Raw genomic sequence first — 144,179 nt, forward strand, 5'->3', positions numbered from 1 at the left:
TCAACGCACATTTTAATTTCACTTGCATATTTCAATTTTACGCTACTATTTTCAAAGGCAAATACTCCAAATTTAAATGAACTGCTTATAATTGATAACCAGTTTCATATCACAAAACATGACTAACACAAACACAGTCTAATAGAGGCCAATCAAATTTAGAAAACTGACTTTTCTTTGACTTGAGTGCTGAGGTTATCACACTTCTGTAGCATGAAACAAGCTACCACTTATTCTGTGAGCACCAAACCACACTTAATCAGAGACTTGATCGGTTTCAAACGTCACAGGTATATTTCACTGCTCACCACAGACTTGGTGCATGTGTTTCAGAAAAAAAAAAATACCTGAAGTGACAGTTTCAGATTAGCAGTTGACCACAGCGAGCGCCTGTAAGCTGCAGCCGCTCTGTTCCTGGAACAGCGTTTATGTGCGTGTGAAAAAACAAAGCTGATGGTTTAAGGTCAGCTTTAAAACAACAGTTGTCTATAATCTGTTCTGAATGTTTTTCTTTTATTGAGGTTCATTAAAACTGTAACTATCAGTGGTATCTATCCATTTATAAATAACACATTTAACAAGGATACAGAAATAACACACACACCACTTATCCTGTTCAGGGTCACGGGGGGGGGGGGGGGGGGGGGGTGCTCTGTGATGCGAGTGTCAGAGTATGAATGTGGGTGAATGGTAGACAGGAAGCACTTAGCTACAGATGGAAGTGCTTCTGTGAATGCAAAGGTGCTGTGTAAGTGCTTTGCCTGCTCAGAGCAGAAAAGCGCTACATAAGAACGAGTCCATTTACCATTTATGAAGCCCTGAATGCAGTTTATGGTCCTTCTTTTCAAGTCCAAAGTCCAATGTGCAGTGCAGATGGCAAGACACTGCTAAAAGGAAAGGCCTCCATCATGAGCCATTGCTCCAAGCACTTTAACACTGTTTTCTCAGTCAGCCAGACAGTGCAGCTCAAGGCCCTTGAGCGCATCTCACGGCAAACTATCAAGACAGTGCTAGATGAAATATCAACACTTGAAGAGACCACTTAAGCTATTTCACAGCTAAAGTCTGGCAAGGCTGCATGAATTGATGGCATACCTCCAGTGATCTGGAAGCATGGTGGCTTGGACCTTCATTCCAAGCTCCACAAGCTCTTCACATCTCTGTTGGGAAAGTGAAGAACGTACAAAACGAAGGTGATCAGTCAGATTGTTCGAACTATCGGGGGATTATCTCACTTTTGATTGCAGGTAAAATCTTAGTAGGAATATTTCAAACAGATTGGTCTCATCCATCACCAAAGAAAATCTACCAGAAAGTCGGTGTGGCTTCAGAGCAAATTCCTTTGTGGATTTGAAAAGAGCCTTCAACACAGTAAGCAGGTCATGGAGGGTCTCAGCTGGCCCCCAAAATTTTTGAGGATGATCATGCAGCTCCATGAGGGACAGATGGGACAAGTAAGGAACAACAGCGAGCTCTCCAAGCCCTTTCCAATACTGAATGGCATCAAACAGGGCTGTGTTCTTGCACCAACACTGGAAAACCAAAATGTTTTCCAGCATGATGCTGCATCAGACAATGGAACCATTGGGTAAAGAGGATGGCATATACATTTGCTATAACACTGACAACAGCTTGTTCAACCAAAGGCACCTGCAAGCAAACAATGTAGCACCTCATTTGAGTATATTTGTTTGCCGACTATGCTCGCTCTTGTTGCCCACACAGAGCCAGCCATGCAGCACATCATGACCTGCTTTGCAGAGGCTGCCCAACTCTTTTGCCTAGAAATCAGCCTAAAGAAGACTGAAGTTCATCACGAGCCTCCACCAAACCAGACTTCCTACCTGCCTCACATCACCATCAACCAGTCTGTATTTAAATCTGTGCAACTTTTTTCTTTTTTTCCTGTCTCCTGCACCATCTTCCATGACTCCAAGATCGACAAAGAAGTTGACAACATGTTAGCAAAAGCCAACAGCGCCTTAGGCAGACTTCACAAAAAGGTGTAGAGCAGCAAAATCTTGACTTATCATGCAAAATCCAAGTGTACAGAGGTGTTGCACTACCCACGCTGCTGTATGAATCTGAATCATGGGTCACCTACAAGTGACGCCTGCAGCTGTTTTGCAGTTTCCACCAGCTCTGCCTCCGTTCCATCCAACATTGAGGCCCTCCAGCTGCTCACATAATGACTTTTCTGGGCTTGACTTGGATGGAAGACTACCATCTACCCAGGAAAGTGCTATATGGTGAGCTGACCTCTGGAAAATGCAACAGAGGGCCCCTAAAAGAAGGACCTATGAAAGTCCTCCTTAAATGCTTGTAATATCAGCCCTTCACAATGGACAACCCTGGCCTCTGATAGGAAAAGCTTGCATAGGTGAATCAGCTTAGCAATTAAGTCTTATGAAGTCACTCGTAGAGCTGACCTGGAAGAAAAAAGGTGCAGATGAAAATATCTGTCATCCAACGCTCCTGAATCTGTCCTTAAACTACAACTATGGCAGAGTCCACCTATCTCAGATAGACCTTGTCAGTCATCAGAGTGCCTGCAGCCAACATGGATGCCTCCTTCATAAATCTTTGTTTCTCAAAGCCATGCCAAGAGACAGTCAGTTGTAGAGTGAATCTCTCTTGCAGTAATTGCAATACATTCATTTCAGTCAAACGCTGCCACCTGCAGTACATCATAAAACATTGCAGCAGGTTTTTTTTCCTTTGCCTTTCAGGCAGGAATAAGAGATGAAATGCAGCTTGACACTGACTACACATGGATGACACTACCACCAAAAATGTTAACATATGAATTGTGGACTCACTGTGATTTTTGTCACGTAATTAGAAAATTAAATTTTGAAAATGTAGGTTGGTCACCTTTTCAAGGGAAAATGACTGCACTCTGATGCTGTCCTGTGGAGACAGAAAACACATTATGCAGCCCTCACTTTGTTTCCAGTGTGTCAGCAGCAGCTCTGAGAACTCTTATTACTGTCCACAATGTATTATCCAGATTCTCTTCAAATATCCAACTTTGCTCTCATAGGTTTAAAGAATCATTTACATAATTTTGTTAGGAAGCAATCTCACCTGCATCAGCAGAGTCCAGCTGGTTTCCTGCTCACTGTTTGCTGCTGTTTTAAGTTTCTTCAGTTCAGTAAGTAACATGAAGTCATCAGATCCTCTGTGACAGTTTGGTTGGTCTGTTAATGACCTCAGAAAATGCAGAAACATTCAGCTGAAATGTGTGAACAGCTTTACTGGGTTAAGTTGCATCCAACACCTGAAACCCTGAAGGTACAACTAGAAACAAAGATGAAACAGACTTACAGGGATGTAAAATCATTACTTTATTTTCCATGTTTGATCCCAAAGACTGAAACCAGTGAATGATTTCAATTTAGTTCAGTTCAGTCTTACTTATTTTGCACTGAAACAACAAATAATCACCTCAACCCATATGTTTTCAACCTACAACAAAAATAAAGGGATTGGCCTCACTCTTCCAATACTTTTGGAGCGAAGTTTAAATGCCATTTTCAGGCATTCTGAATTCATCATCCAAAAAGCACTGATTTAAAAAATATTTTACACTCTATTATTTTGTTGTCATGTCTCCCTCCTCTTAACCTAACCAGTTGGCAGATGACTGCCCCTCCCTGAGCCTCTTTCTGCTGGAGGTTTCTTCTTGTAAAAAGGGAGTTTTCCTTCCCTTTCCCTTACAATTAAAAGTGCTTTGATACAACTGTTTGTTATTTGTTGTGATTTGGTGCTCCAGTCTCACTGTACATTCTGTATAATGACAATAAAGACATTCTATTCTATTCTATTCTATTCTATTCTATTCTATTCTATTCTATTCTATTCTATTCTATATAAATACAATTGAATTAGACTAAACAGAGCTATTTGGGCCTACACAATTTTGTGGACACATGGAAGAATTAATATCCACAACACTTTGCATTAGAACGCACAGCTGGTGGTTGATGGCACAGTAAGAGGACATCCAATCAATCTTTCAGTTTGCTTTTCTTCAGTCCATTATGAACATCAACTTTTCCGTTAATGTTTGGTTAGGTTTATATGATAAAACTACTTTTTTTTTTTTTTTTGTCACAAACAGATTTGAACTCAAAGTGTTTTGCTAACCACTTCTCCCCAATGCCACCTTCTAAACTATTAAATCAGAAATACAATTTGGCCGTTTCAGTTATTTTTTTGACATTTCGCCTTCCCCTCCAATAAGAGGGTTAAGTGAAATGTCAAAAAAGTAACTTTAAGGGCCAAATTTTATGTTATTTTTTATATCAATTCGCGGACCAGAAGGGGGCGTGGCCGGAAGCGGCCCACAGGCCGCAAGTTTGGGCACCCGTGGTTTAGACTAGGGATGGCACGATACCACTTTTTTATGTCCGATACCGATATTTTACATTTGGATATCGGCCGATACCGATATAAATCCAATATTTAAAATTGATCAAGGCACTTAAAAAAAAAAATAAAAAAAATAAAAAAAAAGAAGTCAACAGTCTCTCACACAACAAAATCAAAGTCTTTTAGTTGTCCCACATACAAGACTAAGGACCAGGGCGGGCAGAGCTTTTTAGGCAGTGGCACCAAAGCTCTGGAACTGTTTACCACTCCAACTCCATTTAGCTGACTCTGTGGCATCATTTAAAAAATAGTTGAAAACTTTTCTGTTTAACCAGGCTTTCTGGTTATTCTTTTTCTTTTAATATGGTAATGTTATGTTTTTAACATAGTGTTTTCTGGGGGTGGAGGGGGTGATATTGTGTTTTAATTATTGTACAGCGCTTTTCTGTCTGTGAAAAACGCTATATAAATAAACTTTACTTACAACAATAACTATCACCTGAATCCTGTTGCTTCTTTGTGAGAAGGTGATTCTTATGGCATGTTGCAAATTTCATTAGAGCTGCAACTATCGATTACTTTAGCAATTGTGTATTCTATTCATATTGATTACCCAAATAACTGGATAAGAAATACTTTTTTTATATTAACAGTTCATCTGCATATTTTAACTTCCGTACCGCAGTTTTTCCCTGTGTGAAACAAACAGGGTGGATGGAGCAGCTACAAAGTTCTCTTTTCTTCACTTACTGATCAGGTGGTTGATGACGGACCTCCAGCTTTTTCCCAGTAAAGGTTTAATGGAGGTTACAGGGACGAAAAGGCTTCTTTTGGACACTAGAAAAACATTTCCTTCTGCTCCATCTGATCACGCCCGCTCCGCCTCTTTCCGCTTGTGCAGACAGACTGCACGTAAATCAGCTAACTGCTGCTGTTGTGTCATCAGTGTTCACGTGAAAAACTAGGGGCTGCGTGAGCGCAATCTTGTAATGCTTTATATTTACAAACATTCTCTTAAATATGTTTCTACTGCAGGTCTATATTTAGTCACAAATCAGGGATTAAAGTATTAAAAATATTTTGACGGGGAAGGGGTTCTTCCGGTACCGGACGGTCACTAGTGCTAATAGCTGCGCTCACTAGCAGTATGTCCGGGAGCTGAAGTAGAGAAAAAAATAACAGCTGATTCTCAGCACAGCGAGCACAACACACAAACAAGGCAGAGAGCGGTGGAGGCGGAAAAACATGTCAGCGATGATCGCTCAGTGTCAAAGGGAATCCGTCACAGCGACGGAGGATCTGAGGGGGTTGTTTTCTAACTCCTGATCCCCCACTCCATTCCAGTAGGTGGTGGTAATACAGCTCTAAGTTGGTTTGGTCAACCGCAAACCCACAAGAAGAAGAAGACGACGGAGCACTGTAATGCAGCTAATGTGAGCGAAACGTTATTTAATGTATCGGATTACATTTTTAAAATTTTTTTCCGATATCCGATCCAGTAATTTAGGCCAGTATCGGACCGATACCGATACTGAATATCGGATCGGCACATCCCTAGTTTAGACCCACAGCAATGAATAAAAGAGGCCCTAATACAGATCTCTGGGGCACCCTTTTTTAAAAAGCAACAAATTAAAGCACAGGCCATCATATTTAATGCACTGTGTCCTTTTACTGAGATAATCTGTGAAGTAACTGCATTCTATCAGAAACCTGAATGAAGGAGTCTAAGTGTTAAAATGGTATGCTCTACAGTGGCAAATGCTTTCAATAAAGTGATGCATAATATTGTCCCACAGTAACATCATTTACCCCTTCATGGCAGCTATGATGGTATGCATTTTTCTGAAGTCTGACTGACATGTTCACAAGATGTTTTTGTAAATTAAGAACTCCTTAACTTGTTCACTCACAAGAGCTTCAAGAATTTTTCCAGCACTAACAGATTAAATTTTGGCCACTAGTTAGTTAAAACTGCTGAGTCACCATCTTTTAATAAAGAGAGCACAAAAGCTGATTTCCACACAGAAGGAATTAGATTTTTTCCACTGCGAGGCTACAAAGCATAGTAAGAGAGTTTATGAGTCAAATAACAAGCCAGAAGAAATAAGGTGCTTGTTAAAACAATTCAATGCTGCCAACCTATCACAGACAGGAACAGAATCCTTAAAAACATAGGGAGGTAGAACCTGTGAGCTTTTGTTCACCAAAAGGCACTTAATGACTTCCCAGAATTTCTGTGGATTATTTAGATTCCCAGATTTCATTTCCCATTTTCTTTTTCAACAGGCAAAGCGATGAATTAAAGAATAATCCAGCTGCAGACCAAGGTACTTGTAGGTCCTCACCATCTCCACATCAATCCCCCCAATAGAGACTGGCTGTGGGGGTGGTCCAGACCTATTTAAGTCTCCGTAGTCTTGGACGTGTTCAGCAGCAGTTGGTTCAGTTTGCACAAATCCACAAAGTCATCCAGCAGTCTCCTGTACTCGTCCTTCTGTTCACTCCTGACATACACGACAATGGCCACGTCATCTGAGAATTTCTGCATGAACGCACCAGTACTGCTGATCACAGGCCTGTTGCACACCTTATCTGGGCCAGATAAAAAAGTAAAGAAATCTGGAAAGCAAATGTAATATAAGCAAACTGATTGTTCATTAATTACATTGAAGTTTTAATCAAATTAGAAGCAATGATTACTAGTTAGGAAAATTATCAAAGTCCAAGAAACACAGAGCACTCAGAACAAGGAACGTTTAGGGGTTTATTACTTGAAAGGCAGCTTTTAACATTTAGTGAGACACAATGCATTTTTATAGGAAATGTCAAGCAGCATAAAAAACACAGAAGTGCTTCTGCAGCTTCTCACAATTCTGGAATGTGATAACACTGACTTCACTTGTGACCTTCAACCACAATATTCAAGACTGTAAGTGTATTCTTTTGCTGTGATTTACTGTCATACACTAATCAGCTGTATATACAGGTGCAAAAAGCAGGCTGAATAACAATAATGAAACACACATGCTCCAAATGATTATCTTTTCAGCCCTGATTATATTTTTGTGTGTTCCTTTAATCGAGGTCAGCACACAAGAGAGAGTTACACTTCTTACAGGAAAACATCCGGACACAGCACATGACTAAGAGTTTAAAACAGGAGTTAAGCAGAAAAAGCATTACAACAACTATTTTTACCTTAATTGGTTGCACACTAATGTATCAGAGCTACATAATGATTATAACTATAAAGTATTTTCCAACATTCCAGCTGACACTGCAGGAAAGAGACAGGATAAAGCCAATTTACCATCACCAGTTAAGCATGCATATCTTTGTAAAAGTCGGCCGAGCCCCTGGTTCTAGAGTCTACAGCTCAATCCAGAATCAGAGCAATAGAGCTCGTCTTGGATTGCATTTCTGACTCTTTCTTTGCAGCCTGGTTAATGTTGGTAGCCGCCCTGATTGCAGACTTCATTGATGTCTCCATCCAAGCGTGAGGAAAGGCTGTGTGCTCACCAGCAAAGTGCACCCTGCCTTCATTTTTAAAGAGCTCTGTAGCATACTCTAAGTGTTGATAAGGTGTGAACAGAGCGAAGGCACCCAAGCTGTAAGGATCCATGCTCCACTTCTTCACCAACACCCCTGTGCAGAGAGCCCTGACTTTCTCACCATGAATCTTTGCCAAATCTCTCAAAACCAGCTCTTTAAGGTCTTGGTCACTTACACCTAGAAAGAGTAGTGAGTCATCAGACCAGGTGTAGGAAGCCAGGAGGACACCGATCGTCTTATTTCGGAAACTGTGGCTGGGGTAGTAGATGAAACGAGAGGGCCCATCTGTGATGCTCTTTCCTCCTCGGATGCTGTCATCCTCCCAGAACTTGTTCTTGAAGGTGAGCAGGATTTTAGTGGAGCTGTCATAATGGACAGACCTCAGGGCCTCCATCTTTGGGATGGAGAGAGGGGGATCAAAATCTATGAAAAGAGCTGCTTTGGCTGTTGTTGTTACCAGGACGGCGTCAGCTGGAACTTCATTTAAAAAAGACTGTTGAGCTCTCTGGTAGGATACAGTGACTCCTTCATCTGAGTGGTTGATATGCTTGACTTTGGAATTACAAAGAATAGGAACATCAAGGTCCTTAAGAAAAGCTTTGGGGAGAAGGTCTGACCCACCGGTCACTTCACTGTACCTTTAAGATGAAAATAAAGAGAAATATATTTATTTCATGATTTTGGTAGTGAACAGTTTCTAGTAAAGGTTTGTAAGGTTTTTGTTCATTTAAGAATAAATTGTTGTCTCTAATCTGTTTTTTTCCTGGACATAAATTTAAGTTTTCCTTGTTTCAGACAGAAATTCCAACACATCACATCAAAAAAGCATGCAATTAGGTTAAAGTAATGAGTTGCTATGTCCTCCACTTCAAATATTAATATCTAAAGCTCCTCTAAAGACATCAAAGAACTGTAAATGGACTGTAAAGGGGGGATAATAAAAATAATCCACAACTTTGATCCTTAAACACATTAAGAATTTGATGTGATTTATGTCACTTATAACTTTGATCTCTCCTGTGAAATAAGTTATATTTAGTTTAGTTGAGAAGCCTTACGTGACATTGTCATTAATGTAAGTTTGGTCATAGATCGCTTCAGTCAGTGCGGTGTACATAAGACTCTTTTCGTTAAGGAGGTCTCCAATCATCCTGATGGCTTCAAGACTCAGACCAGCTTCTTCTTTCAGGTACTCCTGTTAGGCAAACAAAGATTCTGGTTATGAAATCAAAGTGATTCAGAACAAAGGATCAAACTTTAACTATCATGAACTTTACCTTCACTGAATAATGGTCAAATTTACCCAGTCCAGGAGCACAACCATGTTTTTCAATGTCATCTTTCACCTACAGAAAATATATATCAAAGGAGACAATGTCATGTGTGCACATCCAGACTCCTACATGGCAAGCAGATGTAATGCCTGAATGAGCTCATATTAATCTTAGACTGCTCAGAGCTGTGTTAACCTCATGTTAGACAGCAGATTACCATCAACTCATCTATAGTAAAGGTTGGGGTTTGTTTTAACCACTTGCTAAAAAGGACAGTTTTCATAAATTAGGACAGTATCTTTGAATTGCCTCATATATTTATTTTCACGTTACTGTTTTTCCTGATGAAAGCTTTGTTATATTTGGATGCTGTAAGCACGATTTATTTGTTTTTACAAGAGAGGTGGAAACTCATCTAAGCCACATGTTAACCTTTAAGAACAGCTTCTGCATATTAATAACTACAATGAGCAGTTAACAAAGTGCACTCATCAAAATCCAAACAGAGACTGCAATTATTTGACCTGCTTGGGAGGCATAAAAAAGTCTTTGCTGTCAAAAAGAAAAAAGCAATTAAAACAAACCTGCAGTTTGTCAGTGAACAAATAAATAAATGTCAGTGCAAATAAATTACAAATTGTATAGAAAATCACATTCTTTGTTTTTAAATGATGAAAAGATGGCTCTCTGTGCAAGGTACAACTGTCAAAAATGGGTCTGTTGGAAGTACCTGCTAAACAAAATCAATCTAATTATGGCAAAACATTTGTTTTTAAACATTTAATGTCTGCTGGTAGAACCTCCTTACCCCTCCACGTACCTTCTCTAAAGCCTGCTGCAGAAGAGTGTCAGCTGATTGATGCGTCTCATTTGCTGACAGATTGTACTTCAGGATGTTAGGGTTTTCCTTCACTTTGTATGTCTTCTGTGGCTCTATTCCATTCACCAGGTAGAACGTGTTGTCGTCGTCCATGATGAACTCATTCAGCTTAACTCCCAGGTTTTTAGCAAACCAGAGGAGGATGCTGTTGAACAGAATCAGGTTGTGAGTGTCCCCGGAGATTTGAAAAATCATAATCAGAAGCAGCAGTAGACTATCACCACTGTTGTACTGAAATGATTAGTTTTAAAATAACTACTTTTACTCACTGATGAGAGCTTGGGATCCTCATGGCCCCAAGCTCAGCATACCAGCCCTCTTCCTCATTCCTGTAGGTCTCCACACGCCCACCAACCCGTCCACTAGCCTCTAATATGGTGACCTTGTTTAAATATTACAAAATACAATTTAAACTTTTTATTAATATCAGTTAAATGTTATTAATTTTGTTAACCAAGATGCTAATCTGTTTGATTAAGAAAGAGTTGTAATAAAAATTAACAAAAACCTCCAACATTTTTTTTACCAAGATTAGTCATGTTAGTATTACTAATATGACTGCTTTAATTCTAATCATTAACATAGCCAAAGGTTTGAAGAAAAACAAACTTTCTTTTTTTTCTCTCAAAATCTAAAATTCTTCCTAAAAATTAAAGCAGTGTATTACACACACCGTATGTCCTGCTTTGTGAAGTAGCCGAGCAGCTGTCAATCCAGCCATACCAGCTCCAACAATGACAACATGATGAGGTGTGTTTATTCGTGGAAGACCTTTCATTGCTGTCTGCAGCAGCTGATCGTAGTCAGTGTCATTCAGACAATCAGCCAGGGTCTCCTGGCTGGCCGCAGTGTGGATTTGATACACTGTGAGCAACAACACACTCACAGAGACTAAAGACAAGAAATAAGAAAACACAGTGAATATCAGCATGTAATAAAGATTTGATCAAAACTTAAATAAGCCTATTTAATGCCTAAAGCTAACCAAAATATAGAAGCTGTATTTGAATTTGAGCAATAAAAATTACTTCTCATTAAAAAAGATATAATCAATCTACAACAGAAAGATTAAACTAAAAACTATACAAGTTAATTTATTAGTATTTAATTAGCATTTTTTGCTTGATTTTAGGTTGTTCATTAAAATGTCTCCATCAGGATGCTCACACTACTTTAGTACAACAAAACAAAACTTGAAATACTCACATAATTTCACCACATGTAGACCCATTTTTGATGTTTGTCTTATTTCCTTCTGTGGTGATATGAAGAGGAATGTGTACTTTAATTTATAGGAAATATTTATAAACTACAGCTGTTGTTCAATTGTATTGTTTCATGCATCACAGTAGTCAATTTAGTTTAAGAAACAAAAGCACTGGAATAGCATTCAGCCATTATTATTTGGGACTGATGGGAAAGATTTTATACATAAAAATAATTGACTATGAATATTTTCTGTTATACTTAGTGAAATTGTCATGAACTTGTTCCTTTTTCTGTATTTACTTACTGTATATAATATATACAGTAAGTAAATACTACAGCGATCATAAAACTGCATATATACTATATATGCAGTTTTATGATCGCTGTAGTTTTACTATTAGTATGCTTTGCTGCAGCTATCCTAACTACAAATTATTATTTAAGTTAAAGCTGTTTATACAGGTGTGTATTGTTACTGGTGTGTATTCTTGTATTGTGAAAATAACTCAGTTCAATTCAATTTTATTTATCTAGCGCCAAATCACAACAAACAGTCGCCTCAAGGTGCTTTGTATTGTGGGTAAAGACCCTACAATAATACAGACAAAACCCAACAGTCAAAACGACCCCCTATGAGCAGCACTTGGTGACAATGGAAAGGAAAAACTCCCTTTTAACAGGAAGAAACCTCCAGCAGAACCAGGCTCGGGGAGGGACAAAGCTGAAAGCTGAAGGCTCTGCCTCCCATTCTACATTGAAGCAGGGGCGCAGCATGGGGGTGCCTAATCAAGCGTCGTACCTCTGTTATTGATCATATTACATGCACAGCTGCTAAATACAGAAAATGCCAACTACAGAAATAATTTCCCCACATCGCTTTGGTGCCCCCCCCTACAGCACCCCTATGCATTGCATATAGTGCATACCCACTTTTTGCGCCACTGCATTTAAGTATCCTAGGAACCACAAGTAAACCAGCAGTCTGAGAACGAAGTGCTCTATTGGGGTGATATGGTACTATGAGGTCTTTAAGATAAGATGGGGCCTGATTATTCAAGACCTTGTATGTGAGGAGAAGGATTTTAAATTCTATTCTAGATTTAACAGGGGGCCAATAAAGAGAAGCCAATATGGGAGAAATCTGCTCTCTCTTTCTAGTCCCTGTCAGTACTCTAGCTGCAGCATTTTGGATCAGCTGAAGGCTTTTCAGGGAGCTTTTAGGAAAGCCTGATAATAATGAATTACAATAGTCCACCCTAGAAGTAATAAATGCATGAATTAGCTTTTCAGCATCACTCTGAGAAAGGATGTTTCTAATTTTAGAAATATTGCGCAAATCCAAAAATGCAGTCCTACATATTTGTTTAATATGTGCATTGAAGGACAAATCCTGGTCAAAAATGACTCCAAGATTTCTCACAGTGTTACTGGAGGCCAAAGTAATGCCATCCAGAGTAAGTATCTGGTTTGACATCATGTTTCAATGATTTGTGGGGCCGAGTACAAGAACTTCAATTTTATCTGAATTTAGAAGCAGGAAATTAGAGGTCATCCAGGCCTTAATGTCTTTAAGACATTCCTGCAGTTTAACTAATTGATGTGCGTCATCTGGCTTCATGGATAGATAAAGCTGAGTATCATCTGCATAACAATGAAAATTTATGCAATGCTTTCTAATAATACTGCCTAAGGGAAGAATGTATAATGTAAATAGAATTGGTCCTAGCACAGAACCCTGTGGAACTCCATAATTAACCTTAGTGTGTGAAGAAGACTCCCCATTTACATGAACAAATTGGAGTCTATTAGATAAATATGATTCAAACCACTGCAGTGCAGTACCTTTAATACCTATAGTATGCTCTAATCTCTGTAATAAAATGTTATGGTCAACAATATCAAAGCTGCACTGAAGTCCAACAGGACAAGCACAGAGATGAGTCCACTGTCAGAGGCTCTAAGAAGATCATTTGTAACCTTCACTAATGCTGTTTCTGTACTGTGATGAATTCTGAAACCTGACTGAAACTCTTCAAATAAACCGTTCCTCTGCAGATGATCAGTTAGCTGTTTTACAACTACTCTTTCAAGAATCTTTGAGAGAAAAGGAAGGTTGGAGATTGGCCTATAATTAGCTAAGACAGCTGGGTCAGTGATGGCGTTTTAAGTAGCGGTTTAACTACAGCCAGTAATGTTACTTCACCCAATAAAACTGTTTAAAATTACAACTGGCTTTTAAAAGAACTTCAGTTACAGCAAATTATTCATCACTTAAATCACTGCATGCATTCACGCTTCAGTTTATTCTAGTTTTTGTAGATCTTGGCTATAGTACTTCAATTTGAGCAGTAGTTCTTACTATGTGAGGCCCGTCAGAATTGAGATTGAGTCAGAAACGATATGCGAATGATGTTAAGCACTCCTATATAAGGAGGCGCTAGAAGAAAAAGTTCACCCCCCAAAAAAACGGGCATAACCTTATATCAGTCATTAAATAATAATGCAGTCTGAAAATGAAAAAGAGTGCTCTAACATGTATTTTACCAGATAAGCATTAAAATATAGTGAATGTTGCAAGTTATTCAATCACTTAGCTGACCTGCTAATATTGATGTATTTGAGGAATATGCAGGTAAACTGATAAGCAACTGCTTTAGTGGCTTGGCTTGCCTTGAGAAATTATCTCTTTCCCGGCATCTATTGAGTCACATATAGCCTGAAAGGCGTGTCACTCATTTTCCATGGAAAGTGTAAAAAAACCATAACTTGGATAAGTGCCAAGTTACAATTCTTTGATTTAGATGGCGATTTTATGATGTTTTTGTCTGAGGTTGTGAAATTCAAATATATAATTCTTTCTGTTTAAACATAATTTGTGCTTGTTGCACGCTAGTCTGTGGATTTAAAGCAGTGCTAGGAGACCTTGCATTTGTGTGATTTGCTACCCCTACATGAAGGTGAGATAGAACCTGCAGCACATCAATCCCAAAAGGGAATTGGATCTGACAGAGTACCAGGACAGGTTCTGAAGAACTGCATAGGGGAGCTCACAGCAGTGCTCACAGGCCTGTTTAGCATCTCCATGGAGCAGCCATCTGTCCCTACATGCTTCAAGTCATTGACAATCATCCCTGTGCCAAAACAATCAGCTATCAGGTCCCTCAATGACTATTAGTCTATTAGCTATTAGCCCTGACACCGGTAGTGATGAAGTGCCTCGAGCAACTCATTCTGGGACACTTGAAGAACAGCATCCCCCCTCTTTGGACCTGAACCAATTTGCTTACAGGACAAACAGGTAAACCAAGGATGCTGTGTCACTGGACCTCCACTCTGGAGAACTGGAGCCGAGATAACAACTTGATCCTCAGTGCAGCAAAGATGAAGGAGCTGATTCTGGACTTCAGGAGACTGAGGCCCCTCATCCAATGCCCAATCGCTATCAGCGGCGAGAGAGTGGAGGTCGACCAGAGCAAGTACCTCGAGGTCAACATCAGCCACGACATGACCAGGACCATCAACACCACATCGACGTTCAAGAAAGGTCTTCAGAGGCTTCACTTCCTGAGGTGCTTGACAATAGTGTGACTCTCACAACAGCTGCTGGTGAACTTCTACATGTCAGCCATCGAGTCCGTCCTCACATACTGTATCTCAGTATGGTACTCTGGCTGCACTGCAGACAACAGAAAAGCTCTCCAGCGCATTATCGAGACTGCTGAGAGGATCTCTGGCACCAAGCTCCCCGGACTGGAGGACATATACAGGATCCACTGCACCACGCTGGTCATAGCTATAATCAGGAAGAGCACACATCCTGGACACTGCCTCTTTACCCCTGCCTTTCTCTGAGGCACTACAGGACACTGTACACCTGGACCTCAAGACTCAAAAACAGCTTTTAACACAATGCTGGAAAGGAAATGGGTACAAATGCAGACAAGGTTTTCAGAACAGCCCACACTCTGGTCCTATTACCTCCAGAAACTTAATAACAACATTATTTATTGCAGCATTATTGAAGCATGTAATACTGAGAAAATCAAAAGACAAATGCTATCTCAGCCTGACTATACAGATTGTGACCTTTAAACAGCAAATAATTGTGACATTTACGGCTAACTTATTTTTTCTTTTTTTCTTGAACGCTGCTGGAAAAATTCATTGGCAGAGCCTGTTTAAAGGTAGCTTCAAGTCTGTTATAACTCCAGCTTGCAATGCTGCATCAACTGTATTTAAGAATTTTTTCTTGATTTTGGAGAGAATACTTTCAGTAGAGTGAGTTACAGGTCACGTTTGTCCACAAAAACATCACAGAGTCTGTTAACAGAGCACAAGCAAAACTTTTCAGTTACATTAAAAGTGAAAACTGAGAGCGGAACAAAGGTACACAGTCCATTAGACAAGGTAAATATAAATATGGTAAATATGTCAATTTTTGACAAAGCCTCTTTTGGATTCTCTACATGATGGACTACGGAGGTGATTGAATTTATGTGTGAGACACTGTGGAGTTTCAATGTGTTGGATGGAATTTGTCAAATGTCCATCCATCCGTCCATTTTCTTCCACTTATCCAGGGCTGGGTCGTGGGACCTGCAGCCTAAGCAGAGAAGCCCGGACCTCCCTCTCCCTAGCCACCTCCACCAGCCTGTCTGGGGGGACCCCAAGGAGTTCCCAGGCCAGCCGAGAGATATTGTCCCTTTAGAATTATAAGGTTCTATGTCTGTGTAGATTCTCAGTCATCCAGGTCATAGTAGTCTCTGGAGCTTGCAAAAAGACGACTGGACTTCTTTTTGTTTCTTGAAGACGTTTCACCTCTCATCCGAAAGGCTTCTTCAGTTCTCAACCAAATGGTGGAGAGACCCAGATATTTAAACCCCTGTGGGCGTAGTCCCCTGGAGGTGGTTATGACCCTCTATTGATCATGTGCGTGAACACATGTGCCCAGGTGTGAAGGGGGCGTGGGTCATATTTAATCAGTGGTTTCAGTTGAAACCAATTTAGGACTCCGCTCCATTGTTTCCTGTGGCCTATTGAGGTCACTGGAACAAAGGTGTGAATGGGGGTTGAGACGTCTGGGAAGGGAGCTCAGGACAGCACTGTAAGCGGGGGAAAGTTGGTGACGTAATCCACCTCCTCTGTTCAATGATGGTTGTTCACAGTGGACATAGATACAAGGGTTTAAATATCTGGGTCTCTCCACCATTTGGTTGAGAACTGAAGAAGCCTTTCGGATGAGAGGTGAAACGTCTTCAAGAAACAAAAAGAAGTCCAGTCGCCTTTTTGCAAGCTCCAGAGTATAAGGTTCTATCTGACATTTTACACAAAATTGACTTATTGTCATATTCTTATTCGTTAACTGATAATCAACAATATTTAAGAGATTTTTTTTCTTTTTTATACAACTTTGGCCATTTTATTCACAAAGCAAAAATCAAGCTTTAACTTGGTATTATAAGGTTCTATTATTTAATATCTCAAAACTGGTCAGAATGCAGATAGAACCTTATAATTCTAAGGGGACAATATAATCTCTCCAGGGTATCCTGGGTCTGGCCCAGGGCCTCCCGGAACACTTCACCCAAGAGGTGCCCAGGAGGCATCCTAGTCAGATGCCCGAGCCACATCAACTGGCTTCTTTCAATGTGGAGGAGCAGCGGCTCTACTTTGAGCCCCTTCCAAATTGCCGCACTCCTCACACTATCTCTAAGAAAGAGGCCAGCCACACTTCAGAGGAAGCTCATTTCTAATGCTTGTATTCACAATCTCATTCTTTCGGTCACTACCCAAAGCTCATGACCATAGGTGAGGGTAGGGACGTAGATTGACTGGTAAATCAACAGCTTCGCTTGCGCTCAGCTCCCTCTTCACCACCACTTGAAGCTCCCAGAATGAATCAATCCTCATTGACAACGATGTGAAAATGTTTCATTTTGTCAAATAATTAATATATCATAATCATAAAATGCAAAATATCATTGGTTATAAATAAATAATTATCCCAAATGTTTTTATTCGCAAGATTCAAAATGTTCAAATGTCTAAAACTGTATATAATAGATGTCCAGACATGAAAGCTCCTTACCATGTATATCCTGCACCCTGAGACAGTACGCCAAGTGGGAGGAAAGAGGCTAAGGTCTAATTATTGCTTCCTGATCTCAAGTAGGAGCCTGACTGACGTCATTTAAATATAGACTGAAACAATATTTAAAAGGTAACCAGTTAGGTGGTCATGTATTTTTATAAATGTCATTTTGTGGTCTAGTATTGTTTGTGTTGTTGTGTCATTGTATGTTGTTATAATTACTGTGCAAAGGGTCAAATAGGGACAGGCATTGTGAATTAGCTTAGGTTAAAAAAATGTGATCTGTTACCTTTTTCATGTAACATATTTGTCCCTATGTGCGAATAAATAAAACGACATGAAAACTAATGAGTCTCAGGACCACTACCAAGATGGGGGAAAAAAATGCATGAGTTCCACATCAGGAAGACGACCACAACTGCGGTGGCTGTGGCTCAGAAAGTAGAGCAGGTCATCTACTAATCAGAAGGTCGGTGGTTCAATTGGCTGCTCCAGTCTGCATGCCAAAGTATCCCTGGTCAAGATGTCAGTGTGAATGTTAGAAAGTAAGCACTCAGCTGTAGGATGAAGTGCTTGTGTGATGAGTAAATGCAAACGTGTTGTATAAACCACACTGAGTACTTAGCTAGAGTACTGTATACCTCAGGCAACAGAAAACCGAGAAACAAGAGGCGCGAGAACAAGAAACATCATGGAAGGACAGACCCTTGAATGGCATGTACTACCAACAGATGGAATTCAATGCAATTCAGTTAAGCTGAATTCAATTCAGCTGTATTTTTTTTGCACCAAATCACAACAGTCACCTCAGTGCCCTTTCTATTGTAGGTAAAGACCCTACAATAATTTCAGACCTGTAAAAGAGAGCTAGGGATCACCTTAGGCCTACTGTAGCATAATAAATAGTTGGATCACGGTCATGTGATCCAGGCCTAACTATAACCACCCCCCTGTAATTGACTTTATTGTGGTATTGTCTCCCAACTCCCATCCTTCCTCCTATAGCAAAGAAAAAAATTTGCATTCTCAGCTTCCTCTTCTAGATCTTTCATGGCTTTCCTCAAGTAGAGTCCTCTCACTCCAGCACCACGAAGTAGCTGGACAAATGGTTTTCCTGCAATGCCCTGACACCTAATTTCCAAAGGGTAAATCCTGGCTTTCTAGCCAATTCTCTCGACAGCCCCCTGCCAATTCAACCAATAGTGCAAATTGGAAAAGAAATGGCAGGTTTGACAAAAACATGTCTCTTATAATGTAAAAACTGTGGTCATGATCTGTGTGGCTTGCATTCCATTGAGAAATGATCTCTTTATTTGTAAACTTGTGCAAACAGCTTTTTCCAAGAAAACGAGGGTGTAATCATTAATCTAAGAGTTTGAGAAGTTGCCAAAAACATCACAGCACACAAACCAGTTAGACTTGTTTTTGATTTAGATGGCTGCTTGTGCTGACAATGTGTAACTGAAATACAAGTTTGGTGTTACAACACAATTTGTCATCAATTGTCCAACAATGAGTCTTCTATGACAGTTTGTGGACATGTGAAAATATGTGACTTCGGTTTGATGAGGAAATGGGTGTAGACACGGTTTTCAGAGCAGCCAACACTCTGGTCTTGGTTCCTCGAAAAACTTAATAACAGCATTATTTTTTGAGGGACTATTGAAGCATGTAATTGGCAGAAAATCAATACATGAATGCTATCTTAGCTTAAATAACCAGATTGTGATATTTAACAACAAATTATGGTGAAATATACAGCAAATCCTTTTTTCAAAGGTTTTTTTCTAGAGGTCTTTTGTACAAATTCAGTAGCAGAACATGATTAAAGGCAGCTTCAAGTCTGTTATAACTCCAACTTGCAATGCTGCATCAAATGTGTTTAAGGATTTTTTTCTTGATTTTGGAGAGAATAAATTCAGTACAGAGTGAGTTACAGGTCACGTTTGTCCACAAAAACACCACAGAGTCTGTTAACAGAGCACAAGCAAAACTTTAGTCACTGCAGACACTTCTCAGTTATATTTAAAGTGAAAACAGAAGAAAGGTACACTGTACATTAGACAAGGTAAATATGACAATTTCTGAGGAAGGTTGTCTCGGACTCTGTGGAACAGAAACAATGGGATTTATGTGTGAGACACAGACGAGGTTCAATGTGTTAGATGGATTTTGAATGATGTTGGTGAATGAAATAAGACTGGCTGTGTCCACCTTGTTAAATTGTTCACTACATTTACATGTACATTTATTTGTCTTCATACATATTCAAGTATAAACATCTAGGTTTTATATGGCAATGTAGGAACTGACCATCTGAGGCTCCAAAAATGAATCAATTCCTGTAGATTCCGATGTTAAAATGTTAAATTTTCCAGCAGAAATTAACACATGTACAACCTTAAAATTGTTTGACACATGATGACAGTACACTGATCATAAAATACAAAATGTTATTGGTAATAAGTAAATCAGTTTTCCAAATTTGTTTAATTGCAAGACACATGAAAGGAAATGTCCAAATGTCAAAATCTATAGAGAACCAGTTAAAAGTTTAGACACACTGGTAAGAAGAGGGCCACAACTATTTATTCTGTCTTATTTATATAGCACCAAATCACAACAAAAAGTCACTTCATGGTGTTTTATTTTATAAGGTAAAGACCATAAAATAACTACAGAGAAATCCAAGGAATCAAAACTGTGATCAAACATGTTTGAGACAACAGAAGGATTTTAAGAAATACTTTTGAGACTTCAGTTTCTCACACCTGAGAGACAAAGTATTTTTTTTAATGTTCTGACAAGTTGTCACACAAACATCACATTATTGAGAACATTATAACTTCCCATGAACTTTTTAATCGTTTTACTTTAATATGGAAATGAAGATGGTACTCACAGACTGATGACCTCCGTGATGCCTTTGGTGATCGGAAAAGATTATGTCAATACAAAATATAACTTCAAGTTACCTTGTAGTTATAGAGAACTTATATTTTTGAATAGTGGAGCTGTTTTGCTCTCAGAGCTTGAAACTTAACCACTAAAAATTCACAAGTCTGACTCTTTTAAGCAAAAACAATCATGCTATTCGAATGTGTGCTCTGTAAATCTTTAAATGAAAAGAGAGCAGAGAAATAAAGAACAATCTGTTGTCTTTATGACTGGCATCATTGTTCTGGAACTTCTTGTCATGCTGTGGCAGGCAGGCAGAGGACCCCAAAGCAGAGGCAGGAACTAACCTTTGTCTCCCACTTTATTAAACACAAAACATCAATGCTGGACAGGAGCCAGCATAGCAAACAGCAAACTCACTTGAACTCAATGCAACTTGAACCTGAGTGAGACTGTGAACATATAACAGGCAAACAGGGAATCAAAACATAACTAAAACATGCACAAGACACAGATGACTAAACTAAAAAAGGCCTGAAGATCCACATAAAGTAAAACTAAGAACAAAAACTCATAATGAGGCAAAACACGGTAACGTGGAATAAGGAATCTCTTACGGAAAACAAAACTCAAATTTGCAACACCGCATTATTTTTAAAATATTGACTGTGACACACGGCACAGATATCTGTGCGTCACGTTGATTATTGACCAACTCCTGAAATGCTGCATGTTTGAGGTGTTTCATCAGATGGTTGGTCACGGCGCCTGTGGAGCTGCTCCTGATGTGGAGCCCATGTTTGTTTTGAAGTCGGAGGAAGTCCCCCTGTTTATGCAGCAAGTCCAGAATCATGGAACTAGCTAAGCTTAAATGTATTTAAGGTTAAACTCATGTTAGTTTATAACAAAATATTACTGCAGCCATGCAAACATATCAGTAACAGTGAACTTGTTAATGTTGTTTTTCCTCCTCCAGTCTGACACCAGCACTCTGACCGTGCTGCTACATGTTTGTGTTTATTCCTCACAGTAAAACGTGACTCACATTCAAAGAACTGCAAACTGTCTGGAAGAAAAAAAATAACAAAAACAAGACAAAAAAAGAGGAAGATTCAGTTTATTGGTGAATTACCAACTGCTGGACTTCACTTTACAATAACAAAGTTTTAAAACATAAAAGCAAAACTTCACTTTTAAGACTCACAAAATTATAAATGTTCATGTAAGCAGCAAACTTGTGCTCACTTATTCTCTGATCATGTGATCATGAAACATAGTTTTCAAGAAGCAGAACTGCTGCTGTTAATAAACTGATTGTGTCAGTGTCCAAAAGCCAAATGAAGATTCACTGTGAGAAACACTGAAAAATTCCTCAATATGGGCACTTAAAAGAAAAATAATGATAAAAAATGAAGAGAACTGCATAATTTCCATCCATCCATTTGAAACTTCTTCTCATCGTAGTTTAATTCTAGTAAATAATCTAAAATTAAATTGTTCCCCTACACAGAAAACACTCCACAGTTTCATGCAGCGACCTGCATTTGTTCTTCTGCAGCAGTGAGGTATTTTTTAATTGATCCAAGGGCAAGCTATGATTTTAATAAAGGATCAGTCAATAAAAATGGAGCACTCGTTGCGAATCCTCCATTACTCTGAGGATTACCCATAATCCTTTGGCATTGCAGTATATAAAACCTTTTATAATGTACATTCTGTTGAATACATTAGCACTTTGATCATATAGTGGTTAAAATTTATGTCAACACAATGAAATACTCAACAGAGACAATTTATGCCTTAAATTTCCAAATAAGAAGAATACTTAAAAAAATAAACTTAAGTACATGTTACATAGTAGAACATTATGTATATTCAAATCCTATCAAGTTCTGAACATCAGTGCACAGCTACATACCTGCATTCATGGCAAAGGACAGTAAGGTATCTTGTGGACAAACAGCAGCTGCTCTGTGTGAAAAGACGGCATTCCATCAAACCCGTCCATCTATCCACGGGTTTCTGGAAGAGCACACGTAGGCTGCCATGACAGTCTGCTACTTCCGCTGTACGGTTTTATAATTCCGGTTACCCAAAGTTAGAGCCAGAGTTAATGACAAAATTCGGTTACTTTGTGCTGTAACAGGCGGCTTTAGTAGTTGGAACATGAGTTTGGGTTCAACTTGTGCTGTTGTCGGTTGTCACTACATCAGTCTGTACATTTTTTAAAATTATTTTATTTTGTAAATTTGTTCTTTTTCCACCAAATTATACTACCCAGTTGCACATCCTATTACTGTATTTTTTCCTTATGTTTTAAGTTTTCCTTTAATGTACAGCCTCTTATTTTTTACGTTATTTTATTTATAGTGTGACACTACAGTATACAGCCTACACAAGGCTTAAACAATGCGTGCCTTCATGTAAACACGTAGCAGTTAGCAAGATGACAGCTGCGTGTCTCCACAATCACAGCCTCTCGCTGCTTTTTAAAACATCCTTGCAGTGTATCCACCTCCAATATGGTACCATTTACGCCAGGTAAAATAAAAAGTAGTGTCAAAATGTTTAAATGAACAGCTAGTGTGTAATCCCACAACCGTAAACAACAGCGCAAACGGAAGTAAAGTACCGGCTTCCGCTATGAATTAGGGGTAATGGCGCGAAGTCAGGAATACTGTGGATACTTTCAGTCTTGTTACTGGAATAATTACTTGTAGAAAACAAACATTAAACTCAACAAAATCACAACCGAATTGATCCACAATTAATAATATTTAACAGAAAACAGCCAGATCATCTTCCATTTGCATTACAGTCCAGTAACATAAGTTCTGTCCACAACAACAGCAAATACGTTACCTCTACGGGAATCCTCCATTAGCCACAATCCTTTGCCATTAGTAGTCATTGCTCTGACATTTCAGGCAGCAGGCGGTGCTGTTGTGCCATTTAGCCGGGTTTAACCTGAACCTTTTTAACTGTTACACAGTCCTGACACTTTAAGATTCCTGCTGTGAAGAGATTAAAATGGAAAAGTGAAGAGAACGATCGTGTTTATTTTTTGTTTGTTTGTCTTCTTTTGTTTTCCCTCGAGACTTTTCTTGACCGCAGAGGGCAGTTTGAGCTTAACAATGAAACCATATATATATGAAACTTTGCCACAAATACCACACTCTGGAGTTTCATAGTTCTATAAATCTGCAGATTCAATAAGTCTGTAGATGATGTGGCATTTCTAGTTTTTCCCTTCACCTCACACAGCATTTCCAACAGCAAACAGTAGGTGGGAGCAGAGCAGAGGTTTTTCCCTAACTGGTGATCATGCTACTAGTCACCATCAAATCATCTCACCCAAAAACTGCCCCTTGTGGTGTTCATGCTGTTACTCAATGTTTGCATGGTTAATATTTGGCATTTACTTGACTTAGACCAAATTCATAAATAAAAGCACTGCTCATTTTTTGCAAGAAAATGAAACCAAAAAAGGGAAAAAAAAAATGGGTGCCAAGAAAATGCCACATCATCTACAGATTTAAAATAAATACCCGCTGAGTCTCTATTTGAAAAATCACACTATCACAGGATGTCCCAAAGCAGTCAGAGCTTTAATTGAATTGAATTGAATTGAATTGGGATGATTGTGGGTTTTGGGACAGACAGCCTGTAAAAAGTGATCACGCTCCCTCGGATCCCTTCTGGATGTTCGGCCTTGCTTTCACAGAGTTGAACACCTGTGTCTGTAATATGGTCTCATTGTTGCTGTTCTTTACTTTAAAACTGGTTTTCATTGGTAACTCCAAGAAACTTCATCACACGTACATGGATATAGTGTTTGATTAAGAGTTGGGAATTCTTGGTGCTTATGGTTCAGTCTTGTGACACCAATGCAGCTCCAACACTTGTCAACAGCAGTCCAACACTTTTGTCCAGAACAAAACTTCTCTATAACTTCAATGTAACTTTGATAGTGACACAATCAGCCTGATGCTGGTGATGATGAATCTCAGGGGACATCTTTACACGTCTTTTAGTCCTACTATCAAGTTATTTTATTATGATATAAATCAATTTTGTAAAATGACGTTGTTGCAGCAGTTATTACAACTACTACCGCCAGTACTATTACTTCTACTACTAATAATAATAATAATAATTTAATAAAAATCTTGAATAAAAGTATCTAACTACTGTGGATGATGAAGCCTCAGCAGGTCAGTATTACTATTTTTGATAATGAGTTGTCTCCCAGCCAAATCTTCAGTGCTAATAAATGCAGATTAGCATGCTAATACATTAAAATATGTAGATGAAATATTAAATGATTGTAAGTTGTATTCAAAGCAGCATTAGTCTTCTCCCCTTTGAATTGAAACACTGCTACTAACTTGAATGCAGCGCAGCTTCTTTGAAAACTATTTTTAAATATATAGTATTGCTCTGGGTGAAGAAAAAAGCCACACAGGAGCCCCCACCCCACTGCCTTTACATTTGTCGGCTGTCCACACAGTCAACAGCAAGACAGCATGGCAGTCAGAGCTCTGTGCATCAGACTGTGTGAGTAACGTGTAACAACCTTAAAACTTAAACACATTTAATTTCTTTTTTCGTTTGTATTTTTCTTTATCAGTTATGAGACGTTATAAAACATTTGAGTCAACATGGATTTTTGTAATCTGAAGCTCTTATTTGTCTCTTCAGTGGTGACCCTCATTATTCTGCTCAGTGCACATGATCCAAAAGTCGGTGAGTGCCATAAATCCGCTTGTTGATATTAATGTTGTTTACTATTTTGTGTTCGAGAAGCAGACAATATATCAAAGGTTAAAAAAATGTTTTTTTGTGTTTTTAGTGGACCACTCTGCTGGTACATGTAATCGTTAAAATGCACTTTTTCGGTTATTTTGCCTTCATTTATTAAAATGTTTTTTTTTTTTTTTCCAGCAGTTTAAGTTGTACAAGTTTAAACTGAATCTTTCTTTCTTCTTTCTTTCAGATGCCGTTTCTCTTCATATCGTTCCAAACAGACTGCAGTTCTTTGAATATGAATCAGTGATATTTTACTGTGAGGGTGCTGTGTACTGGGAAGTTGTGCATAATATCAATGGAAAAATAAACTTATGTAGTCACACCAACAAGAAAACACCAGCAGGATCATTCTGCACCATTAAAAATGTTTATACAGATGACAGTGGAGAGTACTGGTGTGAGACTGAAGGAGGCAAGAGAAGCAACAGCATCAATATTGCTGTCACTGGTACGTTTGCAGTAAGACAACAATATTTTGTGATTGATTTAAAATGAATTTCTTAGCAAGTAAATCTCATATTCATGTCATTCAGCTGGTTCTGTGATCCTGGAGGTTCCTGCTGTTCCTGTGATGGAGGGAGAAGCTGTGACTCTTCGCTGCAGAAACAAGACGACTTCCTCCAACTTCACGGCCAACTTCTACAAAGTTGGACGTCATGTCCATAGAAGCTCCACGGGAGAGATGACCATCCGGAAAGTTTCCAACGTGCGTGAAGGACTTTACAAGTGCAACATCTCAGGAGCTGGAGAATCACCTGAGAGCTGGCTGAATGTGACAAGAAAATGGAATCATGGTAATGTTACGGTAAAATGATCAAATTGTCCACATGATATAAATTATTTATTTTCTGTTATTTACTTGTTGAATTTTTTTTTTTTTTTTTTGCTGAAACAAAAACAAAGTATAGACCCATTTACAGCCTACATCATCAAAAAAAGCACGCGCATTTTGGCAACAGAAGTGAACTGTTACCCCATTCAAATCAATGAGAACAAAGAGACCGCGCAGCGTTTAAACGTGACTTAAAAGCGATATCAGCATCAAAATGTCTGCTGTTGCGTGTTTGGCTGTCAGAATTTCTACTCTACCAAAAGTGGACTGAAGTTGTACTGAATCCCATGGGATCACGGCTGTTTCAGAGAAAACGGAGGCATCTGTGGTTGCAAGCCATCAAATGTATTGATAAAAATTGGACTGAGGACAAGATCAGGACTGAGGACAGAATCAGAAATACTCATGTTTGAAGCGCCCATTTTATATCAGGTAAAGTTATTTATCTTCCGTTGTTTATACCGGGATGTCAGGTATCTAACAACAGTATTAGCTGGTAGGCTAGTGGCTTTTAAAGTGTAGTGTGGCTGGATATTTACAGGTGAGGCATCGCTGGAGTCAGGGAGTCCAGATTTTTCAATTAATATTTAATTGCACTATAATTACAAAATGCAGTGCCAGTCAAAAGTCTGAGTAGACTCACATATGAATGGTTGAGGGAGTCTCACAGTGTGACTGGAACACTATATATATATTTTTTTTTTTTCATTGTAAATCACTAATATCTACAGCCGGAAAACTCTTAACAAGCTAGAAAAGCAATGTGACGAAATACTCACGCTGCCGTGCAGGGCAGGACGTAGTTCTCTGACTTGTTTACAATGACCCGAGCCTCATACACAGCGCACCTGTTTCCTTGTCTTTGACTTGGAAGAACTTCTGCCTTCAAGACACAAAACTCCGAGCCTGTGTCACGATATTTGACGTTCAGTACACGGCCACAAACATAATTGTAAGCATCCAGTGACTTACATGCGCTGCAACTTCTCTCCGGTGTATACGCTGGGGTTCTCCGCTAAATACACGTATATATCCACCCACGGATACTGGGCCACTTGCTAACATACCACGGGGATCGGAGTCGGTTGCTGGTGGTCAAAATTAATTTTTGCAGGTAGTTTTCACGATCTTTCGTTGATAATCCCTTCTCGTACATTGAGACGCTATTGAACTCCGCCGTACTACCGTTTCCAAAATGCGCGCGCATCGCTACCTATGTCATCATTGTTAACAAACAGTAAATGGGTCTATAGGAAAACAACAAAATAAAATAAAAATTGCTGGCTGGGGAGGGATGGGTGTTCAGTAGTCGTGTGTTGTCATGGTGTTAAAAAAACAAACAAAATCAAGCATAGACACAGACTGTGTATTGAAGCGCTGATTTTATCTACGGGGTTCTGGATGACTCCTGTAAAGAGCTACATCTGGCATTCAGCTTGTTGACATCTTGATTTCATATTTTTTAAATAAGCAGATGTGGCCAGATGTCAGCAGTAGAGAATTAAAGTTACAGAGAACCTTTGCTGCAGTGGCATACTTTTATTGAGCGGCCCAGGTTGCCAGCAGAACATCTATGAAAATGTGCAGAAGAGCAGAATTAATAAGATGAATATCAGCAATCATATTAAACCATTCGGTAACAGTGTATTTAATATTATTCTATCCAGACAAAAAAATGCATCCACCTCACGTCAACTCTACTGTATCTCACACATATAATTTCCATCATCTCTGCATTCCTTCACACAGACACTCAGACAGACCCCTCTTCGGACCCCTGCTGTCATGTTTACCTCGTCTTCCGGACTGTGTTCACCATCATGATGGTGGCTCTGCTGCTGCTGCTGGTGGTGCTTCTTCACAGTGGGAAAATCAGAGCTGCTAGAACTAACTCATGGCTGCCCAGCTGTTATGGTGATAAGAGAGAAAATGATTCAGCCTCTGATGACAACTAGAACAACAAAAGCTTAACAGTTAAGATCTCATCACGCTTCATCTGAATGCTCAGCAATTTACTAATTTTTTCTTTTTTGTGAGCTGTATTTTATGCTTGTAGAAACAGATCATGTGTTTTGACTGTTTTGAGAAGTTAAAATATTAAAAAGTCATGTATGCAAAAGCCATTTTAAAAGATCCACCATAATTCTGATCTGCAAAGTAACTGCTGAGTTGCTGCTTCTTTATTAACCAACTGTGGTGTGTTTGTGGACACACACGTGACCTGTGATTTTCTACTGTATGTGCTCAAATGTTTCTCTGCAAAATCCAGTGTTTTTATTTCTGATTGTATTTTATATGCTTAAAATAATAAAGAATGAATACAAAGAGTTCATTATTTACTTTAATAACTGCTGTGGCAATTACACAGTTCATATCAGCCACATGCACAGCATGTTAGACTGTAAAGTGTTAGTGTATGTAAAGGAGCGGCCATTGCTGCAAAGGCAAAAACTTATTTTTAAACCACAAATAAATAAATAAAAATTCAGCAGCTCCTCTAGAACATCAAACATAGATGTTCTGGTGCATTCTCTTTTCTTTTTGTGTTATGGTCCTGGGCCGATGGCCCAGTGTATTTTGTTCTCTTTTGTTTTCTGTCCTCAGATTGTTATTTCTAGTTCCTTATGTTCTGTGTCAAGTCTCTGTTTCTGTTCCCTTGTCCCACTTCCTGTTTTATTTTGGTAGTGTCTTGTTTCTTGTGTAGTGTGTTTAGTTTTGCTTCCCCTTGTCTCATCGGTGTCATTGTGTTCACCTGTGTTCCCACCTGTTTCCACTTCCCTCATCAGCCCTCCTGTGTATTTAGGTCCAATGTTTTCTTTGCCTATTGTTATCTTTGTATGTTCTCCTGCTGTGTGTCCTGTTCTGCCTCTGAATTATGGCTGGTATATGTTGCTCTGAGTTTTGCCACTAGCTCCCCCTAGTCTGGCTTTTTGTTCAGCACCCGAAAATAACGTGGAGTTTAAGTTTTACCTTTGCCTGGTGTATCCTGCATTGGGGTCCTCTTCCTGTCTGCCACATAGCCATTACCTGACATTTTGTAGGATATCATGCAGTATTGTCAGTGGTATAGCTTACATGAGTTCAAATTGGTTGACTGTTATTATTTCTGGCAGATGAGAACAGAGGTTCTTTTATTTTTTTACTGAGCAGTAGCACAAAATTATTTCGTTGGAATCACAAGCAGGAAAAAAGAAAAATATTCTTGAGCTGTATTGTCTGCATCTTTGATGTGTATGTTTTTATAAATACGTAAATGATAGTGATAATTTGAGCTTCCTGAACTTACACCTCAAATGAAAACCACATGTAGTACAACCTCTTTTAGACATGTACTGTACAGTATCTAAGGTGGAGGCTGTGATGTTTTCTTCTTTGAACTTAATCAGAAATGGAACAGGCTGTAGTCACGCGAGACTTTGTGAATCTCGGCAGTATCGTTAATGGCGGCGTGACTCTATCAGCAAACATTTGCGTGATTAGCCTTTTTTTTTTTTTCGCCAATTTATAACTAGACAGGCTTAAAACTAAAAAAATATAGGTAGTTTCTTAGCCTAACTTAAATTATTTTCAACAATCTGGAGGACGGTGAAGAGGACCTGGATAGTTTGCTGCGGTACATCGACGGGTGTTTTGAGCGAGTCGTCATGGGGAAAACAGACAAGACGCCGACTCCCTCCACCAGCAAAGCAACGCCGTCCACAAAAAGAAGCCGCCCAGAAGATTCCCCAGAGGCAACTTCGCCACCCACCACCAATATTGTGGACATTCTGGAGTCCATTAATAACAAATTGTCCAGCTTTGACGCCCGCTTGGCCCTGGTTGAAATCCTTCACAAGGAGTTTCAGGCCCTGCGGGAGTCAGTCGAGTTCAGCCAGCATCAGGTGGAAACACTGGCTGCTGAAAACGCTGTCCTCAGAGAGTCGGTGAATTCCCTCACTGAGGAAACGACCCGGCTCTCAGAAGAAAATAAGAAAATTAAAGAATCGATTATCGAGCTTCAGGCCCGCAGCATGAGAGAAAATCTTGTGTTTTCAGGTATCCCGGAGAAGGCAGAGGAGGACCCGGAGGCTACAGTGAGGGAATTTATCCAAACTCACCTGAAGCTCCCGGAGGACGCCGTGAAGACCATCGCCTTCCATAGAGTCCACCGCCTGGGAGGGAAGCGACCCGGAGCACGCAGACCCAGACCGATCGTGGCCAAATTCGAACACTTCAAAGAAAAAGAGCTGGTGAAGAGCCGCGGCCGGGAGCTGAGAGGGACGGACTTCAGCGTCAACGACCAGTTTCCAAAGGAGATTCTGGAGCGACGCAAGGCCCTATTCCCCATCCGGAAGAAGTTCATGCAGGGAGGCTCCCGGGCTGTCATCGCCGTGGACAAACTGTATGTAAACGGACAGCTTTACCGAGACAAAAACACCACGCCATGGCTCAGCTGATCGATCAGGTGATCTGTGTCCATATTAACGTTCTTTTCTGAGTTTTTTTTTCAACCATCTAAACAGTACCATTAAATAGTCTAAATCTGTCTAAGTAGTACCATTAACGCCGACGAGTCAGCATAGTACCGTGATCGTTTGTTTGTTTGTTTGTTCTGTTTTGTTTTCCCCTCATCTAATTTCATTCTTATGTCACTTAGGTCACTTTTTACACGTCTTTTTTCTTTCTGCACTCAGCAATATGTTTACGTCACTTACAATGCTACAGTTTACTACACTAACATACAGCGCAGATGCACACACACCAACATACAGCGCACATACACACGCACACATCAATATAAAGGGCACACGCCAACATACAGAACATATGTACACACACACACACATCCTTAGTGAGCACACAACAGTCCATCAGTTAGTTTAAATATGAGCACACTCAGATTTGTCTCATGGAATGTGCACGGGGCTGGTTCGAGGGAAAAGAGACTAAAAATTTTTAATCGGTTAAAAGACTTAAAAGCAGATGTTGTTTTTCTACAGGAGACACATGTGTCCAAAACATCTGTGCTCACTCTTTCCTCTCCACAGTTCCCTCACACGTACTCAGCCTGCTATAACTCCAAACAAAGAGGTGTAGCTATATTGATTAACAAGAAGATAAACTTTAACATTAGCAACAGTACAATAGACCCTGAAGGTAGATTTATAATACTTAATTTATCTATACAGAATACAGATTTATGTATTGCTAGTATATATGGACCAAATGTTGATGACCCCTCCTTCTTTCATGCTTTGTTCACTTCACTCTCAGATCACTCTGACACCACACTTGTAATAGGAGGAGACTTCAACCTGGTACTTAATGCAGATATTGACAGGCTCAGTACAGCAGTGAGTCAGAGGAACTGGCAGTCTGCAGACATTCTTAAACAGTACATGAAGGATTTTGGTCTTTGCGATGCTTGGCGTTCACATCACCCTACTTTGAGAGATTATAGTTATTTCTCACCAGTACACAAATCTCATTCCCGCTTAGATTACTTTTTAGTTAGCAGCTCCATAATGATGGATATCACAGACACTCAGATTCACCCTATCACTATTAGCGATCATGCACCGGTGTCTATGTCTCTGACACAGAAAAGAGTCACACCACCAATCAGGAACTGGAGATTTAATACATCATTACTTAAAGAAGAAGATTTTATTAATTATTTCAAAAAGGAATGGTCAGCATACTTAGAATATAATGATATTCCAGGAATATCACCATGTGTTCTTTGGGAAGCAGGAAAGGCAGTAATGCGGGGCAAAATAATATCTTACTGCTCGCATAGGAAAAATAAAGAAAAAGCACTTGTGTTAGAATTAGAACAAAAAATTAAATCTTTAGAAACTGCCTATGCCGCTTCACCACAAGAACATACAATTATCAGCCTGAGGAAACTGAAACTGGAGCTAAATGAAATAATTGATAAAAGGACACAATTTATGTTGCAGAGGCTGCGTTTGGAAAACTTTGAGCATGGAAATAAATCTGGAAAATTCCTGGCCAAGCAATTAAAACTGAATAAAGAAAAAACAGCTATTTTTTCTATTAAAGACTCGACTGGTATTATTACTCATGACCCACAACAAATAAATAACTCTTTCAGAGACTTCTATGAAGCCTTATATTCACCACAGATTAACCCATCTGATACTGAAATTGAAGAATTTCTTAATAATATAAATCTACCAAAACTAAATGACAGCCAGGCTGCAGCTCTGGATTTACCTCTTTCATTGTCTGAACTTAGTGAAGCCCTACAGCATCTCCCAAATAATAAAGCCCCAGGCCCAGATGGTTTTCCAGCCGAGTTTTATAAAGAATTTTGGTCTGAGCTAGCTCCCATTTTTTTCAGAATGGTAACTCAGATTCAGAATGACCACATCTTATCTCCAACCTTAAACTCTGCTAACATTAGCCTGCTTCTTAAACCAGGCAAAGACCCCACACTCCCATCCAGCTACAGGCCAATCTCTCTCATTAATGTAGATCTTAAAATAATTTGCAAAGCCCTTGCCAAAAGATTAGAAAATATTACTCCATTTATTGTACATCCAGATCAAACAGGCTTTATCAAGGGTCGGCACTCAGCCAATAATACACGTCGACTGATAAATATAATAGACTATTGTTCTATTAACAAATTAGAGACGACAATCGTGTCTTTAGATGCAGAGAAGGCATTTGATCGGGTAAATTGGAAATTCTTACTAGCAGTTCTGCAAAAATTTGGATTCGGTTCATCCTTTATAAACTGGATCAGAACACTACACAGCTCTCCGAATGCGCGTGTTAGGACAAATGATCTCATTTCACAAAGTTTCAGTCTGCAGAGGGGCACTAGGCAGGGCTGCCCACTCTCTCCCTCTCTTTTTGTAATTTTCATTGAGCCGCTAGCAGCAGCAATCCGTCAAAATGCAAATATTAAAGGGATTCAAACTGAAAATATGGACCATAAACTTAGCCTTTATGCTGATGATGTATTACTTTTCCTTGGGAATTCACAAGGCTCTCTTTTGAAGACTATCACACTGATAGATAAGTTCTCATCTATATCTGATTACTCTATCAATTGGAGTAAATCAACAGTTTTGCCTCTGAATTGTAATTTCCAGAGAACCTCTAGGACCCCACTAAAGTCAGGAAATATTAGATATTTAGGCATAAATTTTTCCGCCAGGCTCTCAGACTTGGTACGATTAAATCATATCCCCTTATTAAAAACAATAGAGGATGATCTCACACGTTGGAACAGTTTACCTATATCACTCATGGGGAGAGTTGCTGCCATTAAAATGATGGTTTTACCAAAAATTAATTATCTATTTTCATTGATCCCTAATAAACCTTCTATTCCTTGGTTCAAGTCACTAGATTCAAACATCTCAAAATTTTTATGGAAAAACAAACCGTCAAGAATAAGCTTAAAAACTTTACAAAAGCCAAAACACAGTGGAGGTCTAGAATTACCAAACTTTTATTACTATTTCTTAAGCAGTAGATTGCAGTATATTTCAAAGTGGATCAAATCCAATTCATTAGACAACCCATGGCTGGATCTAGAACAGGCGTTTTGTGGAAAAATAAAAATCTCAGATTTACCTTTCATTAGTTCCAGTATTAAACATCATAACTGCTATAAAGTCCTTAGTATAAATACCTCTCTGACAGCCTGGTGGGAATTTTTAAAAATAACTAAGTCTTCACTCATCCCCTGTAAACTAACACCCATTTGGAACAATCCAGATATTTGTCAGAAAAAGAAAATGCTGAATTTTCCGTTATGGCGTGATAAGGGTATAAATAACTTAGAACATATTATCCAAGATGGAAATTTTATCACGTTCCAAGAACTTATATCAAAATATAGAATTGGCAACGGTAGATTTCTGGAATATCAACAAGTTAAGTCCGTCCTACAGGGAAGATTTAACCTTAATCAATTGAATCTAGAAATGCCTACTTGGGTAACAGAATTTCTTAACCTCTGTACCCCAAAATTGTTATCAAAATTATATAAATTATTAATAAAAACTGATGATTCAGTTTCCCTCCCAATTACAAAATGGGAGCGTGATCTTTCTGTCAACCTGGATCAAAATTTATGGACAGAAATATGTTTAAATATCTTCAAAATGACTAAAAGACCCCAAATACAACTTGTACAATATAAGATTCTCCATAGAACATACTACACTGGACAAAGGATGTTCCAAATGGGCCTTACACACTCAAACATATGCACCCACTGTACAAGCAATTCAGAGGATAATCATCTACACGCTCTGTGGTCTTGTGTACCAGTTCAGAGATTTTGGCAGAGGATTTGTGAAGATCTATCCACATGGTTTAGCTGTCATATCCCAACTTCCCCCAGACTATGCATCTTAGGTGATGTCAGTGAATTAATTATGGAGTTAAATATATCACACATAGTTCTTACTGCCTTGTGCATCGCTAAGAAGATGATCCTCATGAACTGGAAGACAAAAAATAAACTATGTATTACTCAGTACAGAAATTTATTAGTAGATCATGTTAGTTTAGAGAGAATGTCTGCTTCTTCTAAAAACAAATTGGAGGAATTTGACTCTCTTTGGTTCCCACTGCTCAGCTCCATTACTTAGTGGGGGTGGTGGGCTGCGGGCTCTGCTCCTGATGTGCGTTGTGGGGGGGGTGGGGGGGGCCTCCGGGGGCCTGGGTAGCTGGTAGCCTCCTGAGGCTGGGGTCCTGGGGCGACCTTCTGGTGATGTCTGTGTGCCTGTCCTGGTTGATGGTGGTGGGGGCTTGGATGGTGCTGCCTTCGGTCCTGGGGTGTGGGCGGGGTGCTTGGGGGGGTGGTGCCGGCCCTCGGTCGGTTGGCTGGTCTTCCCTGTGTGGCTTGGGGGCTGGGGTCTGGGGCCCCGGCACTGGGGCCGCGCCGGCTCCCGGTGGGCCCCCCCTGGCGCGGGGGGGGCCTCTGCTGTCCCGGCCGCGCCGCCGGGTGGGGTGGGTTGGCCTGACGTCGGGATGTCCGGTCTACGCTTTTGGGGCCCTGGGGTGCCTGCATTGCAGGGGGGTGGGGTGGGGGATAGGGCCGCGGTGGGGTGGTTGGGGGGGACTGGGCACTGCATTTCCATGCCCAGGCCAGTATGTCCTGTCGCCTGTTTGTGTCTATTGTTGAGTGAATGGGCATCTAGGAGGAGCGGGCCGCCCTCTGCGGTGGGGGCGAGGGCGCCAACCTCGGGTGCTGCAGTGCTCCGGGATGCTGTCACCGCGGCCCCGGGCTCACCTCCCCCTGCCCTGTGCTGGGGTGTGGGAGGTCGGGGTGCCTATTGAGCCAGCGGCCAGCTGGCTCTCTTCTTCCAGGATTTTTCCTGGTCATATGCCCCCCCCCCCCCCTCCCCCTCCCCATACACAAACACACACACACACACACACACACAGAATACACATCACTCACAGATGTAGGATGGAGAGGCCACGTGGAGAGCTGCACCACCACTTGCCTCTCCGTTTTAATTGCACTTTAGTCATTATAACTCACAACACATACACACTTACAACCTGATACACATAGGACCTTTGGGGCAGGCATGTTACTCAGAGGTTGATGAGATGGGCCGCTGAGGTGGCCCCACTCGGATCCTCGTCACTGTCTGTCTCCAAATTTTATTTGCACTTTAGACATGGAGGGTTTTGGGGGGGCAGTGTGGGCAAGCGCTGACGACCAACAGTTGGCGCTTGTGGCATAACTGTCCCCTCAATTTTAACTGCACCCTATACACCTCATTCACTCACAAACATTAACACATAGACCTACAAGTTGGGGAGGAGGAGGGGTGGATGGGTCATCTTACACCCCGATTTCTTGCGTCTCGCCCGGGGTAGGGGTCGGGTGGTTCCTTGGGGACCGGGCTGGTGGCGTCCTGGGGTCGCTGTTGGCCCTGGGGTGGTTTCCACTTGCCCCGCCTTCAGAGGGTGGGTAGCTATGGATGAATGTGTGTCTTTGTGTATTTGTCACCGTCTCCGTGAGTATGGGTGGGTGAGTGAATGTGTATGTATGGCATATCTGTGTGTGGGTAAGTATGTATGGGCATGTATGAGTATCTGTGTATAAATGTGTACACGGGTGTCTGGGTGTGTTTGTATGTATGGCTGGACCTGGGTCTGGGCCTTGTGCCTTGCCTCCTGGCCACTCCTTGCTGGTTGCCTCCTCCCCCCTACCCCCCTGGGATGGGGGTGCCTCGGGGTTCCTGGGTGGGGCTGGGTGTTCTGGCGTGGGTACTGGCCTGCCCCCCTTGGGGGTGCGGTGCGGGGCTGCGTTGGCTTCTTCGGCGTGGGGGGGGGCTCTGTGGAGGGTCGGGCGGTCCTTGGGTGCCGTGGGCCCGGGAGCCCTGCCGCCGGCCAGTGCAGGGGGCTGGCCGCTGGGGGGGGGCTGGCTTCTCATCGCCTTGGGTTCCCTGGAGCCCTCGCTCCTCGACTGGGGGGGCTCCGTCTGAGACCACCCTCTCCCGTCTGCTGGGGTAGGTGTGCGGTTGTCTTTGGACTGAGTGGCCGGGGGTCTTCCTGGCTCTTGGTGGGCTGCTGGTGGCCTGGGGTTCCGGGGGCTTTCCGTACCTGCCTCTGGCTTCTGATGGGTGGAGCTGCAGCGTTTTGCCCTCATTGGTAAGTACGTTCCATGACACAGACACAAACATGACACAGACACAAACGCCCACTCAATCACAACTCAACAAAATTGTTGGTGTGCGTAACATGCTTTGTTAGTTTTGTTTTTCACACACAAATTTATTTTTGCAAGTATTGATAGTATTTTTTTATATGTTAAAGTGATGAAGTATCTGATTAATAGACTTGTGCTCTTTCCCCTTTTTTTTTTTTTTTTTTTTTTGCTCCCTTTCTCTCTCCCTTTTTCTTCTCTTTATTTTCCTCTTCTTCAGCCTGTCAGCTCTGGCTGTTACATAGTATGTGGAAAAATAACTCAGATAAATAAAATAAAGGGTTAAAACAACAACAAGAAGAGCCTATTGAGAACCTATAGAGCTCATCTTGAAATAGCAAATATGTTTGGCACAACAACGCATTCAGATCACAGTTCTGCTTGCAAGATCTACCAGACATGACAGGCTTAAAAAAAAAAAAAAAAAAAAAAAAAAAAAAAAAAAGAAATGGAACAGTTTCAGCACCACTGAACAATGAGACAAACATCTGAATTCTGGCCATAAAGGATGACGTCTAAGTGCCAAGATTACTGTCTGTGTTTTCTACAACTTGTTGCATATATACTGTGTTTTCCTGACCATCATGGGCCCACACCATATTGCAGTTCTCCTTTCATGTTGGTTCTGGAATATCTCCTGATTAGGGCAAGTTTCTGGATGGGATCTGAGACAAAAAGTTAAAAACTAAAATTCTGCAAAAGAGTAACCACCAGTTGTACACCACCTCCCAGCTTCTAAATCATACCCTTTCACCCTTTATTATCCTAGGGCAGTGGTTCTCAAATTCAGGCCTCGTGGCCCAGTATCCTGCAGATTTTGGATGTGCCTCTGGTTCAACACACCTGAGTCAAATAAAGAGGTCATTAGCAGGACTGAACTTGACTGCATACTGAGGAGGTAATTCAGCCAGTTGATTCAGGTGTGTTGGATTAGGGATACATCTAATACCTGCAGGACACTGGACCACGAGGCCTGAATTTGAGAACCACTGTCCTAGAGTCACCAACAGTCACTCAGTTCCTGACTTCTGCATTCACACAGTTTGCACCAAACAAATATAGAAAGTCAGCTTGTTTTCTTTGGCTTTATTGAGCAGCTGCTGCTGCTGCATGAAACAAGATTTCAATCATTCTGTCTGGTACTAAACCACATTTCAGTTAGAGACTTCCTCAGAGATGTGCTTCACATGTATATTTCACTGCTGACCACAAACTTGTTGCATCTGTTTTGGACAAAAGTAATATGACAGTTTCAAATTAGTGGTCGACCACATTAAGGGTGTGTACAAGCTCCAACAGTTCATTTCTTGTAAGCAGCATTCAAACATGTGTAAAAGGACAGAGACGATGGAACAAGTTGGTTTAAATTCAACTTCTAAATAACAGACAGAAGCTTTTGTTAGCATTGAAACTTTATATGTACTGACAGCCATGTGAGTCAGCTATCTGTATGTAACTGACCAGACATGAGATTATACACATGCACTCCATAAGCAGATGAAAATGTACAGTTTATTCAATTACAAAAACAGTACAAGTTAATTCTGGATTGTTTTCACTCTCTCAGATGTTATTATATCTTCAGTCAGCTCTCACTCTGCTGCTGTGAGACACAAAGGGAGTAAAGAAAGAAATGGATATAAACAATTTGCTATTCTGCATATTAAGCAGTACATTTTTGAACTGTTATGAATCAAACATTAATTTTGCATTGCCATACATGTTATTTCAGAATAATCTAATACACTGTAAATAAAATATAAATATCAATGAAATCACAAAAATAGACAGTGAGTAAATATGTAAAATAATGTGAAAAAATGGCCTGTGAATGAACAAACATCATTTTTCCACACAAGAAGAATGTAAAAATACAGTTTAACATAATTTCACAAATATGTCATGTTTATTTCAACCCTTTCATGCATAGTGGTCACAACAGTGGACTTCTATTCAAAAAACGTTCTCTTTTTATATGCTTGTGTTTTGTTGTTATAGTTGCATATCAGCCAACACAGTGGATGCTTGTGCATCATCCCGTACACTGCTACCTATTGGCCGGTCATGGGAAGCTGTTTTTGTTATTTTTATTTGTTATTTGTATGTACAGTGGGTACGGAAAGTATTCAGACCCCTTTAAATTTTTCACTCTTTGTTTCATTGCAGCCATTTGCTAAAATCAAAAAGTTCATTTTATTTCTCATTAATGTACACTCAGCTCCCCATCTTGACAAAAAAAAACAAATGTTGAAATTTTTGCAAATTTATTAAAAAAGAAAAACTGAAATATCACTTGGTCAAAAGTATTCAGACCCTTTGCTCAGTATTGAGTAGAAACACCCTTTTGAGCTAGTACAGCCATGAGTCTTCTTGGGAATGATGCAACAAGTTTTCCACACCTGGATTTGGGGATCCTCTGCCATTCTTCCTTGCAGATCCTCTCCAGTTCCGTCAGGTTGGATGGTGAACGTTGGTGGACGGCCATTTTCAGGTCTCTCCAGAGATGCTCAATTGGGTTTAGGTCAGGGCTCTGGCTGGGCCAGTCAAGAATGGTCACAGAGTTGTTCCGAAGAGACTCCTTTGTTTTTTTAGCTGTGTGCTTAGGGTCATTGTCTTGTTAGAAGGTGAACCTTCGGCCCAGTCTGAGGTCCTGAGCACTCTGGAGGAGGTTTTCATCCAGGATATCTCTGTACTTGGCCGCATTCATCTTTCCTTCAATTGCAACCAGTCGTCCTGTCCCTGCAGTTGAAAAACACCCCCATAGCATGATGCTGCCACCACCATATTTGACTGTTGGGATTGTATTAGGCAGATGATGAGCAGTGCCTGGTTTTCTCCACACATACCGCTTAGTATTAACACCAAAAAGTTCAATCTTCATCTCATCAGACCAGAGAATCTTATTTGTCACAGTCTGGGAGTCCTTCTTGTGTTTTTTTTCATATGTCTTGCACTGAGGAGAGGCTTCCGTCGGGCCACTCTGACATAAAGCCCCGACTGGTGGAGGGCTGCAGTGACAGCTGACTTTGTGGAACTTTCTCCCATCTCCCTACTGCATCTCTGGAGCTCAGCCACAGTGATCTTTGAGTTCTTCTTTACTCTCTCACCAAGGCTCTTCTCCCACGATTGCTCAGTTTGGCTGGACGGCCAGGTCTAGGAAGAGTTCTGGTCGTCCCAAACTTCTTCCATTTAAGGATTATAGAGCCCACTGTGCTCCGAGGCACCTTGAGTGCTGCAGAAATTCTTTTGTGACCTTGGTCAGATCTGTGCCTTGCCACAATTCTGTCTCTGAGCTCCTTGGGCAGTTCCTTCGACTTCATTTTTCTCATTTGCTTTGACATGCACTGTGAGCTGTGAGGACTTATATAGACACATGTGTGCCTTTCCTAATCAAGTCCAATCAGTTTAATTAAACACAGCTGGACTTGAATGAAGGAGCACAGCCATCTCAAGGAGTATCAGAAGAAATATGAGTGTCACAGCAAAGGGTCTGAATACTTATGACCATGTGATATTCCAGTTTTACTTTTTTAATAAATTTGCAAAAATTTCTACATTTGTTTTTTTTTCTGTCAAGATGGGGTGCTGAGTGTACATTAATGAGAAATAAAATGAACTTTTTTATTTTAGCAAATGACTGCAATGAAACAAAGAGTGAAAAATTTGAAGGGGTCTGAATACTTTCTGTACCCACTGTAATTAACAGGATCAGGATTAGTCAATGTTAGCAGTAGTGACAGTAGGTCTGAGGATGTAATATTTTCTGTTATTTGCTTGTTAAACACTTATTTCTCTGCTTCAAAAGTCAAATGCCTGACATCCAGCTGAATGGACATGTTTTTAACCCCACAAAAAATAAGTTCAGTATAAAAACTTTCAATTGCATTTTTTTTTTCATGCCTGATAAAAACACCAAGGCAAAAAAATCCATCCATCCATCCATCCATGCATCTTCCTCCACTCATCCATGGCCCGGTGGGGCCATCAGCCTTAGCAGAGAAGACCAGATCACTCTTTCTCCAGGCACCTCCTACAGCTTATACGGGGGAACACAGAGGCTTTCTCATGCCAGCTGAAAGATATAGAGTCTCAAGTGTGTCCAGGGCCCCATCGTAGTAGCATCTCACCCAGGATGTGCCCACCTCAATTGGCTCCTGGGCCCAAAGCAACTGGGGCCACCAGGTGTCGTTTGGCCTACCTCTATCTCAGGAGGTAAAGCGTGTCACTTGCATGTCATTATTTTGTTTCTAAACAGTGTTTTAAACAGTTTGGTAAAGAATAAACCTCACAAGATGATGAACTCTACATACATTCCACTGACATGTAATAGTATGTAAGCATCTACAGTACCAGTCAAAAGTTTGGACGCACTCACTCATTCACTCATTCATTTACCACCCATCACCTTATCTTGAATGCAGCACATAAGACATCATTGTAACAAGTCTTACCTACTGTATTGTAGAATAGAAAGGATCCTCTGCTATAATTTGGTAGACAGCTGCAGAGGGCATCTTTGTAAAGGTTCCTAGTTTTGATTCAACAACAGGTGGAATTAAATCATCAGTAGCCAATATTAATAATACATTTATAACTCTTAGATTATTACAAGTTACTTGGTGATTTTTCTGATGTTGTTCAATTTCAACACCACCATTAAAATTGATTTAATCAGAGTCTCACCCTGTTGTTGAGGGTCACCCGGGCCTAAGGTGTAGTAAATGGGTCTAGTGGGCAATCCATCTTCATCTTCTGATAGAGAGAAACAGAGACAGATAACCAAAGTAACATCAGTGATGATGATCCCTGCTTTCTTTTCATTAAATCTGCGGAAAATGTGACGCGCAAAGTAAGATAAGAGAAACCAGTGTCACTCCCACATCAGCCCATTAATGAATACTCTGCAAACAGGACACTGAACTAAAAAAGCATAAATCTCAATTTGAGTTTCTGATCTTTACCTGGAAGCTCCACTATGATGACAAGAATATCAGCTCCTGCTGACAGCTTCCAGGTTTTCTTGGATACATTAGTAAAGCTTTATGCTAAGCTATCATTTCGTGGCTCCCGCTCAACACTTTACAGATCTGAGAGAAAAAACTGTATTTCACAAAATGTATGTACTATATTCCTAAAAAATCCAGACATTTATTTATTTGTGGTGGACCTCTCTATTATTGTACTCCTCCTTTGTCTTATGATTTGACAATAGCAAAATGCTTATGTATTAATGATTTCACTTTGGATGACAATTTCGTCATGATCCTGGGGTTTGACCCAGTGTTTTGGATTTTAGACTTGAGTTTTTCTTCAATTTGTTCCTTAGGTTGTTATGGTTAGTTTTCCCCTTTGTATTTCTGTATTAATTTTGATGTTTTTTATCCAGAGTTTAGTTTAAGTTCAAGTTCAAGTGTACTTTATTGTCAAAAATCTATGTAACAGGGTTAGCACAGAAGTTCGAATTTGCGTTTGACCAGTCTCCAATGTGCAAGTTTAAAAACAATTAAATAGGACATTCACAATAATCTCTCTTTACATACACACACACACACACACACACACACACACACATGCACACATACACAGCTAACCTACTCGTACATGAATTACCATTCTTACTCTGACATATTCATTCACAGCATAAACACAGACAATACACACTTACATATGCGCAGTCATTCGAACACTAACATACTGATAAGACATGTGCAATACAATACAACACAATACTCTCACTCATTCACACTCTTCATTCACTCACTCACTCCCTCACTCACTTCACTCACACACACACACACACACACACACACACACACACACAACACACACACAGTGTGTAATAAGTATACTGACATGACACGCAACCACACAACCCCCCCCCCCCCTCCTCACACACACACACACACACATAGCAGCAGCAGAAGTACAATCAGTGGTCCTAGAAGTAAAGTGAAAAAGTGTACATCTGAATACAAGGTGCAAGAGTAAAATGCCAAGTGGCATGGAATGTTCAAGTGTCTTTCCTCAGTGTGTTCATGAGTCTAATTGCTTGAGGAAAGAAGCTGTTACGGTACCGCTTCCCTGATGGTAGAAGGGAGAACAGTCTGTGTGCTGGATGAGTAGTGTCTTTGATGATGTTCATTGCCCTCTTGGAACAGTGTGAAGTGTACAGTTCCTGGATGGCTGGTAGGGGTGACCTGATGATCTTTTCTGCTGTCCTCACCACCCTCTGTAGCGCCTTTTTGTCTGCAGCTAGGCAGCTGCCGTGCCAAACAGAGACGCTGCTGGTCAAGATGCTCTCAATAGCACCTCTGTAGAAGGTGGTGAGAGCAGAGATAGGGAGGTCAGCTCTTCTCATCCTTCTCAGGAAGTGGAGTCGTGTCTGCGCCTTCTTGACCAGCGCAGTGGTGTTGGTAGTCCATGAGAGGTCATCTGTGATGTGCACTTCCAGGAACTTTGTGCTTTTCACAGACTCTACTGCACTGCCGTTGATGGTGAGAGGGGTGTGTGTTGTTTTTTTCTTCCTGAAGTCCACTGTAATTTCCTTTGTTTTGTTTACGTTGAGAAGCAGGTTGTTCTTCTCACACCAGGCGATGAGTTGCTGTACCTCCTCCCTGTACGCTGAGTCATCATTGTCTTTGATGAGGCCCACCACTGTTGTGTCATCTGCAAATTTGATGACGTGATTCGTTTCAAATCTGGCACAGCAGTCATAGGTCATCAGCGTGAACAGCAGGGGGGACAGCACACATCCTTGCGGCACCCCGGTGTTAATGATGGTGGTCGCTGAGGAGTTGTTTCCAACTCTGACTGTCTGCGGTCTGTTTGTTAGAAAGTCCAGCAGCCAGTTGCACAGTGAAGTGCTGATGCCTATTTTACTCAGCTTGAAGTCAATGAACAGCATCCTGAAGTCAATGAACAGCATCCGCACATGGCTGTTTTTGTTCTCCAGATGAGCCAAGCAGAGGTGGATTGCTGTTGCTATGGCATCATCGGTGGAGCGCTTGGGGCGGTAGGCAAATTGGTAAGGGTCCAGAGTGGGGGGGGGGGGGGGGGGTGGATGTCAGGTGGGCCTTTATCAGTCTCTCAAAGCATTTCATCATGATGGGGGTGAGTGCTATGGGTCTGTAGTCGTTCAGTGATGATGCTGGCGACTTCTTTGGTAGTGGTACGATGGTGGTAGCTTTGAAACTTGCTGGTATGGTGGCTTGGTTCAGAGAGATGTTGTAAATGTCTGTGAGGACATCGGTGAGTGAGTCTGCACAGTCTCTGAGCACACGCCCGGGTATGTTGTCTGGTCCGGCAGCTTTCCTAGGGTTCACCTTGAGTAGGGTCTTCCTCACGTCTGCTGGGTCCAGTTGAAGTGTTGTGTTGTCTGGATTTGCTGGGATTTTTGTGGGTGTTGTGGTGTTATTTTCTTCAAACCGGCTGAAGAAGATGTTGAGTGAGTTGAGGAAGTCTGTGTTGTCCTCACATGGTGGGGGGGATGGCTTGTAGTCTGTGACTGACTGGATGCCTTGCCACAGGCGTCTTGGGTCTTTTGTGTCTGTGAAGTATGAGTTGATTTTTTGCCCATATGCACGCTTGGCTGCTCTCACGCCCCGGTGCAATTTGGCCCTGGCAGACTTGAGGGCCAACTTGTCCCCAGACCTGAAAGCAATGTTGCGTGCCCTCAGGAGCTCACGTACCTCCCTGGGGAACCAGGGTTTTTCGTTTGCCCTCACTGTAATGTCCTTGGTGACGGTTACATCTTCCATGCATTTTGTTATGTATCCCGTTACAGAGTCTGTATATTCTGTGAGGTTGACGTCCTGGTTGGTGGTGGCCGCCTCCCTGAAAACAGTCCAGTCTGTGCATTCAAAACAGTCCTGTAGAGTTGCTGTGGAGCCCTCTGGCCAGGCCCTGATCTGTTTCACAGCTGGCTTGCTTCTCGTCAACAGAGGTCTGTAGGCTGGGATTAGCATAACAGAGAGATGATCTGATGAACCCAGGTGGGGGTGGGGAGCAGCTCTGAAGGCCTGTCTGATGTTGGTGTAGACCTGGTCGAGTGTGTTCTCTCCCCTTGTAGCAAAGTTCACACACTTGTGATAGTGTGGCATTACAGTTTTCAGTTTGGCCTGATTAAAATCGCCAGCGATTATGCAGGCCGCCTCTGGGTGTGTGTTTTGTAGTGTACTCACAGATTTGTACAGGGTGGAGAGAGCCTCCTTTGTGTTGGCGCTGGGCGGGATGTAAACAGATGTGATGTTGACGGTAGTGAATTCACGTGGCAGGTAGAATGGACGGCAGTTAAGGGTTAAAAACTCGATGTTCTCTGAGCAGTGACTTGAAATAACTGCAGCGTTCGTACACCAGTTGTTATTGATGTAAATGCACACACCACCTCCTCGAGATTTACCCGTGCTGGCGTGGTTTCTGTCCGCGCGGAATGTTGTAAATCCATCCAGTTTAATGGCGCTGTCCGGAACGTTGTTGTGAAGCCACGTCTCTGTTAGGACGATCGCGTTGCATTCTCTCACGTGTCTTTGAGTGGTTAAATCCAGCTTGAGATAATCCATTTTGTTTTCCAGTGAGCGGACGTTCGACAGAAGAATAGATGGTAGTGCTTAGGGTTTAATATTTTTCCCGAAAATGACATGAATCAAATCCCGGGAAATGATGAGCCATTTCCCGGGAATCCCGGGAAAAAGTTTATTTATTTTTTAATTTTAATTAGGCCTTCTGTAGCCTGTGTCGGCCTTAACTTATTGTGATATTGTAGAGGTAGCTTTCCAGCTATGTCCTGTTATGCCCAGTAGGGGGCAACGTCGGCTTGATTAACGCAATAAAACCTACATCTCGACATTCGAGTGCTCGAGCTATGCGGTGTTGTATCGTTCCTCAACACTCCCTTAACAAATATAATTCGAATATTCCTCCATTGTACATGGAATTATACCAAGATATTTTACAACTGCTGGTACAAAACAATACGGTTCATCTCCACACAGCATTGATAAAGGCTCAGCCACGCTGTCGTGGCGACATCTGTTGCGCTATATCTCCACCAGTGGAACGCTGTAATAGTCATTGAAAAGTTAACTACCGTACTACACTATAATATGGCATAACACAGGGCCTTGAGTAATGCACCACGACTTGGTCATTGCCATTCTGGCAACAACAAATTTATAACACCGTGTCTGAGGGTTAAAGTAGGTTCACTGTGAATCGTCTTTTGAAAAACTGGCCAATCCTTATAGCCTAAAAAATATACATTTTACTCAACTCCATTTAAAAAGCAAAATATGTTAAAGCAATCTATTTCATGATAATTTCTTCACACATTAGGCCCGTATCCTAATTCATGATTGTTAGTAAGCGGCTGCAAACGAGGAAAAGAAACACTCGAAGTTAAACAGATATTTCTTTATTGTTCAGGGCAGGCATATTTTATAGGCTATATAATGCAATATAACAATATATAATAATATAAAATTATATAATACAAAATACCTTAGGGTAAACACATTGCCTACGATTTCAACAAATTAAAGAGGAAAAAAGCACAACTGTGTAATACCTCTATTAAAACGCTTGAGATGAAGGCTGAAGCCTTAAACGGAGGCTGAACGTGCCTGAAATGAAGAGTAATGCTTTTCGCATTAAACGAACCCTTCTCTCAATATTTCCTTAAATTTAACATTCTGAAGCTTTCTTTTCTTTCTGAAAGTCAAATCGACGCACGTGACTTTTTTCCCGGTTTCCCGTCTAACGTTTCCCGGGAAACGGGAAATGGTTCTGATCGCATTTCCCGGGAATCCCGGATCCCGGGATTAAACCCTAGTAGTGCTGTTTTGTGAGGGTTTGTTTTCAATCGATGTGTGATGCCGGCGCGGCAGCCTCGCCATCTCCTCCGGCGTATGCTCAGACTCCACCACCGCCTCAGCTGCTTCCAGTTTCGGCTGGTGGGGGGAGGAGGGACCGCTGCCTCGGAGGATCCGTTGTCTTGGGACATTACTCCGAGGCCGACAAGAGTTTCTCGATCAATGGCGAAGTCAATTCCGGATATATCCTTTGCGCAGTTGTTGTTTCTAAGTCCCAGTAGTGTACTTCTATCGTAAGCGATTTTCGAAGACGATTTAGACGGTACATTAAACAAAAAACACACATCATTATCAGGAGCCAGCTTGGCCGCAGCCACACAGGGCGCCGCCATCTTGAGACCATCAGTGGCAGGGGTCATTAACAAACTGATGAAGCAGCTGCTGTCTGCTGTGATCAGTCACAGTTATGATCAGTTAGTTTTCCTTGTCTCATGTTCCTCTTTGGTCCTGTCTGAGTGGCTGTATATTTCTATCCCTTTGTATTTGTGCTTGCTTTGTCATGTCTGCGTGTGTGTCATGGTTGGTCACTTCCTGTTTTATTTTGACAGGCCCGTGTTCCCTGTGCTTTATTTTTGGTTTTGCTTCATTTGTGTTATTTCATTTGGTTCACTTGTTGCTCCCTGCTGCCTCCACTCTCCCACTTACCTTGAGTGTATTTAAACCCTCAGTTTTCTTCTTTCCTTTGTTGCATCATTGCCTGTGCTCCCCTAGCTGTGTGTTCCCCATGTTTAGTGGTTTTCCCCTCTTTCTCTCAGGCTTGGAGGAGATTTGTATTTTGTATTTCAAGTTTTGTATCCTGTGAGAAGTTTCCAAGTGTTTTTGAGTTATTCTCTGTTTCATGTGCCCTGTATTTGGGTCCAACTCTGCACGCCACACATGACAAATTGAACTGATATACTTTAAGGTGTTTTATCATTTTCATTAGTTTTGTTCAAAAATGAAAGTTATTGTGTTTAAGCTGAAGTTTATTTTGAAACTCAATGCACATCTGAAGTTGTACTCCAGCATGTACATGTAAACCACATGTAACCATTTTGAGCTGCATGAGGAAACTGACAACCTTCACCTTAGATACAGTACAGCCTCTTTTAGAGGCGCTTCAGGGTTGGACTACATGTGGGTTTCATGTGAGGTGTAAGTTCAAGAAGCTCAAATTATCACTAACAGCTACACATTTATAAATAACACAGACATGTCGAACAAAGATGCTGACAATACCACTAAAGAATCTTTTTTTTTTATCTTTTTCATGCTTGTGACTTCACAGAAATAATTTTTGTGCTACTGCTCAGTTAAAAAAAAAAAAAAGCTCAGTACATACGTTTGTTCGCCCTGTAAAATGTGTTGCATGCATGTGTTGCAGCATGTGTTGCTCTGCCTGCATTCACTGCGCTGGTCTCTATGGAGCCTGAAATCCCAAATAAAAAGAAAAACATATTAAACAGATTATTTCTTAGTTCAAGCCAAGTCAAGTTTCTTAAATCTTAAAGATCTTCTTAATAATAATAATAAGAAGAAGAAGAATTAATTCATTTGCTGTAATGAATTAATGATAAATAATACAGTGAGTTCGTTTCATTACACAAAAGCAATTAACCTAAAATACTGACACAGTGTTTGTGTTCTGACCTGTTTGATCCTCAGCTGAGCCTGAACCCTCTGCCTTTGAGGACTGGCAGAGCAATGCTGCATTTTAAGTGAAAAAACAAACAAACAAAAAATAATAATAATGAATTAATTAGCATATTGTATTATAATAGTTAAGGCACAGTGACTCCAGATTAAAGCAACTTATAAACCATATACTTTAACAGGCCATATTGTGAGTGTGCAAAAGCAATAAGCCCAAAATTATTCATAAAATATAATATTTATGTTTTTTCTTTACCTCTATTCGAGCAACATTTGACAAAGTGATAAAGTCCAACTGCCACCATCAGCAGAACGCTAAATAAAACAGTGGCAATGATCCATGGAGTGACAGCAGAGGAGGAACGGCTCACCTCTGGATGATGGTTTGGAAAGACAGGAAACGATGAAATGAGAGAGGAAAAACTGTAAATCTCCATGTTAGCTTTTTCATAGTGAAACATTTAAATGTTGCCAATGAACTTCAAAGCTTCAAACACAGCTTCAAAGGTTAGTACGCTTGTTTCACTTATTTAATTCGGCTATTTAAGTTTGGAAGGCCTGGGTTCAATTCCACCTTGGCCCAGGCCCCTCCCTCTCTCTCTCTGTGGAGTTTGCATGTTCTCCCTGTGTTTGTGTGGGTTTCCTCCCACAGACATGTAGTTACTGGGGTTAGGTTAATTGGAAACTCTAAATTGCCCATACTGTAGGTGTGAATGAGAGCGTGAATGTGAGTGTGGATGTTGTCTGTCTCTCTGTGTTGGCCCGGTGACAGGCTAGCGACCTGTACAGGTCGCCCTATGTCAGCTGGGATAGGCTCCAGCCCCCCCCACGACCCTAAACAGGATAAGCTGAAGTGAAGTAAATGGATGGATTTATGTTTGCACTCTGGCAATTTCCCAGTATTTCAGAAATGCTTCCTACAAACAGATTCAGCAGCTCTGCTTTAAAGAGCATCAGCTCTCATTCACTTCATGTGCATTTAAACCTCATTTCAAACACCTCAGTGTCTCACCTGTGACTTTCAGCCAGCTCTCTGGTGATTCTCCAGCTCCTGAGATGCTGCACTTGTAAAGTCCTTCATCAGACTTGGAAACTCTGTAGATGTTCATGTTTCTTGTGGAGCTTCTCTGGATGTGACGTCCATCTTTATAGAAATCAGCTGTGAGGTTGGAGGAAGCGATTTTGTTTCTGCAGTGAAGAGTCACAGTTTGTCCCTCCATCACAGGAAGAGCAGGAACCTCCAGGATCACAGAACCAGCTGAAACAACATGCATTTGATATTTATGTCACATTACATTTAATTAAAAGGAATCCTAAAATCTTGTTGTCTTACTGTAAACGTACCAGTGACAGAGATGTTGATAATGTTGCTTCTCTTCCCTCCTCCAGTCTCACTCCAGTACTCTCCACTGTCATCTGTATAAACATTTTTGATGCTGCAGGATGATCCTGTTGGTGTTCTCTTATTAGTTTTGCTACATGCTTTTACTTTCCCTTTGAATTTATGCACAACTTCACAATGATCGACTCCTTCACAGTAAAATGTTACTGATTCATATTCAAAGAACTGCGATCTGTTTGGAGTGATACTCAGAGAAACTGCATCTGAAACAAAGAAGAAAGATTCAGTTTAGACTTTTACTGCTGAAACTGCTGCAGTGAACTTAAACCATGAAGCAATAAAAGGGTCAATAAAAGAAAAAGTGCATCATAACTTCTGATGATTAATTATATCAGAGGATGAGGTTCAATCACCAAAGAACATTTTTCCCCACTTCCTACTTTTTTCTAAATTTTTTGCTCCTCCAAAGTGATAAACAGTGTTCATATAAATGAGCAAACAGCAGGTACTCACCAGCTTTCTGATCCTGTCCATCCAGCAGAATCATAACGATCATCACTGAAGAGACAACAGAAAATTACAGATTTACTAAGAGACGTGCTGAATTTTTACAGCTACTATTAAAGATATTATCACATATTATAATTGCTCTACAAAAAAATACAACAGCCCACTCTTAAAGTAAAAATAAATAAAATATTAGTAACGTTTTTAATGTTAATAACTTTCTTCAATCATGTGAAAACAGAGAAAATACTCACACAGTCTTACACACAGAGCTCTGACCTCCATATTGTCTTGCTGCAGCCCGAAGACCAAAACACAGACTGCTGCAAAAACAATTTTAGTATGAAATAGTTTTACAAATAATGCAATCCAATTATCTAATTTTACAAAAGTTATTTCCAGAGAAGCTGAGCTGCTTCAGTGTTGAGTCGAGCTTCAGTGTTTCAGCTCACTATCAGAACAAGAAACAGTTCAGACGAATACTGTCTGTGTTTGATGTAAATTTGTAGGTGGTTCATGTTTCCTGTGCTCACATCCTCGTGTTGTTGCACTGCGCTGAGATCAGTCACAAAGGTAGGGAACATTTAAAACCTCTTTAAGGACACTCAGGGACTCATCAAAGTCACTGAAGTCTTTTTCAGGCACAGGACAGTAAACACTGCTGTAGATAAATTAATGCCATTCTGTCATTCAAACATAGCTCATGTTTACAAACTATCAGGGTGCGTCTGTGCATGTGTGATATTTGCCATACCTGAATGTGGTGATAAGCATTAAAAACATCACTTTAACTTTGGACTCACTTTCTTTGTGGCATAGATTCAACAACATGTTGCAGATTTGTTGGCTGCAAATGAGATGAGAATCCTGTTCTGTTCTGCCACATCCCAAATATGTTTTATTGTGTTGATATCCAGTGACTGTGGAGGCCATTTGAGTACAGTGAACCTGTTGTCATATTTAAGAAAATAGTTTGAAATGATTCCAGCTTTGTGACAGATATTATAGTACTGGAAGCAGCCATTAGAAGATGTACTCAGGTGTGTGCTAAGAATACATCCCCAGAGCACCAGCAGCAGGAACATGAACACAGATCCTGCAACACAGATGATAAAATGTGCTGGAATGTGGGAGCAGCTTCAACTGTTACAATGTTGGAGCCTTGAGCAGGAAAATCAGGCGAATAAATAAATTAGCAGTTATGGTGGTTTAAAATAAAGTAACTGAAGACGTGTTATATGTTCTTTACTGAAATTGAGCCAAAAGCAACAAATGTGAGACTGAAAATATGCCCATCAGACCCAGACACCACACAAGGGATAACATGATCAGTTATTTTTTTTTTGCGTGTGTGAAAAACAAAAAATTCTATCTTCACTGTAGAGGACAGTTTGAGATGGGAAATACAATGACATATAAATTAAACTTTGCCACACACCCGCAGATACTGAAGTTTTTTTAGTAAGTCTGTAGATGAAAATCAAAAGATCATTAATCACTGTCAAAACATCTGAAGTGTTTTGGTATGACTTGAAAACTAAATTCATTGTTGCACTCATCTGATTTTGTTTTTTTTTTATTAATTAATTTCACAAATAAAAAAAAACAATTTCAAATAAGTTTTATCTTGGAAATAAAGTCCAACTCTCTTAAATGTGTTACACACACTGAAATTCGCTCTTCTCCATTTCACAGCAGCAAATTAGCTTTTCTGGAGATTTTCCTTTAGTGGAACCAGTCACAGTGGACCACAGGAACCTTTGAGCTCCTTGAAGTTACCCTCAGGCTGGTACTCAAGGTCTAAACATGGAATATATGGCAGGGCTGCATATAATTGATAATTGGTTTACTTGTTATTTTGCATAATGAGATTCATATCACAAAACATGACTGACACAAACACAGTCTAATAGAGGCCAATTGAATGAAGGAAACTGGCTCCTCTTGGACTTGATTCCTGAGGTCATCACACTTCTGCAGCATGAAACAAGCTAGCTCTTATTCTGTCTGAGCACTAAACCACACTTAATCAGAGACTTGATCTGTATCAAATGTCACAGGTATATTTCACTGCTCACCACAAACTTGGTGCATGTGTTTTGAAAAAAAAAAGAAAAGTTAAGCGACAGTTTCAGATCAGCAGTTGGCCACAGCGAGCGCCTGTAAGCTGCAGCCGCTCTGTTCCTGGAACAGCGTTTATAGGCATGTGTAAAAAACAAAGCAGATGGAACAAGTTGGTTTAAGGTCAACTTCAAAATAACAGATGATGCTTTTGTTAGCATTTGAACTTTACGTGTAATTACACTGGTGTGTGTCTGGCAGGCAGTTGTATCTAACTGAGCACAAGCTTTAACAATTTATAGACATACACACCAAACCCAGCTGACAGTTTCTTCAACTACTAAAAGCAATATGAGATAATCCCTTCAGTCAGCTCTCTCTTTAAGACACAAAAGTACAAAAATAAACATTTTTTTTAATAAAAGCATAGAAACAATTTGCTACTCTGTGTATTACACCAATATTCACTTCACAGGGCAGTTCCCAAACGTCCATGCCCTGTTTTGCAGCCATGACCACACCTCAGATTCATTCAGAATTAAGATAAAACTTTAATGATCCCACAACGGGGAAATTTGTGCATTACAGCAGCTCAGTACAGAGAAAAATGAAAAGGATGAGTAAAAACAAATGAACTAAAATAGAATAGACTAGAAAAAACTATACACATATACTGTACATAAGCACTATATACATAAAATATATAAATCAGTGTCAATACACACATATACACACACATCAGAACACTATATACAGAAATCAAAACATTATATACATTATATATATAAAACATATTATATATATATACAATTACCTGAATGAAAGACATTTGATTTAAAATGATATTAAAGTCAATGAAAAATTATCAAAAAATATTATTACCTTGCTTTAAATGTACCAGTGACAGAGAGGTTGATAATGATGCTTCTCCTCCCTCCTTCAGTCTCAGGTTGGGGCTCTCCACTGCCATCTAGAGAAACACTGCTGATGGTGCAGGATGATCCAGTTGGTGTTCTTGCATTAGTTTTTCTATATGATTCTACTTTCTCTTTGAATATATGCGTAACTTCACAACAAACAACACCCTCAGACTAAAATGTATAAAATGATTCACATTAAAAGAACAGCTAAACAATACACAGAGAAACTGCAGTTTAGACTTTAACTAATGAGTCAGACAGTAGCATCAACTTGGGATGAAAATGTGAAAGCATGGATCCATCTGGCCTGAACTGTTGTTACATCAGTTCAGGCTGGTGATGGTGGTATAACAGTATGAGGATGTTTTCTTGGAACACTTTGGGATGTGGTGGAACAGGATGTGGTCAAAATTGCACCAAAAAGAAAAAGGACAGGTCTTCTCCACTTGCTTGTACAATTAGTGGAGGAAAAATCAAACTTGCTTGTTGGAATATCAGAACCATCCAAGACACAGATGACAGTACCTGCCCAGAATGTTGTTCTGCACTTGTTGCCCATGAGCTCAAGAGCCTGGAGATCAACATGATTGCAGTCAGCGAATTCCTCTTTGCTAATGAAGGCAGTCGAAAAGGACACAGGGCAGGCTATACCCTTTTTTTGGTGAGGGAAAACCAAAACATCTCTTTGGCGTTGGATTCCTGATCAAGAACTCCGCTGTCTCTAAACTAGTAGAACTGCCAAGAGGTCACGTAGGTTACATTATATCTTTGCGTCTTCCAGTTGGTAACAAGCACAAGATCGCCCTCTTCAGCGTATATGCTCCAACCCTCCAAGCAGAGCCAGCTGACAAGGACAGGTTATATTCAGAACTGCGGACCACTCTGCACCAAGCCCCTGCTGATGACAAGGTCATCATTCTCCAATCTCATTGTACATCCTGTATAATGACAATAAAGGCATTCTATTCTATTCTATTCTATTCTTTGTGACATTAATGGCAGGGTGGGGCGTGACTCAGAAATCTGGAAAGATATGCTAGGCAGGCATGGTGTGGGTAGTTGCAAAGCCAATGGGCATCTGTTGCTGGAGTTCTGGACTGAATTGAGGTGATATGGTACTGTGAGGTCTTTAAGATAAGATGGGGCCTGATTATTCAAGACCTTGTAGGTCAGGAGAAGGATTTTAAATTCTATTCTAGATTTAACAGGGAGCCAATGAAGAGAAGCCAATATGGGAGAAATCTGCTCTCTCTTTCTAGTCCCTGTCAGTACTCTAGCTGCAGCATTTTGGATCAGCTGAAGGCTTTTGAGGAAGCTTTTAGGACAGCTCACACCCCGATTTCTTACACCTCGCCCGGGGTGGGGGTTGGGTGGTTCCTTGGGGACCGGGCTGGCGGCGTCTTGGGGTCACTGTTGGCCCTGGGGTGGTTTCCACTCGCCCCATCTTCAGAGGGTGGGTAGCTATGGATGAATGTGTGTCTTTGTATTTGTCACAGTCTTCATGAGTATGGGTGGGTGAGTGGATGTATATGTATGGTGTATCTATGTTTATATATGTATGAGTGAGTGTGTATGTGCATGTATATGTACAGTATTTGTGCATAAATGTGTACATGGGTGTGCTTGTGGGTGTGCGTGGGGTTGTATGCTTGGCTGGACCTGGGTCTGGGCCTGTGCCTAGCCTCCTGGCCGCTCCTTGCTGGTTGCCTCTTCCCCCCCTGCCCCCCTGGGGTGTGGGTACCTCCGGGTTCCTGGGTGGGGCTGGATGTTCTGGCGTGGGTGGTGACCTGCTCCCGTGGGGGCTGCAGCGCGGGGCTGCATTGGCCTCTTCGGCGTGGGGGGGGGGGGGGGGGGGGGTTCTGTGGGGGCTCGGGCGGTCCTCGGGTGCCAGGGCCCTGGGGCCCTGCTGCTGGCCTGTGCGGGGGGCTGGCCGCTGGGGGGGGGGGGCTGGGTTCTCGTTGCCTCGGATTCTCTGGTGCCCTTGCTCCTTGACTGGGGGGGCTCCGTCCGAGACCTCCCTCCCCTGTCTGCTGGGGTGGGTGTGCGGTTGTCTTTGGAATGAGTGGCCGCGGGTCTTCGTAGGTCTTGGTGGGCTGCTGGCGGCCTGGGCTTCCTGGAGCTCTCTTTGTCTGCCTCTAGCTTCTGATGGGCAGAGCTCCGGCGTTCTGCCCTCATTGGTAAGCACATTTCATGACACAAACACAAATACTCACGTAATCATAATACAAAAGGGTTGGTCTGTGTAATCAAGCAATTTTTGTTTTCCCCACACAATTTTTAATTTTGCAAGTATTGTCAGTATCTTTTATGTTTAACAAGTGACTAATTATTTGGTTTATTCATCCTATTTTTTTTCTCTCTATTCTCTTCTTTCCCTTCTCTCTTACTCTCTCTCTTTCTCTCTCCCTTTTTCATTTCTTCTTTTCTTTTTCCTAAGCCTGTCAGCTCTGGCAAAATTCATCACACAGTATGCTAAAAATAATTCAAATAAAATAAAGGGTCACACACTAACAAGAGAAGCCTATAGAGAACCTATAGAGCTCACCTTGAAATAGCATATATGTTTGGCACAACAACGCTTTCAGGTCACAGTTCTGTTTGCAAGATCTGCCAGACATGACAGGCTTAAAAAAAAAAAAAAAAAAAAAAAAAAGAGGTTCCAAGATGACAATTCCTGCACATTGTTATACATTTTTTTTGTTTGCAATTGATCTGATCATCTGCTGTAATATGTGATGTAAAATAAAAGCCTAAGTAGGGTCTCCAGGCTGCTGCCCTGCGACTGGACCCCACATAAGCAGAAGAAAATGGATGGATGCATAGATGGAAAATAAATGCTTAAAAGTTTTATATTTTATACGTCCATGAATAAGTGCACACATGAACACAGAAAACCTTGAGAGAGTGCGTTGTGAGTGTGTCGGGGGGGGGGGGGGGGGGGGGTCCGCATTAAATTCAGAACGGATATAGATGTGCTCCTGCATGGAGGGACTCAGTGGGATGCGGGGCAAAGATTTGTCCAATATTTACAAAATGGCCAATGTGAGAAGCTTTGTGCGGCCGATGATGAAGTTGGATTGCTGCTGCACACAACACTAATAAAACTACAAAGACACAAGAAAATATTGACTGGGAATCGTGCCACTCAGCACGCAGATGTTGAAGTTAAGTTCAAAAGACTGAGCAGCACAAGACGCATTAGTGAATCCCCCATTGCGATTGTTGTTCATCTATCAGCACATGCGTGGAAAACTGTGGCGGTCTCAACTATAGTGCGCATGTGGGAGTGCCCCTGTTTCCAGAAATCATTGTATTTGTCCATTTACTCAGAGACAGAGGCCAGAGAGTTTCCGAAATGCTCCACTCTGGAGCCATAATTTTCACTCCATTCTCATGTAAACGGGAGACCTAAACGCATCAAAACGACACGCACAAGACGCAGATGACTAAACTAAAAAAGCCTGAAGATCCAAATAAACTAAAACTAAGACCAAAAACTCATAACGAGGAAAAACATGTAAACGTACCAATAAGGAATCTCTTACAGAAAACAAAACTCAAATTTGCAACACCACAAAAAACACTTCTTAACATTTCAGTAACAGTGAACTCGTTAATGTTGTTTATCCTCCTCCAGTCTGAAACCAGCACTCTCACTGTGCTGCTATATGTTTGTGTTTTTTCCTTACAGTAAAAAGTGACGCACATTCAAAGAACTGCAAACTTTCTGGAAGAAAAAACAGACAAAAACGAGACAAAAAAGAAAAAGAGGAAGATTCAGTTTATCGATGAATTACCAACTGCTGGACTTCACTTTACAATAACAAAGCTTAAAAACATAAAAGCAAAACTGCAGAAAAGTGTTCTGGAAAAAAATAAATAAATAAAACTAAAAACAAAAGAATATATTTTCCAAACCTTCACTTTTAATACAATAAACTTGTGCTCACTTATTCTCTGATCATGTGATCATGAAACATAGTTTTCAAGAAGCAGAGCTGCTGCTGTTAATAAACTAACTGTGTCAGTGTCCAAAAGCCAAATGAAGATTCACTGTGAGAAACCCTAAAAAAAATCCTTAACATGTGCAGTTCCAAAAAAAATATTGAAAAAGAGAATTGCATAATTTCAATCCATTCAAAACTCCTTCTTATCGTAGTTTAATTCTAGTAAATAATACAAAATTACAACTGTTCCCCTAAACAGAAAAAACTCCACCTGCATTTGTTCCTCTGCAGCAGTGAGGTATTTTTTAATTAATTTAAGGGGATGCTATGATTTTAATAAAAGGACCAGTCAATGAAAATGGAGCACTAGTGTTTGTTAAATGAGATGGAAGTTTTTTTTTTAAATATTAAATTACAGAGCATTCAGTATTACTGTCACCTCTCTGCCCTGTGTCAAGTTTTCATGTACAGATGTGACCTGTGTATGATGCCCTCTCAGCTCTTAAAATAACCAATCTGGAGCCAGTCAGTTCAGAAGTAACAGCATCTGCATTTATGAGAAAAGACAAAGGACCGCTCTCTACGTGAATCTTCCATTTCTCCCAGGATTACCCATAATCCTTTGCCATTAATGCTGTGACATTTCAGGCAGTAGACGGCGCTATTGTCCCACTTAGCTGGGTTTAACCTGAACCTTTTTAACTGTTACACAGACAGTCCTGAAAGTTTAAGATTCCTGCTGTGAAGAGATTAAAATGGAAAACTGAAGAGAAGGACACTGGAGTTTCATAGTTCTATAAATCTGCAGATTCTGCAGATTTAATAAGTCTGTAGATGATGTGGCATTTCTAGCTTTTCTCTTCACGTCGCACAGCAATTCCAACATCAAACACTAGGTGGGAGCAGAGCAAAGGTTTTTCCGTAACCGGTGATCATGCTACTAGTTACCATCAAATCATCTCACCCCAAAACTGCTTTAGGGTCACGTACCCCTTGTGATGTTCATGTTGTTACTCAGCCCACGTTTGCTGCATAAATCAACACCACTGTATCAAAGTATGAATGAATGGTTAATAATTTACTTGAATTAGAGCAAATTTATAAACAAAAGCCCTGCTCATTTTTTTTTCAAGAAAATGAAACCAAAAAAGGGAAAGAAAACAATGTGTGCCAAGAAAATGCTGTGGGGGTTGGGGTGTGGGGTCTGTCCACACTCCAACCCCCACAGCATTTTCTTGGCACAGAGCAGGCCGGCAAAAATGCTGGAAATGACAGCTTGTTCAATTACAAAAACAGTGCATGATAATTGTTTTCACCCTCTCAGATGTGATTATGTCTTCAGTCAGCTCTCACTCTGCAAACTGTAAGACACAAAGGAAGTACAGAAATAAATGGATTTAAATATTTTGCTATTCTGCATGTTAAGCAATACATTTTTGATCTGTTGTGAATCAAATATTAATTTTGCATTTCCGTACATCTCATTTCACAATAATTCAAAACATTATAAATAAAATATAAATCACAAAAATAGACAGTAAACTAACATGTAAAATAATGTGAAAAAATGACCTGTGAATCTTTTTTTTTTTTTTACAAAAAAAACTATAATTTTTCCAAACAAAAGGACTGTAAAAATACATTGTAACATAATTTCATGACTATGTCATATTTATTTCAATCCTTTCATGCATAATGGTCACAACAGTGGATATCTATTCAAAAACTGTTCTCTTGTAACTGCATGTGATTTATTGTTATAGTTGCATATCAGCCAACACAGTCAATGCTTGTGGATCATCCCATACACTGGTACCTATTGGCCAGTCATGGGAAGCTGTTTTTGTTATTTTTATTTGATATTTGAATGTAATTAACAGGATCAGGATTAGTCAGTGTTAGCAGTAGTGACAATACATCTGAGGATGTAATATCATTTTCTCTTAATTGCTTTTTAAAAAGGTATTTCTCTGGTTCAAAAGTCAAACGCCTGACATTCAGCTGAATGTTTGTACCTGCATGAAAAACACATTTAATAAACAAAATTTCACTTGCATTGTTTTTTGTTTGTTTTGCTTTGTTTTTTCATGCCTAAAAAGGAATTAAAACACATGACATAAATGACACAGGTTCTCATAATTCATGCATGACAGGGTTAAAGATAAAACTGGTAAATTATAGTTTATTACATTTCTAATACATGTACATCTGATGCATTCAGTGCATAATGTCAGCATGGAAGTTTCATTAGAAAAATCATGGTGAAAAAAATATAATTTTTATTATTCCATCCATCCATCCAGTTTTCTCCACTTAATGATGGCCAAGTGAGGCCAGCAGCCAAGCAGAGAAGACCAGAGCACTCTCTCCCCAGACCCCAATATGTGAATGCAGCACATAAGACATCATTGTACCAAGTCCATCCATCTATCCTCTTCCGTTTATCTTGTTCAGGGTTGCGGGGGGGTGGGGTGTTGGGGCTGGAGCCTATCCCAGCTGTCATGGGGCGAGAGGCAGGGTACACCCTGTACAGGTCACCAGCCTGTCACAGGACTAACACAGATACTGTATTCCTAAAAACAATCAGACATTTATTTATTTGTGGTGGACCTCTTTATTATTGTTCTCCTGCTTTATCTTATGGTTTGACAATGGCAAAATTATTGTTTGCACTCTTTTTTTAATTGCTTGTTTGCAGTTTACTAAGTAACGCGTTACTCTAATCTGACTACTTTTTTTCGGTAACGAGTAATCTAACGCGTTACTATTTGCAGTCCAGTAATCAGATTAAAGTTACTTATCCAAGTCACTGTGGATTACTATTTTTGCCATTTTCCTCAGTACAAAGATATATTCTTGCTTACTTCTTGCGTCTTGGGGAGTGACATCTGGCCGATGCGACAGTTAAATCCTGTTTTCAGCATGAGGACAATAACAACACAGGGACACAAACGTAAACAATGGAGGGAGGAGAGAGATGTGCTATCTAGCTTATTATATTGAAATTAATGATTCAATCTCCCTCCCAACTACAAAATGGGAGCGAGATCTTTCCATCAACCCAGAGGAAAACTTCTGGACACAGATATGTTTAAACACTTTCAAAATGACTAAAAGTCCAAATTTACAACTTATACAATACAAAACTCTCCATAGAATACATTATACAGGACACAGGATGTTCCAAATGGGCCTCAGAGACACAAATATATGCACCCACTGCTCAGGCAACCATACTGAAAACTATATGCATGCTATTTGGTCTTGTACACCTGTTCAGAGGTTCTGGCAGAGGATATGTGAACACTTATGCACATGTTTTAATTGCGATATCCCAGCATCACCAAAATTGTGCATTGTAGGTGATTTAAGTGAATTAAACATGGAAACAAACATATCACACATAGTTCTTACTACCTTATGCATCGCTAAGAAAACTATCCTCATGAATTGGAAATCAAAAAATGATTTATGCATTACTCACTATAAGAATCTACTTTTAGACCACATTAGTTTGGAAAGAATGTCTGCCACCTCTAAAAACCAACTGGCAAAATTTGAATCTCTGGTCCCCACTGATCAGCTCCATCGCATGATGGGGGTGACCAGCTGTGGTCTTGTCTTGCGGCGTACCCGGTAGGTGGCTGGGGGTGGGCCGGGGGGACTCAGGTATCTGATGGGTCTTGGCCTGGAGATGGTGGCTACCATTTTGTGGTTTCTGTATCCAGGCCCTGGTTGTTGATGGTAGGGGCTTGGATGGATGCTCTTATGGTCTTGGGGTGTGGGGCTGGGGGTCCCGTGGTGGTGGGTGCTGGCCCCGTCCGGGTGGCCAGCTTCCTCTGTGGGGGCCGGGGTGCAGGGTCTGGGGCCCTGATGCCCGGGGTTGCCCATTTCCCGGTTGGGCCCCTCCCTGCGCTGGAGGGGTCTGTGCCCCCTTGGGTGCGCCACCGTGTGGGGTGGGTTGGCCCGCGTCGGGGTGTCTGGCTGGCATTCCGGGATTCTGCGGGCCCCCCCCCCCATGGGTGGGTGGGGTGCTCAGGTGAGGTAGCAGCCGTTACCCACATGGGGCCATTGGTTCTGACTCAGGACCACTGTGTGTGTGTGTGTGTGATATTTGTTGTCTTTTGTATGCGTGTGGGGGTGTGTGTTGTGTCGTGTTTGCAGTGGGGGCAGTGGGTGCCGGTCTGGAGCATGGTGGTGTCCTGGGGGTGCAGTCACTTCAGGCCCTGGACCTGCCTTCCCTGGGCTGTGGGGGGGTGTAGGGAACTGGGGTGCCTAGTGAGCCAGTAGCTAGCTGGTTCTCTTCCTCTGGGGGGGTAGTCCTCTGCCTCCCGGTCATATTTATCCTGACCTTCCCCTCCTCCCACTCAGTTAAACATCACATTATGCACACGTAGATTCTTGGGGAAGGGGAACTCGTGCTGCAGTGAGTAGGGCCACCTCCTTGGCTCTGCTCTCTGTGTTGCGTAATGCCCCACTCCTCCTTTTTCTTTTTTTAATTGCATTATACAGTTCACAACACATCATAGTACATATTGGGCCTTGGGGGGCAGGTGTGTCACACAGTGGTTAGTGGGTGGCACTGCTGAGGTGGCCCCACTTGTCTGTTCACTGCTGCCTGCTCCTCAATTTTATTTACATTTTAAACATTGAGGTTCTTGGGAGGAGGGGGGGAGGGTGGGCGCTGTTATTCAGTGCTCATATTACATCTGTCCCAGCCATACACATTCTTCTCAGTACATACGCTCACATCACCCCCCACACGCTGAGTGGGAGGAAGGGGCGGGCGGGTCTTCTCACACCCCAGTTTTATGCACCCCGCCTGTGATGGGGACTGGCTCGTTGTTCGGGGCTGGGTTGGCTGCTTCCCTGGGTTGCCGCTGGCTCTGTGCTGGTATCCGCTCTCCCACACTAGGTGTCCATGTATGTTACGTGTGTGTGCATGAGTGAACGACTGGTGCGTGTGTGTGCGTGCATATGGGTGTACGTGAGTGTGTGTGTGTGTGTGTGTGTGTGTGTGTGTGTGTGTGTGTGTGTGTGTGGACAGCTGGGCCTGGGTCTGTGGCTTGCCGAGCCTTGGCACCTGTGGGTCGCGTCACTGCCGCCCCTGGGGTGTGGGTGCCCATGGGTCCCGGGGTGTGTGGCCGGATGTCTTGGCGTGGTTTTTGACCTGCTCCCTTGGTGGCTGTGGCCTGGGGGTGGCTTGGGCCTCAGGGGCCGCGTGCTCGGCTCATGCTGGGGGTGCCGGCCTGCCGGGGAAAGGGGCTGCTCATCGCCTCTGGCTCTCTGGACTCTTGCCCTTTGACTATGGGGGCTCCGTCTGTGGTCTCCCTCCTTCCTCCTCTATGGTGTGCACGAGGTTGCCATCGGGATGTGTGACCTCAGGTCTTCTGAGTTCCTGGGCTGTGGATGGCCTGGGTCCCCTGGGTCCTTCCCTATTCGCCTCTGGATCGCGGGGGGCATGGTTGCAGTTTCTTGCCCTCATTATTGAGTACATTGCATGACAGAGGCGCATACACACACATTACTGCAAACAATAAAATTGTGTGTGTGTGTGTATGGATGTGTGAGTGTGTGAGTATATCTACTTTTCTTCGATTTTTCTTTTCTTTCTTCCTTTTGTCCCCCCCCCCGTTCTTCTCCCCCCACCTCTTGTTCTTGCCCCTTCCTTGTTGCCTGTCTGACTTGGCATAAATGACTACATAAAAAGATAAATAAATAAAAATACGAACATTAACAAGAATAGCCTATAGAAAACTTATAGAGCTATTCTTGTTAAAGCAAATATGTTTGGTACATCAGTGCATTCGGATCATCATTCCGATTGTGAACAATGCCAGACATGACAGGCTTAAAAAAAAAATGCTATCTATTTTCAAAAACACTACGTCAAATATGAGGAAACATCTGGAGTCATGGTGCAGTCAAACTTACAGAGCGAGTCGCAACAGGTGGGGTGAAGCAGAGCTGCAGCTAATGCAGGAGCCCCCCAGCACCCAAACAACAAAAGCTGGACTTCGGTACAAACCAGTAAGTGGGGGACAGCTGGAAAAGTTGAAAAGCCCTCTACTACAGTATGTAGTAGAGGCTGGTATTGTGCCAAAAAATGATCGTCTGCCAAACAGCAATTTTCGGTATTTGCCAAAAAATCATTCCCTGTATTTAAACAGCTGTAAATGACTTGTTGACCTATAATCTGTGAAGCATATATCAAACATAAGTCTCATGAAGATTATCAGGTCATTTTGAGTGAGAAACAGCATTTCTATCACAAGGTAGAAGCTGCACTCAGTTTTTGGCAAAGTGACTTTTATATATTTGTTTTTATCAAGGTAAAAACTGTCTGACATTAAAAATGTCTTTTTAAACAGAAATCTGGCTCAGAAGGCTGCAGAAATCACACCAAATATAACATCACAGATCTATAAAGATATTTGAAGTGGCCAAAAAGCTCTGGATTGATTATAATGTAGTTACAATAACACAGACTCCTAAAGATTGTTGAAAAACAGGTTATTTCTGCATTTTATATAAAAGCCCTTCATAAATCATGTTGACTGCACTCTATTTACCAATATAAGCAAAGACATTACACATATAAGCACATAGAAACATCGGAATCACTTTATGACAGACGATCACTTTTTGGCACAAGACCGGCCGCTGTTGAAAGTAACTAATAAAGAAACTTGCAATCTAACTTAGTTACTTCTAAAATTAAGTAAAGGAGTAATCAGTAATCAGTAGTCAGACTACTTTTTCAAGGTAACTATACCATCACTGCTTGCTTGCATTTTAATGTATTAATGATTTCACTTTTGAATGACAATTTTGTCATAATCCTGGGGCTTGACCCAGCGTTTTATCTTTTGGACTGTGTTTTTTTTTGCTTTAGCTCTCAGCGGACACGAGTGCGTCATGGTTAGTCCCTTTGTCGTGTATTTTTATCTTGATGACATCAGTATTTTTTATCAATATTTTTATATCATGTATTGTTATATATATATTAATCACACACTCTAATTAATGGTCACATTATGTATTATTTGTCACCTATATTGTCACTCACACACTGGAGCACTGCATAGGTAGGTGGAAAAGGCCTGCTCTGCAGGCAACCTGGGATTTTTCCATTAAGTAATGCTGGCCCCCACCTTTGTGAGGAGCTTCACCTTTTACCCAGTGCACTTTTGACCCAGCTTCTCCCGAGGGGAGGGGAGGAGGCGCACCTGGACTTCGGACCGTGGGAAAGATGGGTTTTTGCTAGCCCCCCCGAGATCAATTCATAGAACTGTTGCTTAAAGGAGCATCTTAATATGTCCCCTCCCCTGATAACAGCTGCAGGAGGTGTGAGATTGGGCTATATAAGGGCATGGCAAACTTGGGAGGGAGCGCTCTTCTTTGCTCTTCCTCTCACCCGTGTTTGCAGCGGCTGCAGGCTCTCACTCCCGAGAGGGCTTCTGTTTTTATTTTCTGTTAAACTCTGGACGTTTATTTCTTTGCTTTTCTACCACCTTATAACAGCACCAAGGCACTCACTCTCGGGAGGCTTTTTGCTTTCTTGCATTTTGTTTAACTTTTGCTATCTTGTATTTTGTTTAACTTTTTGCTATCTCGAACTTTGTTTAACTTTGTGCTTCAATAAATCCTGGAAACGAAACCTGCTCATCTCCAGTGAGTTTCTGTGAAGTGTGGAGCTTTTCTCAAGGTGCATTTGCTTCCATTGGTCTCCCCTCCGCCTGGTAAGAGCAACAGGGGGAGAGAGCCGCAAAAAAACCCGACATCTTGGCACCCCAGATGGGACTCCGAGATAAGAACAGCTGGAGAGGTACCTAGGGTTTGGACGGAGCCTCACGTTGCTACGGAGAACACCAAAAGCGCGCAAAAGTAAGTAAAGCAGTTTTCTGCAACAATGGTGTTGTCCGGGTGACTGAGACTTCCGCCCAAGTTCCTGGTTACACTTTCAAAATAAAACAGCTGTCTTGCTCTGGATAAAGAATTTGTAAAATTTAAGGGTTTTGTGGTCGGCTATTTTGAGTTAAAATGGTCTAATCTGGATAAAAGGAGACTCCTGGATTGAGCAGGCGTTGTGTCTGGGGTTTTTATTGCATGGCTGAACTCTGAATGCGTGTTGTGAGTGAGATCGCAGCTGTGAATGGTGTTTGTCTTGTCTGTTCGTCTTGTCGTATCTGTTCTGTGGTATTTATTGAGAAGCGCTGAAGAGAATAAAGTGAAAGGTCCTCGCGGAGATTTACCGCTGAGAATTATCCGGTCCAAACCTTTATCTTGGGCCGGACGAGCTCAGGCTGCTATCTGCCGCGTGAGATACTGCCCAGGTCGTGTATCCGGAAGTAAGCTCTTGGGGGTTGTCTGAGACAAGTCAGAAAGCCTTTTAGACAAGACACTGACAGATTCGACCTGGAGGATTCACTGTATGAAAAAAAAAAAGGAAGCTAGCAAAAAGTCGCACGGCGGTTACCGCACGTTTCGTCAGACTCCGCTAAAGGTTCGGGCTCTGACGAGCGGGGGTCCACGGTCGGGGTCGACAACCAGGGGCGGATCGAGATAAGCTCTTAGGGGTAGCTCTCTGAAGGGGGAAACCTTTGATAATAAGACATCGAGGTCCGACTGGGAGATTATGACGTCAGGCACTGGATAAGTGGTGCCACTTGGTTAAGTTGTGTTTAAGTAATATTTTGTACATATTGCCTGGGCTTGTAGTTATTCCCTGCTGTAAAATCTGCTTTTGAAAAGTATAACTCATTTATCGTTGTTAATTGCTGTAAATTGTGCTTCAAGAATATAACCTGCTGTGGGAGAAGGAGGAGAGAGGCTGCTGCAAGCTGCAAAGGCCTTGGCTGCGGACCTGTGTGTGTGTGTCTGCCTGCCTGGTATGTGTGTGTGTGTGTGGGAGAGCCTGGGATGTGTGTGTGAGCAGGAAGGGAGTTTGAGAGAGAGAGAGAGAGAGAGAGAGAGCTGTCACTGGGCAGTTCTCTCTCTGCTCTAAAAGAAAAAAAGTTGTGTATATGTGAATAAGGAATTTATGAATTGGGGTTAATAGTAACTTTATAACCAGTAATAGGTTAAAGACTGGATAATCGGGAGGAGCTCAAATAAAAATAGCCCTGTGAACAAAACAAAGCTCCTGACGGAGCCAGTAAGTCATTCAAACAATGTTAAATTTGATGTTGGTCAAAAGAAAAGTTGAAAAGAAGTAGATTAGAATTAGAAGTTTAAAATAGGTCAGTGAGAACAAGTGACACAATTGGGAGAAATTGGTAAAAAATAAGGGAGGAAATACTTGGGGAAAACTAGAAGATAGTGAAGAAATAAATAAAATCTCTAACAGCTGTAGTAGAATAATAGATAACATTATGTAATGGTAACAATAAAATAACTGGGAAATAATGTGTAGATCAAATAAATTAATAGATGTGTTCATGAACTGGTGGTCAGTGTAGTGGAGGAGTGATCTGTGAAGATGGACCTGCTGCAGGCTGCAAGGCCTCAGCCTGCAGCAGCATACATCTGTTGGTGTGTATATTAAAAGCAGAGCTTGTCTGCTTTTCTATACAATTGGTGAATGAAAAGTTTGCATAAAATTGTGAGAAATAAGTGCAAACTAGGAAAATTAATCATTGAGGTTTAAAGTTAATATTGAAGAGTGTAAAAAGTTTAAAAGTAGATAATCTGGAGGGGCTAGAAGTGTTAAATTAGAGACCAAAAGGGGAAAACAGGAACAGTTTAAATACATTTGAATAAAAGAATAACCCATTCAAAAGTGAAAAACCTCTGATAGAATAATTGGATTGATTAAAGCTAATAATAGAAGTAACATTAACTAGAAAAAGAGTCGAACAAAAATAAAAAGCCTAAGAGAATGGGTAAGAATGAATCCTAAACTTGGAAGAATAAGGGGAAATAAACGTTAAAATATTTGGGAGAAAAGGAAAGAAGAGAGAATTAAATAAAATAGCTATAATAACAATAGTATGAATAATAAATAATAACAAAATAGTAATGATAATAATATAGCTTGGACACAAACTGAGCCTAAAATAAATAGATTTAAGTGAAAATATAAATGTAGTAGGTGTGAGTGAGGTAAAGGAGCGGTGAGAATAGATTAGAGAGGATGAAATAACAGCTGAGCCTCTGAGGAGATAAAGGAATTTCAGAAACAGATAATCTGATTATTAGAAACACATCTGTGTAACAGGTCTGAGAGACTGCAGGACACCCAGCTGATCAACCTGAAGCTTTGACACCTCACAAGAACCCTAATTTAAAACATAACTCTTTGTAAGATGAAGTCAAAAGGAGTTCCTAGAAAAAGAAAAATCTGTAAGTTGGTCCTCGGGAAATTTTGTTTGGATATTTGTGTGTGTGTTCTCAGTGCAGATGATGTCTTCACCTCAGCACATTCTTTGAATACCGGAGGGTTTAGATGAAGGGGGCAAATTGAGTTGCAATGACCTCTCTGCTGTATATCTGCCTGGTTCCAAACATAGTTATAGAAGTAAATCTGTAAGTTTACCAAATTATTAAATAAACACATTTAAAATAAATAACAAATGAATTAAATAGATTTGATGGTGCTGAGAGATTACTCTGAGTAAAAATTATAGCCAGAGAGACAGTTATTGTTTCACAGTGGACACTGTGTTATTCTCAGAGAGCGAGTGTGGAGCAGGAACCCGTGGAGACCCTCTAAAACAGGGGGGTGATCCACAGCCCCATGCACACGGTAATAAAACGGTAATATCCACCTCCAACCAGGAGTGTGGTGTATGCACAATGACAATGATGGACTTCCATCTCTGACTTTCACCTGGTATCTTTTAACATGGCATGTTGCTGAGTGACGTATAGATGAGAATGTGTTTACTGATAGAAAGTGGTTTTGGGGTTATGATAGAGGGGAAATAGATTAAAGCAAAATTTATGGTAAACAAAAATGATGTAATGAAGTGGAGGTGAAACGAAAAAAAAAAAAAAAAAAAAGGAAAATTCCTGAAGTGTCTTTCTCTGCCCCATTGAGGCAGAAAATGCCTCCACTTTATTCTTTAAGTGCTGGAAGATCATTTTTGAGAAGCATGTCCTCTGAGCAAACTGCGGTGAGTGACGTCACACAAGAAGTGGACCTTTAAACAAAAAACCATGAAGATAAAGAGCAGAGTACATGAGCAGAATGCAATCTGTTCTCTTCTACTAACATTGTGTCCAGAGATGATTTACAGATGACGCTGCAGGCCTCCACAGCAACCTTCCTAAACAACAACAATAACAACAGCTGGACAAGGAAGAGGATGGCCTTCCTGCAAAGGAGGCAGGAGCAAGAGGGAGACGGCTGCAGAGGCTGGAAGATAATACACCAGACGGCCAGCCAGCAAAGTGACGTCCAGACACACAAGAACTCTTACCTCCTGAATGGGAGGAGGGGGAGCGCAATGTGTCTATGTGCTCCACCGTGAAGGGGGTGAGGTGTGTCTACCCATGAGCCATGGATGCTTATGGGCATGGTGAGACTGGCTGATGGACTGTTTTCAACATCACAAAAACCAAGTAAGTCATCATTTCCTTTGGAGAAAATGCTGCAGGAGCTGCTCTGCACTTTGAGACATTTAAGCTCTTTGGGAGACATCCCAGTGAGCTGAGCAGAGTATTCCAGACTAACCTGCCTGATGAGGTGAAACTGGAGATGCAACACACTGTATAGTGGAGTTTTTCAGGCAGCAGTATCCTGATGGCAGAGCTCTTCTAAGATAGGAGAAATCCTGAGAGAGGAGGAGAGTCCAACAAAAGGGCTGCGTACATTCCAACGGAGGAGAGACTGAGAGCTGACCAATCACAGGAAGGAGAAGGCTAAACACCTCTGATAACTGCACACTGAGGCTCAGGCTGCAGTGCTGACTGCTAACACTGCTCAGAGTCTTGCAGCTTCTTCTCGTTCACCCAGCCTGCTCCTCCTGCTGTCAGCACTACACAGGTAACGAGTGGATTCCCTGCATCAACTGTTCTTAACACTCTAACTGAATCTGCTGTGCCTGTTGTACACATGCGTGTTAATCAAGGTGACAATCTGGACTTGTACACCTGAGAGGGAGAAACTAGAGGCAGATGAGAGGCAGAGTGACCTGGCGTGGAGGAAGGAGAGAACTGTCACAGCCAGGACCGCTGCTTGGACTCACTCAGCCTACTCAACAGAGAACAACCTGCCTAGAGGTAACTTCACAGGTCACCTCCAGAGAGATTGCCACATGACCTCTTGGGCTAGACCAATAGCCTGTTGGCCATAAGGAGGTCCAGAGAGGCCAGAAGAGGAAAAGGAGCAACCTGACGCATCCTTTAATTTGTTAAGTAAGCTGACATTTCAATAAGTCTTATGAGAAAAGACATTCTGTGTTCTTTAGAAGCAAAATCATGTGCAACAGTGATGAACTGTATGCAAACTGTCAACTGAGGAAGCACACAGAGTGATGATGTGCCAACAGACACAGAGACTGTGTCTGGGTTCAACCTGAGGTGTTTTGGTTGCAGCCAGTGACTGAAGACTCCATGTTAAATGAACGATGGATGAAATGTGGGAGCTCTGGGTACGAATGCAAAGGAGGAAACTGAGGAGCTGAGGAGCCCGGATTGCTCTACATTTACTGTTTGATGAGAAACTGGAGTCCAAAGACTATGGACTGTGATTTGATGAGCTGATCAATAGGGGAACGTAAAAAGAAAAATGTTCTTTTGTTGATCAGTTCATTTTTACTGGTGACTACATCTACTTTGCTCCACAGGGTGTGGCTGCTGCACCTGATGGACTGAAAAACTGGTAACAAGTGTCAAATGCTGGGCCACATCTCTTTGCTGATTGCTCGTGGACATACTCTCATGTACTGCACTGAGGTTTAACAAGACAAAGCTTATTTTAGAGGGAATCTAACTACACAATAAATGCATGCACATTTCTAAGGACAAAACACTTACCACCACCAAGTATGATTGAAGTGTGAATGAATAGTTTATTAGATAAACATGTGTAGATCAAATTCAATTACCATTGAACATAAGTAGTTGTTGAAACAGGTTCCATCTCAACTGAGTGAAACAACGCAGTATACTTGGCTGACTACGAGAGAGCCCTGCACAAACATTCCAATGTGTCTGGACCTTGGTCCATGCACAGATGGCAAATTAAAATCCTTGAATCCTTGAAATGAGGGAAGGCTCAAATTTGTCCAGCCTGATACAGTTGAGCTGAAACCTGGGGTCAAATTACCTTATTAAATTAGGCAAAGTTCATTTAAGTCACATGCCATTGAAGCTATCAGGCTTAATATTGATGAGCTATTGAAGGCTGGAGTGCTTTTAAAGCTCATACATTAAAACCAAATTCAGACAGTTACATACTGATACAATTGCAGATTCTGATACACCTGTGGTTCCTAATCCATATCTTTGCTTTCTAACAGTGCACCAGATATTAAATGGTATTTATGTTTAGTACTTAGTACATTCTGTGATAACTGTGAACAGCCCTAACATCTTCAACCAAATTTTAGTGTAAGACTTGAAGTATCTGAATATTCTCAGTACTGACTCACAGCATGCAGCCGATTTGTCGTCCTCTAAAAGAACAAAATGAGAAGAATTCCTGCAATTCTGCTAACAAACCACTGAATATCTAGGAAGACAGTTTGGTGGACAGAGGACGCTAATTGTTCTCTCTCAATTAGAAACTGTGATTAAAACCTGACAACCGCAAATGGTTGGTGAATGTTGACATGTTTGGGAATGGCAGGATTCAGCAGACGGTGGATTTGTGACTATGTGTTTAAAACTGCATCTCTGCTGCTTCAATAAAGCAGCAGGACAAACTAACTCTGATCTCTAGCTGCAGTGGTCGGTGGGAGCTGAAGCAACATCTGATGCACTGAAGCAGGACACGCAATCTGACCTAGCATTGGGTAATCAGATTACTCGAAACCTTTCCATTTATATGTGGCTAATAGCAGGGGCTAGGTAAGAGCTGCCCTTACGCAGGATCCCATAGTAGGTAAGCGGTTCCTGCCTTATTACAATATAAAATTGGATAACATGAAAGCTGGCTTCTCACCTTGCTATCAAGGTTTGATGGCAGCAGACTTTGTTTTTCAGAAACTAGGATTTTAACTCCTGGTCATCCTGTAACTCTTTGTACGCCACATCAATTGTGTGTTTTGTTTTTTGCCCGAGGTTTGTCATCACTCAAATAAAACTACGGGGTAGGAGGTAAGGTTATCTGCCCCTGAACTATTAAAGATGTAATAATGTTAACCCTGTTTCCAAAATGGACTCCTCATGATTGTGCCACAGACTGACAAATTCAGGAGCTGAGAAAATTAATGTGCATAATGAATTTATTACAGCTAATTTAACACTGCTTTTGGATGGTTCTTGCTTTAGGGATGAGTGTGGCTGTAATGTGGGCTGCACAGTTGTTTAACTTAATTCTGCAGGTGTAAGTTTTTCTACTCTAGAAGCTCAGAAGGTTGATCTGCTGAGTTCATCGCTGATCTCAGATCAAAAAGCTTTAACAGCAGCTTGTACACTGGCTACAGGTAAGACTTAATTTGTACATTGATTCAGCCTAGGTTAATGAGGTTTGTCATGCTAATGCTAATATTTAGAAATAGAGAGGATTTCACAGAGCTAAAGGCAATCCTCTAGTATATGGAGAGGCTGTGTTGCAGTTAATTGATGCTTTACAGCTTCCCAGTGCAGTGGCCATTACTTTAAAATCAAATGGCCAGGAGATGTCAAAGGTGTGATCGAGGGCATAGCCTGGTCAGAGCTAACTTTGTCTTTCCAGGAGGAGGAGAACTAAAGGGTGACACTTCACTGGACATAAGTAGTCTGAATACAGAGGGGGTCAACATGAGGCTGGAGAACAGACAGTGGAGCCGAGGTAGGAAGTTATGGTCAAGCACTCATCAGCCTCAAGGGGGAATAATTGTTGGAGGAATTTAGAAAGTGAGGCTGATGATTTGCTATGTCATTAGCAATAATAATAGTATTAATACCGCTCCGCATAGGTAACATAGTGCAGAAAGTGAGGTCTTTCTTGTCTAAATATGATAATATGCTTGGGTGCATCAAGTTAATTTAAAATTTATGTTATAGAATATTAAAACAATCTCAAGTGAACTAAGTGCAGTATAGTTTATATAAAACATGCTCAGTTGATCAGTCACTAAACCAACAATAAATAAATATATACTAAGAATCAATCAAAAAAAAAGAAAAAGCTGTGTTAGCACAGTAAAACCAAGGGTACAAATAATCTGTATGTAAGCAAATATAACATTTTTAAATTTTTTAAATGATTGAGAATTTGGGCTACTCTCATGGGAAAGGGTAAATCACTCCAGAGATCAGATGTCACCACTGTAAAGGCTCTGTTGCCTCTGCTTTTCAGCCTTGAAGCAAACTGAGGAGCACTTGGTTTGTGGACCGCAGGGCTTTGGTAGGAATATAGGGTTTCAAAAGTTCAGTTAAATAACTAAGTAACACCTGATCACATCCAACATATAAAGAATTATAACTAGGTTGAAACAAGAAGTAACAAAAGTATAAATTACTCTCTCTAAGTCATGTTGTGGGAAAAAGGTCTTCATTTTTAACTAATTGGAAAAGCTCTTCCTAACAACAGGGCTGGTGTGTTTGTTGAGTTTTAGAACACCATCAAAAATCACCAAGGTTCCACATAACAGAGTGATAATAGGAGGCTAAACGATCAATAGCGCTCTCATACCCAACCAAGGTGGGGTGGTCCAAATAAAACAATTTCTGTTTTGTTTTTATTCAGTTTAAGAAGGTTTGTCTCCGGCCATGAGTACATATCCCTAAGACAGTTTACTAGTGTCTGCATAGAAGCAGAAGCAGTCAGATTATAAAGGTAAGTATATTTGTAGTTCATCTGCCAAACAATGAGAGGCAATGATGTGCTTTTCAAAAGTGGAACCCAAAGGAAGCAAATATAAAGAAAAGAGAGTGTGACCCCAATAGAGAACCCTGGGGAACCCCATAATTGTTTGGGGATACAGATGACAGATACTGTCCTAAATGAACAGAAGAAACTCCTATCAGACAAATATAATGGATGCGTATCTGCTTTAGAAGTCCATCTGTAAAGCAAACAAAGCTTGCTTTGGGTCAAAGTATTATTCTAACCTATGTTAAATTTGAAAGATAAAAGATTATATGACAACCAAAATGATTAACTACAAAGGGTAACTGCATGAAATATTGTACATGATAATGCAAAATAGACTTCTGCCTTATGAAATACACTACCGTGTGATGGCAAGGACTCCCCAGGTAAGATAACAACTGTAGATGCCATCCTTTCTGTTACCCATTATAAAAGCATAAAAATGAAGAGAAGTGTAAATATAAAAACAACTTAATAAGAAAAAAGGGAGAAAAGGGAGTGCTTTACTTCAAGAAGATCTAACATTGCATGTTATGGATATTATTAATCTTATGTTTTATGCTATAAGCAGTAACAACAAAACCTGAATGGAAGATAAGGTTCTGACAGTCCCATTCAGCCTCCCCCAGCCAAGAGGCTGCCGAGCCTGGCCTCGTATTGGAGAAAATCTTGCTGAGATCCGTGACCAGCGAGGGCTCGCCCTGTCGTGGAACAGCTAAAGGAGAGAGGAGACTCAGCAGAGCAGGTATCCAGCACGGACCCAGATCTTCTTAGATCTTCTGGAAGCAGAAGGAACCATCTCGACAAGAACGCGTTGTGGGCTGAGGACGCCACCTGGACTGGAATCGAGTCGTTTGAGGGGCCTTCACGACATGATGACATCACCTACGTGACTCCTGGGAGCTGCTTCCCCAGCCAGTGGGAGTTCTGATGACAGCAGATAGCCAGTGCCACCTAACACCCGTGGCACGAGGCACACCGGGAACAACGCTAACTAGGGGGATCTGAGAGATCCTCCAGTTCAGAAGTGCTTAACGCATCTTCAAGCAACCAAGTCTGTGAAACAAGTCAGCTAAAGGATGAAGCAGCAGAGCTCGACAGTGACACTGATTTTGTCACCAGTAAGTTGGCTACGGCTAGGGTCGTCGATGGAGAGCAAACCAGTGAGATTCAGAAGCTCACTGGTGAGAATTGAAATTGAAGATCATCAACGATTTGCTTAGAGCAACGAAGGGGGAACAGGTGGAATGGAGGAAGTGGTCCTCACAGAAGCCTGAAGAAGATGCTACAACATCATGAGGACTGAATGATCGTCTAAAAGATGCTGACAATGTTATGAAGTCTGTCTAACACTGAAATTGTCTTTGCTATTGCCGCTATTGTTGTGTTTTCACATAGATACTATATCTCGAGTGCCTTATCTTTTGTGCCCATAAGTATAGGTGCCTCTGACCTGTGTGGTGTGCACTGCAATTGAGGATGCTGTGTTGGTAAGATCAGTTAGTTTGTTATGGATTGAGATTTATTCTAGCATCCAGAGTTGACGAGCACACCATGTGAGTGAGAAGATTTAGTTTGAAGCTTGCAAATGTTTATATCAATAAAAACAGCTCACGCAGTGTGTTGCAATGTTCACCTTGTTTAAACAAATATTTACTCTTGATTTGATAAAAATACTTTGTGTTGATACCAGTAGGCATCAAAGGGGGAAATGTCGTGTATTTTTATCTTGATGACATCAGTATTTTTTATCAATATTTTTATATCATGTATTGTTATATATATATTAATCACACACTCTAATTAATGGTCACATTATGTATTATTTGTCACCTATATTGTCACTCACACACTGGAGCACTGCATAGGTAGGTGGAAAAGGCCTGCTCTGCAGGCAACCTGGGATTTTTCCATTAAGTAATGCTGGCCCCCACCTTTGTGAGGAGCTTCACCTTTTACCCAGTGCACTTTTGACCCAGCTTCTCCCGAGGGGAGGGGAGGAGGCGCACCTGGACTTCGGACCGTGGGAAAGATGGGTTTTTGCTAGCCCCCCCGAGATCAATTCATAGAACTGTTGCTTAAAGGAGCATCTTAATATGTCCCCTCCCCTGATAACAGCTGCAGGAGGTGTGAGATTGGGCTATATAAGGGCATGGCAAACTTGGGAGGGAGCGCTCTTCTTTGCTCTTCCTCTCACCCGTGTTTGCAGCGGCTGCAGGCTCTCACTCCAGAGAGGGCTTCTGTTTTTATTTTCTGTTAAACTCTGGACGTTTATTTCTTTGCTTTTCTACCACCTTATAACAGCACCAAGGCACTCACTCTCGGGAGGCTTTTTGCTTTCTTGCATTTTGTTTAACTTTTGCTATCTTGTATTTTGTTTAACTTTTTGCTATCTCGAACTTTGTTTAACTTTGTGCTTCAATAAATCCTGGAAACGAAACCTGCTCATCTCCAGTGAGTTTCTGTGAAGTGTGGAGCTTTTCTCAAGGTGCATTTGCTTCCATTGGTCTCCCCTCCGCCTGGTAAGAGCAACAGGGGGAGAGAGCCGCAAAAAAACCCGACACCTTCCTGTTTTATTTTGACAGGCCTGTGTTCCCTGTTCTTTGTATTTGTTTCTGCTTCCTTTGTGCTATTAGTTTCATTTGGTTCACCTGTTGTTCTCTGCTGTCTCCACTCTACCGCTTACCTTGTTTGTATTGAAACCTTCAGTTTTCTGCTGTTCTTTGTTACATTACTGCCTGTGTTCCCGTGGTGTTTAGAGTTATTCTCTGTTTAATGCGTCTAGCATTTGGGTCCAACTCTGCCTGCCACACAGCCACACTTGATATATTTAACATATACTTTAAAAGTGTTTTATCATTTTCATTAGTTTTGTTCAAAAATGAAAGTTATTGTGTTTAAGCTGAAGTTTATTTTGAAACTCAATGCACATCTGAAGTTGTACTCCAGCATGTACATGTAAACCACATGTAACCATTCTGAGCTGCATGAGAAAACTCGCAACCTTCACCTTAGATACAGTACAGCCTCTTTTAGAGGCACTTCAGGGTTGGACTACATGTGGGTTTCATTTGAGATGTAAGTTCAAGAAGCTCAAATTATCACTAACAGCTACACATTTATAAATAACCCAGACATGTCAAACAAAGATGCAGACAATACCAGTCAAAAATCTTTTTTTTATCTTTTCCTGCTTGTGACTTCAAATAAATAACTTTTGTGCTACTGCTCAGTAAAAAGAAAAAAAGAAAAAGCTCAGTACATACGTTTGTTCTCCCTGTTTTTTCTTACAGCAGCATGTGTTGATCGGCCTGCATTCACTGTTGGTCTGAATATTAGGAAACAATCAGTAGGAAATTATCTTTGCCAGATTTCTCTTTTCATAATAGATAATACAGTGAGTTTCTGTTTCATTACACAAAAGCAATTAAACTAAAATACTGACACAGTGTTTGTGTTCTGACCTGTTTGATCCTCAGCTGAGCCTGAAACCTCTGCCTTTGAGGACTCGCAGAGCAATGCTGCAAGTAAAAAAAAAAAAAAAAATCAAAACATTAATAATAATGAATTAATTAACACATTGTGTTACAATATTTAAGGTGCAGTAACTCCAGATTACAGCTACTTATGAACCATACACTTTTGTGTTAACAGGCCATATTGTGAGTGTGCAAAAGCAATAACCCCAAAGTTATTCATGAAATATAATATTTGTGTTTTTTTTTTACCTCTGTTTGAGCAACATTTGACAAAGTGATACAGTCCCACTGCCATCAACAGAGTGCTTGATAAAACAGTGGCAATGACCCATGGATTGACAGCAGAGGAGGAAGGGCTCTCCTCTGGAAACAGAGAAAATACTCATGCAGTCTTGTGCACAGAGCTCTCATATTGTCTGGCTGCAGATTAAAGACAAAAATGCTATTTTAATATTAAAATATTTTCACAAATAATCTAGTTTTCGAAAAGTAGGTTCCAAAGAAGCTGAGCTGCTTTTGTGTCGAGTCAAGCCTCAGTTGGTGGAACAAGGTAGTTCAGACTAATGCTGTTTGATGCAACTTGTAGATGGTTCATGTTTCCTGAAAACATCTGACTTCAGGTCAGTGAGAAACTGGCACTACAAACACAAACAAGGTCTTCAGAGCAGGAAGCAGTGTTGACTTGTGACTTGCAGAGAGCGTTTTTATTCATATTCACCTCAAATTTTGCACTTTTGACCACATATACTGATGTGTGCAATTATATCATCACAAAAACTGCACAGAATCAAAACCAAATTGTTCAAGTATAAAAATATACTATATAAAATATATAAAATAAATAAATCTAAACCAAATATATTTTATATATAAAAATACATAAAATATATTTTGTAGCTTAAAAATAACTTATTGCTTTGCAGCAAGGGCAGCTCCTGTGCATCATCCTACCTTGTAACTTTTTCCAGGAAGATTCAAAGTTGTGTACAGTTCAGTCCAACTTAATATGCATGTGGCTGATATGAGCCTAATACTGCCTTAATTATTACAATACAAAATAAAATATTTGTTTTTGTCTTTATTATTTTTAACTATATTAAATACAATGAGAAAAAAGAGAAACATTCAGTACAAAGTAAATCACAGGTCACATGTGTGTCCATGAATGCACCACAGAGTCCATTAACAGACAAATAGCAATACTGCAGTTATATTGCAGATGTTTATGGGGATTATGTTGGGCGATTTAAAAATGGCATCTGCATTCATGACTTTTATTTAACACATGATGCATCAGCTTATAGAAGCTTAAAATACAGTGTGTAAAAAAATCAGTAAAATGTTGAACATCAAGAAGAAGCAAGATGGGAAATTAACTACTTAGCTTTCATTGTTTTATTTGTCATCAGTGGCTGGAGTGTTTTGTGGTATTTGTCGTAACATTAACTTTACCACCACCACCAGCAGCAGCAGCACAGCCACCACCACGATGGCGAATACAATCCGTGAGATGAAGTCAATACGATAGCCGTGGTCCGAGGAGGAGTCTGCCTGAGTCTCTGTGTGATGGAACACAGATGAAAGAATTCATGTGTGAGACACAGTGGAGTTTTAGTGTTGGAGGCATTTTGTACATATGGTTTGGATAAAATAATATTCAATACATTGGTGCTGATTTGTCTAATAATACTGTCTGTGTTTACCCAGAATAATAATTTAAAATACTCATATATTAGACTTACAGCCCTACAAACATCAGCCACAACCTCATAGTTAAACCCAGAGTTTCTGTTTATGTAAATGTGAAACAGCGGATGTTCATTTTGTGAGATGATCCAAAAAACAAACAAAAAAACAAATGAACAAAACTGCGATTAACCTTAATCTATGTTAGTCTTCTCTGACAAGTTTACTTGTGGACACCTTGATTACTATGACGGCTGTTTTTTGTGACTTTCAGAAAAAAACAACTTTTGTGAGATCTCAGAGTCTCACCTGTAACTTTCAGCCAGCTCTCTGGTGATTCTCCAGCTCCTGAGATGCTGCACTTGTAAAGTCCTTCATCAGACTTGGAAACTCTGTAGATGTTCATGTTTCCTTTGGAGCCTGTACTGTTATCACTACGTGTTGGATACACTGTGTATGTTAACGCAGATCAACAGCAAGCCAAACTCGATATTCATGAGCCAGGAACCGAGCGTCTTGCTCCTTTATTACAGTCTTCTCGACAGCTTACAATTCTTTACAATTGTGGCTTGAAAGCTCAATGAACAAGGTCGAGTGAAACTAGAAAATAAACAGAAAATAAAATATACATCAGCTCTTGCTATGTGAAATAAATGCACCAAATAAAATTGCTAGTGCCAGAAAGCATGCATAAGAAGTAACTTTGGCTGTTACTAAAGCTCAACAGCATTTTAGCAATCTTTTCATATGCTAATTAGATCGTTAGCATCGTTGCTATGCTAATATACAGAGCACAAAGCAAAATGAGCCCCTGGGATAAGGCTAATTCCTGGTATCAACACATTCACAAAACGATCTCTAAATCGGCTCTTATAACCATATAACATTAACCAGAACATAGATCAGACTTACAGCCATTGCTTTCGAAGGTGCAAATAAAGATTTAGGACACAGGAGGTGAAGTTTAAGCATGGATTGGCAGGTTTTTCGCTACAAACGTTTTTCCTCCACTAAGCTCTGCTTCCGCTACCCACAATGCATTGCTACCTCAGAATTCACCTTCAAGATAAAATACAGATAACCAACACTGACTATATAAGTTTTTTTAACTAAATGACCATCTTTTTTAACATGAATTACTGCAGATGAATTATGACATTTTTTACCACTGAATTATTATGAACTATTTCTTAACCTTTGCGTTGGGCAGAACAGAGCCTCTGTGTATGTGATGTCCATCTTTATAGAAATCAGCTGTGAGGTTGGAGGAAGCGATTTTGTTTCTGCAGTGAAGAGTCACAGTTTGTCCCTCCATCACAGGAAGAGCAGGAACCTCCAGGATCACAGAACCAGCTGAAACAACATGCATTTCGTATTTGTGTCAAACTGCATTTAATTAAAAGGAATCCTAAAATCTTGTTGTCTCACTGCAAACGTACCAGTGACAGAGATGTTGATGATGTTGCTTCTCTTCCCTCCTCCAGTCTCACTCCAGTACTCTCCACTGTCCTGTTTATAAGCAGTTTTGATGGTGCAGGATGATCCCGTTTGTGCCGGCTTATCAGTTTTGCTACATGATTCTAATTTCCCTTTGAATTTATGCACAATTTCACAATAATCGACTCCTTCACAGTAAAATGTTACTGATTCATATTCAAAGAACTGCGATCTGTTTGGAGCGATACTCAGAGAAACTGCATCTGAAACAAAGAAGAAAGATTCAGTTTAGACTTTTACTGCTGAAACTGCTGCAGTGAACTTAAACCATGAAGGGATAAAAGGGTAAATAAAAGAAAAAGTGCATCATAACTTCTGATGATTAATTATACCAGAGGATAAGGTTCACTAAAATCACCAAAGAACATTTTCCCCACTTCCTAGTTTTTTTTATATTCTTTGCTCCTCCAAAGTGATAAACAGTGTTCATATAAATGAGCAAACAGCAGGTACTCACCAGCTTTCTGATCCTGTCCATCCAGCAGAATCATAACGATCATCACTGAAGAGACAACAGAAAATTACAGATTTACTAAGAAACATCTTCACTCTTACAACTCTTAAAATTGTTCCACAAAAATATAGTCCACTTTGTCTTAAAGTAAAAAGAAACACAATTATATCATTAACATTCTTAACGTTAATAACTTTCTTCAGTCATGTGAAAACAGAAAATACTCACACAGTCTCATACACAGAGCTCTGACCTCCATGTTGTCTTGCTGCAGCCCGAAGACCAAAACACAAAGACTGCTGCAAAAACAATTTTAATACTAAATATTTTCAATCCAATAATCTAGTTTTACAAAAGTAGTTTCCAGAGAAGCTGAGCTGCTTTAGTGCTGAGTCGAGCTTCAGTGTTTCAGTTCACTGTCAGTGGGTGGAACAAGGAGCAGTTCAGACTAATACTGTGTTTGATACAACTTTGAAGGTGGTTCATGTTTCCTGTGCTCACATCCTCATGTTGTTGCACTGCGCTGAGATCAGTCACACGTAGGAGATATTTGTAACCTCTGTGAGGACACTCAGGGACTCAACAAAGTCACTGAGGCTCTTTTCAGGAGAGTTAACACTGCTGTAGATACAGTAATGCCATTCTGTCATTCAGACAAAGCTGATATTTACATGATGATTTCAGACATACTTAAAAAAAGTGTTAAAAACACCACTTTGATGCACTGTAACCACACTTTTGAATATTTAATTTTTATTTAATAATATTTAATTTCACAGTTTCAGTTTCAGAGTAGCAGTTGGCACAGTGAGCGTCTCGAGGCTGCAGCCGCTCTGTTCCTGGAACAGCGTTCATACATGTGTGAACAAACAAAGCAGACTGAACAAGTTGGTTTAAGCTCAGCTTCTAAATAACAGATGCTTTTGTTAGCATTTGAACTTCATATGCACCCATGTGGGCCTGACAGTCAGTTGTATCGAACTGAATACGCACAAGCTATGATAATTAATAGACACGCACACTCAGAGAGACATAAAGCCAACCATAAAGCTGCTATCAGGACACTGAACTACCAAATAACATAAATCTCTGAGTTCCTGCCGTTTGCCTGGCAGCTCCACTTTGATGACAGAGATATCAGCTGTACTGGACAGCCTCTTGTTTTATAAACTAAATTTAATTATCTGAGTTTACAAATGTGGGAGAGAAAAAGTCTCACACAAACTGTGTTTGTAGTACTAAAAAAAATCACAGATTTTTAAGTATTTATTTGTTTTGTCTCTTTGTTCATGTAGCACTTTGTCTGATGGTTGGACTCTTGGCTGGACCGTTATTTTGAAACTGAATGCATGTTTGAAGTTTCACTGCATGTCACACAATCATTTTTAGCTATATGAGGAAACCCACAACCTTCACCTTAGATACAGGACACATTTATAACAGGAGTATTTTGTATTCTTTGTGGTTTTTATAACATCAGGAAGCTTAAATTATCACTGGCTTGTGTACATTTATAAATAACACATCTAACAAAGATGCAGCGATACCACACAAGAAACCTGAAGTCTTTTTTCTGCATGTGAATTCAAAGATATTCATCTATGTATTGTTGAAAAAAATGCTTTGCATAATATTTTTCTTCTTCCTCTTTTTATCTTACAATGGCATACATTAGCCTGCCTGCATTCACTGTCCCGCCATCTTTGGAGGCTGGAAACTAAATATTAGCTAAATAAATTATTGTCTTTCAGCTTAAGACACTCACATTTTTTTCAATGAAATTATTATTATTATTTCATTAAAGATAGTAAGATTGTGTTTCTGTTTTATTACGTGATAACAATACTGACACAAGGGCTGCATAAAACGATTATTTTAGTAATCGAGTATTCTATCGATTATTCCATCAATTAATCGAGTAATCGGATAAGAAATCCTTTTTTTATTAACAGTTTATCTGCATATTTTAACTTCCATACTGCAGTTTTTGGCCATGTGAACAAACAGCGGTGGATGGAGCAGCTACGAAGTTCTCTTGTCTTCACCTTCTTCACACTTGCTGATCAGGTGGTTGATGAAGGACCTCCAGCTGTTTCCCAGTAAAGATTTTAATGGTGGTTACTAAAAGAAAAAGCTGCTGTTTTGGATGCTGAAAAAATGTTTCCTTTTGCACTACTAGAGCTCACCGTTTCTATTACAGCTTCGCCTCTTTGCGCTTGCGCAGTTAAAACCGCTGCCTGCTATGAGTGTTTTGAAAACCTAGTGGCTGCGGGAGCCATGGCGCATGTGTGAGTAATGTTGTAATGTTTTGTATTCACAAGCATTCTCGAAAATACGTTTCTACTGCAGGCCTATATTTATTCACTAATAAGGGATTAAAAAAAAAAAAAATATATATATATATATATATATATATATATATATATATATATATAAAGGAAGAAAGGAAAAAAAAAAAAAGAAATCGAAGAAAAGTAAATATACTCACACACACTCACACATCCATACATACACTCATATGCACATACATACACACACACATACAATTTTATTGTTTGTAGTAATGTGTGTGTATGCCCCTCTCAATAATGAGGGCAAGAAACTGCAACCATGCCCCCCGTGATCCAGATTCAAATAGGGAAGGACCCAGGGGACCCAGGCCATCCACAGCCCAGGAGCTCAGAAGACCTGGGGCCACACATCCCAATGGTAACCGTGTGCACACCCCGAGCATGCAGCCCCTGAGGCCCCAAGTGCCCGAAAGCAGCCCGACACCCGGCAGAGCCCCCCCACACGCCAAAGAGGCCCAAGCCACCCCCAGGCCACAGTCGCCAAGGGAGCAGGTCAAAAACCACGCCGAGACATCCGGCCACACACCCCAGGCACCCACACCCCAGGGGAGGCAGTGACGACCAGTGGGGAGCAGCGTGGTGCGGTAGGGAGGGGTAACTCCTGCCCTCCGCGTCCCACAGGTGCCAAGGCTCGGCCAGCCACCAACCCAGGCCCAGCTGTCCACACACCCACACACACGCATGCACACATATATACACACACGCACCAGTCATTCACTCATGCACACACAAACACAAGTCGTTCACTCATGCACACACACGCACAAGTCGTTCACTCATGCACACACATGCACACACACACACAAGTCGTTCACTCATGCACACACACGCACAAATCGTTCACTCATGCACACACATGCACAAATCGTTCACTCATGCTCACACATGCACACACACACACAAGTCGTTCACTCATGCACACACACGCACAAATCGTTCACTCATGCACACACACGCACGTACACACACGCATGCACATCCACATGCACCAGTCAGACACTCATGCACACACACACACACACTCACATGCACGCACACACACACACGCACAAGTCGTTCACTCATTCACACACACACACGCATACACATCCACATCCACATGCACTAGTCACACACTCATGTACACACACATAATGTACCTGGACACCTAGTGTGGGAGAGCGGGTACCAGCAGCAACCCAGGGAAGCAGCCAACCCAGCCCCGAACAACGTGCCAGTCCCCATCCAGGGCGCGGTGCATGAAACTGGGGTGTGAGAAGACGTTAATCGTTTTATGTAGCCCTAGTTCTGACCTCTGATACTCAGTTGAGACTGAAGGATCAACTTTTGCTGACCGACAGAGCAACGCTGCTTCTTCTTCTTCTTTTTCTAGGCTTGACTCATTATGACCCTGCTCTAACACTTTGAAAAATAAATTTCTTTCAAATTTTATATAAAACAATTTTTTTTGTGTTAATATAAACTAACATATGTTTACTTCAAGTATTTAAGGCCAGGACAGAGGACCACCTCCCGTATCAGCGTCATCAGCACTCACTCGGCTCCTGACTTCTGCTTTTCGTCTTTTCGCTGTCGTTTGTTGCGTCGTTCTGTCATGGAACGGCTGTGTAACAGGCAAGAAGGGGACCCCAAGGCAGATGAGGTAAAAGGTGAAACAGTCTTTATTTAGACGTAGTGCAGGGTTGAGCCAGGAGCAAACGGTAACAAAACTGAAATACTATCGGGTATGAACTGAAAAACACGGAAGGTACACAGCCGGGGAGCAGACAACGACGCGACATCAGACAACGAAAACATGGGACTTAAATACACAGAAGGATAACAAGGGGAGTGGGTACAGCTGGGAGGCACATTATCTTCTAAGGGAAGCAAAACTGAACACAACAGACAAAGACCGGACGACTATCAAAATAAAACAGGAAGTACGACGAGGGAACAGAGACGCAGACCTGACACAAAATACTGGGAGACACAAGGAACTAGAAATAACCAACTACGGACAAATACAAAAGATCACAAAACATTACCTGAGAAAAATAACAGAAATAGTACCAGGAAAACATAAAACACTGGGCCACCGGCCCAGGACATGACAATAGTAGTCCATATATAGAAGCTTGTGATGCAGTTGGTCACACTGTTACCTCACTGCAAAAAAAGTTCCTTGTTAAAAGCCCAGCTGGGGCTTTACTATGTGGAGTTTCTCCATCTGCACACCCGAGTTTCCTCAGTCTATTCTGGCCTTGCCCCACATTTCAAAGACAGGCATATTAGGTCAGTGGGTATGAGGTAAATAAGATGCTTGAGGTCTACATACTAAAATAATGTGTAATTGTGAGGTTAATAAAGAATATACTGCAGCATCTGTTAAGACATTAAAGAAGATGGTGAGAGATTGCCAGCAAAAGTTGCGCTTTTATTAACAATTAAATGGTTGCTGTGTGCTGCAACCAAAACGAAACAGAACAAACAACGAGACTCGGATAATGACGAGAGGGAACCCGGCGTGCTTGATGCTGAAATCGCCCAGCTGTTCAACTCAGACACTGAAGATGAGGAATTTGATGGATTTGTGGAAGATGAATGATTTAAAATGTGAGTGTATTTTCTGTATTTGTTACAACTGAACAATATTCTGAGTTAGTGTAAATGAGTTGGATAAAGTGCGACTTACCTGATGCTTTTGTTTTGCTCTACATATGTTTTATCATGCGCCTTATAACCCGGTGCGCCTTATGTATGAAAATAGACCCGTTCATTGATATTGCGCCTTATAATGCGGTGCGCCTTATGGTCCAGAAAATACGGTAATTATTCAACTACACAGACTCAGGAGTATGCATCATGATTGTTGGGTCCGTTGGTTTTCTATGACTACTACACCTACTGGTAAATTGTTTGCCATGTAGTAAAATGACTTCTACCAAAAAGATTGATTGATCTGGTTACTCATGTTGGACTGCTATTATTTTGAACATAACTGTGTGTGTGTGTGTGTGTATATATATATATATATATATATATATATATATATATATATATATGATATAATATAGAAAAGATAATATGAAAAGCAAAACAAAATCTACTACTGAACAATAATAAATCAATACTCAACAATCAAAAATCCTGGTACGATAAAACAAAAGATAAGGAAATGGGGATGCAAAATTAAAAAAAAACCTTGCCATTTACATTAAATTGGATTGGCAAGACACATCTGGAGTATCTAATTTTCTCTATTTTCAGAAATGACAACTTCATGAATCCAGTGTGTAGTGGAGCCCTAATATATATATTATAATAATTTGTATAATGAAACAGAAGCTCACTGTCTCACCTATTATTAATAGAGAAATATAAAATATTATTATTATTATTATTTTTATTATTATTATCTCTGGCAGATCAGAACAGAGCTTTTCTTTTAGCACAAAATGATAATTTGAGCTTCATGAACTTACACCTCAAATGAAAACCACATGTATTACAAACCTGAAGCACCTCTGTTACACATGTACTGTATCTGCGGGCAATGCTGTGATGTTTTCTTCTTAGAAATGGAACAGTTTCAGCCCCACTGAACAATGACACAGAAACATTGTTTAAAGGGCAACTTTGCTGTGTGTGTGTTACTTATGTATTTCTGTTCCACTGTATGCAAATACAATGTGAATGACAATAAAGAATACTTATTAGGGCAAGTTTCTGGATGGGATCTGGGACGAAAAATGTAAAATTGTTACTCTGCACAGAAGTAACCACCATTTGTACACCACCTCCCAGCATCTAAATCACACCCTTTCACCCTTTATTATCAGAGTGTCACCAACACTCACTCAGTTCCTGACTGCTGCATTCACACAGTTTGCACCAAACAAATGTAGAAAGTCAGCTTGTTTTCTTTTCTTTATTGAGCAGCTGCTGCTGCAGCATGAAACAAGATTTCAGTCACTTTGTCTGGTACTAAACCACATTTCAGTTAGAGGCTTCCTCAGACATGTGCTTCACAGGTACATTTCACTGCTGACCACAAACTTGTTGCATCTGTTTTGGACAAAAGTAACGCAACAGTTTCAGATTAGTGGTCGACCACATTAAGGGTGTGTACAAGCTGCAACAGTTACTTTCTTGTAAGCAGCATTCATACATGCGTAAAAGGACAGAGACGATGGAACAAGTTGGTTCAAATTCAACTTCTAAATAACAGACTGAAGCTTTTGTTAGCATTGAAACTTTATACGTACTTACAGCCGTGTGAGTCAGCTATCTGTATGTAACTGACTAGACACAAGATATCACAATTTATACACGTACACGCCAAAGCCAGGTGAAAATGTACAGCTTGTTCAATTACAAAAAAAGAAGATAATTCTGGGTTGTTTTCACTCTCTCAGATGTGATTATGTCTTCAGTCTGCTCTCACTCTGCTGCTGTGACACACAAAGGAAGCACAGAAAGAAAAGGATATTGTTATTTTCTATGTTGCATGTTACACACTAACACATTTTTGATTGCTGTACATGTTTTTTTTTACTATAATCTAATATACTGTAAATAAATATAAATATAAAAAAATCACAAAAACAATAGTCAAATAGTCTGTAAAATATTGTGAAAAAAATCATCTGTGAATGAACAAATCCCTTATTTTTCCAAACAAAGGGACTGTAAAAATACTGTAACATAATTTACAAATGTCACGTTTCAACCCTTTCATGCATTATTTGAATGTAATTAACAGGATCAGGATTAATCACTGCTAGCAGTAGTGACAGTGGATCCGAGGATGTAATGTCATTTTCTGTTACTGGTTTGTTAAATAAGTATTTTTCTGGTTCAAAAGTCAAATGGCTGGGGTCCAGCTGAGAGGACATATTTGTAATTTCATGAAAATAGGTTTATAAACAAAAATTCAATTGCATTGTATTTTGTTTTAGTTTTTTGTTGTTGTTTTGTTTTTTCATGCTTAAAGAGAAATTAAAACACTCGGGGAAATTTACACACATTCTCATAATTCGTGCATCAAGAAAATCAAGGAGAAAAAATCAAAAGAAAAAGATTCTATTTTTTTATTCCATCCATCCGTCCGATTAATTTATTAATCGAAATACAGCACTTAAGACATCATTGTAGCAAGTCTTACCTACTCTATTGTAGAATAGAGAGGATCTTCTGCTACACTTTGGTAGACCGCTGCAAAGGGCATGGTTCCTGTTTTTGATTCAATGATAAGTGGAATTAATTCAGTCGGGAGCCACAAATTTCACTTCATTAAACAGTTATTAATCTTAGATTATTACAAGTTACTTGGTGATTTTTCTGATGCTCTGTTTCAACACCACTATTAAAATGGCCTTTAATCAGAGTCTCACCTCGTTGTTGAGTGTCACGCAGGCCTGGAGAGAAGTAACTGGGTCTACAGCAAAACCCATCTTCATCTTCTGAAAGAGAGAAACAGAGACAGATAACCAGCGGTCATAGGGCGAGAGGCAGAGTGGACCCTGTACAGGTTACCGTCCTGTCGCAGGGCCAACACAGATACTATGTTCTTAAAAAAATTCAGGAATTAATTTGTTTGTGGTGGACATCTCTCTTATTGCACTCCTCCTTTGTCTCGTCATTTGGCAATGGCAACATTCTTGGTTGTACTCTTTTTTAATTGTTTGCATTCTCATGTATTAATGATTTCACTTTTGGATGAAAGGTTGGCATGATCCTGAGATTTGACCCAGCATTTTGCATTTTTGGACTGTTATAGTTAGTTCTTCGCTTTGTAGCTGTGTATTATTTTTATATTTTATATTATATGTGTCTTACACTTGGGTCCCACCCTGCCTGCCACACATGACAAAATTGAATGTATACATTGGTTTTGTTCAAAAATAAAAGTTATTGTGTTTAAGCTGAAGTTTATCTTGTAACTGAATGCACATCTGAAGTTGTACCTCAGCATGTACATGTATACCACATGTACCCATTTTGAGCTGCATGAGGAAACTGTCAGCCCTCACCTTAGAGACAATACATGTGTGAAAGAGGTGCTTCAAGGTTGTACCACAGTAAATGTGGTTTTCTTTTGAGGGGTAAGTTTAAGAAGCTCAAATTATCACTAGCAGCTGCACATTTATAAATAACACAGACACATCGAACAAAGGGGCAGAAACTACCTCTCAAGAATCGTTTTATCTTTTTCCTGCTTGTGGCTTCAAAGAAATAATTTTGTGCTACTGCTCAGTTTAAAAACAACACAAGACAAAAAACAGCTCGGTACTGTACATACCTTTCTTGTCCCTGTTTTTTCTTACAACAGCATATGTTGCTCTGCCTGCATTCACTGTGCTGGTCTCTGTGGAGACTGAAATCCCAAACAGAAAGAAACCTATTAAACAGTTGCAGATTATTTCATAATTCAAGTCATTGAGCTTACATTTACATTTATTATTAAACTTTTTTAACCTACAGTTCAGAAAATCTATTCGTCAGGCTGAGACTGATCTGACATGGATGATGACGATAATGATGGTTATTAATATTAATATTTAACTTACAAATATGTGATAAAGTATTTCTAAGATCATGTGAGCATTGTCTTGGGAAACAGTAGGAAATTATCTTTGCCAGATTTCTCTTTTCCTAATAGATAATACAGTGAGTTTCTGTTTCATTACACAAAAGCAATTAACCTGAAATACTGACACAGTGTTTGTGTTCTGACCTGTTTGATCCTCAGCTGAGCCTGAACCCTCTGCATTTCTTGACAGGCAGTGCAATGCTGCTAATGCTGCTTTTTAAGTAAATAAAATCAAAACATTAATAATAATGAATTATTAACACATTAATTAACACATTGTGTTACCTTGTGTGACTCCAGATTAAAGTTACTTATGAGCCATACACTTTTGGTTAAGCAGGCCATATTGTGAGTGTGCAAAAGCAATAAACCCAAAGTTATTTATCAAATATAATATTTCTGTTATTTTCTTTACCTCTGTTCCAGTAATCTTTGCCAAAGTGATACAGTCCCAATGCTGCCATCAACAGAACGATAAATAAAACGGTGACAACGATCCCTGCAGTGGCAGCTGAGGAGGAACGAATCTCCTCTGAGCGATCTTTGGAAAGATGGAAGAAGTTGAAATGAGAAAGGAAAGATAAACCATCTAATTCTTCATGTTAGCTTTTTCTTACTGACACAATTATAATCTTGCCAATCAACTTCAAAGCTTCGAACACACCTTCAAAGTTTAGTACAGCTGTTTCAGTTGTTTGATTTGGCCATTTAAGTTTGCACCCTGGCAATTTACAGTTTTTCGCAATTGTAAAAACACTAAACCCTGTTGTCTGAATCAAATGCTCAGTGCCCTGAAGCCATTTGTGGAAATGGTCACATTTTTGGCAGAACCTTAAGCACTTTTCACCTTGTTAGACACAACTTGCAAACATATTTTCACTCACTAAAACACATTTTGCACTGTAATGCACTTGAGTTGCATAATAGTAAGCACAGGTAGCAAAAGTGAAACTCAGTGAAAGCACAGGTATCTCAACTTAAATACAAAAACTCAAAATTGATCACACATGTGGCTAATGATGTGAAGAAACCAATAGAAGCCAGTACAAGGAGCCCAATCAGAGAGCAAGAGGAGGAAGAGGAGAAGATACCGTATGCACTTTTGTTGTTGTAAAGTTTTATTTATATATATATATATATATATATATATATATATATATATATATATATATATATATATATATATATATATATATATATATAGCTTAAGACTTTATGATCTGATCATTTTGTTTTCTTTATTTCTATGTTGTGTGTAATTACTGTTCAGTAGTGTTTTTCATTTTGATTGACTCGGGGTCTGATCTGACAACATTGCTTGCTTTTGAGCACTGTTTGAACTGTTTTGAGGCAATAGTTTGGTTTTGGAGGAAGAGTCACGGAGACATGGAGGGATGGTCTCAAGAAATGTGCCTTGGCAATTGAAAAAAACTGTAACTGTAATTACCTACAAGCAGATTCAGCAGCCCTACTTTAAAGCTCTCATTCACTTCACATGCATTTAAACCTCATTTCAAACACCTCAGAGTCTCACCTGTGACTTTCAGCCAGCTCTCTGGTGATTCTCCAGCTCCTGAGATGCTGCACTTGTAAAGTCCTTCATCAGACTTGGAAACTCTGTAGATGTTCATGTTTCCTGTGGAGATTCTGTGGATGTGACGTCCATCTTTATAGAAATCAGCTGTGAAGTTGGAGGAAGCAATTTTGTTTCTGCAGTGAAGAGTCACAGTTTGTCCCTCCATCACAGGAAGAGCAGGAACCTCCAGGATCACAGAACCATCTGAAATGACATGCATTTGATATTTATGTCATATTACATTTAATTAAAATGAATCATAAAATCTTGTTGTCTCACTACAAACGAACCAGTGACAGCACTCTCCACTGTCATCTGTATAAACATTTTCAATTTCACAGGATGATCGTGTTGCTGTTTTGCTACATGATTGTAATTTTCCTTTGAATTTATACACAACTTCACAATAATTGACACCTTCAAAGTAAAATGTTACTGATTCATATTCAAACATCTGAAACAAAGAAGAAAGATTCAGTTTAGACTTTTACTGCTGAAACTGCTGAAACTGAAATCACAAAAGAAAATTTTTTTTCTAATTTTTTTGCTCCTCCAACATGATAAACAGTGTTCATATAAATGAGAAAACAGCAGGTACTCACCAGCTTTCTGATTCTGTCCATCCAGCAGAATCATAACGATCATCACTGAAAAGACAAAAGAAAATTACAGATGTACTAAGAGACATGTTGACTGTTAAATCTACTAGTAAATGTTTTATAACACAGTTGGTGATAATTGGTGATGGTCACATTTTTATCAACATAATTTCTTTAATCATGTGGAAACAGAGAAAATACTCATGCAGGTTTGTGCATAGAGCTCTCATACTGTCTACCTGCAGATTAAAGACAAAAATGAAAACTGATGCAAAAACTATCTTAATATTAAAATAATTTCACAAATAATCTAGTTTTAGAAAAGCAGTTTCCAAAGAAGCTGAGCTGCTTTTGTGTCGAGTCAAGCCTCAGTTGGTGGAACAAGGAAACACTTCAGACTAATGCTGCGTTTAGGTGGTTCATGTTTCCTGAGAACATCTGACTTCAGGTCAGTGAGAAACTGGCACTACAAACACAAACAAGGTCTTCAGAGCAGGAAGCAGTGTTGACTTGTGACTTGCAGAGAGCATTTTTTATTCATATTCACCTCAAATTTTGCACTTTTGACCACATATACTGATGTGTGCAATTATATCATCACAAAAACTGCACAGAATCAAAACCAAATTGTTCAAGTATAAAAATATACTATATAAAATATATAAAATAAACAAATGAATATAAAAAAAATTTTATATATAAAATATATTTTGTAGCTTAAAAATAACTTATTGCTTTGCAGCAAGGGCAGCTCCTGTGCATCATCCTACCTTGTAACTTTTTCCAGGAAGATTCAAAGTTGTGTACAGTTCAGTCCAACTTAATATGCATGTGGCTGATATGAGCCTAATACTGCCTTAATTATTACAATACAAAATAAAATATTTGTTTTTGTCTTTATTATTTTTAACTATATTAAATACAATGAGAAAAAAGAGAAACATTCAGTACAAAGTAAATCACAGGTCACATGTGTGTCCATGAATGCACCACAGAGTCCATTAACAGACAAATAGCAATACTGCAGTTATATTGCAGATGTTTATGGGGATTATGTTGGGCGATTTAAAAATGGCATCTGCATTCATGACTTTTATTTAACACATGATGCATCAGCTTATAGAAGCTTAAAATACAGCGTGTAAAAAAATCAGTAAAATGTTGAACACAAGAAGAAGCAAGATGGGAAATTAACTACTTAGCTTTCATTGTTTTATTTGTCATCAGTGGCTGGAGTGTTTTGTGGTATTTGTCGTAACATTAACTTAACCACCACCACCAGCAGCAGCAGCACAGCCACCACCACGATGGCGAATACAATCCGTGAGATGAAGTCAATAAGATAGCTGTGGTCCAAAGAGGGGTCTGAAATACACAGTTTATGTAAATGTGAAGCAGTGGAAGTTAATTTTGTGAGATGATCAAAAAAAAAAAAAGAACAAACAAACAAAACTGCGATTAACCTTAATCTATGTTAATCTTCTTTGACAAATTTACATGTGGACACGGCAAACCTGATTACTATGACTGCTGTTTTTTTGTGACTTTAAGAAAAAAAAGAACTTTTGTGAGATCTCAGAGTCTCACCTGTGACTTTCAGCCAGCTCTCTGGTGATTCTCCAGCTCCTGAGATGCTGCACTTGTAAAGTCCTTCATCAGACTTGGAAACTCTGTAGATGTTCATGTTTCCTTTGGAGCTTCTCTGTATGTGACGTCCATCTTTATAGAAATCAGCTGTGAGGTTGGAGGAAACGATTTTGTTTCTGCAGTGAAGAGTCACAGTTTCTTCCAGGATCACAGGAGCAGCAGGAACCTCCAGGATCACAGAACCAGCTGAAACAACACACATTTGAGATTTATATCATATTACATTTAATTAAAAGGAATCATAAAATCTTGTTGTCTCACTGCAAACGTACCAGTGACAGAGATGTTGATGATGTTGCTTCTCTTCCCTCCTTCAGTCTCACTCCAGTACTCTCCACTGTCGCCTGCATAAACATTTTTAATGTCGCAGGATGATCCTGTTGCTGTTTTGCTACATGATTCTAATTTCCCTTTGAATTTATGCACAATTTCACAATAATCGACTCCTTCACAGTAAAATGTTACTGATTCATATTCAAAGAACTGCGATCTGTTTGGAGCGATACTCAGAGAAACTGCATCTGAAACAAAGAAGAAAGATTCAGTTTAGACTTTTACTGCTGAAACTGCTGCAGTGAACTTAAACCATGAAGGAATAAAAGGGTCAATAAAACAAAAAGTGCATCATAACTTCTGATGATTAATTATACCAGAGGATAAGGTTCACTAAAATCACCAAAGAACATTTTCCCCACTTCCTACTATTTTTTATATTCTTTGCTCCTCCAAAATGATAAACAGTGTTCATATAAATGAGCAAACAGCAGGTACTCACCAGCTTTCTGATCCTGTCCATCCAGCAGAATCATAACGATCATCACTGAAGAGACAACAGAAAATTACAGATTTACTAAGAGACTTCTTGACTCTGAAAGCTATCATAATTGTTCCACAAAAATATAGCCGACTTTGTCTTAAAGAAAAAAAATAAAAATATAAGTAACATTCTTAATGTTAATAACTTTCTTCAATCATGTGAAAACAGAGAAACTACTCACACAGTCTCATACACAGAGCTCTGACCTCCATATTGTCTTGCTGCAGCCCGAAGACCAAAACACAAACACTGCTGCTAAAATAATTTTAATACTAAATATTTTCAATCCAATTATATTATTTTACAAAGTAGTTTCCAGAGAAGCTGAGCTGCTTTAGTGCTGAGTCGAGCTTCAGTGTTTCAGTTCACTATCAGTGGGTGGGACAAGAACCAGTTCAGACTAATACTGTATTTGATGCAAATTTGTAGGTGGTTCATGTTTCCTGTGCTCACATCCTCATGTTGTTGCACTGCGCTGAGATCAGTCACACGTAGGAGATATTTGTAACCTCTGTGAGGACACTCAGGGACTCAACAAAGTCACTGAGGCTCTTTTCAGGCACAGGAGAGTTAACACTGTTGTAGATACAGTAATGCCATTCTGTCATTCAGATATAGGTCATGTGTACATGATAATTTCACACATACTTAAAAAGTGTTAAAGACATCACTTTGATACACTGTAACCACACTTTTAAATATTTAATTTTTGTTACTGAAGACTTTGCCAGATTTTGTTCAAAAGTAAAATGTGAGAAATCATCAAACTTTATTCAAATAATCTACTTATTTATATGGCATTGTGCATTGTACATTTGGGTGAAACATTTATTAGACTTTTCATTAACACGTCTGCAGTCTCCTCAGAAACCCTCAGAATGTGAAGATAACACAGGTTTATTATCAAGAGGCTCAAACAAATGAGCTCACTGTGTGACACACAACAAAGCAAACACACGACAAACATAATTTACATTTCTCACATGCACTTTATTAGGTACACTCTGCTAGTACCAGGTTGGACCCAGCAAATTTACTCAAGCACACATTTTAATTTCATTTACATATTTCATTCCTTAGAATTGATAACTACATTTATACAAGTAGTTTGAGTACTCAGAGCAGAAAAGTGATATATAAGAACCAGTCCATTTACCATTATTTGTTACTTTGCATAATGAGATTTACATCACAACACATGACCCATCTTTAAGAAGGGAGTCCGGAGGGTGTGCTCCAACTTTTGGGGGATCACACTTCTCAGACTCCCCGGTAAGGTCTATGCCAGGGTGCTGGAAAGGAGGGTCTGTCCGTTAGTCGAACCTCAGATCCAGGAGGAACAATGCGGTTTTCGTCCTGGTCGCGGAACGCTAGACCAGCTCTTTATCCTCTCAAGGATATTCGAGTGTGCGTGGGAGTTTGCCCAGCCAGTCTACGTGTGCTTTGTGGACTTGGAGAAGGCATTCGACCGTGTCCCTCGGGGTGTCCTTTGGAAGGTCCTGCGGGAGTGTGGGGTGTCTGGCTCATTGTTGCGGGCCATTCAGTCTCTGTACAACCACAGTGAGAGCTTGGTCCGTATAGCCGGTAATAAGTCGGATTCATTTCCTGTGGGTGTTGGACTCCGTCAGGGCTGCCCTTTGTCACCGATTCTGTTCATAATTTTTATGGACAGGATTTCTAGGCGTAGCCAGGTGGCGGAAGGCTTCTTCCTTGGTGGCCTCAGAGTCTCATCTCTGCTTTTTGCGGATGATGCGGTTCTGTTGGCTTCAACAGGGGGTGGCCTCCAGCTCAAAGTGGAACTGTTCAAAGCCGAGTGTGAAGCGGTCGGCATGAGAATCAGCACCTCTAAGTCTGAGGCCATGGTCCTCAGCTGGAAAAGGGTGGAGTGCCCTCTCCGGCTCAGGAACGAGTTCTTGCCCCAAGTGGAGGAGTTCAAGTATCTCGGGGTCTTGTTCACAAGTAACGGGAGAAGGGAGCGGGAGATCAACCAACGGATCGGGGCTGCTTCTGCAGTGATGCGGACGCTGCACCAGTCTGTCGTGGTGCAGAGGGAGCTTAGTGTAAAAGCGAAGCTCTCAATTTACCGGTTGATCTACATTCCTACCCTCACCTATGGTCACGAGCTTTGGGTAGTGACCGAAAGAATAAGATCACGAATACAAGCGGCAGAAATGAGTTTCCTTCGAAGGGTGGCTGGCCTCTCCCTTAGAGATAAGGTGAGGAGTGCGGCCATCCAGGAGGGGCTCAGAGTAGAGCCGCTGCTCCTCCACATCGAAAGGAACCAGTTGAGGTGGCTCGGGCATCTGATTAGGATGCCTCCTGGCCGCCACTTGGGTGAGGTTCTCTGGTCTTGTCCCACCGGGAGGAGGCCCCGTGGTAGACCCGGGACATGCTGGGGAGATTATATCTTTTGTTTGGCCTGGGAACGTCTTGGGGTCCCTCCGGATGAGCTGGAGGAGGTGGCTGGGGAGAGGGAAGCCTGGGCTTCTCTGCTTAGGCTCCTGCCCCTGCAACCCGGCCCCGGATAAGCGGAAGATAATGGATGGATGGAACACATGACTGACACAGTCTAATACAGGCCAACAAATGTAGAAAAATGCCCCCTCCACCACGCTACCACGGACTCTGTCTCAGCACTAAACCACACTTAATTAGAGACATGCTCACTATCAGACTACACAGTGTCAGTTTCAGAGTAGCAGTTGGCACAGTGAGCGTCTCGAGGCTGCAGCCGCTCTGTTCCTGGAACAGCGTTCATACATGTGTGAACAAACAAAGCAGACTGAACAAGTTGGTTTAAGCTCAGCTTCTAAATAACAGATGCTTTTGTTAGCATTTGAACTTCATATGCACCCATGTGGGCCTGACAGTCAGTTGTATCGAACTGAATACGCACAAGCTATGATAATTAGTAGACACGCACACTCAGAGAGACATAAAGCCAGCTGGGAATGCAGAGCTACTAAAAACATTATGTGATAAAGTCTTCAGAGAGCTCTCTCTGTAAGACACAAAGGAAGAACAGAACAAAAATAAATATTTTTAAAAAGCATGGAAACAATTTGCTACTCTGTGTATTACGCTAAAATATTCACTTCACAGGGCAGTTCCCGAGCATGTGGTTACAGCAAACTACACATTTCATTCACATGTACGTATCAGTCAAATGTTTGGACACACTCGCCCATTCATATGAACGAGTAAGTGTGTTCAAACATTTGACAGAATGTATATCAGCCATCCCAGTTTTATATATGATTGAGTTGAGTTATCTTTAATCTGTACAGGGGAGTGGTGGCCTAGGGGAGAAGAAGAGGATTCATCACTGAGAGGACCCTGGTTCAAATCCTCGGGCTGGCATCACTGTGGGTCCCTGAGCAAGCCCACCCCCCCAGGTTGCTCCCCGGGCGCCCCTTGGCTGCCCCCTGCTCCATGCTGTGCTGTGTGTACTACATACTCCATGTGTGTGATGGGTTAAATGCAGAGAATGAATCTCACTGCATGTATATGTATGTGACAAATAAAGCTCTTCCTCTTCTTTCTTCTTCTTTACTGCCTGTCACAAATGACCTGAATGCAACACATAAGACATGATTTCAGCCGGTCCTGCCTCCTCAGTTGTACAATAGATCCACCATCATCTGATTCTGATGGAGGACAGTGGAGGTGATGGTTCAGTAACATCAGTTATGAAAATCCCTGTTTGTTGCTCGCTGTATTTGTTAGACTTATTTTGAAATTTTTGGAAAACCTGACATTCAGAGTTAGATTTTTTTGTTTTTTAAAGTCAGGTGCTGCTATCAGGACACTGAACTACCAAATAACATAAATCTCTGAGTTCCTGCCGTTTGCCTGGCAGCTCCACTTTGATGACAGAGATATCAGCTGTACTGGACAGCCTCTTGTTTTATAAACTAAATTTAATTATCTGAGTTTACAAATGTGGGAGAGAAAAAGTCTCACACAAACTGTGTTTGTAGTACTAAAAAAAATCACAGATTTTTAAGTATTTATTTGTTTTGTCTCTTTGTTCATGTAGCACTTTGTCTGATGGTTGGACTCTTGGCTGGACCGTTATTTTGAAACTGAATGCATGTTTGAAGTTTCACTGCATGTCACACAATCATTTTTAGCTATATGAGGAAACCCACAACCTTCACCTTAGATACAGGACACATTTATAACAGGAGTATTTTGTATTCTTTGTGGTTTTTATAACATCAGGAAGCTTAAATTATCACTGGCTTGTGTACATTTATAAATAACACATCTAACAAAGATGCAACGATACCACACAAGAAACCTGAAGTCTTTTTTCTGCATGGGAATTCAAAGATATTCATCTATGTATTGTTGAAAAAAATGCTTTGCATAATATTTTTCTTCTTCCTCTTTTTATCTTACAATGGCATACATTAGCCTGCCTGCATTCACTGTCCCGCCATCTTTGGAGGCTGGAAACTAAATATTAGCTAAATAAATTATTGTCTTTCAGCTTAAGACACTCACATTTTTTTCAATAAAATTATTATTATTATTTCATTAAAGATAGTAAGATTGTGTTTCTGTTTTATTACGTGATAACAATACTGACACAAGGGCTGCATAAAACGATTATTTTAGTAATCGAGTATTCTATCGATTATTCCATCAATTAATCGAGTAATCGGATAAGAAATCCTTTTTTTATTAACAGTTTATCTGCATATTTTAACTTCCATACTGCAGTTTTTGGCCATGTGAACAAACAGCGGTGGATGGAGCAGCTACGAAGTTCTCTTGTCTTCACCTTCTTCACACTTGCTGATCAGGTGGTTGATGAAGGACCTCCAGCTGTTTCCCAGTAAAGATTTTAATGGTGGTTACTAAAAGAAAAAGCTGCTGTTTTGGATGCTGAAAAAATGTTTCCTTTTGCACTACTAGAGCTCACCGTTTCTATTACAGCTTCGCCTCTTTGCGCTTGCGCAGATAAAACCGCTACCTGCTATGAGTGTTTTGAAAAACTAGTGGCTGCGGGAGCCATTGGCGCATGTGTGAGTAATGTTGTAATGTTTTGTATTCACAAGCATTCTCGAAAATACGTTTCTACTACAGGTCTATATTTATTCACTAATAAGGGATTAAAAAAAAAAAAAAAAAAAAAAAAATATATATATATATATATATATATATATATATATATATATATATATATATATATATATATATATAAAGGAAGAAAGGAAAAAAAAAAAAAGAAATCGAAGAAAAGTAAATATACTCACACACACTCACACATCCATACATACACTCATATGCACATACATACACACACACATACAATTTTATTGTTTGTAGTAATGTGTGTGTATGCCCCTCTCAATAATGAGGGCAAGAAACTGCAACCATGCCCCCCGTGATCCAGATTCAAATACGGAAGGACCCAGGGGACCCAGGCCATCCACAGCCCAGGAGCTCAGAAGACCTGGGGCCACACATCCCAATGGTAACCGTGTGCACACCCCAGAGGAGGAAGGAAGGAGACGACAGGCCCCAGCACGAGCCGAGCATGCAGCCCCTGAGGCCCCAAGTGCCCGAAAGCAGCCCGACACCCGGCAGAGCCCCCCCCACACGCCAAAGAGGCCCAAGCCACCCCCAGGCCACAGTCGCCAAGGGAGCAGGTCAAAAACCACGCCGAGACATCCGGCCACACACCCCAGGCACCCACACCCCAGGGGAGGCAGTGACGACCAGTGGGGAGCAGCGTGGTGCGGTAGGGAGGGGTAACTCCTGCCCTCCGCGTCCCACAGGTGCCAAGGCTCGGCCAGCCACCAACCCAGGCCCAGCTGTCCACACACCCACACACACGCATGCACACATATATACACACACGCACCAGTCATTCACTCATGCACACACAAACACAAGTCGTTCACTCATGCACACACACGCACAAGTCGTTCACTCATGCACATACATGCACACACACACACAAGTCGTTCACTCATGCACACACACGCACAAATCGTTCACTCATGCACACACATGCACAAATCGTTCACTCATGCACACACACGCACACACACGCACGTACACACACAAGTCGTTCACTCATGCACACACACGCACAAATCGTTCACTCATGCACACACACGCACGTACACACACGCATGCACATCCACATGCACCAGTCAGACACTCATGCACACACACACACACTCACATGCACGCACACACACACACGCACAAGTCGTTCACTCATGCACACACACACACGCATACACATCCACATCCACATGCACTAGTCACACACTCATGTACACACACATAATGTACCTGGACACCTAGTGTGGGAGAGCGGGTACCAGCAGCAACCCAGGGAAGCAGCCAACCCAGCCCCGAACAACGTGCCAGTCCCCATCCAGGGCGCGGTGCATGAAACTGGGGTGTGAGAAGACGTTAATCGTTTTATGTAGCCCTAGTTCTGACCTCTGATACTCAGTTGAGACTGAAGGATCAACTTTTGCTGACCGACAGAGCAACGCTGCTTCTTCTTCTTCTTTTTCTAGGCTTGACTCATTATGACCCTGCTCTAACACTTTGAAAAATAAATTTCTTTCAAATTTTATATAAAACAATTTTTTTGTGTTAATATAAACTAACATATGTTTACTTCAAGTATTTAAGGCCAGGACAGAGGACCACCTCCCGTATCAGCGTCATCAGCACTCACTCGGCTCCTGACTTCTGCTTTTCGTCTTTTCGCTGTCGGTTGTTGCGTCGTTCTGTCATGGAACGGCTGTGTAACAGGCAAGAAGGGGACCCCAAGGCAGATGAGGTAAAAGGTGAAACAGTCTTTATTTAGACGTAGTGCAGGGTTGAGCCAGGAGCAAACGGTAACAAAACTGAAATACTATCGGGTATGAACTGAAAAACACGGAAGGTACACAGCCGGGGAGCAGACAACGACGCGACATCAGACAACGAAAACATGGGACTTAAATACACAGAAGGATAACAAGGGGAGTGGGTACAGCTGGGAGGCACATTATCTTCTAAGGGAAGCAAAACTGAACACAACAGACAAAGACCGGACGACTATCAAAATAAAACAGGAAGTACGACGAGGGAACAGAGACGCAGACCTGACACAAAATACTGGGAGACACAAGGAACTAGAAATAACCAACTACGGACAAATACAAAAGATCACAAAACATTACCTGAGAAAAATAACAGAAATAGTACCAGGAAAACATAAAACACTGGGCCACCGGCCCAGGACATGACAATAGTAGTCCATATATAGAAGCTTGTGATGCAGTTGGTCACACTGTTACCTCACTGCAAAAAAAGTTCCTTGTTAAAAGCCCAGCTGGGGCTTTACTATGTGGAGTTTCTCCATCTGCACACCCGAGTTTCCTCAGTCTATTCTGGCCTTGCCCCACATTTCAAAGACAGGCATATTAGGTCAGTGGGTATGAGGTAAATAAGATGCTTGAGGTCTACATACTAAAATAATGTGTAATTGTGAGGTTAATAAAGAATATACTGCAGCATCTGTTAAGACATTAAAGAAGATGGTGAGAGATTGCCAGCAAAAGTTGCGCTTTTATTAACAATTAAATGGTTGCTGTGTGCTGCAACCAAAACGAAACAGAACAAACAACGAGACTCGGATAATGACGAGAGGGAACCCGGCGTGCTTGATGCTGAAATCGCCCAACTGTTCAACTCAGACACTGAAGATGAGGAATTTGATGGATTTGTGGAAGATGAATGATTTAAAATGTGAGTGTATTTTCTGTATTTGTTACAACTGAACAATATTCTGAGTTAGTGTAAATGAGTTGGATAAAGTTCAACTTACCTGATGCTTTTGTTTTGCTCTACATATGTTTTATCATGCGCCTTATAACCCGGTGCGCCTTATGTATGAAAATAGACCCGTTCATTGATATTGCGCCTTATAATGCGGTGCGCCTTATGGTCCAGAAAATACGGTAATTATTCAACTACACAGACTCAGGAGTATGCATCATGATTGTTGGGTCCGTTGGTTTTCTATGACTACTACACCTACTGGTAAATTGTTTGCCATGTAGTAAAATGACTTCTACCAAAAAGATTGATTGATCTGGTTACTCATGTTGGACTGCTATTATTTTGAACATAACTGTGTGTGTGTGTGTGTGTGTATATATATATATATATATATATATATATATATATATATATATATATATATATATATATATATATGATATAATATAGAAAAGATAATATGAAAAGCAAAACAAAATCTACTACTGAACAATAATAAATCAATACTCAACAATCAAAAATCCTGGTATGATAAAACAAAAGATAAGGAAATGGGGATGCAAAAAAGTCAAAAAAACCTTGCCATTTACATTAAATTGGATTGGCAAGACACATCTGGAGTATCTAATTTTCTCTATTTTCAGAAATGACAACTTCATGAATCCAGTGTGTAGTGGAGCCCTAATATATATATTATAATAATTTGTATAATGAAACAGAAGCTCACTGTCTCACCTATTATTAACCCCTTAACTGGCAGCAAAAAAATCACCTGACAAAAACTACATAACACCCTCTGGTTATTATTGGCTCTGAACAACCCATTTCATAGCCTATTAACTGGCTGCGTCTGGTCCGCCAGCCGAATGAAGTGCATTTATATGGCAGGCTAGACCCGCCCATTTTGACTGACACCTCATTCGGCCAATCATGTTAAGAAATGGGTTTCCCAGAGCCAATAATACTCAGAGGGCGTCACGTAGCTTTGTCAGGTGATTTGGTGCAGCCAGTTACATGATTGGCCGAATGACGTGTCAATAAAAATGGGAGGGTCTAGCCTGCCATATAAAAGGGACTACAAACGGCCCGTCACCGGGCCCTTGCCAGTTAAGGGGTTAATAGAGAAATATAAAATATTATTATTATTATTATTTTTATTATTATTATCTCTGGCAGATCAGAACAGAGCTTTTCTTTTAGCACAAAATGATAATTTGAGCTTCATGAACTTACACCTCAAATGAAAACCACATGTATTACAAACCTGAAGCACCTCTGTTACACATGTACTGTATCTGCGGGCAATGCTGTGATGTTTTCTTCTTAGAAATGGAACAGTTTCAGCCCCACTGAACAATGACACAGAAACATTGTTTAAAGGGCAACTTTGCTGTGTGTGTGTTACTTATGTATTTCTGTTCCACTGTATGCAAATACAATGTGAATGACAATAAAGAATACTTATTAGGGCAAGTTTCTGGATGGGATCTGGGACAAAAATGTAAAATTGATACTCTGCACAGAAGTAACCACCATTTGTACACCACCTCCCAGAATCTAAATCACACCCTTTCACCCTTTATTATCAGTGTCACCAACAGTCACTCAGTTCCTGACTGCTGCATTCACACAGTTTGCACCAAACAAATGTAGAAAGTCAGCTTGTTTTCTTTTCTTTATTGAGCAGCTGCTGCTGCAGCATGAAACAAGATTTCAGTCACTCTGTCTGGTACTAAACCACATTTCAGTTAGAGGCTTCCTCAGACATGTGCTTCACAGGTACATTTCACTGCTGACCACAAACTTGTTGCATCTGTTTTGGACAAAAGTAACGCAACAGTTTCAGATTAGTGGTCGACCACATTAAGGGTGTGTACAAGCTGCAACAGTTACTTTCTTGTAAGCAGCATTCATACATGCGTAAAAGGACAGAGACGATGGAACAAGTTGGTTCAAATTCAACTTCTAAATAACAGACTGAAGCTTTTGTTAGCATTGAAACTTTATACGTACTTACAGCCGTGTGAGTCAGCTATCTGTATGTAACTGACTAGACACAAGATATCACAATTTATACACGTACACGCCAAAGCCAGGTGAAAATGTACAGCTTGTTCAATTACAAAAAAAGAAGATAATTCTGGGTTGTTTTCACTCTCTCAGATGTGATTATGTCTTCAGTCTGCTCTCACTCTGCTGCTGTGACACACAAAGGAAGCACAGAAAGAAAAGGATATTGTTATTTTCTATGTTGCATGTTACACACTAACACATTTTTGATTGCTGTACATGTTTTTTTTACTATAATCTAATATACTGTAAATAAAATATAAATATAAAAAAATCACAAAAACAATAGTCAAATAGTCTGTAAAATATTGTGAAAAAAATCATCTGTGAATGAACAAATCCCTTATTTTTCCAAACAAAGGGACTGTAAAAATACTGTAACATAATTTACAAATGTCACGTTTCAACCCTTTCATGCATTATTTGAATGTAATTAACAGGATCAGGATTAATCACTGCTAGCAGTAGTGACAGTGGATCCGAGGATGTAATGTCATTTTCTGTTACTGGTTTGTTAAATAAGTATTTTTCTGGTTCAAAAGTCAAATGGCTGGGGTCCAGCTGAGAGGACATATTTGTAATTTCATGAAAATAGGTTTATAAACAAAAATTCAATTGCATTGTATTTACTGTGAATGCTGCAAAGCATTCACAGTATTGTTCTTGTACTCCAAAAACCTTCGGTCGCTAAAAACTCAAGCAGCGTTTGGGCTACAGACACCGTTCTGGTATCAAAACGTTCAGCCTGTCCTGGAGATTTGTGCTATTACTTTTCTTTTTTGTAACCTTTATACTTTTTAAGATATTGAACTTTTTATAATCTTCATTTTTGCCATTCAAAATGAATGGGGAAGTTTCAAATCCTTTTCAAATCCTTTCAGGCTTTAAAAGCTAATAACTTCAGCACACTTTCAGCTAGAAAAACCATTTAAGCTTTAAAATGAAGCCAAGGCTTTCAGCTATTCAGCTATTACTTTTTGTATTGATATCTTTTATGGTTTTTGAACAGTTACAGTTTAAGCATAAGAAGGTTTTTTGCTCTTTTTAGCGTTTATAATGGTTGTGTATTGGGTCGTCTAGAGTGCGCATTCCAAAGGTTAGAGTGAGAGACTTCAAATTCTTAAGCTGAAAATTTTCTCTCTAAACTGCCGCTGTGTCCACACTCTTCACTCTACAGCCATCGTTTTATGATCAAAACGTAGAGCCGCTTCTCTACTTTCAAACAATGTGTCTCCCAGCCCTGAGAAATTTAAACTTTTTAAACTGTGAAGCTTCAAGCAGAGGGAGCACCCTCCAACTCCTCCATCCGCCTCTATAGTAATTTTCGGGAGGTGATTTTCTCAAAACCAGAAAAGAGCCCTTTTTTAAAACTGCTCCCATGACCACATTTTGAAAGCCAGGAAAATAAAAATTATACCATTGTTTAGAGCAGGGCCTTGTGACACTCACAGTTCAAAAATTATTTTGATAGAAGCTACGGGTTTTGATTTATAAGCAGTTGTTCGGGAGGTGCGCCAATACAAATTCAACAGGGCTTTGCCACAAAGTGCATGTAGCCCCTTAACTGGCAAGGGCCCGGTGACGGGCCGTTTGTAGTCCCTTTTATATGGCAGGCTAGACCCTCCCATTTTATTGACACGTCATTCGGCCAATCATGTAACTGGCTGCACCAAATCACCTGACAAAGCTACGTGACGCCCTCTGAGTATTATTGGCTCTGGGAAACCCATTTCTTAACATGATTGGCCGAATGAGGTGTCAGTCAAAATGGGCGGGTCTAGCCTGCCATATAAATGCACTTCATTCGGCCGGCGGACCAGACGCAGCCAGTTAATAGGCTATGAAATGGGTTGTTCAGAGCCAATAATAACCAGAGGGTGTTATGTAGTTTTTGTCAGGTGATTTTTTTGCTGCCAGTTAAGGGGTTAAACAGTTACACAGCTGTTTTGAGTTGGCAGAACTAAATGTGTAGCAGCATTCTGATTGGCTCATAAGACTTTAAACTGATTGGTGGATTTATCTTCTGCATGCAAGCTGTTCAAAGTTGAGCTGTTTTTTGTTCTTTCATAACTTCAGCACCGTTTATGCTACAGAAACCGTTCTGGTATCAAAATGCTCAGCTTCTTCTGCAGATTTATGTTATTACTTTATGCCATTACGTTTAACAGCTGTTAAGCTGTTTAACAGCTGTTCAGCATTATTAACAGCTGTTCAGCGTGTTTAACAGCTGTTCAGCATTATTAACAGCTGTTCAGCGTGTTTAACAGCTGTTCAGCATTATTACAGCTGTTCAGCATTATTAACAGCTGTTCAGCAGTTTAACAGCTGTTCAGCAATTTTAACAGCCGTTCAGCTTTTTAACAGCTGTTCAGCAGTTTTAACACCTGTTCAGCATTATTAACAGCTGTTCAGCATTATTAACAGCTGTTCAGCATTTTTTAACAGCTGTTCAGCATTTTTAACAGCTGTTCAGCTTTTTAAACACCTGTTCAGCTTTTTTAACAGCTGTTCAGCAGTTCAACAGTTCAGTGATTCAGCTGTTCAGCGATTCAGCTGTTCAGCGATTCAGCAGTTCAGCGATTCAGCTATTCAGCAGTTCAGGTATTCAGCAGTTCAGGAATTCAGCAGTTCAGCAGTTCATTGAAGCTCATTCAGGAAATAAAGTTTCAGCTGTTTTAAGCCTTTCTTGGCATTTCAGCTGCAATCTTTCAGCATGCAGCATTCACAGTGCATTTTCTTCAGGAAATGCTTTTTCTAGTTTGTTTTAGTTTTTTGTTGTTGTTTTGTTTTTTCATGCTTAAAGAGAAATTAAAACACTCGGGGAAATTTACACACATTCTCATAATTCGTGCATCAAGAAAATCAAGGAGAAAAAATCAAAAGAAAAAGATTCTATTTTTTTTATTCCATCCATCCGTCCGATTAATTTATTAATCGAAATACAGCACTTAAGACATCATTGTAGCAAGTCTTACCTACTCTATTGTAGAATAGAGAGGATCTTCTGCTACACTTTGGTAGACCGCTGCAAAGGGCATGGTTCCTGTTTTTGATTCAATGATAAGTGGAATTAATTCAGTCGGGAGCCACAAATTTCACTTCATTAAACAGTTATTAATCTTAGATTATTACAAGTTACTTGGTGATTTTTCTGATGCTCTGTTTCAACACCACTATTAAAATGGCCTTTAATCAGAGTCTCACCTCGTTGTTGAGTGTCACGCAGGCCTGGAGAGAAGTAACTGGGTCTACAGCAAAACCCATCTTCATCTTCTGAAAGAGAGAAACAGAGACAGATAACCAGCTGTCATAGGGCGAGAGGCAGAGTGGACCCTGTACAGGTTACCGTCCTGTCGCAGGGCCAACACAGATACTATGTTCTTAAAAAAATTCAGGAATTAATTTGTTTGTGGTGGACATCTCTCTTATTGCACTCCTCCTTTGTCTCGTCATTTGGCAATGGCAACATTCTTGGTTGTACTCTTTTTTAATTGTTTGCATTCTCATGTATTAATGATTTCACTTTTGGATGAAAGGTTGGCATGATCCTGAGATTTGACCCAGCATTTTGCATTTTTGGACTGTTATAGTTAGTTCTTCGCTTTGTAGCTGTGTATTATTTTTATATTTTATATTATATGTGTCTTACACTTGGGTCCCACCCTGCCTGCCACACATGACAAAATTGAATGTATACATTGGTTTTGTTCAAAAATAAAAGTTATTGTGTTTAAGCTGAAGTTTATCTTGTAACTGAATGCACATCTGAAGTTGTACCTCAGCATGTACATGTATACCACATGTACCCATTTTGAGCTGCATGAGGAAACTGTCAGCCCTCACCTTAGAGACAATACATGTGTGAAAGAGGTGCTTCAAGGTTGTACCACAGTAAATGTGGTTTTCTTTTGAGGGGTAAGTTTAAGAAGCTCAAATTATCACTAGCAGCTGCACATTTATAAATAACACAGACACATCGAACAAAGGGGCAGAAACTACCTCTCAAGAATCGTTTTATCTTTTTCCTGCTTGTGGCTTCAAAGAAATAATTTTGTGCTACTGCTCAGTTTAAAAACAACACAAGACAAAAAACAGCTCGGTACTGTACATACCTTTCTTGTCCCTGTTTTTTCTTACAACAGCATATGTTGCTCTGCCTGCATTCACTGTGCTGGTCTCTGTGGAGACTGAAATCCCAAACAGAAAGAAACCTATTAAACAGTTGCAGATTATTTCATAATTCAAGTCATTGAGCTTACATTTACATTTATTATTAAACTTTTTTAACCTACAGTTCAGAAAATCTATTCGTCAGGCTGAGACTGATCTGACATGGATGATGACGATAATGATGGTTATTAATATTATTATTTAACTTACAAATATGTGATAAAGTATTTCTAAGATCATGTGAGCATTGTCTTGGGAAACAGTAGGAAATTACCTTTGCCAGATTTCTCTTTTCCTAATAGATAATACAGTGAGTTTCTGTTTCATTACACAAAAGCAATTAACCTGAAATACTGACACAGTGTTTGTGTTCTGACCTGTTTGATCCTCAGCTGAGCCTGAACCCTCTGCATTTCTTGACAGGCAGCGCAATGCTGCTAATGCTGCTTTTTAAGTAAATAAAATCAAAACATTAATAATAATGAATTATTAACACATTAATTAACACATTGTGTTACCTTGTGTGACTCCAGATTAAAGTTACTTATGAGCCATACACTTTTGGTTAAGCAGGCCATATTGTGAGTGTGCAAAAGCAATAAACCCAAAGTTATTTATCAAATATAATATTTCTGTTATTTTCTTTACCTCTGTTCCAGTAATCTTTGCCAAAGTGATACAGTCCCAATGCTGCCATCAACAGAACGATAAATAAAACGGTGACAACGATCCCTGCAGTGGCAGCTGAGGAGGAACGAATCTCCTCTGAGCGATCTTTGGAAAGATGGAAGAAGTTGAAATGAGAAAGGAAAGATAAACCATCTAATTCTTCATGTTAGCTTTTTCCTACTGACACAATTATAATCTTGCCAATCAACTTCAAAGCTTCGAACACACCTTCAAAGTTTAGTACAGCTGTTTCAGTTGTTTGATTTGGCCATTTAAGTTGGCAATTTAACCGTATTTCAGAAATGCTTCCTACAAACAGATTCAGCAGCTGCTTTAAAGAGCATCAGCTCTCAGTCACTTCACATGCATTTAAACCTCATTTCAAACACCTCAGTGTCTCACCTGTGACTTTCAGCCAGCTCTCTGGTGATTCTCCAGCTCCTGAGATGCTGCACTTGTAAAGTCCTTCATCAGACTTGGAAACTCTGTAGATGTTCATGTTTCCTGTGGAGCTTCTGTGGATGTGACGTCCATCTTTATAGAAATCAGCTGAGAGGTTGGAGGAAGCGATTTTCTTTCTACAGGGTAGAGTCATAGATTCTTCCATGAACACAGGAAGAGCAGGAACCTCCAGGATCACAGAACCATCTGAAACGACATGCATTTGATATTTATGTCATTTTACATTTTAATTAAAATTAATCCTAAAATCTTGTTGTCTCACTGTAAATCATACCGGTGACAGAGATGTTGATAATGTTGCTTTTCTTCCCTCCTTCAGTCTCACTCCAGTACTCTCCACTGTCACCAGCATAAACATTTTTAATGTCGCAGGATGATCCTGCTGCTGTTTTGCTACAAGATTGTAATTTCCCTTTAAATTTATGCACAACGTCACAATTAACGACACCTTCACAGTAAAATGTTACTGATTCATATTCAAAGAACTGCGATCTGTTTGGAGCGATACTCAGAGAAACTGCATCTGAAACAAAGAAGAAAGATTCAGTTTAGACTTTTACTGCTGAAACTGCTGCAGTAAACAAAACAAAACAAAAAAACATGTTTTTTGTTTTTCAAAATGTTTTGCTCCTCCAAAATGTTACAGTGTTCATATAAATCAGCAAATATCAGGTACTCACCAACTTTCTGATCCTCTCCATCCAGCAGAATTATTATTGTCATCACTGAAGAGATAAAAGAAAATTACTGCTGTACAAAGACATTTGTTGACTCTTAAATCTACTAGTAAATGTACATAATCATTGATACTTGGTGATGGCCACATTTTTATCAACATTAATACCTTTCTTTAATCATGTGGAAACAGAGAAAATACTCACACAGTCCTGTGCACAGAGCTCTCATACTGTCTGGCTGCAGATTAAAGACAATCTATTTTTACAAAAGTAGTTTCCAATGAAGCTGAGCTGCTTTTGTGTCGAGTCAAGCCTCGGTGTTTCAGTTCACTATCAGTGGGTTGAACAAGGAAGTAGTTCAGACTAATGCTGTTTGATGCAACTTGTAGGTGGTTCATATTTCCTGAGAACATTTGACTTCAGATCGGTGGCAAACTAGCACTACAAACACAAAGTCTTCAGAGCAGGAAGCAGTGTTGACTTTTGAATGGCAGTTAACATTTTTATACCTTTTCACCTCAAATTTTTGGAATGTTTTGTAATATACTGATATATGGGATTATATCAGCACAAAAATTAAACAGAATCAAATACAACCTGTTAAAGATGATCTGCTGAAAATATATTTTGTAGCTTAAAAATAACACATTGCTTTTGCAGCAATGGCAGCTCATATGCATCATCCTACATTTTAACTTTTTTCCAGGAAGATTTAAAGTTGTGTACTGGATAGTCCAGCATACTGTAGTATGCATGTGGCTGATGTGAGACTTATGTGGCCTTAACAGTTATTACAAAATAAAATATTTGTCTTTCTTATTTTTAACTATATCAAATACAATGAGAAAAAAAAAGAAACATTTAGCACAAAGAAAATCACAGGTCACGTGTGTCCACAAACACACCACAGAGTCCATTAACAAACAAATAGCAATACTGCAGTTATATTGCAGATGTTTATCAGAATTACACTGGATCTTTTAAAAATGGCATTTGCATTCATGACTTTTATTTAACAGTCTCATTGCTCATTTCCTCTGGCTCTCTGGGCTCTTGGCCTTTGGGGTCTCCGTCTGGGGTCTCCTTCCTTCCTCCTCTGGGGTGTGTGCGCAGTTGCCATCAGGATGTGTGGTTTCGGGTCTTCTGAGCTCCTGGTGGGCCGTGGATGACCCAGGTCCCTGGGTCTTTCCCTGTTTGCCTCTGGATCCTGAGGAGCCTGGTTGTGACTTCTTGCCCTCATTATTGAGTACATATAATTCACAAACGCACAGCTTAAAGCAGATAACCCGAAAGCTGGAGAGGGAATGGCGTCTCACTAAATTAGAAGATGCTCATATAGCCTGGAAAAAGAGTTTGTTGCTCTATAAAAAAGCCCTCCGTAAAGCTAGGACATCTTACTATTCATCATTAATTGAAGAAAATAAGAACAACCCCAGGTTTCTTTTCAGCACTGTAGCCAGGCTGACAAAGAGTCAGAGCTCTGTAGAGCCGAGTATTCCTTTCACGTTAACTAGTAGTGACTTCATGGATTTCTTTACAAATAAAATTTTAGACATTCGAGAAAAAATTATTCATAACCATCTCAAAGATTATTCTTCATGTTCGGCTGTTTTCAGCACTGCTGGTATTTGTTTAGACTCTTTTGCTCCAGTTGATCTTTCAGAGTTAACTTCAATAGTTACTTCCTCCAAACCAGCAATATGTTTGTTAGATCCCATTCCTACTAGACTGTTCAAAGAAGTCTTTCCAATTATTGATGCTTCAATCTTAAAAATTATCAATCAGTCTTTATTAGTTGGCTATGTACCTCAGACCTTCAAGGTGGCTGTAATTAAACCTCTGCTTAAAAAGCCATCACTTGACCCAGCTGTCTTAGCTAATTATAGGCCAATCTCCAACCTTCCTTTTCTCTCAAAGATTCTTGAAAGAGTAGTTGTAAAACAGCTAACTGATCATCTGCAGAGGAACGGTTTATTTGAAGAGTTTCAGTCAGGTTTCAGAATTCATCACAGTACAGAAACAGCATTAGTGAAGGTTACAAATGATCTTCTTAGAGCCTCTGACAGTGGACTCATCTCTGTTCTTGTCCTGTTGGACCTCAGTGCAGCTTTTGATACTGTTGACCATAACATTTTATTACAGAGATTAGAGCTTGCTATAGGTATTAAAGGTACTGCACTGCAGTGGTTTGAATCATATTTATCTCATAGACTCCAATTTGTTCATGTAAATGGGGAGTCTTCTTCAGACAGTAAGGTTAATTATGGAGTTCCACAGGGTTCTGTGCTAGGACCAATTTTATTTACATTATACATGCTTCCCTTAGGCAGTATTATTAGAAAGCACTGCATCAATTTTCATTGTTATGCAGATGATACTCAGCTTTACCTATCAATGAAGCCAGATGACACACATCAATTAGTTAAACTGCAGGAATGTCTTAAAGATATTAAGGCCTGGATGACCTCTAATTTCCTGCTTCTAAATTCAGATAAAACTGAAATTCTTGTTCTCGGCCCCACAAATCTTAGAAACATGGTGTCTAACCAGATACTTACTCTGGATGGCATTACTTTGGCCTCCAGTAACACTGTGAGAAATCTTGGAGTCATTTTTGACCAGGATATGTCCTTCAATGCACATATTAAACAAATATGTAGGACCGCTTTTTTGCATTTGCGCAATATTTCTAAAATTAGAAACATCCTTTCTCAGAGTGATGCTGAAAAGCTCATTCATGCATTTATTACTTCTAGGCTGGATTATTGTAATTCATTATTATCAGGCTGTCCTAAAAGCTTTCTGAAAAGCCTTCAGCTGATCCAAAATGCTGCAGCTAGAGTACTGACAGGGACTAGAAAGAGAGAGCATATTTCTCCCATATTGGCTTCTCTTCATTGGCTCCCTGTTAAATCTAGAATAGAATTTAAAATTCTTCTCCTCACATACAAGGTCTTGAATAATCAGGCACCATCTTATCTCAAAGACCTCATAGTACCATATCACCCCAACAGAGCACTTCGCTCTCAGACTGCTGGCTTACTTGTGGTTCCTAGGATACTTAAGAGTAGAATGGGAGGCAGAGTCTTCAGCTTTCAGGCGCCTCTTCTGTGGAACCAGCTTCCAGCTTGGATTCGGGAGACAGACACCCTCTCTATTTTTAAGATTAGGCTTAAAACTTTCCTTTATGATAAAGCTTATAGTTAGGGCTGGATCAGGTGACCCTGAACCATCCCTTAGTTATGCTGCTATAGGCCTAGTCTGCTGGGGGGTTCACATAATGCACTGTTTCTCATTCACCTTATTTACTTTGTTTATACTCCACCCTGCATTTAATCATTAATTGATATTAATCTCTGGCTCTCTTCCACAGAATGGCTTTCTCTCCCCTCAGCCCAACCGGTCGCGGCAGATGACTGCCCCTCCCTGAGCCTGGTTCTGCTGGAGGTTTCTTCCTGTTAAAAGGGAGTTTTTCCTTTCCACTGTCGCCAAGTGCTTGCTCATAGGGGGTCGTTTTGACTGTTGGGTTTTCTCTGTATTATTGTAGGGTCTTTACCCACAATACAAAGCGCCTTGAGGCGACAGTTTGTTGTGATTTGGCGCTATATAAATAAAATTGAATTGAATTGAATTGAATTGAATTCCATGACAGAGGAACACACATTACTACAAACCACAGCTAGATTGTGTGTATGTGTGTATTTGTGTTTAATTCCTGTTTCCATCTTGTTTTTCCATGATCTGTGTTCAAATGTATTCCATCCAGTGTCATGTCTGTTATATTTCATTTCCCATGTCCTCCTGTTTGGTTAGTGTTCCTGTGTCTGTCTTGGCCCTTCTGTGTTTAGTTTCCTTCCCATTGTTCTTTTGTGTGTGTGGTTCTAAGGTTCCCGCTCCCATGGCTTTGGAGTTCAGTTCTCCCTGTATTGTCAGCCTGTGATCTGTTTAGTCATGCTCAGGTCCCCTCTGTGTTAAGTTTACATCTGCGTCTTGGTTTGTTACTTCCTGCTTTATTTTGACAGTCTTGTGTTCCTTATACTTTGTATTTAGTTTTGCTTCCCCTTGTCTCATCAGTGTGATTATCGGTGTGTCCAGTTGTGTGCCTCACTTGCTTCCACTCCCCTCATTTTCCCTTTTGTATGTATTGTCTGCAGTTCTCCTTGGCCCTTGACGCGTCGTCATTGGATTTCCCTGCTGTGTGCTTTATGCCACGTTCATGTTTATGCTGCCAAGTTTTATGAATAAAGCCTTAAGTTATCTTTAACCTCCTTGTCTTATGAGTCCTGCACTGGGGTCCTCTGCCTTGCTTGTCACAGCTCCAATCCTGAAAGCCAGACATGAACAAAAAAAATAATTAAAGCCACCAGCAGCGATAATTGGGCCCTTGCACCCGACACGCGTCGACCCATGGCGCACCCGAGCCATGCCACCCTCGGAGGTTTTTTGATCGTGATGGTGTACAGAATGTCTGTAACCAATTTTATTCATTTACGGGAAACTAAATCTTTTGCTCTGCATATATACCCAATGCTATAATTGGAGGGTGGTCACGGCTCCAGCGTGCAAAATGGGGCATGGGTCTGATTGACTTTTTTGGTCGTGATATTGTACAGAATGTCTGTAACCAATTTCATACATTTCTGCGAAACTAAATCTTTTGCTCTACATATAAACCCAATGCAGTATTTGGGGTGTGGTCACGGCCGTGGCGTGCAAAATGGGACATGGGTCTTATCGACTTTTTTGATCAGGATGTCAAGAATGTTGAAACAAATTTTCATGCATTTCAGGCCATTGAATATTCTATAAAGCCATGAATAACTTTTTATGGACTACTTGTCTAGATGATCTGGAAATGCCCTAAGAGGAGATGATTTAAATAGCTGGCCTGAAAATGACAAAAATTGACACCTTCAATTGAAAATGGCTGACTTCCTGTAGGGTATGGGTCCAAGCGACTTTTTTGTGCATCTTAGGATGTTAGATGAGCCTGCACAATTTCAGATATGTAGATAAAATGTACCTCCGGGGCTAAGTAAAAAACATGGTATTTCATAATATTTCCAGGTACCACTAGGTGATGCTCTAAGATTTAGGGACTTCATGCATATCATTGTGTTCAGGGCAGGAGGCTTATCAAACTGCTGAAGTTTGACGCAGATTGGGCAATGTGGCTTTGACTTACCATTTTTGTCTTCATGGCAAAACATCGAAATTTGCCATCCTGTCAGGGTCGCGCCCTTTGACGAAAACTCAGTTTTGAAAACAATTTAAGGCCAACTTCTTAAGGCTTTCCAGGGGAAATTTGAGTTGGGTCTGCTCAACCACCTTGGAGCTGTACCTCAAAGTGTCAAACATGACATTTCCTGTACCCACTAGGTGGCGCTGCAACTGTCAGTAAATATTATCATATGTATGAGTTCAGGGGCGGACCATTATCCTACTGAGGAAGTTTGATCCAGATTGGAAAATGTAGGTTTGAATGAGAGGCAATCAAAATTTCCGAAATTCACTGTGGTGTCACGGCCACGCCCTCTGGCCATTTTTTAAATTTAGATTCCCCCTGGTGTGTACATGAGACAAAACAAATATGAGGTTGATAACATCCAAAACCTCTGAGTTATTACAGAAAGTACAAGGGCAGGAAATCGCTAAAATCACCCATTTAATTCAAAATGGCAGACTACCTTTTGAGTTTAGGGCATTGGACCCTGTGGGTTTTTTTTTTTTCTTTTTCTTTTTTTTGTTTGTGTGGACATGTTACATATGTGTACCAAATTTCATACATGTATGTGAAACACAGCAGTGGGAATTGAACTAAAGGTGGCGCTGTAGGGCCATTTTAAAAAGACCGTGCCTGAAACCATTAAAATACTTAAATTTTCACCAGAACTGACATGTGTGCAAAAGTTCATGAGTTTTTGAGCATGTTTAGGCCCTCAAAAAAGCAATTAATTTGCCTAAATGTCCAAAACAATTACAATAGGGCCTTCACACAGGTTGTGCTCGGCCCCTAAAAAGAATTTGTGTGAGACCCAGTGCAGTTTTAGTGGGTTGGATGCATTTTGTACATATAATGTTTTGGATAAAATAATATTCAAAACATTGCTGCTGACTTCCTTAATAATACTGTCTGTGTTCACCTTGAATAATTATTTTTAAATACTCATACACTGCCTGGCCAAAAAAAAGGCACCACCAAAAAAAAAGTCACACACTAAGATTTAATTGGACTGCCTTTAGCTTTGATTACGGCATGCATTCGCTGTGGCATTGTTTCGATAAACTTCTGCAATGTCTGGACCAGGGTTATTATAGTTAACGAAAACGAACGAAATAACGAAAACTGAAATTGAAAAAACATTGTCGTTAACTGAAATAAATAAAAACTAAAATTAAAAGGAAAAAACGATAACTAACTAAAACTGTATTCTGAGTTTAAAAACTAACTAAAATCATAAATAAAATGACCTTCCTTTTCTTGTTTGTCATTTTATTTAAAAGCCTTGTGGATTGATCACTTTTCCGCTCTCCGAGTTTAAGCTGGGAGCGCCGTCGGGCAGCTGTGTGCGTGCTCACCGCGCCGGTCCGCAAAGTAATGGTAGCGGTCTGCCCAGAAAGCGGCACAGTCCCATATGGAGTTTCTTTGAGTCCGATAATACAGATAGAAGAGTGTCTTGTTGTGAATTCCGTATTTTACGGGAGGGGTGGCAACCTTATTAAACAAAGCGAACAGTGCGCGGCTCTTATGAATGAAACAATGCTCTGGGTTATGTTTTGCCTGTTCGCTTTGTTTAATAGTGTTGCTACCCCTCCCTTAAAATACGGAATCGCTCCTAACCGCCAAATAATGGACGATTCAGTAATTTCCATATTTTCGGATGGTAGCCCTACTCACAAATGTCAGCAAATTCCTGGAGGGAGCTGCTAAAACTGGACGTGAGGGAATGAAGAAAGTGTAAAAACAGGGACAAATATGTTTGCAGCCAAAAAACTGAGCACAAAGAGAGAGGACCAGCCGGCACTGCATATAAAACACCAGTACACGACCATAAGGTAATTAACACACACACCCAGCTACAAGCATAAATGCGGCATGAGGTCGGACACATATCGAGCATCTAACCAAGCTAGCTCCAAAACAGAAGCTGTTGTTAATCTGCTGCACTGACGCTGAACTTTATTGGGAGTTTATTGTAGAATTTATTGAGTTTGGGAGTTCATGTTTTGCTTTGTTTCTCCCTGTTGATGTTCATGTGTGTCCTTAATATTACACAAATTTAGCACGCAATGCTGCTGTCTGTGAACAGTTGGTTGTTGAATGTATTTCTTTTGTTCTGGGATCTTTTGTTGAGTTTTTATTACACAAGAGTCACTCTTGTACCTTGAATCTTAAACCTGACAAAGTATGAAAAACTAAAACTAATACTGAAACTAACGAAACTAAACTAAAACTAAGCAATAAACCAAAAATAAAAACTAATAAAAACGAGCAAAACTGCTCTGAAAACTAATTAAAACTAACTGAATTAAAGAAAAAAAAGTAAAAACTAACTAAAACTAAACTATAATGTAAAATCCAAAACTACTATAACCCTGGTCTGGACTCTGTGGTGGCCAATCCATGTGTGAAAATGATGTCTCATGCTCCCAGAATCACTCTTTCACAATTCGAGCCTTATGAATTCTGGCATCGTCATCTTGGAATATGCCCGTGCCATCAGGGAAGAAAAAATCCATTGATGGAATAACCTGGTCATTCAGTATATTCAGGTATTCAGTATTCAGTATGCTATTCAGTATATTCAGATCATAATCCAGGTGGCGACTTTTTTTTTGGCCAGGCAGTGTATATTCATCTTAGACACTCGAAGTGCCAAAAGGTCTCTGTAACATTACCTCACCACTGGTGACTTTAATTCAAATATGGCCACATTTAATTATTTAAAAAGAAAAACCAGGATGGCAACAGTCAAAATATTAGACTTACCACCCTACAAACATCACCCACTACCTCGTGGTTAAAATCAGAGTTTCTGTGGTCAGCTTAATTAAACAGTCTAGTAAATGTAAAGCAGCTGATGTTCATTTTGTCAGATGATCATGTACAGAAAATGTACAGCTTGTTCAATTAGAAAAACAATACATGATAATTCTGGGCTGTTTTCACTCTCTCAGATGTGAATATGTCTTCAGTCAGCTCTCACTCTGCAAGCTGTGGGACACAAAGGAAGCACAGAAAGAAAAGGATATAAACAATTTGCTATTCTACATATTAAACAATAAATTTTTGATTTGTGGCGAATCAAACATTAATTTTCCATTACTATACATGTTATTTCATCATGCTCTAATACACTGTGAACAGTAACATGTCGTGAGGTTTGTGACAGGTGAGGCAGCACCGCCCCCTATTGGTGCAGCATGGTACTTTATGCCTCACCCTATGTATTTTCACTGTGCATTTATGACCCATCACAAAGAATAAAGACTTCACACACATTCATTCAATATATTAGACTGTGGAATATCAGCATGTGTAGCACATGTGTAATCAAACATGTATACTGATATGACTCCCCTGAATGCACGTCACTGTAAAATATAAATAGCAATAAAATCACAAAATAGGCAGTGAATTAAAATGTAAAATGATGTGTGAATATATATATATATATATATATATATATATATATATATATATATATATATATATATATATATATATATATATATATATATATATTTTACAGAAAAACTATAATTTTTCCATACATAAGGGAAAATATCCATCCATTCCCTTCTGGTTATCCGAGGCCAAGTCGCTTTCCTCTCCCCAGCCACCTCCACCAGCTCATCCGGAGGGAACCCAGGGCGTTCCCAGGCCAGCCGAGAGATACAATCTCCCCAGCATGTCCTGGGTCTACCCCGGGGCCTGATCAGTATTGCCAATACCAGCTTGAATTTTGCTCAGTTTTGGATCGGAAAGGAAATATGTGGTATCGATCATTACTATTTAGCACTAAACTCATCCAACTTATGGATCGCATTTAATTGGGAATGTATTACAATGGGATCAGATTTTTCATCCGAGGAAAATCTGAGTGATTTAGGAGATGATTTTATTGGAATTAACGTTAGGAAAAATCGGGACCTGCAGAAGCCTAGAGCGAAAATCAGATTTGTGCGACTTCGACTTGGGTGCATTTTACTGTATAAAGCGCATGAAAAATACAACTCACCATAACACTGATTCCGTGTGAGCCCTGAGGTTGTTCCTCTGCAACTCATTTTTGCTAGCTTGTGTGTTGGCTGGGTTCAGCGTATACATGCAGAGTGGCTGCAGAGAAGCAGTGTTGAGTGTCAGCTTGACTTGGCTGGGCCTGCCTCACTGCTGTCTCCAGTGTTGTTAAATATAAATGGTAAATAGACTAGTTCTTACGGCGCTTTCTGCTCTTGTTGAGCACTCAGATAGTTAAACGAGCATTATGTATGTCAAACAACCTATTTCATTAGACAGGCCTGGGAACCAGTGACGCTTGTGGGTTTAATTTTAGCGGTGACATATAACGTGACTGAGACAAGCGTCTTGACGCACGTCAAAAGGGATGGATGTAACAGAGAGAATCTGCCCATTTTTCAAAATAAAACATTGTTCAAATTCAGATAATAAGTAAAACTGAAATAATATGAGTTATTTATTCTTTTAGTGCAGCCCAGTACCAAATGACCCACAGACCGGTACTGGTCCAGGGCCCGGGGGTTTGGGACCTCTAGTATAGGAGACTGGTTCCAGAGCATAGGTTGAGGTGAGCCTTACTATATCTAGCCAGTAACTCTCAGTCTCACACACTTGCTCAGGCTCCTTCCCCACCAGAAAAGTGACATCCCATTTCCCTATTGCCAGCCTTGATAGTCAGGGATTGGTCTACACTTGGCTGCTGCCCAACACAGACTGCATTCAACCCCTACGATACTACAATACTGAGTGGTGAGCATACAGGAGTCCATATCTCCTCTCCGCCCAGGGCTCCGCCACTAAGGCCCAGCCACCAGGTGCGCTCCCTTTAGCACCCTCCCCAGGCCTGGCTTCAAGATGGGAACAACTGTTCCCTTGCCTTTTTCTCATGAGAGTCATACTAATACTGTAATATTTAAAATTAGAAATATATTGTATGTAAACTCTTTTCATCTTGAAATAGTTCAACGCTGAATCACTGTTTCTTTAAATGTCAGTTTTGATTTGAAATTCCTGTACCCAGTTTGATGTTAATAAATATGATATTTCAACTTCAATATTTTGCTTTTAGAAAAAATATTTGACAGCAAACTAAATACATACACATCTATGGCTGGAAAGAGGGTAGGACACACCCACACAGGCAACAACTCTTTTTTTCTTGCGCAAAGGAATAGAGGAAAGATACAGCCCCCTGGGACATGTTGAATGCATGATATGTAAGTGTTAATTCTGTGTTTAATTATGCAAAAAGAATTATTGGTCTGTGTGTTTGCAGTTCTACCAGCATTTAAAAACAGTTATGCGATTTAGAGCACCTGCAGGAGTGTACGATTCTGAAGGGTTAATCTAGTTCCCACTGAAGACCCTGGAGAGTGAGGATCAAACTGGGGCAAGGTGACCAACTTTTCCTGTGGCTCAGTCACTTCCTCCACTAGTGTCTCAGCCTCTCCTGGTGCATCAAGTACTCCATCACTAATTAAGCAATCAACAAGTGCATCTCACGTGTCGTCTTTCCTAAACGACAGGATCATGACAATATTCCAAAAGAGCCAGCAAATCGGCCTTCCTACAATCTGCCCACTTCTCCAGACTGGAAGCAGCAACAAAACCATCCAGGTCAAACACCATACTGACACAGCCAACACCACAGTCAAACACCTGAGTCTTCATGCCCAACTTCCTCAGGCCTACTGTCCATCTATTTTCTGGAGTTTACTGACATTGGGGCAGCTTTAAAAGTAAAAAAAATCTCTGAACTGCCAACTCCCTCTAGAGAAACCCCGAAAACAAGAAAAGCAAAACAATAACTGAGTACTCGACGGAAGAGTTTACAGTTCAGCTGGGCACTCCCCTAATTCTCTGAGGAAGTTTCACAGCGCACACAGCAATTTCAGGTGACGCCCCCACCACTACACACACACACACACACACACACACACGTCCTGAGAGGAAAGAGTTCCTGGATGAGCCCCCACATACCGTATGTTATGTCACGTTGGTCTAGGGGATGAGGGAGCAACAAGTGGGCAAGAAAATAAACAAGAATAGCCAAAACAATCGTTAGAAATAAATAATGTTTATTAATAAGAAAATGCTAAATACGAGCCAGAACACAAAAAAATCTCCAAACAGAAGCCACCACCTATCCAGCTATGGCAAAAGTAAACATGCTGCTCATGTAACCTTCATAAAAGATAAATCCACAAACAAACACAAAACACTCTTACAGAAACACTCTCCACCACGGGAGTGCGAGCACCAGTCTGCTAGAACTGGCCTTACCACACTCTCTCTCCTCTCTCAGCGGAGTCTCCTCGCTGCCTCTTTATCTCAGATGTCCATAATTGTAAGCAGAAACACTTTATGAACCTGCTCTTGCTCAGGGGGGGGGCACAGTGACCCCACCCACACACAACAATCCAGCACCCAGCTGTAACAGTTCATCAATGATTAACAGAGCAGACAGCTCAGTGGACTTTGACAATGAAACTGACTGCGTGAGCTGATTGTGTGATCCAGGTAGGCTACTTTAAATTTCATTTAAAATGATCAATAGGAAAATGGTTGTTTGCACAAATTACTCTAAATCATCTATTCAATGTGTTCAAACTTTTTTGGCCTGTTTGTTTGTTCTACACCTGAATGAAAAATCACTGGTAAAGAATAGAAAAGAGTGTTTGAAATCACGTCATATGATCATGTGATTGAAGAGCAAAGGGGAAAAAACAGACAACAAATTAGCTGAAACTTTCTTTTTCACTTAGAAAAGATGGAAAAGATAAAAGTCAAGAAAGTAAAAGGATTTGAAAGACCGGAAGTTAGTTAACTTACTGTAGATAATGCTTTATGTAGGTTTCCTATATTGAAAGAGAACAGTCTCTTTTTTTTCTATCATTTATTTTGTCATTGGTACAATAACCATGTGCTGATGTGATATTTGACAAATTAAGTATCAATATTATAATTGCACATACTACACAGTAACAAAGTATTGTGTAATTTTTTTTGCATTTATTTGTACAGTTATGATTAGAGGCACTCCCATTTTGAGAGTGAACTTCTATATAAAAAACAAGGTGAAGGTGACTGTGAGCTAGGTAGGCTGGAACAATTCTTAATCATCTGTTTAACCTTTGTAGCCTATTGGGTTATCCTACCCTAACTGAGATATGAATGAAAAATGACTAATAAAGAGCGCATTCTGCCACTTCAACATCTGTGTCATGTGATGATGTTTTTAAGAGCAAGGAAAACCAGAGCACAAAAAAGTTTAAAGTTTCAATTTAAGTGTGTCTAGAAATGTTAAATATAAGTGTAGTCTGGTGTTCTCAAAAAACACTTTCCTTTAGAATTTTATGTAGAAGAAAGAAAACAAAATAAAACATTTTTCAAAAATTACAATGAAATAAACAGTATGAACAAAGTTAACAAATAAGGAATATTAATGAAGATTCCTGATAGGACTCTTATTCATAATATTTTTATAATATAGTGGGTTTTTTTTAATATCTCAGCATTTTGAAGGGACAAGCCATATTCTAATTGTTTACTGTAATTATTTGTATAAATATAATGTACTTTTCATGTGCTTTTTAAGAATTGTTTTCCCATATATATATATATATATACTGCTCAAAAAAATAAAGGGAACACTCAAATAACACATCCTAGATCTGAATGAATGACATATTTTCATTGAATACTTTATTCTGTACAAAGTTGAATGTGCTGACAACAAAATCACACAAAAATCATCAATGGAAGTCAAATTTATTAACCAATGGAGGCCTGGATTTCGAGTCACACACAAAATTAAAGTGGAAAAACACACTACAGGCTGATCCAACTTTGATGTAATGTCCTTAAAACAAGTCAAAATGACTCTCTATTGTATTGTGTGTGGCCTCCACGTGCCTGTATGATCTCCCTACAACGCCTGGGCATGCTCCTGATGAGGTGGCAGATGGTCTCCTGAGGGATCTCCTCCCAGACCTGGACTAAAGCATCTGCCAACTACTAGTCTGTGGTGCAACGTGATGTTGGTGGATGGAGCGAGACATGATGTCCCAGATGTGCTCAATCGGATTCAGGTCTGGGGAACGGGTAGGCCAGTCCATAGCTTCAGTTCCTTCATCTTGCACGAACTGCTGACACACTCCAGCCACATGAGGTCTAGCATTGTCCTGCATTAGGAGGAACCCAGGGCCAACCGCACCAGCATATGGTCTCACAAGGGGTCTGAGGATCTCATCTCGGTACCTAAAGGCAGTCATGCTACCTTTGGCGAGCACATGGAGGGCTGTGCGGCCCTCCAAAGAAATGCCACCCCACACCATTACTGACCCACTGCCAAACCGGTCATGCTGAAGGATGTTGCAGGCAGCAGATCACTCTCCACGGCGTCTCCAGACTCTGTCACATCTGTCACATGTGCTCAGTGTGAACCTGCTTTCCTCTGTGAAGAGCACAGGGTGCCAGTGGCAAATTTGCCAATCCTGGTGTTCTCTGGCAAATGCCAAGCATCCTGCACAGTGTGGGGCTGTGAGCACAACCCCCATCTGTGGACGTCGGGCCCTCATACCATCCTCATGGAGTTGATTTCTAACTGTTTGTGCAGACACATGCACATTTGTGGCCTGCTGGAGGTCATTTTGCAGGGCTCTGGCAGTGCTCCTCCTGTTCCTCCATGCACAAAGGCGGAGGTAGTGGTCCTGCTGCTGGGTTGTTGCCACGTCTCCTGGTGTACTGGCCTGTCTCCTGGTAGTGCTTCCAGCCTCTGGACACTACACAGCAAACCTTCTTGCCACAGCTCACATTGATGTGCCATCCTGGATGAGCTGCACTACCTGAGCCACTTGTGTGGGTTGTAGAGTCCGTCTCATGCTACCACGAGTGTGAAAGCACCACCAACATTTAAAAGTGACCAAACATCAGCCAGAAAGCATAGGTACTGAGAAGTGGTCTGTGGTCCCCACCTGCAGAACCACTCCTTTATTGAGTGTGTCTTGCTAATTGCCAATAATTTCCACCTGTTGTCTATTCCATTAGCACAACAGCATGTGAAATTGATTGTCAATCAGTGTTGCTTCCTAAGTGGACAGTTTGATTTCACAGAAGTTTGATTTACTTGGAGTTATATTTTGTTGTTTAAGTGTTCCCTTTATTTTTTTGAGCAGTGTATATATATATATATATAAAATGTATTATTTTTATTTTATTTATTTATTTTTTTTCATTTTAGTCCTTGAAGCTCTACAATGCTTCACCTGAAGGATGGAGGGTGCTGTAAAATTCCACTTGGGGCCATCTGTGTTTTGATTGTTCATTACATTGTTGTCTTCCTTCACCTAACACAATTTTGTACAGGTAAATATGTCAGTCCACAATGCAAACAATGCAACAAGCTTGTCTTATGCTTTTCAATTATGTTTCAGTTTCTCAATTAAAGGGGACGTATCATGCAAATCCACTTTTTTAGCCCTTAAATAAAATTTTTTGTGTACTTTGAGTGTCTAGGCATGCAGAAATTTTGAATTCATTCTTTCCCGGTGCTGCGTAGATATGTTTAGAAGAAGAAGAAACAGCCTTTATTGTCCCACAGAGGGGAAATTTGGGTGTAACAGCAGCTGCAGTTATTATAAATATAAATAAAGATATAATAATTTACACTATTAAGAAAAGAATATATATAAAATCAACAAACAAGATTAACCTTAATACTACTAATAATAACACTATATTTATATTCTTTTTGGGCCATATTTTTCAGTCTGTTCAGTTTTCTCTATTCCCTGTTATATTTTCTTGTCTATTACGTCACTGTATTTGCTGTGGAACTGCTGAACAAGTTCATGGACTTCCAGCTAACCAATTTTGTGAATTCGCCTTTTTTTTTTTCTCACAGGAAGTTATAAGTAGATAAGTCAAAATGTTTGGTTGTTGGGTGCATTAACCCACAGGATTCCTTACATTACCCCCTGGCATCAGAGCCTCTTCAAAGTGCCTGTATTTCTGCTGATAGCTAATTGTATCGCTGCTAACAAACTACAAAAATGGCCAAACGGGGTGGAGTGGAACGCTCTGCGACCTGAAGGGAGGCGAGGCATGAAATTTCTCATTCGCATTTAAAAACACTGCAATAAAGCGAGTTGCTCTAAGACGCGCCTCAGAACAGTAATAAACAAGGGGTCTGTGAAGCTAGAATAATGAGGAATTCAGACCAAAGCATTGCAGTTCTACTTATATAGACCACAAGTGACATATGAAAAGGAAGGATTTAAAAGCATGATGTCCCCTTTAATGTCAGACATTTAATGACCTCCCCCTCCTACATGAAGCATTACTTACCATTTAGCATGCTGTAAGTCTTCTATCACATGCTTACGGGAAACTGCTTATGGTCTCCTGGAACCTTCATGTAAACAGTCCGTGGGAGCAAAGTAAAACTAAAACCCAAGAAAGATGACATCATTCATTATCTCCTGGTTCCTGATCTTCTTACTAGCAGAGTTTGTCTCTTTCATTACTCTTCCTATATTGCCATGGTTAGTTTGTCAATGGAGTGATGCTGAAGGAATCTGTAATTAACATAATACAGCTCATAATCTGTCTGTTAATGTATGTTATTGCCTAAAAAAAAGTTTTGAAAAAGTTGAAAAAGTTATACCTCTTGGGTCCCTGAACTTCTGTTTGTACTTTTGCTTCAGGTCAGCCTCAGGTGGTTGGTCCATCACAGTTAACTGTGGCAATAGCTGGTGATGACACTGTGTTACCATGCCATCTAGACCCTGCTGTGAATGCTGCTGACATGACAGTAGAGTGGACAAGAGCTGACCTGACGCCCAAATTTGTCCATGTTTGGCGTGATGGTGTGGATCTCGAGAATAAAAAGCACGTCGACTACAAGGGAAGAACATCAGTGGCCATTAACAAACTGAAGCTTGGAGACATTTCACTAAAAATCTCCAAAGTGAAGCTGTCAGATAGGGGATCGTACAGATGCTTTGTTCCTGCCCTTAATGAAGAAGCCAGTGTTGAGCTTTTTGTTGGTAAGTGGATATAAAACCCTTGGACAGAAGCTCACAATGACGGCTAATGTTGGAAATATAAACAGTACGTCAGGTTTTATTGTCTAGTTTAGAAAAACACAATGATGACAGTAGAACTGGTAAACCAACTCATAAGAATTAGAAAAACCTGTCATGTTGTGCCATTATTCCATAAATATGTGCAAGAGAACATAAAATCAAGAGTCAAAAAAAAAAACTGGAAAGGGGAATTATTCATTTTAATCTTTAGAAGAAAAGAAGCTGCATTGTTAGCTTAAAGACACATTGCGAGCTTCTTCTGTTTCACAAAGCAAGCATAAAAATAAATTAAGAATATTTTTGCTCAAATTATGGGTAGCTAGTAACTACAGTATGAACTAAAGGCAGTATCCCTGAATGCAATCAGTTACAATCAGTGCCTTTTTTGTTTCATTTCAGTCAGTGTTGCGAACCTGATACCTTTTATAAACTACCATTTAAAATGGAAGTGCAAATGTTCTTGAGAAGTTTGTGTCCACGTGTCAGGTCCAACATTAAAACCAGCTGCTTAACAGCATGTTGGTGCTCCTCGCCTGGCCAAAACAGACTCATTCATCTGCATCTATGCACCTGTGGGCTGTCGTTTAGCACCTGGGACTGGGATGTTGGCAGCAAATGCTTAGTGTTCTAATGATTGTGGGGTGGGACTTTGTGTATAGGGCTTATTGCTTTCAAGGCGTGCTGTATCATATTATATCTGGAGAGTAGTTTGACATCAAAGCCACTGGGTCCTGTTCCTTGAACAGTTTTGATGTATGGTGAAGCATATTGTTAAGTTGGAGGAGATGTCTGGTCTCCCTGCCCTCACCCCCGCTGGCTTAGGGAGGGGCAGATGGCTGCTGCTCCCTGAGCCTGGTTCTCCCAGAAGTTAAAAATGAGTTTTACCTTCCCACTGTCACAAGTGCTTGCTTATGGGGGGGGGGGGGGGGGGGGGGGGGGGGGTCTGATTGGTGGGTTTTCCATTATTTTGGGGTCTTTACCTTTCAATATAAAGTGCCTTGAATTGACTGTTGCAATTTGGTGCTATATAAATACAACTGAACTGGACTGAACTGAGTTACAGCAATGAGGGACTTTCATTATGATGGCTTGGTCATTTACAAGAGTGGTAAGTGTTAAAGAAGGCTCCACATGAATGTGAGCAACTCAGGTTTTATAGGCCAGCATTATAACACTTACACTGTTTTTCACATCATTACTTAGCTGTTCAAATGTGATTGGTGTACATTTTAAGTTTTTAGTGACTCTTTAGTGACTACAACCTGTAGTCACTCAAATGTGCATTCTCTTCTCTTAATTATTAGGTGCCGTGTCATCACTTATCATCAGTTTATTGAGGAATAACAAAGACAGCAGCAGGGTGGTGTTACAGTGTGAGTCTGCAGGCTGGTATCCAGAGCCTGAGCTGCTGTGGTTGGACGGTGAGGGAAACCTCCTCCCTGCTGGACCTACAGAGACCCTCAGAGGTCCTGATGACCTCTATACTGTCAGCAGCAGAGTGACTGTGGAGAAGAGACACAGCAACAACATCACCTGCAGAGTCCAACAGAAGAACATCAACCTGAGCAGAGAGACACACATACATGTTCAAGGTAAAAAAAAAAAACTATTTTTTTAAGTATATGTCACTCTTTTTTACTCTAAAATTACTGCAATCTACTCGCTGATATTCTGTGTTCTCATTTCAGGTGATTTCTTTAATACTTCATGTTCTTCTGCTGCTCACATCATCATCATCATCATCGTGGCTGTGACGGCCCTGCTTCTTCTTGCAGTTGTCTTTTTTGTGTGGAAATGTCATTTTAAACGTCAAGGTACAGTTCCTTGTTATAAAAAAAGATCATGGCTCATTTTTTAAACAATAAAAAATATTCCTAAAATAATATATTTCTGTTGATTTAAGTGACTTGCATCACAAGCACACTTTGCCTGTGTTCTCACACTGAAACTATTTTAATTATATTTCTTCTTTTTTCTGTAAAACAGGCAACAACTTCACAGGAACTGATCACACAGAACTTCAGCCCCTCACTGAGAAAAGAAGCACACAATGTCTCACAGAGGAAAGTGTTAACACCAATAACTTAGATGAGAAACAAGAAAACCTCAAGGCTCAACTTAAAGAACAAGAGGAAGACAAAATGAATTTGATAATGGTGGTTCTTTTATTGATGAGTCAAAAAGATGATTTAGAAAATGATATTCATGAACTTAAATTAATGCTAGAGAAACAGGAAGATGAAAATCAGAGTCAGCTGGTAACAAATACAAAACCAGCAGAACAAACTGACATGCAAACTGCATCTGAGGAACTGAAAGATAAAGAGAATCTCAAAATACAAACTAATATTGAAACCAGAAAGAAAGAGCTGGAAAAAGAAATAGAGACAAAAGAAAGTCAAATCAAATCAGTATTGTACGGGGTTGATGTCATGACAGAGAAGAAGAAGGAGCTGGATGATGCTATAGAAGAAATTCATAAACAGCTGGAGAAAATAAAGCAGACAGAGGTTCAAATACAGTTGGAGTCAGGTGTTTCAGAGGCATAAACATAAACCTAACAAACAGTCACATTATTATTTTGAACAGTCTTTAACACTGACACAGGTACAAGTACAGGACAGTGAATGAAATGAAAGAAAAGAAAATCCACAACAGCCTAAAGTGAAGACAACATTACTTTACTTTGCTCTACAGAGGAGAGCCTTTCATCACCAGACAAAAGTTGAGACGTCTCAGTCACACAATGATTAAATGTACCTTAGTGAACTCTAGTGGCCATGTGATCTATGACAACTGCATATCAGGAAAAATGTATGCGTCAGAGCTGCCCTCATTCAGCCACAAAGCACACACACCATAATGGTTTAGTAAAAGTCTAATACATAGCTTCTCTCTTCATATACAGTTATTAATGAAATTAATATGTTGCATCTTCTTTATAAATAAACTCCGACACACTCAGGTGCCTTTGTTATGAATAAATGAAAAAAAGAGCACTTTAATGCAGAAAACTGAAAACAGGACTGTATCAAAGTAAAACTTGTGTTGGCAGATTGTGTGAGATTGTGCATCAAGTTGCCAGTGTTGAGGAAATTACTATTTACGAATATACATTCTGTGAAACTTCCAGCAGTCTGTTAACTACAACTCAATACTGGAGGTTACTTTAATATAAACCTAGTGCATTTTTATTTGTGCATTTATACCACACCGTACACTCACCCACATCAATATGTTTCCAAATCTATTATACTTTTACTTTTTTGTCAGTAAGTTTTGTGTTGTCTCTGTACATGCTTAACCATTTGAAACATGCGTGTTTACTGTTGTTTTATTTTATAAAATAAGTGACAGCATATCTTTTTAATGTTTATTCTTTCTTTAGCTTTGTCTTTCTGAAGCTAAAGTTTTGCATTGACTGTAATATGAATGCGTTTTTTTTATTTTGCTTAATAAAGAGAAATCAGTTTTCATAAAGGCTGTGTTAAAAATGTGAAGTGAGACATTAAAATGTTTAAATCAGTAAAACAAGTCAGGAAATTACATTATCAGCAGGATTTATTTACTAAATACATATTTCATGACAAATGCATTTGAGGGCAGTTATGATTTGTCACACTATTAGCATGTCTAAAGCCTCGCTGCAGTGGCAGCTCAACCTAACTTAATCCTGTCGGTAGTTGGTTCATTTATAGCTGTTCATATCATCAGCATCTGCTAGTTGACTGGAAAAGATGATAGAAAAAAGTGGTCTAACTGTTACACTAAATGGATGCATCTTCATAAATAGACTCTAGAGCTGCTCTCTGATGAAGAAGATAAAAACCACATGAGAAAGTGTTGCAGTCCAGCTCATTTCCAATTCACAGCAAGGGATACACATGTTGGCTATTAATAATTATCCACACTGATGTCTTTAAAAACTGTTGTCTACAACAGTTTTAACCCCCCCCCCCCCCCCCCCCCCCCAAAAAAAAAAAAAAAAAAAAAAAGTCACAGCTACACTCCACAGAAGACCACCCCTCCGCTCTATAATTTTCCCAACCACAGCAGCCTTTTCTCTTTTAATGGGGGTCAAACATTCACTTTTATAGTTATTAGCTGCAACAACCTACAGACGACTTAAAATATGTCTTTATAAAGTACAGCTGGACGTTCTGTTTTGCCTCTCATGTCTTTGTCCCTTGTCTCGTGTTTTGCTTCTCTTCCCGGTGTTTCCCTCAGTGCTGTGTTTAGGTTCCTCTGTGTGCCACTGTCAAGTCTGCATGTACTGTGTTTGGTTACTTCATGTTTTATTTTGACAGTTCAAGTGTTTATGTCCGTGTAGGTTCTCAGTTATCCAGGTCACAGTAGCTTCTAGAGCTTGAAAAAAGGGCGACTGGACTTCTTTTTGTTTCTTGCAGATGCTTCACCTCTCATCTGAAAGGCTTCTTCACTTCTCAAACCAAAAGGTGGAGACACCCAGGCCGGTTTGCTACAAGTAGCATTTTTATTGTTCTTGTGCTTATCCCTCTACTGCACACATTGTGATGGTACATGCTGAAAATTATTTGACATCATTTACTGATTCACTTTGGGCCATTTAATTGCCAAAACTATTTTTCTTATATTTCAGTGCCCCCCAAGATATTTTTTTTGTTGCCTAGGGGCAACGTTGTGCAACAATGGTATAAAACTACAGAGAAAATTATTAACCCATAGATCATAAGGAAAGTGTTACAGAGCAATAAAAACACCAGAATTGTTTCCAAAAATGTTAACAATTGATGAAACAAAGAACTAAAAAACCCTTGAAACATATAGGCTCAGGTTTGTATGGCCCATTGTCATGCCATGTTGATACTCATGTTGTGAGACATTGCTGTCATTCTGTGTGTAAAACTTCACAAAACAGTTCTTGTATGCTGTAAAACACAGGCGCACATTACATTTTATACACATTGATTTTGGTGTTCCTGTGCACCCAGGAACTCTCCATCTTTTTTTGCGCACTGAGAGTGGCCGTGGTAGGTGCTCACCGCGCAACCAGAGGGTTGCTGGTTCGAGTCTGAGCACATGCTGTGAAGACACTTAACCCAAATTGCCTAAGTGTCAATGTGGTTGTGCAGTGTGTTTGGAGAGGCCGTAGGTGCAAATTGGAAGCACGGTGTATGATTGAGGTGTGAATGAATAGTGCATGAAATTGTAAAGCATCTTTGAATATCTTGAAAAGTGCTATGTAAGTCTAATTCATTGTTATTTGTTCTCACATATTGTTGGCCATTGTGATGAACTGTCCAAGCGGATAGATATCATTATTAGGAATGGGGGCCATGGGCCCTGCTGCTTCCTCTTCTCCTCATACTTTTGAGATGTCCCATCTCTGGTTTGCCCTCTCTTGCTTTTCTATTTTTGATTTGGACAGATTTTGCACAGAACTGCACACACTTTGTGCAGTTTGGGATTTGAATCCATACACGTGCACGTGGTCACTTTACAGACTCGCTTTACAGACTGGACTGCCCATTCTCAGTGCAGTCCAGTCTGTAAAGCAGCCAGCATGTCACCACTGCCATTTATATCAAAGTGGGCAAGATGGCGGCGCGCACAGACGCAGCGGCTCACGGCTCTTCCTTTCGGTGCTCTTTTTTGTACTTTTTGTATTTCATATTTGTTAGTTTTGGTGCATTTGTCTCTGCAAACAACTGCTACACACGCCAGGATCTTGTGGACATTGGCTACCGGCACAAGATATCAGTATCGAGTGATTTTCACTACACTCATAACATCCCAGACAACATAGCGAGACCGCCGGGGGCTCCGTGGATTGTTATCAGGTCTGGAAGGCGCCGCCAACGGCGGAGGGAGAGGAAGCAGAAGCGGGGCTGCAGGTCCGGCTTTATGCTGAAGCTGAAATGCCAACCACACAGGCCTTCTCTGCCGAGCCTGTATCTCTCCAACGCCAGGTCCATGGTAAATAAAACGGACAACCTAGAGTTAGAGCTGGCTGTAAATCGCTATGTTCGTGACTGCTGTGTAATGATTATCACCGAGACCTGGCTAAACCCCCACATTCCCGATGCTAGCGTGCAGCTAGCAGGCCGCACTCTGCTACGCGGAGATCGGACCAAGGACTCCGGTAAGAGCAGGGGAGGGGGTCTCTGTATTTACGTGCATGAGGACTGGTGTAACAACGGAACAATCATAGACAAACATTGTTCCCCAGACCTCGAGTACATGTCTGTAAGATGTCGGCCTTTTTTTCTACCCAGAGAGCTAACAGTAGTGATCATCACAGCTGTGTATATAGCTCCCGATGCTAACGTTAGCATGGCGCTCTCTCTCCTGCTGAACGCCATTAACGAACAGCAGCGGGTCCACCCCGACGGTGTTCTTATTATCGCGGGAGACTTTAACAAGGCCAACTTAAAGACTGTACTCCCGAAATTCCACCAACATGTCAAATGTTCTACAAGAGGGGAGAACACTCTTGACCATGTTTACTCCAACATTACGCACGCTTACAGAGCCAAACCCCTCCCCCACCTCGGCCAGTCCGACCATCTTTCCCTGCTGCTCACCCCAGCATACACCCCCCTCAGACGGAGAGCCAGGCCTACTGTAAAAACCATTACAACCTGGCCTGAAAACGCACTCTCCGACCTACAGGACTGCTTTGCATACACAGACTGGGACTTATTCGAACACGAGGACCTAGAAACATTCACAGGGACGGTACTGGACTACATTAAGTTCTGTATCGGAAATGTGACTGTCAGCAAAAACATCCGGGTTTTCCCTAACCAGAAACCCTGGATGAACAGCCAGGTCCGTTCACTCCTCAAAACCCGTGATGCTGCCTTCAGGTCAGGCGACAGAGCTCTGTACAGTGCTGCTCGAGCTGACCTGAAAAGAGGAATTAAAAAAGCCAAAACGGACTACAGGAGGAGAATAGAGTCCCATCTGTCCAGCAATAACACACGGGAGGTGTGGCAGGGCATTCAGAACATCACAAACTTCAGAGGCTGTGATGTGACTGCAGGAGACCTGAGTGTGTCACTAGCAGAGGAACTTAACTGTTTCTTTGCTCGCTTTGAGATGCCTCAGGACCACCCATCTGCTCCAGTCCTGCCCCCCCCACCAGGCTGCACCCCACTCACCGTCCAGGAGCATGAGGTACGGCGCGTGCTCCTGGCAGTGAACCCCAGGAAGGCTACCGGACCAGACGGAGTACCTGGCAAGGTGATCAGAGCGTGTGCCCACCAGCTCACCCTGATTCTCACCAGGATTTTCAACCTCTCCCTGGCCCAAGCAGTCATCCCCCCCTGCCTAAAAACAGCCACAATCATCCCCGTGCCAAAAAGGTCATCTGTCACCAGCCTAAATGATTACCGCCCTGTGGCCCTCACACCGGTAATCATGAAGTGCTTTGAGAGGCTGGTTCTCCAGCACATCAAAGACCACCTGCCCCCCACTTTCGACACCCATCAGTTTGCATATCGAGCAAACAGATCCACAGAGGACGCCATCGCTGTAGCTCTCCACTCTGTGTTGAGCCACTTGGAGCAGCAGCAGAGCTATGCTCGCATGCTCTTTGTGGATTACAGCTCAGCGTTCAACACAATCATCCCGGACATTCTCACCACCAAACTGCACACCCTGGGCCTCCCCCCTCTCACATGTTCCTGGATCAAGGACTTCTTAACCAACCGGCCTCAGACTGTGAGACTTGGCCCCCATCTCTCCTCCACCCGCACACTGAGCACTGGCTCCCCACAGGGCTGTGTGCTGAGCCCCCTCCTGTACTGCCTCTACACCCATGACTGCAGTCCGGCCCACAATAACAACCTCATCGTCAAATTTGCTGACGACACCACAGTGGTCGGACTCATCTCGAAGGGAGATGAGGCAGCTTACAGAGAGGAGGTCTTGAAGTTGACAGCCTGGTGTTCAGAGAACAACCTGGTACTGAACACCATGAAAACCAAAGAGATCATCATTGACTTCAGGAAGCACAGGACTGACCCAGCTCCCCTCTACATCAATGGCGAGCATGTGGAGAGGGTCCACACCTTCAGGTTTCTCGGTGTCCTCATATCTGCTGATCTCTCTTGGTCAGATAACATCACAGCTGTTATCAAGAAGGCTCAGCAGCGACTTCACTTCCTGAGGGTCCTCAGGAAGAACAACTTGGACTCAAACCTGCTGCTGACCTTCTACCGCTCATCCATTGAGAGCCTGCTGACGTACTGTATCACAGTATGGTACAGCAGCTGCACTGAGGCAGACAGGGTCAGGCTTCAGAGGGTAGTCAAGACAGCACAAAGAATCGCTGGCTGCCCTCTCCCCTCCCTGATGGACATCTACACCTCCCGCTGCATCAGCAGAGCCAGGAACATCATCAAGGACAGCTCACACCCTGGCTTTGACCTGTTTGACCTGCTGCCCTCTGGCAGGCGCTACAGGTGCATCAAAGCCAGAACAAACAGACTCAGGAACAGTTTCTTCACCAGAGCAATCACCACCCTGAACTCACACACTCACCCACTGTAACTGTGCAATATTATATTATTCATACTGAACAATATCTGACATTCCTATATTGTGTAATATCCAGTATTCATTCACTAGTGCAATATTCATTCACCAAGTGCATTATTCATCATCTTCATTATTATATGTATACACATATTCACTTTTCTTACAATGTACAGATGCACCAATGTACGTATATATTTTTATACATTCTATTTTTTGTATATTTCACACATTGTTTATTTCTGTATATCTCTTGATTATATTGATCATACTAGATTATAATATTTTTATAATATTTTTATTTTAGAGAGTTTGATTTTCTGTTACATGGCACTGAACAGGAGTGGCCCTCCAATCTCATTGTACATCCTGTATAATGACAATAAAGGCATTCTATTCTATTCTATTCTATTCTAAGGGCAGTGGTACCAATTTTTTTGAGTGTTTGGGTTACCTTACCTTACCTAAGGTGCCCTAAGCCCAAGCCTATAAGTCTCCCTCTAGAAGTAACCCTTACTGCACAACGTTGCCCTGAGGCAATGAAAAGAAAAAATGAATTTCTGAAAAAAACAACATCAAAACAAATTAAAAAAAAACCTGACAAAATCCCTCTCTACAACTTCATAAACACTCCTGTATTTTTTTAAATTTAGGATTTATGTCACTTTAAATGATTACTAGGGCAATTATTCTTACCTTCTTCTCACACCATGTGCTGCTTGGACAATGTGTCAGAAAAGGATGTTCCGCCTACAAATCATGCTTTATGGTGACCCCAACATGTTATTGGACTGAAATTTAACAATTTTTAAAACATTCTGATTGGTTTGCACCATTTAAGTTCACATGTACTGGGCATTGGGCTTAAAAAAACTTTCTGTTGCCCCAGGGCAACGCTGTGCTGTAGAGGGATTTATTATATTATAATTGTATTATTATAATAAAAACTAAAACACCCACCTTTCTCACCTTTGGCAGTCAACCAGCTTTCAAGTGACTGGCCAACTCCAGAGATGTTGCACTTGCTACATCCTTCATTTGACTTGCAAACATTGTTGATGGTCATTTTTCCTGTATAGCTGGTCACGATTAGAATTCTGTCTTTAAAAAAGTTAGCTATGAAGTTTAGGGAAGATTTCCTGTTTGTACAGGGCAAAGTTATGTTCTCCCCCTCCGTCACCGGAAAAACTGGACTCTCCGGGATCACAAAACCAGCTTACGAACATGGTGAAGAAAGGGGCATGGGGGGGTTGCGCTTAACAATAATCAAAAATACCTTCACAGCTTAAAAGCAGAGAGTCAGAGTCACAATGAAATAAATACACAGACACACACACATGACGTTACAGCACAGACAGAAAGATTTAATCCAGATATTTAAGTAGCCGTATGATAAACATGTAGAACTGTTTTGTAAGTGACAGAGTACAATGCACAAATGATTTTAAAAAAAAAACATGCCACTACCTCAGAGCTTTTCACAGTTAAGATTGTAAATACATATATACTTACTTACCAGCTACATGGGAATAACCACTGTGATGTGCAAACAACACAAACACATTTATCACTGGAGAGACGAGGAGAAAAAAGAACTTTGTATCAGATTATTGAAAATGTCTTGCTTTGCTGACAATAGCTGGCAATCACTGTCATTGTTTGGCATTGTATGACTGTCATTGTCCTGCCAGTTGTTTCATTGAACATAGCACAAAAAGATAAAGAGAAAAGCGAAGCTCCCCCGGGGGTTCGGCCATAAGCAGGTCACCAGGTGATAGTAGCAGGTAGAGATGAAAGCTTTTGGAGGTTCTGTGAACCACTTTTATCAGCTCTAAACACCCTTTATTATGCTATATTTAACAATTTTTGGCTATAATTGCATTTTATTTTAACTTTAAAAATTCATCTTTTTCCCAGTTTTTGTTCAATTGCTTTTTAAAACCAATTCCATACTTTGAATATGCATATTTGCACTTTATTTTTAAGTTTTATTTGTCTTTGAAATAAATGAAATTTAATGGTAGAGTTTACACAATCTCTTGACCTTCTGCCTGACCTATTGGGGCCTTTTCCAAAACCTCCTGGCAGCCTTCACATTACGTGCAGGCTGCTGGTGACTATCCATCATCTCTTTGACAGTTCTACCACCCTCAGCTGCCAAAACCCAGATAGGAAGGCATATACTTGCTATGAAAATGCTTTTACTCAGGTAACACTGTGGCAATACTGTGGGGTGGGGAGATGCCAAAGCCCTTAATTTATGTCCTGCAGTTACTCTGACTGTCCACTAGTCTGACTCTCACTCACAGCACAACCCCAGAGCAGAGCACAGCAGAGAATAATACATATCACACTCATAATAGGACCCATTAAATGCAGACATATAAATATATCTAAAATAACTAACAATTTTTTAACTGAAAAAATGCAAAACACTGTGGATAAAAACTGTCTCAGTTCAGTGATCAGTCACACAGTCAAAGTGAACAGTTTTCAGTCAGTACAGCCAGAATAAATCAGGCTTCATAGTCAAAACAAATCAAATCAAATCAGTAATCAACAGTCATTTGGAATCAGCGGTATCTTTCATAACAATCCAGTGTTTGCTCGTCATCATTATTAGTCAAAAACTATCTTGCTTGACAATCATCAAAAGTAATGTAAAAACATCAAAAAAATAGCATATATAACACACAAAAATGAGCATAAAATGAGCATAAAACATACAAAAAATATTCCACACACTGTGTACTGCTGCTGACTGCCTGAACATCTGACTAAATGGCATAAGTGGCACAATGTAGAGAAGGACTTCCTCTTCCTGTTCAACTTTCCTTTGGTTTCTGGCGACTTTGACACAGGCAAAGCTGTTCTGAGTAAAAGTAAATGGAAGCAGTCTTAAGGTGGCCCCAAAGAACCACATATATTCACAGTATACTGTAATACATTGTGACCTTAATGTTTCAACTGTCATCAGAGCTAAACCCCCCCCCAAAAAACCAAAAAAAAACAATTTTGCTATATGTTTTAATGCTATAGGCAATATGAGAATGTTTTACTGTAAACATTTTACAATTTTATATTAAATATATTAAGTTTTGTAATTTGGTAAAACAATGAAGGATTATCACGTTTTTTTAGTTTGCTGTCTTTTATTATTTATTATTTTTAGCTGCCAAGTTTTACCTCTGAAAAATGAAAATAAAACTGTTCATCCCACTGACTGTCTTGATCAAACACATCTGTTACATCACACCTGCAGAGCTATTATTATTATTATTAGTAGTAGTAGTAGTAGTAGTAGTATGCGTACAAACAAGAAAAGGCCCAGTGCAAAGAAACCTGGTTCAGAGTATGGGCTGATAGAAGAAAAAATGAAAGGTGCCCCAGAGATGGACAGACTAATGATGGAACACAACCCTGTAGTTTATTTTACAATAAGAACATAAGAATACTAATGTTTGAATTGTACTAGGCTGCTTCCTTTGCAGAGTGACATAATAGCCACCTTGTGGAGGAAATGGTGTTTAATTATTACATGATTGTTTATTTCTAACTAAACGAAGTCACTTTGTGGGGTAGTGGTTGGCACATTCATCTTACATGCAAAAGGTTTGAGACACAGGGAGGAGACACAAACACAACCTAATGCACTCTTAGTGCTTCATGAATGCATTTTCTCATATACCAAAATATCCTTATACATATACAAACCACATTACTTAAATGTATTTTTTTACAAAACAATGCACAGTTTGGAAATACCCCCACCCACCACCATCTTTCCCATGAATGACATTGTGCTGATGGCTCGTAACATTTTCACATCACGTTAAAATTTGTCACTGTGTTGCCACAGAGTATATTTACAGCAACAGCGTCCTCGTATGTGTAACGAGGCAAAGCAGAGCAGGTGGTTTCTCAGTTTTATCACACTGCTGCCTTTTAAAATAGACACGATGGTGCGAGCTGGCTGAAGTTTCCACTCTCAGATGAAGGATAAAAACCCATGATGTTGAAGTGTTTTTCACCTTTTTACTTTTTCATTTAAAGTCTCTTTATTTACATTTCTTTTTGTAGGAAGATGCAGATAATATTAAAAGAAGAACAAAGGGACACTGGAGACATGCCTTCCTCTCACTTCTGTTTGTCTACTGAACAGTAGAGGGTACCCAGATCCTTTTCTCTTATTGATGCTTTGGTACCTGCGGCAGCTGCTCCTGAGCAGCTGGGCACTGCTGATTCTGTGTTGAAGAGAAATTACATTTCAAAATAGTTAATAATTATTTTAAACCAAAGCCGATCCATCGCAAATTCTGGAAATTATATTTGAAACAACTCATTTATAAATTGTTGTCCTTCAAAATCATTTACTGTTATATTTTTGTCCATCTATGAATTACGATCATGACAAAAATAAGGTACCAAATTTAAAACAGTATATATGATGTGCCCTCTGGCCCCCATTGCTCATATTTTAAAATATTCCACTGCAACCATGCAAAGCCGTAGAGTTACTTAACGTACTTGACCACCAGCTATAAATAAATCTCATGTGCACAGAGTGTGCTCATTACAGTTCATCATGACGTACAAACAGTTTTAAGCTGCAGCAAACTGAACTGAGAGCAGCCATCTAAATATTTTTGTCTGTGGGTTCTAGTGTGGTTTTTATCTGAGCTGCTAAAAACGAAGTCGAAACTATCACCAGTGTAAGAGTGCGTTTACTGTGTGAACATCTCTTGTTATTTAAAAAAGCACTTTCAGCTTCTGACACACACTTTAACAATGAATGAATAATGACAAGTCTTTCAAAAATGCTCCAGAAACATCAGATACATTTAAGTGGTTCCCATTTAAATTCTGTGTGGGATGCTAAAATGATGTCTAGTTATTAAGGGCTGCTGAGCAATGTCAGTTTTTATATTGCAACATTTTTTCTTCCACTAGCCTTTTGAGCAGTTAAAGATGTTACACCTTCAATATTTCCGAGTGTGGCACAGATTACCTTTCACTTTTCTCGGATTTGTGATAAGGGCGTATGTCGACTCGGTGGATTCAGCCATGCTGGCCTGTGCAGACACTGAAACAAACAGCCAAGTCCAGATCACAAAGATAAGCACAGAGGAAAACAGAAAAATCACATTTTCTCTTAATGTATTGGTTGTCTGGACCATTTTGCTGTTTGAAAATTACTCAAAGTGTGTAAAATAAAAGATGCATATTTATGCACCTACAGCACACTGAGATTTTAATTTCGTAACAATATCAATTTATATAGACAAAAATGTAATTATGCATGGTGTCCTGATATCATTATGTTGAATAGCAACAACCTTCCAGCTAATATGACCCATTTTGTAGTGTTTTTATAAAATTTTATAAAATGACAGCACGACTTTAATTCCATAACCAGAACATGAAATTTATAGCTTCAATTAAATTAAATGAATAATGACAAGTCATTCCAAAATCCTCCAAAAACATCACATTTATGTGGTTCTCATAAATGATGGCTGCTCATTTTTATATGGTGACATTTTTTCTTCCACTAGCTTAACCAATTACATCTAATACACCTTCAGTATTTCCCAGTGTGGAATAAATTACCTTTCACTTTACTTGGCTTTGAGATGACATCATATGTCGCCTCAGTGGATTCAGCTTTGCTGGCCCCTGCAGACACTGAAACAGAGAGCCAAGTCCAGATAACACACAGTACAAAGATGAGCACAGAGGGAGAAAAAAAAGACAAATAAATCCTGTTTTCTCTTTAGTTTATTGGTTGTTAAGACTGGACCCTTTTCCTATATAGAAATTATTTTCTCACATTCTCAAATAAAGGAAAGTCTCAAAGTGTATAAAATGAACAGCACACATTTATGTGCATATAACACATAATAAAAGGACAATGTGATTTTAATTTTATGACAATCATGTCACTTAGCAACAGACTAAAATTATGGGCCAAACAATATTATAGCATGAGCATGTAAATAGCGTTTAACATTTATTAAAGATCTGTGTACGTCTGCGTTTCTTCTTTTGGATTTGGATACAGTACAGTACGTTTGTGTAAAAAGAAACTGGTCTTCCTCACCTGTTTGTGCAGAAGAGGGGATTTCGACGAAGGTAGTAGAAATTTGAGAATCTGTTTATATATAAAAATAAAACAAAAATAACAATAATAAATAGATACGAATGACAACAAACAAGAAAAATGTTCATGTTCTTTGTCAGCATACTTGGTGTTTGTTCTTTGTGACCTCTCGGGGTTTGTTGATGTTTGTGATGTCGACACAGTCCCACCAATAGCAGCAGAACCACCACCAATAAAACAATGAAACCAGTGCAGAGCATGAGGTAGAGCTGTAACGGATGCCCTGAGTCATCATTATTTGCTAGAAAGATAATTGTATGCAGTGTGTATTAGACATATTTATAAGGTTGTAAATTAGTGTAATAATTTTCTATTAATTTAAAAAAGAAAAAAAAAACAATATTGAATCCAATTATGTCTTACATTCGTCAAATAATGTGTACTGTCTCTTATTTGCATTGTTGTTCATGAATTTTCATAGTTTCGTTACAGAGCAGGATCCCCAATTTATTGTAAAATGTTAATAAGTCTTACTTTGAACAGCGAGCCAGCTCTCTGGTGATTCTTCCTCTTCAGAGATGCTACATTTGTAGAACCCTTCAAAAGACTTGGAGACAGTGAGTGTCATTGTGTTTCCTGCTGAGCCTGATCCAATGGAGACGCCATTTTTATAGAATTGAGCAGTGAAGCTGGAGTCTTTGTCGCTCTTTCTACAGTACAGAGTCACGTTATCTCCCTCCTTCACAGGAGCAACAGGAGTCTCCAGAATCACAGGAGCATCTGAATGTGAAGGACACATGATGGGAAAATAATTTTATAAGTAAATAAATAAATGTTGAAATACATATTAATCAACTTTTACAGACAATAGCTCTAATATTTTTCAAGAGAAACATGTAAAACTTATATTTACATTTTTCAGTGCACTTTAAGTAAATCTATGTTTATGTTAGCTTTATGGTGATTACAATGCTTTTTTTTTTTTTTTTTTAAATCTCCTTTACTAATATAAAATTTCCAAACAATATATTGTGTATGATTGTATATGATATACCAAAAAAAAAAAAATATTGATTAAATGTGTCACAGCATAGTTAATGTTTGTGTACCAGTAATAGTGATGTTGACAGAGTTGCTTTTTTCTTTTCCTCCCATTTCACACCAGTATTTTCCACTGTCAGTTGCCTGATATGCGTTAATAATTTTGCAAGGTCCAGTAGATGTTTCCCAGGTAGAAGCACATGTTTGAATATCTCCTTTTCTTTTTTTCATCACTCTCCATCCAGTCTGTCCATTCAGGCCTTCACAGCTGATAGTGAGAGATTCTCTTTCAAAGAACTGCTGTCTGCTCGGATCAACTTCAGGAAAAACTGAATCTCAGACAGAGAACCAAGCAAAATGTTTATAAATGCATTAGTAAATTAAAAGAAAATAATTACAATCTCAAGATCAGTTAGTGCTTAAAAACTGGCTTCCCTAGTCTTGGTTTTAGTATTTCAAATAAAAATAAATAAAACAATATTGCAATATTTACTGAAACAATCTATTATAATAAATCTGTTATATATTTTATTAGAAATACTTCAACATAAATATTTAACTCCTTACTGTGTGTTTGAGAGTCACTCAATTCAACTACTGTAACCAACAGCAGCAGCATGTTCATCACTGGAAAGATAAAAATTAAAACATTGTTTTAATGTTTTCTATATGTATACCTACATGGGTGCATTTTGGATCTATTAACTAGCCCTTTAGTTCATACATGCATTTTCTCTATTGTTTTATAGACAGACAGGCTCAGTACTTACAGAGTCTGATGCCGGGACCTCTGCCTGCCATGTTGTCTTGCTGCTGACTGTGTGAGCTGAGGACTGAACTGAGGATATGTTGCATGTAAGAACTTCCTCTTCCTGTGTTTCTGACTGAGTCACCAGCAAGTCTGAGCTTTCTGACAAAGAGCTGCTCTGAGTTTGAAACATCTATTTTGTAAAAGTATTTAACATGGCCTGCACTGCAGAAATTGAATATCTAAGTTTCACAATCCTATATTCAGCCAAAAAAATTACTTTTGATCTTGTTTTGAGAGTGATATATGAAGCATAAGCAGAACGTGTAAGATTATTGTCATCTTATTTCATCTTATTTGAAGAAATCTTACCAATTTCACTTCTGGAAGATTCAGACTATAATCAAGTGTAAATATCTAGTTTTTAGACAAGACACGTTTAATAATCTTACACATTAAACTCTTGCTTAGCAGATCCCTCTTAAAACAAGATCAAATACAGTTTTTTTGGCTTAATATAAGCTTGAGAGACTTAGTTAGATCCTCAATTTTTGCAGTTTTGTATTAACTATTATTACTTCAAGTTATCAGAAGAAAATAACTTCTCCAATGATCTTCTTGAATGTCTGTTACTGTCTGTTAAAACGGGTATCAACTAGATTTTTAGTGGGTGCAAAACCTGATGATATAAAGTTGTTTGAACTCAAACACATAATTACAATAAGATAGACCATCAACAAGTACAGTCTACTGAGCATTAATAAGTAATGTTGCGAAACGACAGATATTTAAATAATATAAACTCTGTTTATTTCAGTAGGAGCTGTTGATCGGACTTTAAAACACAATTACAATAAAAAAAGGACATGAAACAGTTCAGCTTACATTAACAAGTAATGTTCACATACTAGGCAATTTTAAGTAATATGAACTCAATATTTTTAAGTCGAATCAAAATCTGGGTTTACAGTGTAGAAGGACATCAAGAAGGACGTGGGTACTTACAGTCCAAATACATGCAGTTAATTGATGATTCTAAATTGTCCATAGGTGTGAATGCTTGTCTGTCTCTCTATGTTAGCCCTGCAACAGACTGGCAACCTATACAGGGTGTACCCCCCCCCCCAACCCTGAACAGGATAAGCAGAAGAGAATAGATGGATGGATGGAAAATGAATTGTACAACTTTCTTTGTGTACGTAATATAACTGGTAAAATTCTTTTTATTGAAACTATACAAAGGTCCGTGTTCATACGAGGCTTCTCCACAAATGTATCTGCATTGTACTTGGTTTAAGTACTCTTTCCTCCTGTGGTCAGTCAAGCGTTTCAGCTCTCATTGACCTGAAGGATACAAATATATTGATAAACATTAATTGTGGTAGGATAAATACAGTCATTATTATGGCAGTAGTTCTATTAATGGTGAGAAATAAGGTAATGTTTAATTTTAAGGAGCACAGAGATCTTATAGAGATATATTACCATTTTGTTTTTATAATTTTTGTTTTATTGAAGGAATTCTCTTAAAAGTTAGCGCCACTAAGTTTTGATGTTATCAGCCTGTTATCAATGGATGCTGATTCCTAACAAAGTACTTTTCTCACCTAAACTTAGTGTTGTAGTACCCAAGACCAGTCTTTTTGATGGTCTCGGTTTTGTCTCGGTCTCGCACATTGAGAACTCGAGATTTTATTTCAAGACGAATCAAGACCACAACTGTGTAAATATCACTAAACTGCCAGAATGTTGTCCAATTTATTTGTTAACATTCTTGCTTTTATTGGACGCAAAACCTACTGATTTAAATCCAAAACAGATTGAGCTCCTCTGCTTTCTCCCAGTGCCGCCAATACTAACTGCAGAAATACACAGCTCATTTAGAAACAACTAATCAGAGCCAGGAGGAGGGTCTTAGCTCAGTCAGTCATGCATGTGTACGCACTGATCACACTCGCCCTCTTGCTCTCTGCTACAAAACAGCTTCTCCCTGACAGTAGAGCCTTTCATGAATACTCAGGCTAGTTAGCATGGCCACCTATGATGGCAGATA

At 40.2% G+C, this 144,179-nt stretch overlaps 8 protein-coding genes and 1 long non-coding RNA gene across 9 annotated transcripts; 2 read left to right on the plus strand and 7 right to left on the minus strand.

Annotated features, from left to right (window-relative positions):
• Positions 1-7,127: 7,127 nt before the first annotated feature.
• On the minus strand, positions 7,128-20,601 carry LOC115797233 (L-amino-acid oxidase-like). The gene is made up of 8 exons (XM_030753754.1): positions 20,286-20,601; positions 11,290-11,338; positions 10,757-10,974; positions 10,353-10,465; positions 10,024-10,228; positions 9,207-9,275; positions 8,988-9,124; positions 7,128-8,567 (listed from the first exon to the last, which is right to left on the minus strand). Exons 2-8 carry the CDS (start codon positions 11,312-11,314, stop codon positions 7,754-7,756), a joined length of 1,581 nt encoding a protein of 526 aa, XP_030609614.1. The 5' UTR covers positions 11,315-11,338; positions 20,286-20,601; the 3' UTR covers positions 7,128-7,753.
• A 4,203-nt stretch (positions 20,602-24,804) lies between these two features.
• On the plus strand, positions 24,805-27,877 carry LOC115796641 (low affinity immunoglobulin gamma Fc region receptor II-like). Its single transcript, XM_030753004.1, has 5 exons — positions 24,805-24,838; positions 24,983-25,027; positions 25,278-25,538; positions 25,624-25,884; positions 27,672-27,877. Exons 1-5 carry the CDS (start codon positions 24,808-24,810, stop codon positions 27,875-27,877), a joined length of 804 nt encoding a protein of 267 aa, XP_030608864.1. The 5' UTR covers positions 24,805-24,807.
• A 9,913-nt stretch (positions 27,878-37,790) lies between these two features.
• Positions 37,791-53,478, minus strand: LOC115797237 (low affinity immunoglobulin gamma Fc region receptor II-a-like). The gene is made up of 11 exons (XM_030753757.1): positions 52,906-53,478; positions 50,217-50,285; positions 49,969-50,013; positions 49,458-49,718; positions 49,126-49,371; positions 48,370-48,486; positions 48,111-48,167; positions 47,803-47,889; positions 41,299-41,367; positions 41,067-41,143; positions 37,791-38,218 (listed from the first exon to the last, which is right to left on the minus strand). Exons 1-10 carry the CDS (start codon positions 52,991-52,993, stop codon positions 41,067-41,069), a joined length of 1,116 nt encoding a protein of 371 aa, XP_030609617.1. The 5' UTR covers positions 52,994-53,478; the 3' UTR covers positions 37,791-38,218.
• A 3,276-nt stretch (positions 53,479-56,754) lies between these two features.
• Positions 56,755-77,143, minus strand: LOC115797240 (uncharacterized). Its single transcript, XR_004021398.1, has 3 exons — positions 76,322-77,143; positions 76,124-76,185; positions 56,755-58,251 (listed from the first exon to the last, which is right to left on the minus strand). It is a non-coding gene; the product is annotated as an uncharacterized LOC115797240 (long non-coding RNA).
• Positions 77,144-77,731: 588 nt separating this feature from the next.
• Positions 77,732-80,241, minus strand: LOC115796642 (low affinity immunoglobulin gamma Fc region receptor II-like). Its single transcript, XM_030753005.1, has 6 exons — positions 80,202-80,241; positions 79,977-80,021; positions 79,462-79,722; positions 79,241-79,375; positions 78,332-78,442; positions 77,732-77,895 (listed from the first exon to the last, which is right to left on the minus strand). Exons 1-6 carry the CDS (start codon positions 80,230-80,232, stop codon positions 77,732-77,734), a joined length of 747 nt encoding a protein of 248 aa, XP_030608865.1. The 5' UTR covers positions 80,233-80,241.
• Positions 80,242-88,799: 8,558 nt separating this feature from the next.
• Positions 88,800-93,758, minus strand: LOC115796643 (high affinity immunoglobulin gamma Fc receptor I-like). Its single transcript, XM_030753006.1, has 6 exons — positions 93,719-93,758; positions 93,496-93,540; positions 92,993-93,241; positions 92,661-92,906; positions 89,314-89,439; positions 88,800-88,822 (listed from the first exon to the last, which is right to left on the minus strand). The coding sequence occupies exons 1-6, from the start codon at positions 93,747-93,749 to the stop codon at positions 88,800-88,802; spliced, it is 720 nt and encodes a 239-aa protein (XP_030608866.1). The 5' UTR covers positions 93,750-93,758.
• A 9,720-nt stretch (positions 93,759-103,478) lies between these two features.
• Positions 103,479-109,687, minus strand: LOC115797580 (uncharacterized). Its single transcript, XM_030754181.1, has 10 exons — positions 109,593-109,687; positions 109,392-109,436; positions 108,986-109,234; positions 108,652-108,897; positions 108,229-108,354; positions 107,958-108,026; positions 107,523-107,597; positions 106,615-106,683; positions 106,386-106,453; positions 103,479-103,539 (listed from the first exon to the last, which is right to left on the minus strand). Exons 1-9 carry the CDS (start codon positions 109,615-109,617, stop codon positions 106,386-106,388), a joined length of 972 nt encoding a protein of 323 aa, XP_030610041.1. The 5' UTR covers positions 109,618-109,687; the 3' UTR covers positions 103,479-103,539.
• Positions 109,688-121,114: 11,427 nt separating this feature from the next.
• LOC115797573 (butyrophilin subfamily 3 member A2-like) lies at positions 121,115-128,898 on the plus strand. The gene is made up of 6 exons (XM_030754174.1): positions 121,115-121,149; positions 123,872-123,996; positions 125,337-125,678; positions 127,022-127,309; positions 127,406-127,531; positions 127,704-128,898. Exons 2-6 carry the CDS (start codon positions 123,888-123,890, stop codon positions 128,264-128,266), a joined length of 1,428 nt encoding a protein of 475 aa, XP_030610034.1. The 5' UTR covers positions 121,115-121,149; positions 123,872-123,887; the 3' UTR covers positions 128,267-128,898.
• A 9,455-nt stretch (positions 128,899-138,353) lies between these two features.
• LOC115797578 (low affinity immunoglobulin gamma Fc region receptor II-b-like) lies at positions 138,354-142,198 on the minus strand. Its single transcript, XM_030754179.1, has 9 exons — positions 142,149-142,198; positions 141,946-142,005; positions 141,447-141,713; positions 140,872-141,117; positions 140,483-140,620; positions 140,338-140,388; positions 139,848-139,922; positions 139,246-139,320; positions 138,354-138,481 (listed from the first exon to the last, which is right to left on the minus strand). Exons 1-9 carry the CDS (start codon positions 142,177-142,179, stop codon positions 138,375-138,377), a joined length of 1,050 nt encoding a protein of 349 aa, XP_030610039.1. The 5' UTR covers positions 142,180-142,198; the 3' UTR covers positions 138,354-138,374.
• Positions 142,199-144,179: the final 1,981 nt, after the last annotated feature.

The sequence above is a fragment of the Archocentrus centrarchus genome, chromosome 18 (assembly GCF_007364275.1).
Source record: "Archocentrus centrarchus isolate MPI-CPG fArcCen1 chromosome 18, fArcCen1, whole genome shotgun sequence".
Taxonomy (NCBI): domain Eukaryota; kingdom Metazoa; phylum Chordata; class Actinopteri; order Cichliformes; family Cichlidae; genus Archocentrus; species Archocentrus centrarchus.

Coding starts and splice junctions, on each gene's coding strand:
- LOC115797573 (XM_030754174.1), top strand. CDS start 123,888: ATGCTTCACCTGAAGGATGGAGGGTGCTGTAAAATTCCACTTGGGGCC. Junction 123,997..125,336: donor CCTAACACAATTTTGTACAG/GTAAATATGTCA, acceptor CTTTTGCTTCAG/GTCAGCCTCAGGTGGTTGGT. Junction 125,679..127,021: donor CAGTGTTGAGCTTTTTGTTG/GTAAGTGGATAT, acceptor CTTAATTATTAG/GTGCCGTGTCATCACTTATC.
- LOC115797578 (XM_030754179.1), bottom strand. CDS start 142,179: ATGGCAGGCAGAGGTCCCGGCATCAGACTCT. Junction 141,118..141,446: donor TGTCAACATCACTATTACTG/GTACACAAACAT, acceptor CTTCACATTCAG/ATGCTCCTGTGATTCTGGAG. Junction 140,389..140,482: donor TCACAAAGAACAAACACCAA/GTATGCTGACAA, acceptor ATATATAAACAG/ATTCTCAAATTTCTACTACC.
- LOC115796642 (XM_030753005.1), bottom strand. CDS start 80,232: ATGGAGGTCAGAGCTCTGTGTATGAGACTGT. Junction 78,443..79,240: donor TGGACATCACATACACAGAG/GCTCTGTTCTGC, acceptor ATAACAGTACAG/GCTCCAAAGGAAACATGAAC. Junction 77,896..78,331: donor GAGCTGGCTGAAAGTTACAG/GTGAGACTCTGA, acceptor TCCATCACACAG/AGACTCAGGCAGACTCCTCC.
- LOC115797237 (XM_030753757.1), bottom strand. CDS start 52,993: ATGGCAGTGGAGAGCCCCAACCTGAGACTGAAGGAGGGAGGAGAAGCA. Junction 49,719..49,968: donor TGGACAGGATCAGAAAGCTG/GTGAGTACCTGC, acceptor TCTTTGTTTCAG/ATGCAGTTTCTCTGAGTATC. Junction 49,372..49,457: donor TATCAACATCTCTGTCACTG/GTACGTTTACAG, acceptor ATGTTGTTTCAG/CTGGTTCTGTGATCCTGGAG.
- LOC115797233 (XM_030753754.1), bottom strand. CDS start 11,314: ATGGGTCTACATGTGGTGAAATTAT. Junction 10,229..10,352: donor AGGATCCCAAGCTCTCATCA/GTGAGTAAAAGT, acceptor TCTGTTCAACAG/CATCCTCCTCTGGTTTGCTA. Junction 8,568..8,987: donor TACATTAATGACAATGTCAC/GTAAGGCTTCTC, acceptor TTCATCTTAAAG/GTACAGTGAAGTGACCGGTG.
- LOC115797580 (XM_030754181.1), bottom strand. CDS start 109,617: ATGAGAGCTCTGTGCACAGGACTGT. Junction 109,235..109,391: donor TGGAGAGGATCAGAAAGTTG/GTGAGTACCTGA, acceptor TCTTTGTTTCAG/ATGCAGTTTCTCTGAGTATC. Junction 108,355..108,651: donor GAGCTGGCTGAAAGTCACAG/GTGAGACACTGA, acceptor ATCTTTCCAAAG/ATCGCTCAGAGGAGATTCGT.
- LOC115796643 (XM_030753006.1), bottom strand. CDS start 93,749: ATGGAGGTCAGAGCTCTGTGTATGAGACTGT. Junction 93,541..93,718: donor AGCTCTGTGTATGAGACTGT/GTGAGTAGTTTC, acceptor TTGTCTCTTCAG/TGATGATCGTTATGATTCTG. Junction 89,440..92,660: donor GAGCTGGCTGAAAGTCACAG/GTGAGACTCTGA, acceptor ATCTTTCCAAAG/ATCGCTCAGAGGAGATTCGT.
- LOC115796641 (XM_030753004.1), top strand. CDS start 24,808: ATGGCAGTCAGAGCTCTGTGCATCAGACTGT. Junction 25,028..25,277: donor TGCACATGATCCAAAAGTCG/GTGAGTGCCATA, acceptor TCTTTCTTTCAG/ATGCCGTTTCTCTTCATATC. Junction 25,539..25,623: donor CATCAATATTGCTGTCACTG/GTACGTTTGCAG, acceptor CATGTCATTCAG/CTGGTTCTGTGATCCTGGAG.